The sequence below is a fragment of the Opisthocomus hoazin genome, chromosome 3, assembly GCF_030867145.1.
Source record: "Opisthocomus hoazin isolate bOpiHoa1 chromosome 3, bOpiHoa1.hap1, whole genome shotgun sequence".
Taxonomy (NCBI): Eukaryota; Metazoa; Chordata; class Aves; order Opisthocomiformes; family Opisthocomidae; genus Opisthocomus; species Opisthocomus hoazin.
Window position 1 is genome coordinate 70,002,655 of NC_134416.1, and position 142,357 is coordinate 70,145,011.

At 45.1% G+C, this 142,357-nt stretch overlaps 3 protein-coding genes across 6 annotated transcripts; all 3 read left to right on the forward strand.

The window, feature by feature from the left end:
• The first annotated feature begins 19,183 nt into the window (after positions 1 to 19,183).
• On the forward strand, positions 19,184 to 87,260 carry PARD6G (par-6 family cell polarity regulator gamma). 3 transcript variants are annotated; one of them, XM_075416608.1, is made up of 5 exons: positions 22,441 to 22,766; positions 23,505 to 23,593; positions 31,531 to 31,664; positions 32,197 to 32,419; positions 84,459 to 87,260. In XM_075416608.1, the coding sequence occupies exons 4-5, from the start codon at positions 32,305 to 32,307 to the stop codon at positions 85,316 to 85,318; spliced, it is 975 nt and encodes a 324-aa protein (XP_075272723.1). In that variant the 5' UTR covers positions 22,441 to 22,766; positions 23,505 to 23,593; positions 31,531 to 31,664; positions 32,197 to 32,304; the 3' UTR covers positions 85,319 to 87,260. The 3 variants fall into 3 exon arrangements, with proteins under 3 accessions (XP_075272722.1, XP_075272723.1, XP_075272724.1); XM_075416609.1 differs by lacking the exon at positions 23,505 to 23,593; XM_075416607.1 differs by lacking the exons at positions 22,441 to 22,766; positions 23,505 to 23,593; positions 31,531 to 31,664 and adding an exon at positions 19,184 to 19,280.
• A 627-nt stretch (positions 87,261 to 87,887) lies between these two features.
• On the forward strand, positions 87,888 to 94,632 carry BLOC1S4 (biogenesis of lysosomal organelles complex 1 subunit 4). 2 transcript variants are annotated; one of them, XR_012763475.1, is made up of 6 exons: positions 87,888 to 88,120; positions 88,311 to 88,382; positions 89,355 to 89,456; positions 90,280 to 90,414; positions 93,642 to 93,895; positions 94,133 to 94,632. XR_012763475.1 is itself a non-coding variant. In XM_075416610.1 (5 exons), exons 1-5 carry the CDS (start codon positions 87,935 to 87,937, stop codon positions 93,738 to 93,740), a joined length of 594 nt encoding a protein of 197 aa, XP_075272725.1. In that variant the 5' UTR covers positions 87,888 to 87,934; the 3' UTR covers positions 93,741 to 94,632. The 2 variants fall into 2 exon arrangements, 1 of the variants encoding a protein (XP_075272725.1); XM_075416610.1 differs by having other exon boundaries at positions 93,642 to 94,632.
• A 12,416-nt stretch (positions 94,633 to 107,048) lies between these two features.
• Positions 107,049 to 133,619, forward strand: GLIPR2 (GLI pathogenesis related 2). The gene is given in 6 exon segments (XM_075416612.1): positions 107,049 to 107,309; positions 107,312 to 107,335; positions 119,365 to 119,473; positions 122,904 to 123,007; positions 130,764 to 130,841; positions 132,082 to 133,619. Coding segments are annotated over 6 exon segments (597 nt in total). The 5' UTR covers positions 107,049 to 107,188; the 3' UTR covers positions 132,243 to 133,619.
• The last annotated feature ends 8,738 nt before the right edge of the window (positions 133,620 to 142,357 follow it).

Genomic DNA, 142,357 nt, shown 5'->3' on the forward strand with positions numbered 1-142,357 from the left:
TACTCACCACATCTTATTTGAATTACACATACAGTTGGGTGTTTAAATTACAGGAAGACTTTGTGTTTAAGAGTTTCCGCATCGTGCTGAGGCTTGGGAAAAAAAAGTCAGGTTTGACACATAATAGGGATTGATGTGCTACTTCAAATGCTGGTGTTACTGGAAAGGAAGGAACTTCCACAGGAAGAGCAAGGGAAATTATACAGGAATCAATAAAGGGCGCTAAAAATAGTGTTTGACTTCTCTTCCATGTGAGTCAAAATACCTACTCAAGCAATGCACATGCTACATCTTGGCTGGTATATTCAGACTGCTCTTACTGGTGTACAGGTTGTCAGGATTTCCTCATAAGTCAATGGAGAGATGCAAGCGCCTCTAGAGAATAGTTCATCCCACCTACCTAAGGAATTACCAGAAAAAAAAAAAAGAGTACTGTAGAGCCTGCCCTTTTCCTAATTGCCATCAGCTTCACATGCTTAAAGTCATGTATGCGCTTAATTACTTTCCTGGAGAGAAGCTGGAGAGCTGAGTGCCTTGCAGGACTGAACTGCTAGCTTGGAGGAAAATAAAGCAAGCAGCAAATATTCTGGATGAACCTGATGAACAAAACCGGGAAACGAGGAGAGCTTGCCTGCAAGGATGACTAAGTTGCAGGTTTGGAAGCCTAATAGGTCCCAAGAGAGAGAATATGATTAGTCAGGTAAATTACAGGTAATATGCTTTCATCATTTTCTACTTAGCATTAATTTTCTAAAATGTCGGGCGGGAGCTTGCTCAGAGGGGAGGCAGCAGCAGGGGAGGGGGATGGGGATGGGGTGGCGTGGCCCACCAGGCTGCCATGCTGTGCGGGGCAGGGAGCAGAGCTGTGGTCCATGAGCCCCCACCACCCCGAGCCTCGTGCTGGCTGTGCTTTTGCTTAGAACGAAGCTCTCTGAGCTGCCCCCCTCATTCCATCCACGAGGCCACTCTCTGCACCAGCACAGGGCGGTCACGCTCGTGACATTTGTGATTATAGAAAGGGGAGCCACCACGGCTGCAGCCATTTGCCCGCACGTTGGAAAAGACTCGATCCTTTGGGATTCGAAGCAGGAGCTTCAGCTCAGAAGTTCATGGGGATTTTGGCTGAGCAAAGCCCAAGTAAAACTGAGCAAAGCGAGTCTGGAGATGCTGCTGTTAACCAAGGGACTAACAAACAGTGGAGCATGTGGCAAGGAAAATGATGGGTGTATGGCTAATTTGGGGGGAGGAAGGAAGGGTGTCGCTCAGCTTTCTTCACATTTGGGATGTTCTTAACATTTCTGTGCTGTAGCTGCTGTTATAACTGACCAGTCAGCTGATCAGATCTATTAAATAGATCTGCTATAAGCCCATATTTACATGAACACTCTTGAAGAACAACAGATTATATGATTGCAAGGACCCTATGTCCTTCTGCAAAATGTGAGGAAAAATGGTTTGGGCACAATTAAGAAGGGGATTTTTGTTCCTTAGACACTATTAAAGCCTATTACACAAACTCCTCAGGGCTTTCTGTGCTCCTTAATGGGGGTTGTGTGACTAGATTGAGAGCAGTACAAGGCCCTAAATTTGAAGATTATAGCTTGTAACAAGTCACAGAATGTTTTTAACATTGCCCCTGTTAATCAGCACCAGGCAAACATGTGCAAGAAATATTACCCTCCCTGTGTGCCCCCCACCTCCAACCTCCCTGTCTTGCAAACAAAAAACTGCAAGAGCCAACAGATCTGTTCTGGCTTGCTTTATTTCACTTTGTGTTTATTAAAATGCTGTGTTTGCAGTTTATATTTCTTGGCATACTGTTATTTCAATGACATTTAAACAAGAACAGCATAAGGAACAGGCAGACTGAGAGAGTAGCTCGTTTCATTCTGCATTTTGGAAGGATCCTGTGTAGTCTTCTAATCATCAATTACGTCATCTGTGCTATTCATTTGCTTTTGATTTACTTACTTCAGAGGGTGAAGACCAGCTCAGCTGTTTCCCTTTGTTTTCTACTCATTTCCGCTTTCAGTTTCGCAAGTACCAGCACGACAAATAGGGTAAGAACCAAGTTAATCTACCAGAAGTAAATGTTTACAACCCAAAAGAATTGTCTGCATGGATGTTTTAACTCGATAGCAAAAAAAAAATATTTAAAAATCTTTATTAAAAACAGTGCTTGTCACTTGTGATTTCACTTCCTTTGCCTCCATAAAGCCAGCATTCGGTATCCAAATTCCCTGGCACGGAGTGAGCACTGCTTCGAAGGCTGGCTGTCCCCTGGTTTATTCTCATAAGTTTTTGACAGGGCAGCAGAGGAGAGCACCTGCAGCCTTTCATGGGTTGGTGTCATCCAGAGCTTCACTGTAGGCATTTGTTTTGGCTTGGTAAAGCACCTTTTTAAAATCATTGCCAGTTCCCAAATAAGTTGTTAAGGAGCACTCAAACCAAACTCTGCTACCTTCTCCTCTGTACAAATTGTAGCTATGTCTGTACAAGTAAATTCAGTGTGCCCAGCCCCGCTCCCTGGCACTAAACGCCCCATGACCATATAATTAAGCTCTCCTACCCACCAAAGAGTGTGCCTAAACCCAAGCTGCCTCCTGGGAATAGTCCCTGGGCCGGGAGCTCTTCAGAAGATGCTGTTTGGCAGGGGCTACGCTAACAATTTAACAATACTTCGCAATTGTTCAACAATTTGAACAAAATTGTCTAACAGCAGGACAAGCAAGCTCTGTCTCCTGGGAACAGTGCCTGGCATCGTTAGCGGTGATGTGCCTAGGCTAGTAAACCGACGTCCACGTGTGACTCCTCTTCCCGCTGCTTGCTGAAGCTCGGTTTGCGAGTCCCACCCAGAGCCCCAGCCTCGTGCTCTTTGCTCCCAGAGCTGGGTGTTCGTAGCCAGGCAGCACAAACTTGGTGTCATCCACAAACTGCATAAACTTCACCTCCTTGCTCTGTCTTTCAATTAGTCGGCCCATCATGGGACTCTACTTTGAACAACCTTAACAAATGAGCCCTTTTCATGAAGTACTGAGCATACGCAATTCACAGGCAATCCATAAAACTTTTTCCTCAACACAGGAACCAAGGTTCCGTGATTTCAATGGTACACAGCTAGCATCGCAGCTCTGCGGATGCTCTGCTTTGCTGCAGACACGAGTGCCTTCATATAGTCAGGATTGAGGGTCCAGTTAGAAAACATCAGTTTTAAGATGAGCAAATTCATCTTCTGTGAGCTGTGCAAGTCAGCTTTAGCTCTGCCTATCTGCTGAAACCAAGCTGAGGAGAGAAGGCAAAATGCTTCCTTTCCCATAGCTCACCAATGATAACATTTTTCATATCAGGTTCTTTTAGGAAAAATATACTATGCCTGCATATTTTATTTGGATGGGAAACAAGTTCTTCTGACTACTTCATAGCCATAGTTTCTTCCCTCCCTTCTCAGTGTCTTTTTTTCCATAAACCCTGAGAAATGAGGAATTTTTCCCCCTTTGTCACTAGAAATAAACAGCCAATCCATGTGAGCTTGTGCTTCAGGAAGCAGAGCTGAATCTGCTATTCCCCTACACACTGAATATTGAATGTTGGATCTCTTGGGTGTAAGGGTACTTTCTCTGCCCTGTCAAGGCTGAAACCAACAGCGAAATGCCTGACAAAGGTCAGTGAAAATTTTAATCCTGTTATATACAAAGCCTGGCATAAATCCAGGGCAGGCTTCATCATCTACCAAGAGCTCTCTCACCCTCACTGGGAGCCCTGGATGTCTTTCTTGTTCTCCACTTGGAAATACAGGCTAGCCATCCTGTAACGCTTAGGGAAGATGGAGTGACAGTTAATCATTCCTTGTAGGTTAGTGTAAAAGTGCTAAAACAAAGCAACACATTAACCGCAGGAGAGCTTTGCCTTTCTCTTAAAACAGAATTGGGAATACTTTATACCAGACTGTCTAAACAGGTAGGAAAATGGGAAAAAACAGGCAGAAATTATAAGGGCTTGGTGAAATGAACGAAAGCATTTGGAGACTGAGGGGTCTACAGCCTGAAGAAAAGAAAAACTTGTGCCAAACAATGAGAAGATGGTGTGTAAATGAAGATGGAGAAGGGGTGATGAAGTTTGGGGTGGTATTTTCTTAAAGGCCAGAGGAAAATCTTATCACGGTATGGGGACTGATATCAAAGGCTCAGTCTGAAATCTGAGGAGGTGAATACAGTCCAGTCTGACGTCCAACCACTGATTCTTAGGAAGACAAGAAAGAGCTGAACAACAGGTTGTGGTCAGTCACGAACAAAATAGCAACACAGACATGCTACTAATAACATATGCTGTTAATCTGAAAGTTGTAAACACATATTGTCAGTGAAAACGGGAAAAAAAAATCCCTATGGCTTTCTTTTCTAGGAGGAAGCATACTCACATCACAAAGTCACCAGGTTATCGCCAGCAGCGGAAACAACGGCATGAATTGAACTTGCTGAGGCTGCCACGCAGAGCAGAGCGACTGTGGGGAACGTCGAGGTGAAGGTGAGGGGCTGCACCATGCTGCACCCAGCCATGGTGGTGACTTCAGTGCCATTAGCAACCTCGCAACGGAGCAGTGGTGGACAGCAGAGGAGGTAGAACGTGGGGGATCTGAAAGACGCAGTTGTCTAAAGATACCCATTCCCATCGGCAACAGATTTAAGGTCGTTGCTTCGAAGGTGGGATGATACTGGATGGAACCTGAAGACATCAGACAGCAGTCTACTAAGCAGCTTCAGACAAATCCCTGCAGGAAGAAATAAACAAATGAGAAGGACTCCTGGCCTGGATTTGATGTTCTTTCATTCATGCAAGTTCATTAGCAGCCAAAATAGTCCTGCAGACAGCGCAGGCTCTTTTTCCTCCCACTGCTTTTCCAGCTTCTCTGACAGGAGATAATGACTTGCCAATTGTCTTAGGCTCATTAGCAGCATAATTTCACATGTTTTAACTTCCCTTCTACTATGTCGGAGGCCCAAATCCTGGCCTACCAGTCCGTGTGAACTAACTCTTCCTGTTATAAGAAAACCCTTGGCAGTGTATTAAAGGGAAAAGATACCTTTGGAGATACTTTTCTCTTCTTTTTCCAGGAACACTTTCCACTCGTCCACATATAAGCTGATTTAAGCTGGGAGATGTGCTCCTGCAACCTGATGCCTGGCTTAAAAACTAAGAGGTTGTAAGGCATGGCTTATCATCTCAGGAGTATTCAAATCACACGTGACAAGCTCGGTGACACAGAGTTCACGATTCTTGTTTTATATTTATGCCTGTCACCTACTCCTCCACTTAATCTTCTTCCAAAACACCTACAACTGTTAGCACATTTTCTGAAAATAATTTAAAATAGCAAAATTAGAAGTTTCCCATGAGAATCCTCAGGAAGAACAATGCAGGTTTTATCAGCACTAATTCTTAGCTGGCACTTTTTCCCAAGAATTATTGTTTCCCTAAGAAGTGGCTTTGAGGCAACTTTACAACATAACTTAAAACATGCTGCACATTACTCCAAATTTCATACCTTCTGTGAAAAGAGAAGACTAGCATCCAGCCAAAGCATGCTTTGTATTCATCTTGCTTGTGGCTATTTTATAGACGGTAACCTTTCTAAGGAAGCACAATCCACCAAACCTAGCTGGAAAGGACTAGTGTTTCAAGCAGTTATTTGTAGTTGAAAAAGAACAGTAAAAATTGATTCTTGATGTAGCTCTGCTGGAGCTGTGTTAATGAACTTCCAGCCCAGAGAACCATGTCTTGACCACGTTGTTTTCCCAGTTGCCTCAATTGATAGATGGTGCACTTCCACAGTTACTGTACTGTAAGTAGAAGAACAACCATATGTGTAATACCACTCAGCTTGTAGTCTCTGAAAAAGGTTAGAAATGAATACAAAAGGAAATAAAAAATAAATGAAAGACTAGGACCAGCATGCAGTGCTGCTTTTCCTGGTGTGTTGTTTTGGCTTCTAGCAACTGGGAGCATGGAGTTTTGATTTAAAGGATGTATCCACAGCTCTGTGTTTATTAGCCTTCATAGCCTTTCTTCTGTGAATCTAAGTGCTTTTGAATTAATTTAATCTTTTAGCCTTCACAGCATCCTGTGGCATCCCACTGTTTAATGATGTGCTATGGGAGAAAAATACTTTCTCTTCTTTGCTTTAAACCTGCTATCTGATAACTCCATCTAAAGCTTCCTAACTCTTGTCTTGTGTTAATAATTACTCCTTATTCATCTTCTTCATTCACTTCCTGGTTTTATAACCTCTCCACTATCTCCTCTCAGTCCTATTTTTTCCCCAGACTGTGGAGCTTTAGTTCATCTTCTGTAGCAGAGAAGCTGTATCACACCTCCAGCCAGCTTTGTTGTGCCTATCTGCACCTTTTCTAATTCAGCTGTGCCATCTTCGAGAGATGGGGTGGGAATCACACACCAGATATTCGAGAGAGATGTTCACTGTGGGTTTGTAAGGGCATTGGTGAAGGTCTGCCCCTCCCCTCCTAGTAAAACCAAGGGTCAATTTGTCCTTTCAACTACTACTGGGTGGTGAACCAACCTTTCAGGAGACCGTTGGTTTAGAAAATGGTACTAGGTCTCCGCACAGTGATTATCCAAACGGCCTTACGTAGTCCTGGCTGCCTCACATATTTCATACCGCTTTGCATTTAAAAAAAAAAAAAAAAAAAAAAGGTTGCTGGAGCTGCTTTTCAGGTGTAGCTTGCCAGCAGGAATTCCTAATGGAGACTGCCTGACATCTGCAGCCAGAGCCCCTGGAATGGGGTGCCGAGTGTCCAGGCCAGCTGCAACAGGCAAGATGGGCAGCCACCGTGGGTGCAGGTTGCCTGGCGTTTCCTGGCACGAGATCCTGCCTTCGCTTTCTTACAGCATTGCCAAAAGTGAGCGAGCTGAAGCCTTCCCCGGGTGCCTACCTCAGGCTAGTTTATTCTTGTTGGGAGTTGACTTCGGTTTGGGATTTTTGTGGTTTGGAAGGGGTTATTTAGGATTATTTTGTATTGTTTGTTTCAGGCAAAACAGCTCCACTGTTTCCAAGGAAGACACTAGGGAATATACCTCTTATCCATATTTAAAATAAATACATTGTGTGATCTTTCATTTGGAAATTACTAATGTTAACAGGATTTGAGAAAAAGATTGTATTCATGCAGATGATACTTGTGCAGCGTTTTGCTGAGTAGGAGACTTCTGGCATAGCCACCGACATGCATCTAATTTTTTCCAAACCCTTAGCGTGTGAGGAGTCCTTGTTTGTACGATCTTCAGAGATTTGAATGGTTACATTTGCAGAAAACCCTCCCCAGGTTAGGCACGCTTAGCTCCTGCAGGTCGTGCTGGGCCCAGACACCCAAATGGGGTAGGAGGCTCGTCACTTCTGTGAAGACCAGTAAACCCAGGCTTGGTGGGAAACAGCTCCAAGTTGCATCAGAAGAAACAAGCATCAGGCTGAGAAGCAGGAATGCAGTAAAGCAAAGGAAGCTGAGGAACTTTAGGGAAGCAGCAGGGGAAGAGAAGGAGAACCAAGATTCACCACGATGCAAAGGACTGACCTGCTTTGGAGATGAAAGAGAGTAATGAGGGAAGTCGTTGTTCATAGGATCCTGGTTTATTTCTGTCCTCCAGTGTGTCCTGAGCTCATCAGTGCCTGATTCCTGTCCAGCAAGCTTCCAGCCCTTACCTAGAGCACCTGACTTTGGCTCCCTCCCATCCATGTGTGTCACCACCTCCGGCACCTCAAATACCAACGAGCTGGATCCCTGCGCTGTAGGCAGGTATTTTCCTAGCAAGTTACAAGTTTGAAACATGGAGCAGGCAAAAACCAAATACCATCACTGCCCCCCGACAGACTGAAAACGAACCAGAGCCCATCAGCATTCTGCTGACTCCTCCCGACCACCCGCTCTCCAGAGATCGCTTTCTCCTGGCACTCAGCATCAGGAATAACGTCAGGTCCCAGCCAGGCACGTGGCACCAGTGCAAAGGGAACACGAGCCAAGGCAGTTGTGAGGGAAAGGCCATTGTTCCAAAAAATTCAGATGATGTCACTCTGCTCCTTAACGGCATCATTAAAACATCCTTTCCAATGGCAAGTGCCTCTCTCTGCAGTTGCCTGCAGTGAGGGTAGCAGGCATGGAACAGATTAGTCTGATTTTAGAGGCTAGATGTCTATTATAAAAACCATGTTTCAGTATAGACTCCCTTGGCCCCTGGACACGGAGGCATGCAGACAGCAGCGACACTTGAGCATGCCTGTTCTTGGAGAGAGGAAAGCCGCTCGTGCTCCTTGTTACCGTACTCCCAATCACCATTTGCGCTGTGACAACTGCTAGAAATCTTAATAACAGGCTGTGGCCCCACCGGAGTACGGTTCAACAGATGTAAGAGTTACGTTTCTAACTATCTTAACACCTTTCGGCAGGGTGTCACAAACACAAGATAATTAAGCCTCATGCTAACCCTGTGATGTAGAGACACGGCTGTTTTTTTCATTCTGATTTTACAAATGAAGAAGCTGAGGGACCTGCTACTTGGTCCTGAAGCCCAACCCCTCCCCCGGCCTCTCCTCCACAGCTGCTAGGTGTCTTCCCACCTGCCAGAAGATCAACACGTTTTGACTTGTTGCTGATAAAACTAACAGTACTGTGCCCCTGAAAAATCCTAAGTTTTCTTACAGAGATGAAAATAGTGAGTAGTTTCAACGTCTGTTACTTCTCCCGGCCTCGGTGCCTGGAAGCACCTCCAGCCCAGGCTGCCCCCTTTCAAAAGCCCAAGGGCCAGCTATAGCCTTGCCACAGATGTGCTCCCAAAAGCACCCACACCCATATGAGTTGTTAGTCAGGTAAGGGATGACTCTTCATTGCCCATGAGTTGATCTCTCTGTCGTTGCCCATCATGGTGCTTACAGCTACAGATGAACCTAAGGATTGAAAGTCCTACCTGTCTCCCTTGCGCCCCACAGGCCACCCATGCGGAGCTGCTGTGGGACACAGCCCCTGCATTTTGTGAGATGCCTCACAGAATTTGCCGCCATTTTGTGTCTCCCCTGGCACCCCAGCCTAGCTGCAAGGGAAGGCTTTCTGCCTCTTGATTGACCATGGCTGGCTAGCAACTGGGGAACCACTGACCAGAGAACTGTAACAAACTTCAGGGAGATGAGACCCACCAGGTGCAGCCAAGAGACTACACCACAGAAACCCACGTGTACCAAGGTGACTGGTGGAAGAGCCACGAGTATGAAATGATTGGTGCAAACTGACCACAGCCGGTTGCCTCGGATGGATATAAAAGGACCCTCTGAGAGACTGCGGGTGTGCACCCACCACTGACTGCGGAGGACCATCAGCAAGGGACCCACGGGACACGGCGGGATCCTGGATGATAACTATCCCTCTTTCCTTTCCCAGTGCTAATCTATCTATCTCTCTTTCTCTTCTCTTCTCTCTTTCCTCTTCTTTCCTTCCTTCCTTCCTTCCTTCCTTCTTCCTCTTCTTTGCGCTGTTTTTGTTAGACCATTACTTCTAGAGCTGTAGTAAATAAACTCGTGAGGTTAGTTGGTTACCGTTATTGTGCCTGGGTTGTGCTTTATCCAAGATCAAGGATCGCAAATCTATTTTATTTTCCGTCAGGGTTCAGGAGAGAGTACTCTATCCACAGGTGGGTAGAGCACCTCATGGTGTTCTGTGGGCAGGCTCCAAGAAGAGTCAACGGCATTTTGGTTTTATAGGCAGGCTCTGAGAGGACTCAACGGCATTTCGGTTCACAGGCGAGCTCCGAGAGTAGCTGATGGCATTTTTTGATTTCCAAGTTAATGTTGCATGACTGTGTGTGAATGAGAAGTGCGAACAAGTACAAAGTGAGTGTGGAGTTCTGATCCGCGGTTCTGCTCTCCTGCGAGGGAAGCAGCCAGAGACAAACGAAGCGCAAGAAAGGAGTGAATGTTGACCTCTTAAAGAATTATCACCTTATTATTCTATATATTGGAACCAAACAACTGCCTGCATCATGGTAGATCCCAGACAGCATGAAAATCTAGGCAATGGATGACAGCTGTAACACCTACACCTTGTGAGAGACATCCTGGAAGATCAGGGAAGATGCTGACACCCTCCAATGATGCTTCCTAGAGCTGTGTGTACAGGAGGACTACAGGAAAGAGCTGGCATGGCTGTTTAGCTCTGCTGGCGCACCAGAGGTGCTCAGGTGGACTTTGGGGAAGAAAGAGTAGAATAAGGCTCCTGAGATACCCTGCACTCCCTCCAAACTGTCATAGGAAAGGAGAAAACAACTTCAGCCCCTGTCTTGGAAGACACCTCCCTTCCAGCCCTCCTGCCACTACCCACAAGCTGGGTCCTTTGAGAGTCGCACAAATATTCCATGACTCCTCTAACCACAGGGAAAGGGCTGGACAGAGGGAGGCTGGGGCAAACTGGGCTAGGTGGGCATCACTCCCCGCCTGCAGGCAAAGCACACACCCCAGCAAGGCTGACTTCCCAGCCAAACAATGATGTCTTTCCATGGGCAAGCATCCCCTGAAACTGCATTTTATTCTTTTAGATCAGTTTCTGAAAGGAAATCACAAGGATGAAACTTAAGGTTTTCCAGAGCTGTTAGGGGAATCCTGAACAGTCAGATGGAGAGATCAGTAAAGGGACTTTAAGGTCACTCAAAGCAGACACTTAGAAATTGAGATATGCAGAACTAAGCAACTATAAAACCCTTACCTAGAGTTTCCAGAAGTCCTTCATTGTACTTGTTAACCAAAACTTGCTGATGTTCTTGGTGATGATAAAAAATCCCAGGCACCAGCCTACAGTTAGAGGAATCTCATAAATTAAAATCTCTCTCCTATATTTCATATTCTTTTTATTGCAGAATCACTGGTAAACTGGCCTAAACTTAGAGTGCTCCTTTCTGGCACCCTTTGTTCAAACCTCTTCCAGCTGTCAGGGGAAAAAATAAGGAAGTCTGTTTCAGCCCAAATTTAATCCATTGGGTTTGAGGTTAATGGTTTTGTTATTTATTCATTTATTGCAGATTTAGAGAAATTGGCAAAACTGATCTCAGAGCAGGCTTAGTTTAGGAGTGATTACTGTAGCACTACACTACCCTGCAGTGGCCTTACCAGCCAAATCAATATTTAAGAAAATACAGCTTGACTAACGTGCAAACTGTGATGAAGCCCTTTTTACTGATGTCTTGTATTCTGAAGAAAACCTTAGCTTTGAAAACTGAGGCTCCTTTGTTGAACTGCTTACGCTGGTGAGCTACAGGCAGAACCATACATAGTGGGAATGCTGTCAAACAGATGGGATCCCTGTTTCGCACATGATTCTGGAATGCAATAAAATTGTTTGGTTCTGGGAAACAGTTTTTCCTCCCATGACACTATCAAAAAGGCCAAAAGGCCTGCTTCTGAAATCCATACTCACATAATTAATCCTCATTCATGCTTCAGGAAGATGCAAGTTATGAAGGAAAAAAAAAAGCACAGGAACATCACCCTTGTATAGAAATATTCTCATTTCCTGATCTTAAGAGGGTGCAAAAGGGAACTTGCTTTGAGAGGAAACAAATCGAAAGAACCTACATACATTGATAGCAGCAGAAACACGGGAAAGAAAATATGTAAATACACCACAACCAAAAACCTGTGATTACTTCAGCAAACTGGCCTGGAGAAGCCATGTCAGGAATCTTCTGAGCGATTTCTCTTTCCAGCACCTTGAGCCAGCAATCCTGAACACTTCCCTTCCCTTCACACCTCATGGAGGATGTCGGCGCAGGACGGAGGTTAGACCAAAGGTTATAAAATCAGCCCCTCCAGCAGCAGAGGTCAGGGGAAGTTGCTTGCTGAAACACTTAAGGCCTGACTCTGGGCTGGTATAAATCATCATGGCCCCCAAAAAAGCCCCACTGAGGGTCCTGCCGCTTTATACCCACTGAACATCTGGCCCTCAGCCTGTGAGAAGAGTATATAATGTGCTTCATGCTTCACGCATTTCTCAGCAGCTGCTTCGAAGGACTCCTTCAAGCCTCACATGAGACTGTTTGCCCCAGCTTTGGAAAGGATTGATTGTGCACAAACAATTTCAAACTTCAGTGTTTGCAGGGCCCAAATGCGTGCTGAAAGACGTCTCTAATGCAGTAATCTGCTCCTTGGCAAATCTCTTTGCAAATCAGGTGGGTGAGGAAGAGATTGTGCCCAGTCCCAGGCAATTAAGAGCTTCACAGTGCCTTTCCATAGAAGAGTTTGCTTCAGTACTTCTGACGGGATCAGGGGATTTCAGCCTGGTACAGCTAATGTGCAATGGTTTGGCAAACATCAGAGGGATTTTGCTATATGAATGTACGTAACCTTTCCCTCTCATCTTTTTTTTTATCATTCTTATTAATCAGGAACTACATCTTTGAATCTATCTTAATCTTAACACTGCCGCTGGTCTAGAAGATCTGCCAAGAAAATCTTGCAAAGAGGAGACTTGAAAAGTCATCTGACTTTTTTTTTTTTTACTAAGAAGCTTTCAGCTGCAGTGTGTTACATTTTTTAGGGATTCAAGTTAGCAAGCAAACAGTCAAGATTTGTATGTTGTATAACACTCGTGGCTAGGATGGTTTCTTATTATTTCCCCTTATTAGCAGGTGAGACCACTAACCACCACTTCTGAGAGGGCTTGACTTGATAGCTAGACATAGTACCTCACAAATTGGTAGAGCTGAAATTCAGGGATATTGGGGACATTTATTTAAAGTGACCTTTAGTCACTTCCCAAATGGAAGTTCTCAATAAATTATATTTTCATGAAGATTCTGGTTGCTCCTTCCAGTTAATTGCATCCCATGCCAGGCTAAACACCTCTCTGTGTTTTTGATGAGGGACTGAGTATGGCTGAGCAAAAGTTGTATTCTCCTATCTTGCTACCAAACCCCACACTTCAGCTGCCAGGGCCGACAAAGATAGTAGATGGCATTCGTATGAGTTAAATGGTTACCCAAAAGATGTTAAACCCAGTTAGTGATTGAGAAGAATTGCAGAGGGGTGTCACAGGTGGTCTTCTCTGTTCACTAAGCCAGTTGGATAAGTACTTGGACCATAACCAGAAGGAAGGCATGATTATATTTTCATGATAGCAGATTTCTTGTATAGCCATTATCTTTGAAAGTTAACAGTACTACTTTTCTTTCCAATTTATTAATTTAAGGAAGATCTGGTCAGCTTAACTCCATTAGAAAATTCAGTAACTACAGCAGAAAAACTACTCCAGGGTCATAATGTGTGTTTCAATAGCCCATTCACATTTTCACGCAGAAGAGGTGCTTGGGAAGATAAAGATGATGCCAACTGCACAAATTGTTTGATAGCACTGGTCTAATTTGAAGATGTATCCTGCACTTGCCAACTTACAACCGTGCTTTGATTTACTGTACAAGTAGGTTCAATAATGAAGGGACAAAGTGAAACACAGCTTTCTCTTGGAGGAAGAGAACCAGGCAGACACTCCCACATCCCAGGCCTGTGATCAGCAGTGCTGCCTTTAAATTAATAATATTTTTAAAGTATTTGCAGTCATCATTCTAACATCATAAGTAGCTGCTATCTGCACAGCAGCTTTCATCTAGAGACTTAAAGAGCATTCCAAAATTTAAGTCAGTCCTTCCTGAACAACGATTGAATGTCACAAATCCATACTACCAACCAGGGAAATCACCTTCTTTGACAGAACCTCTGCTTTCTCCCTTTTTCTTCTTCCTTCTTTCTTTCAGTAAGTCTTTGTTACACTTACTATCAAGCCATAAGAGCATGCAGCAGACACAGAAACCTTGCTGTGCTACGTGATTTCTATGAGCTGTGAGTGATTTGTATGTAAAGTTTGTGTTGATTCTAATGTTCCACGGCAAGGAATCACATTGTAAACAGCACTTTTACCCCACATGGAAGGAGAAGGACCTACTTCTGGACAACTTGTGGAGGATGAGATCTATTCTTCTGCTGAAATTAATGACATCTGGGAGACGTTACTGCTTGTTCATATTTTTTTTTCCTTAGTTAAAAAAGGAAAACCAAGAATCAAAGTAATTAAAAGGGAGGAAAAAAAATCACCAAATTCAGAAAATACATGCGCAGAACAAACATAGTTTGAATATTTCTACATTTTGTGGGCAATGTCTTATCCTGGTGATTCATACAGCCACAGCATGCTTTGGGGGCAGAATAAAGAGCACAATCCTCTCTCCTCCCTCCTCCTACCACCAAACTCACCCCTGCAAATCAAACTCACCTTTGCCATTCTTGTAAAGCACGGTTGCTTTTAACCCCAGTTTAGGTGTATTTTGGAAAGAGGACAATCAGTCTGATGACCCGCCCTGCTCCCTACCCGGTGATGCTCAGAGTTTGGCCGCTGGGGTTGCGGTATCCCACCTCTCCCTTGGCACATCGGCAGCACTCACACTGCTCCTTCCCGGCATTATTTTAAAAGAGAAGAAAATTGAGCTCTAAAATACAGTGATGCTGCCATCCTTTCATGGCCAAGTTCTCACCCCCAGTGCTTCATCTGGCCTTTCTGAGCACGGATGCCTGCTCAGAGGGGGAAGGTGAGCGAGGCTTTCCCCCTTGCTTTCGGGCAGAGCTGCATTGCATGCCACCCCAAGACCTCTCGGGCCACCAAGCGGGGACGGCAAAGGCCAGCGGTGGGGTGAGGAGTAGAATTCTGGAGAAACAAAAAAGGTAAAGGATGTCGGTAGCAAGAAGCAGCTCTTTGGAGAAATCCTGGGAGATGCAATAGCAAACGCCTGTCTCTGTGCTCGCTTCCAAGCTCTGCAGTGCAGCTCAGCAGGTGCCGTCCCCTCAGCTACACCTTTGGCCTCTCCTCTTGGAGTGTTTTTAGTAAAGTCATGTGAGAGGTTTCCTCAATGCTTCATCATCCTGGCAGAAGCGAAGCATCAGGCTCTCCCACCCCTTGAGAACAAACAACTGTTTCTCTTTGCTCTTTTTCCTATTAAACGCACATACACATCTCGAAGGCCTGAAGGCGAAAGCTCTTAAAAGGAAAGAAAAAGACGATGTTTCACCACCAGGAGGGATAGCACAATGGAAAAACACTGAAGCAGCTGGTCTCCTGTCCTGGAGCATCCATCAGCAGGATCCTTCCTGCTCCCCTCTAGGTAGGCTCCTGCACTGGGGCAACTGATTTTCCCTGGCATGGTCCTCTGCGCTTGGTGAAGTAGAAACCATCCTCGCTGCGGTGGGAACACTGCTCACTGCAAGCAAAACAATAGCTGTCATCCCCGCTCTCCTCTGCTTCGTTTTGGTTTACATTTAAACAAACCGAAAACAATTTGTCATTGCAGCGGCTCCCCCAAGCCCTGAGGACCTGCTGTTTGTAACGCTTGCAAATTCAGCACGGGGAGGGGGGAGAAAAATAAATCCTTGGATGTGAGTCTAGGGTACTTTTTCACCTCTCAGAGCATGCAGACGACTTGTTAATACTAATGAGGCATGCGGCTAGTCAGAGGGAAGCTCCTCGCATGCTGAAAACCAGCATCGCAGAAGTGCGAGTCAGGCATGCACTGCAGCACCTTTTATTGGCCCAGTAAATAAAAAGTTTTGAAAATAGGAATATCTGAATGTTTTTTAAACAGCCTGTTAGGATCCCTGGGCTGTGACATCCCTGTCCGGTTTGGGGCAAGAAGCAAGGGTATTTAGTGCAGTGCTGCACGCAGTAAGGTGAGAGCAAACTTGCCCCCATGTTCTGGATGCATCTGGGAACAAGGCTGAGAGACGGGCACCCGGAAAGAAATGGTGATTTAAAAGCTCTACAGGTCAGAGACAGGGTAAACTAACTATGGATTACTAAAACAGATGAAGATTTATAGAAACTGTCAAAAGAATGCAATGCCCTCGGCAAACGATTAAAAAAAAAAACCCTGAAAGGTGCCTGAGCAAAAGCAGTTAAATTAAAACCATCTTTGCAACTGAGCTTGAGGAGGAAAACAGCTGGCAGGGGCTGCAGCGCCTGGTGCACCCTGGGGCCGGGGCAGCCTGGGAGCACACACAGTGGTTTGGTTCCTGCTGGTCTACGGAGCTGAAGTCACTGCTCATTCCAGCCCAGCACAGGCATGGGAAGGGGAGGCGGGAGAAGAAGGAGCTTTCTCAAGCTGTCTTAGTCGTGCCTCAGCTCTGCTCTGGAGAAAAGGGATTAAACCTGGAAGTAATTTGGAAACAGAACAGAAAAAAGTGTATCTGGATTTCAGTGAAGCTTCATTGAGAAGCATTCACTTCTAATAAATGCTTGTATAACGTTAATAAAAAATATTAAGAAATAACACACTATATTATTTAATAAATAATTGTATAATATTATTGTATTTTTCTACTAACTAAAGTATAGAGCTGTTTTTTTGCACTGTGACCCTCCACTCACATGTGTGCCTATTTTAGCCTAATCAGTGAACTATCCAGAAGCTGATCATTCCCTGGATCAGAGTGGGTAAAAATTGTTTATATTAATTTACAAAAGAATGAATATTTAACTCAAATTTGATTTCTTTTAAGTAAAACATATTTTAAAAGTCTACTCATCATTACGTTTGAAGTCATGGCAACATATGTTAAAAACCTGAACAAAAGTAAATGAAATTAAAATATCTTATTCAGGTTTACCAATGGAATTTTTTAAAGAGGCAAACTGATCAACTGAGAAAAAGCAGTAGAAATCAAATTTTGTTGAAGTAGTTCAAAAAGATTTGCTAGCAATAGCCTCTTCAGAGGTGTTAAGAGCGTATTTCCTCCTGTCAGTGTATTCGCCTTGTTTACTGCAACAAATGTTTAATGAAAGGTTAAAAAAGCAGGCAGGAATGGAACAGCAGAAAAGCAGCTCCTCTCATGGGTGAATGGAAAAAAAGCAGCAGTGATCTACCACTTCTAAATTATTGTAGGACAGAAGAAACAGAAGCAACATTAGCTCCACTCCCCAGTAATTTCTGTTCTCAATACACCTGTCGGCTTCAAAGACAGGGCAGATGAGAAGGAGAGGATTGTGTATTCATGTGGCTGTGGAAATCTGGACAGGATCTTCAGTGGCTGCTGCTGACAGGGAAGGGAGAATGGAAGTCCCCTTAGCCCTCCTGGTAAACCAACCCCCGCCTTACACTTTGAAAAATGCATCTTTATTCTTTACGAATCCAGCCTGGCTTACCAGGTTTTACATCACCCCAAAATATATATATATATATATATTTTCATATTCATTGAATTCCCATTCTGGTTACACACAGCTTATTAGGCATTATTAGTTTGAAGAGTCTTTATTAATATAAAAGAGATGGTAATGAAGCATATGCACTCCGTGAAGGAAGCATAAAATAAAAACAAAGACAAATTAGTTTAATCTGTACTTCTCAAATGAACATCACAAATACAAGAAGTGCTAAATTTAAAGTTAGGACTGAAATTAAAGTGCTTATTGATTGCCAACTGTTGAGAACTTACTTTTTCTTAGGAAAAAAACCCCATAAACAAACTAAAAAGTTGGAACAAAAATTAATACAGATCTTTCCTTCTCTCCGGTTGTGATGCTGAATTCAAGCACATCACCTCGTGCCCGCAACGCGTAAGAGCACTCCCGGGGCTCTTTCGGGGGTAAGGCGAACAGCAGGACCCCCTTCCGAGGGTCAGCGGGAGGGCAGGGGGGCTGGAATGACGTCCCACCTGAAGTCCCTGCCGACGCTCCCAGCAATGCCAGTAGTACCGGTATTTCCCCCGTCGGACGTTACACGGCTAGACCGGTCCTGCAGCTACCGATTAACTTCACTCCAGTGAACTGGTCTTGTTGGTCCAGATGTTGAACCATATGAATCCAGCTGTTGGACCTCAAGGTCCATCTTTAAACGGAAACATCCCCAAAGGGATGCTGAGCCCCTGAGCCCCCCGGGGATGCTGCACCTCCACAGCCCGGCCTTGGCCATTGCCACAGGAAAGCGAAGCCGCTGCGTTGCTCAGGCTACAATAAACAGAGGGGAAGATCAGGTTCACACAAACGCTTCTTTTCTCAGCTCTCTAGACTTTATTTTTCCAGTTTAACTTACAGCAAGCCTTCCAAACACAGACCAAGCCCAGAACACATGGCAAACGTTTATTTCAGATCCCTTTTCCAAGATGCTGGAGCTGGTTTGTAGCCAGGCCACGCGTTTGATCCTCCCGCTGGGAGCCACATGAAAAGTCAGCTCAGGTGTTTTTCCCCCCCCTAAAATCACGGGTACTCCCCGCCGGTGACACCTGCCCAGCGGGCCTGGAGGGCGGCAGACGGGCAGTCCGTCGCGTCTGCCGGGGCTCTGTGCTCCTTCCTCAGGCGGCCAGGCGGTCCCGGGAGACGCGGGGCAGCAGGAGACCGGCTGCGCGGGTCCGCGCCTTGCCCCCGCCCTCCCCGCGCCGCGGCTGGCGCTTTGGGCAGGGCCGCGCAGGGAAAAGCACCGCTGTCAGAGGCTGAAGGAAACGGACCGAGGGGAAAAGCTCTGCTGGAGTTACAGAGGTCCTTGGCAGGAGGCGGAAAGAAACGAGCCCCTTCGAGATTCTGCAGTTAACGACCGGGCTAACTAAGGAGGGGTGCCGGCGGAGGCAGGCAGCCCGCCGGTTCGTTCCAGGGCGGGAGCGGCGCAGGCTCTCCCCCCACACCCGGCCGCACGTGGCCTCAGCCTAACTGCCCGCAGCACCTTCCCGATCCCGACGCTCCTCATGAACAGCCGGCACTGCCTGGGGGGGGGTTCGCTGGCACAGGACGGGCGCCCCCGAGACCCCCCACCCGCCGCCACGAACACGCGTGGGGCCGCGGAGCGCCGGACGCCATCGCCCCCCGAGGGGGCGGGGCGCCCGGCGGGCGGGGCCAAGCGGCGCGGGTGGGCGTCGCCGAGGGCGGGGCCTTGCCGGCCCAGGGGCCCGCCCGGCGCGAGCCGCGGGCGCGCGGCTGTTGGGGGGAGTCGGAGCGCGAGCCCAGCGGAGCGGCCCGCTCTCATTGGCGCGCGGGGACAAAGTGGCCGGAGCGGAGCGGTAGCGGGGCGCCCGCGTGCCGCCCAGCCGCGCGCGGGGCGATCGGCTGGCGGGGGCGTCCCGGGGGCGCGCGGCCCGCGGCGGGCGGGCGGGAGGCGGCGGCGCGGCGGGGGACGAGGGCAGCGGGGCCGGGAAGATGAACCGGAGCTTCAACAAATCTCAGACTCTGCGGTATCTGGAGTGCAGCGCGGTGGAAGTGAAGAGCAAGGTGAGGAGAGCGCGGCGCGGCCTCGGCCGGCGGCGGCCCGCTGCGCCCCTGCCCGGCCCCCGCTACCGGCGGCTCTCCCGAAAATGAATGGAGCCCCCCCGTACCCCGGCACCCCTCGACCCCCCCCCCCCCCCCCCCGCCGGGCCCCTCCCGCCCCGGTGCTGCCGGAGCCGTGCCCCAGCCGCAGCCCGGAGAGCGGTGACGGGCTGGCGGCAGCCCGCGGAGAGGCGGGATCCGCGCTCCGGGCGCAGCTCCCGGCCTCGCCCCCGCCGAGCCGCCCCTGCCCGGCCTGAGGCGGCGGCGCGACCCTTCCCCGCCCGGCCCCGGGACGGCGGCGGGGCTGGAGCGGGCGGGCGCCGGGGGCCCCACTCCCCCTCGATCTTTTGTTTCTCCGCGGGGACTTCGGCGCTAACTTCGTGGGGCAGCTCGGAAAGCGCCGGTCGCCTCGCGCGGGGGGAGGGCCGGGGCTGGGGCCGGGGCCGCCCGGTGGGCGGGTGGGAGCGCCGGCCGTCTCCCGGGTGGTGGGCCGGCTCCCCGGCGCGGTTTGGCGAGAGGAGCGGAGGATTTGGGGGGAGGGAGGAGGGTCGGGTCCCGCCGGCCGGTGCTGGCAGCGCCGGAATCCCGCTGCGGCTCCCGGCCGGAGGAGCGAGGCCTGCGGGAGGCTTCGCCCTGCCGTGGCTGTTTTACCGGGTGTCGCCCGGGGGTGCCGGCACCTGCCGTCAGCCAGCCGCTTCTCGCACCCTCGTGGTGTTGGGGCTGCCAGGGGCGGCAGAAACGGCTGGCTGCCGGGGATGGCGGCGTCGGGCGCTCTGCCCGCGGTGGGGCTTGCTGAGGGCTCTCTTCGACGGGCTTTGGTTGCTCTCGGTTGAACCGGCGCGTCAGAAATCTTGCCTGCCGCCTCTGCGCGCAAAAACGAGTGGCTTTTAAGCGACGCTGGGAAATCTCCGTGGAAGCCCGCGTTTCAGTGTGCGTGGACCAGGAAAGGCGGTAAGGCAGTGCGCAGGTTGAGAAGAGTACGGAGCAGCGTTTGCACGTCCTGGAGTCCTGCACAGCCCTGATCGCCCGCTGGGGCGGTACTGGAGGCAGCGCCTTTGGGACTCTGTGCTCCCCGTTTCTGTCCCTTGCTGCTGTTAAACATCTGGATTCAGATCAAACAGCCTTGAGCAACGCATAGACCCGAGGACGGTCGGGTGGCTTCAGTGGGAGAACTGCCCTATGTCCAAGGGACTCTCCAGTTGTTTCTAAACGTGGCACCTGACGTGTAGGTTGAGGCCCTTATTTCCTGACCTCCTGTTGCCACTTGAAGGGGCTCAGCTGGCCTGGAAAGTTCCATCCAGCTTCCATTGCTGGGAAGTTTTGCTTCAGTTTGTACTGGTTCCAAGGTGTAACCCACCCACAACACCCACTGTGGCCCCCGAATGCTCCAGGTCCTGTGTTCTAGTTACTGAGTTACAACCCATGCGCTGCGTGAGCTTCACACTAAAACTTGACCACAGATAAGAATTCTTTTTTTAAGTTCATCCTCTCTCTTCTACTTTAATAGTGCTATAGCTTGAGTTTGTTCCGTTAACAATTAAAAAACAGCCTCCTAATGAACACCTCATAGCCTCCTTTGTAGCTGCAGGAATCCTGTAAGTGAATCCTACCTAGCTGTATAGACACAGGGTGAATTAGGGAGGCTGTGAGTGTACAAATGACTGCGGACTTCTGGAGAGAAGGAAAATAAACTTGTGTGGGTGGGAGGGGTTTACTGGAGGTCTTCTGTAGCTCAGGGTTGTCGCTGCTGATGGCCCAGAAGTTAACTTTAGAGAACTGTACTGCACTGGAAGGAAATTTAAAATAGAGGCTAAATTCAAAATACCCCGCTGAGTGCCTGCACCCAGTGAGGATCTATTAATGTGCAGCGTCGGTCAGCAGAGGCTGCGCTGCTGAATTTGCTGGTGGGGTTATACTGCTGGTGTGATTTGTACGCAGTAACATTTAGGCTGTTTGTGTAGCAAACTGTTGGCAAACAGAGGTTGGTACTGACGTTGCAAGATGGTTTTCTTTTGTCTGTAAAGCTCGTAGGTTTGCTGTCATGGAGTTACTCTTCAGTGGTTAGAAACAGATCCAGTGAAAAGCTCTGGCCAATGGTACCTGGCAAGGTACTGTGTAAAGACCTTATACCTCTGGTTAAAACATGGTAATCTTGTAGGGTCGGCTACGATACTGTCTGTCTTGTGCCAGTGGATCACTGGGTTGTCCTCCTGCGATCATCTAGAAATACAGATTGTGGTATTTATTTTGTTTGGGGTTTGTTTTTTTTTTTTTTCGATTGGGTGGACTATCCAATGCTGGGGAAACAAAAAGATTCAGTAAAGCTGCATTTAGTAGGTGTACGTAGCCAGCCTTTTAAAGATTTAGTTGCCTGTGTTTTGTAAGTACGAGGCCTGTCCGGACCTGCCTGGGAACTCGAAAGTTGAGTCTGGGAACTCATGATTTTGCAGCTATCGCCTGAGAGCGCAGGCTGCCGGGTGAGCGGAGGTGGGTGCAGCTCAGCCTCTGTGCCGGGGCGTGCTGCTGGCCGGGGATCAAGGGATTCTCAGGTGGCTTTTCAAAGGCTGGGGAGGTGGCAGGCCGTGGGCAGGTGGAATCCCTTTTAGCGGAGGAGCTGGGTGTGAGAGAGCACTGCTTTTACACAACGGCATGAAACAGCTTTTCTCCTTCTCTGAAGATCGAGTTGGATGTGAAGGAGCTCTGGAAGAAAACAGCTGTGGGGAGTCAGATGGGCGATAGTCTGCAAACCTTGGGGTTTTTGATATCCCTGCCTCTGTTACGATAACCAGGTGGTTCCTCCCTGAAGGATAAATCACCGTCCAGCTGGTGTGTTGCATTAGTCACGATTCAGAAATGGCTCCTGTGAAAACTGACCAAGATGTTCCTGGATTTCCTGAGTTTCTTCCCTTTTCTCTGAAAGAAAGTTCTTGAAAGCTGTTTTATGCCCTTCATTATTGGAAAGGGAGAGTTTGTCAGATCCTTAGTACCGTTTTGGGTAGGACACTTCTCTGGCAGTCCCCGGTTATCCTTAAATTTTAAGATTCTTGATGTGTGTCAGAGGATTATTAAAAAGGGGTGGGGGGAGAAGGAGGAAGGGAGGGAGCATCTCAGTGGCTGAACTCACTTTAAACATCCTTCTTGTGCTGAAGGGCCAAAACTCGCACAAGGTATTCCTCTTTCCTCATCTAGTAGACATGTGAGCTTTGTGGGTGATTGAATTTCAGCTCATCCAAACCAGCCTGTACCTTCCCTGGACCTAACCTGACCCATCGCTCCTGCTGGGAGCACGGCCCAGAAGCACGCTTCAGCTCCCGACGCCCATGTCTGTGGAGATTTTAATGCCCTGTCATGGCCCGGTGGGAACATTTGCAGTGATGGGTTCTCCGGTGACGTGTCTTTGCAGAAGGATGAGCTTTGTGGCGCTGCGTAGTGCCTCTCGGCGTACGTCAGGTCAGTTTCGCTCTGGGCGCATGTAAGGTGCTGCAGAAGCCCCTTGGATCGCTGTGGTGTTGCAGCAGATGCTGAAGGGGAAGGCAGAGCATCAGCCATCTGTGCGCACCTCTGTTTTCAGAAGTGGCAGTGATGGGAATTGCTGTAGTCTTCTGCTTTAAGAAGTCCTCTTGCTTCAGGCTCAGTGCTTCCTCCCTTCTTCTGTCTCCTCCCCTGAGAGCTGGCCTTATAATCAAAACACTTAAAAGCTTATTGCTAGATAGGAAAGAGGGAGGATAAAGAGAAACCTGCTTAGAAATTGGCACGTGTTGTAGGAAAATATTAATTGAATTGTAATTGCACCTTATCCCTCTTCTCCTGTCTTTCACAACAGAATATGTTAGCAGCTTGGTTCTTATCTAGGTGCTGTCTGTGTAGCTCAGGATTAATGTTTCAGCCCTTTTAGACAGGACCTGAAAACAAATTATCTTGCTGGCTTAAAACAACTGTGTATCCTCATGTGTTTAGTACTCACTGGCTCCATTCCCCCATCGGGTGACAAGTGAAGTATCTGTCCCCTCTGAAGAAACTGCCTCTAATCTCTGAAAAAGGTTTCCAGATGACCCTTTCTCTCTCTCTTCTCCCTTTATACCAAGAGCTCCAGCACATACGATGTGTGCGGCTTTTTTTGTTTGTTTTGTTAAGAATCCTGCCTGTGGCCACGAGATCCCAAACCTATTTTTCATTTTCTCTCCTTAGCTTCACAGAGAGGTCGCAGGCCTCTTTCCCCACGAGTATAAGTCTACAGAAGAACAAATGCTTTTAAAATAGGAATTCCTACATTAATGGTGAGACTTCTCTGTAATTATAGCTCCATGTAGCAAATCTTCTCTTGTCCTGCTCCAAGGGAAAAGATACTTTTTTTTTTTCTTGCATTGTGTATACAGCTTTTCAAACAGGAGGGTGGCGATCAGCCCAAGTGTATATTTCTTTTCCAGTCGCTTGGATATTCTGGAATAGTAGAGATAGAAGATTGCCTTAGGCCTTTATATGGTAGCGCTTTGAATTGTTTGTGAAAGTGTGGGGTTTTTGCACTTCGACGGTGTTATGGTTTTGGCTTAAAAGCAGCAGAAAGGTATTTCTCTACTACTACTATATTATTTCCAGCAAGCTGTATGTACGACTAAGAATTCATTTTAATGTTTTCAAAAGTGAGTAAATGCACTGGTGGTTCCCTGAAAAACAGTCCTTTGGAAAATAATCCATTTTGTTGCTGAACAGTAGGAACTTTTGATGGTTTCTGAGGGTTATAAAAAGGCAGCTACCTGACTCAAGTGCTCACTGTGACATTTGTGCCTTATTAATAGTGTCATGTTTTCTTCTATTACAAACTGATTTACAAATTAACAATAATATGACTAGCATCCTACCACTATAAACAAACCCATTAATATATCCAGTTAATTATATTTTTTTCCCTCTTCTCCCATCCTGTTTTGACTTTGTTCTAGTAAATGCTGGTGTTCAGATGGATGCCGCAAATGGATTTTTAATACAGTTTCAGTCATATTTTTGTGTATTCAGCGTATAGATGTGATCCTGTTCTGAACCTGGAAGACAAGAGAACATGTTTGGGATCATCTATGCTCTGTGCTCTTTTGAAGTCCTACAGATCAAATGATGTGTTTTGGTCTGGGGCAAGTGCGGAAGTGCTTCCGCAAGCGTGCCCAACTGCTGGATTGATGTAATATCCAAACAGCTTGTAGGTGGTTTGTCCTGCTCATCTGTCGTCTCCTCTTCTTAGGAGGAGTGTCCCTGCGCTTGTTATGCTAAGATAGCTGTTTGAAACCTCTCACCTCCCTCCCCTCCCAAGCTGCTGATACTGCTCGGACACCTTAGCAGTATTGCATGTCCACTTGACTACAGTGTCTGTACACACCTTGTGTGTTTGAAGGTATGAAGTATAACATCAAGCAGTGTTATAACTGTAGCAGTAGTGGTAAGAGCAAACTTGCTTTTACCAGTCCCCTGTAAAGAGATTTTTAAAGGTCTGGTTCTTCTCTGGTGTTAACTAAGTGAGAGAGGTCTACAAATTGTGTTTTCCAGCCTTTTGTACTTTGATTTCGCTGTAACCCTGCAGCCTTACAGGCCTCTGAAGTTTTAAGAAATGTTTTCCATGTGTAGCACAGTTCAAAATTGATCAAAAAGCATCAGTCTTTTTAAACCTACAGGATGTTAAAACAGACTTTAAGTCTGCTTTAAGTTTTTAAGCAGTAATTTAGATTCTTCCAAGTTAAGGTCATACTTGTTGTACCTAGAATAAAACTAAAATAAGTGCAGTGAAAAGCCCCGTAACCAGCTGATTTAACTTCTGGTTTTGAGCTTCAAAACATATTTGATTATATGCAAACCAAATGTGGCACGGACTCAGAAAACCGCAGTGCTTCCCACTCTCAAATGAAGACAGTATGCCACAGCAATAGCAACTTGAGAGGGTCTGGATTGTTGCAAAATCTCCAGTCAGGAGAAAGACACTGTTGACATTAATCTTTTAAGAAATCTTCCCTCTGTTCCTTTCCCTCCCAGTTTGCTAAGCTTCCGACAGCAGGCATTGCATTTATTCTGATGTGCTGAATAGCATCTACTGAACTCCTCGTTCCTCTGTTATTACAAATCTTTGTTTTTTGTAGTAGGATGACTTTCCGAAGTGGTTGTAACCTGGTGAAGTTAAGTCTGTCTTTAAGCGGTTGGGTGACGAGAGAGAGTGACCACAGCTTAACAAGGTACGGCGCAGCAGCCTGTGCACGCTTGCTGCCCGTCACAGATGAGAGGCCAAACTTTTCAGCTGAAAAAGCGTTGGATGGACAAGTCATTCTGCGATGGTTCTGTCCAGGTGACAGCTGCGAGAAGCACCAGCACAGCGTAACCATCTTCTGTGGCCTGTGCTCTGGCACGGTGTGAGCAGTGGTGCCTGTGGGAGATGTGGGGAAGGCTGGGGCACTGCTTTGAGCTACCTGGCTTCACAGAGCGTGGGGTGGAGGAGGATATACTCTGGTGCTAGGGCTGTAGTCTCAGGTTCTGCGTAACAAAAAGAAGTAAAAATCTAGGTACTGAAAGATGGTAGGTACTCTGACAATGTTCCTCAAGTTAGTAATCTGTTACAGGCTTGGGTGCTAGCTGTGTTAGCCGGGTGCTTATCAATATCCCTACGATGCATTGACCAGAGAAGGCTAGGGCTGCTACCTTGTGTTTCAGCACCTCCCATGCTCTCCTATTCTTGATCCTACCTCCAGGTTCTCAGCTTTGCTTTCGTAATCATTTTTAGCCTAGTAAGTTGGGAATTTGTGATCTGCCTAAAACTTCATTCAGCCAGTCTGTCTTACACGAGTAGCCTTCTGAATTTTAGTCTCGCCACACTGAAGCAGTCCTGAAGGACACTGAACAGTGGGCCTTTAATTTGCCAAGGTGCTCTTTAAACTTGGAAAGTTGTTTACTGCCTAGTCAGAAAGGAATGTCTCCCGTGTGAGGTTAAAATACCTGTGGAGGCTCTGTCTGGCAGGCTGTAGGAGTAGCCACCTCCGAGGAGCTCTTCCAGGGGTGCAATTAATAGTCCTTTCCTCCATAGTCCCTTATCATTCCCTTTGTAAGAGACTTTGCGTGCACTTAATCTGAGCTTTTAGTAACCAAGAAACGCTCTTCCAGGGATTGATTGCTTGCCCCTAATTACCTTTACAATGCAGGCCAGAAGTTGAAGATGAAATGTACCTTTGGAGACGTTCCTTTCCTCTAAGTGAAAAGGCAAAACCTCCCAGTGTAGAGACAGTCCCATTCCCATTGGAAATTCCTGGAGTTAATTGAGGCAGAAATGTCTGGGGCAGGGTGTGGTGCCACAGCCCCAGGGCCACCCGGCCTGGGGCCATCCCTCCTGCTTCTGCCCTGCGCAGCTGGTCCCAGTTCCCCAGCTGGTCCCAGTCCCGGTCAGGTCTGGGTAGGTGTGTGCTGGTATGTGTGTGTGTGTGCGCACGCGTTGAGTTACTGCTCTGCAGCTGTGGTTGGCCCTGAGCTCACCAGGAAACCTCTGGTGGAAACTGAAAGGGTTTTAAAGAAGTTTGCAACCAGCCAGAGCCTTTACTGGTTACAGGTGTCTTGTAACCGTGTGGGTATCTCTCTGAGTAAATGGTCACAAAATGGTTTGCTCTTGCTAGAGGCCTGTACTTGTGCAGGGCTGCCTTTCTGCAGGAAGCTGGGCTCACGGGTTTGTCCGCTCTTGGCAGCATTGACCAGACCTCCTGGTTCAATGATCCTTTGTCCATCTGGGTGACAAGGTGCCAAATGTTCATTTCCCCCTCGCGCTGATGGTGACATGACATGGACGTATGCATCCTGCGCTGTATTTGTGCTAACGCCATGTGGTGCGATGGTGTCCCTTGAAAACACAGAGTGAGCTTGGTCTCCTTTCTCTGCAAGAAGACTTTGGTTTTGTTCCTAGAGATGTAGGGGACTGGGAGGAAAAAGGAAGAGACTTCCTTTTGGAAAGGTAGACCAACCACTTAAGGCAAAGATTTATTTTAAAGGCTTTGCTGTGAATGACTGCTTTTTGAAGAACAGCACTGTGGGTTTAAATATCAAGAGTTGAGGCAGTGAGGAAGGCTGGCACTGTGTGCTGCTTGGAGGCAGTCCTGATGGAGAGGTGGTAGGGAGAAAGCAGCTACGTGGGTGACCTGATAGAAGAGGAGCTACTGGAGCAGGGCTGGCAGAGGGGGATGATGAGTTCAGAAAAACAGGCTGGGAAAATAGCTTTTGTGGATAACTATTTTCAGAACTACCACCAACTAAGAAATAGTTGGGTGGTAGTGAAGCAAAATACTGTTTAGGAAAGCTAGGGGAAAGTACAGAGCAGCAATAAAGGCAAAGTCCAGCTGTGCAGATGAGTAGCTGAATGATGTCCATGGATTTCAGAGATTGGTCAGAAAAGATCTGGGTGGTTAACACATAGATATATGCAACCACCTGGATGAAGGGTGGTACTGGAGTTACAGTTGCTGGGGAAGGCAGGGTAGTGGTGGTGTACCCAGTAATCGTGACAGAAGGTTGGTGAAGCAGGGAGACGGTTAAGCTTAGCTTTAAGTTGCCCTTGAGCTGGCAGCTGAGCATCTGTGAAGAGATCAATAAGAGATTGCATGGGAGGCATGTCTCCTGAACTGAAGTTGATCTGAGTGATGGGGACAGAGGAAGAAGCTGATTTTGTCTGCTGAGTAGATGCAGAAGAGAGCAAAGTGTTGTCATGGACTGAGCCTCACAGACCGCTGGACAGGTTGCAATGGCTGTTCTTCAAATTAAAAGCAGAGACATGAAGCATTGTGTCCAAGAAGCATGAAAAAGAAGGAGAACCACTGGGTTTCCTAGGGGGGGAGAAACTATTCTAAGAAATTGAGATATTATAGCATGGCTGTATTTTTATGGGAGAGTGAAAGGGGATAATACAAGGGAGAAGGGTAGGAGTATGGCCAATCAGGAAAAAAGTATGGGGGTGAAGGTAGTGAAATTGTCTATGATGGAGTTCCTACAAAGGGCAGGTAGAAGAGAGCCTGTCTTGCTTTTTCTTCCAAGAGACAGTCACAAGAGCAAGAGGTGAGCAGGGGGCTGAGCAGAACGTGAAATCCCACCCTTCCCATCAGCTTGGTCATTGGGATGGTGCAGAGCTGCTTTGGGGCAGGCGGTTGAAGGGGAGAAGAGAGAACTTGTTGCAGAGAACATCTCCTTGGTTGGTGGCATCTTGTCAGAGCAAGAGAATGCTGGGTGGGCTGGAGAAGACATGGCTGGGGGAGAAAGAGGGAACAGAGAAACACAGACATGGATGTGACAGCAGAGTTCGGAAGAACCAGAGGAAGTCAGTCATCACAAAACCATTTACATTCAGTCTTCTCTCCTTCTCTATCTTGGCCTCTGCTCTTTCTCACTGATAAAACAGCCCTGATCAGGTCTTTCCCACTTTGAAAATCCTGCAAGTAAGCAGAAATTACAGCCTATGCAAGGATGAAAGTGTTTTTCTTTCTGTTCCTGATATTTACCTCACGGGAGAAGTAGGTGGCTAACGTAATTCATGTTTATTGCTAAATGTTGCTCTTTGATGTTTTCTTATTGCAATAGCCTGAACTCAAAGCCAGCAATAAAGTAGAGGGATGGCACCTCGTAAACACAGGGCTTAATTTTTGACCCTGTAAAATTTTTGAAACTTAAAATTTAAAGAAAAATTTTTTTTTCTCTTTTCTTTGCCAATAACTCTTCCATTTCATTTCACAAAGTATCAGCCCTCCAAGTAAACAAACCTCAAAATCCTGCTCCCTCCTCTCCTCTGACCTCTGCTCCCCTCCAGCCAGGAAAAAAACAAACCCCGCAGTTGATTGCTCTTGGTCAGCCTGTGTCAGTTTTGGTCAACTAGCTGTGACTTTCTTCTTCATCAACACAACTTTTATCAGAACACTTGGCTTTTTCTGTTTTGAAAATTTTTCATGGCATCTGTTTTTGCTCAGAGTTCCTGCTTGATGTATAGCATTTTGTTAGGTGCATTTTGTCATCTGCTGCAGACAGCAAGTGTAGTGGCTGGCTTGGAGGATCTTGGGACAGAGCTTATTCCTTGTGAAACAAAATGTACAGTTCTTTCTAAGTTTTGATTTCTTCTTTTCCCTGTTGTAATTAGCTCTGACAGACTAAATTCTTTTAGTTCCCTAGAACCCTCCTGTCCTCTGACTTCTGAAACAGTAGCTGCTATATTTGCATTAGATAAATAGGTCGGAATGATTTACTTCATTATGGAAAACTAATCTGCTTGTTAAAACTGTTGGTTTATCAAACAGTGTAATGCAGTATTGTTCTGACAGGGACTCTGCTGGCAGACACCAGTCTTTGTGTCTCTTTCGGTAGAGGGAGATTCTAGAGATGAACTTTGTTTGTAGCTTAGAAGAGCAGATAGTCATCTTGGCTATCTGTGCAAAGCCCTCCGAACTTGTAGTTTCTGGAAGATACGTGGTGGATGTTATCTTGAAATCCTGGCTGAATACAATGCAGAGCACCCAGTCTCCAAGCTGTGTGGTACTGCAAAACCTATTATTACTGCGATACTCTCTGTCAGCCTCATTAGGGACGATGAATGAACGGTCACTGCCGAAGCATTTTTTTTTCCCCTCTTCTGAAAAGACCCGTTGACAATGGCTGCTGCCTGTGTATATGCACGGGGTGAATTAACCAGTTAACAGTAACGCTAACCTTTACACAACAAAACATGATCTGCACTGTCTGCTTAAATCTCTTTTGAAGAGACTCTTCCTCGTACTCTTCTCTGCAGAATCACAGACTAGCTCCCTCGCCTTCAAGGGCTGTGCTCCTCTCGCGTGCCCCCGTAAGCTGAACTTTGGGTCGTACCAGCATGTGGATAACCATCCCTGCTTCTTTCCTCTCTCCTTCCCCGTGGAGCGTGATGCCCGGTGCGGGAGCTGCTGGCTGGTGCCAGGGTGTGTGGGCTGGGGGCTGCCCACAGACCGTGCTGGGCGGGCGTGTGCCTGGGTGGGTCGCGCGGCGTCGGACCGGCTGGGCTGAGGCTGCGCAGCATCTGCTTCCTTGCAAGTACCGTGTGTGCTAATGGTCCCAAAGAAGCTGTCCGGCCAGTAAACAAGTGGTTACTGGGATTGGCATCCAAATACCCTGGCCTGGCGCTTTTTCAGCTAAAGGAATCCTGTGTTCCTGTTCAGGTGTGCGGAGCAGGAGATGCAGCCTGAAACAAAGCCTACAAAGAGCTTAGTACTGCCCCTTTAGTTTACCATGTAGATGTTGCCATGAAGGTGGTTCCTTGTTGTTTGAATCTAGGAAAAGGAAAACTTTAAGATACTTTTTACATAAAAAGACTTCAGCTTTTTTTTTCAGTTTGAAATTTGTCAACAAAAGTAAGTTGCCACTTTGATTCTTCTGGACAGAAGCAGGGGGTGGAGGACAAGGGAGAACTATTTTTCCTCCATTGGAACCAGCTGGGGTTTGTTCAGCTCTTGTGCATTTGGATGGGCACTCTGAATTGAAATCCAAACTGGAATTAGCAGTAAATATTACAAACAAGCAGCATAATTTGACTAAACAAGCTTTCAGATGATCACAACTAGGCTTTGATGCTCAAGAGTGGGATTTTCATAAGTGCGGAAGTAATTTGAGAAAATGCTTTCACCCAAAGCCAGTAGGGTTTTTTGGTTTTTTTTGCTTGAAGATGATTACGGTGATGATTCATATTTTTGTTACTCTCAGTAAAAGAGTGGCTTGCATGTAGAAGTTGATCTGACATCTGAGAACCTATAAGCACGTCATTATCCATTTTGAAGAAGGATTTATCTACAGAAAATTTCCATGAGATCCTAGTCACAGCCTTCCTTGTTCTTGCATTTGTGGATGTGGTTCTGTGCTTTCAGGAATTAGAATGGTTTAGAGGTTCAGCTGATGAGCAGTAGTTAACTCAGACTGTATAGTACTAGTAATGAAATTAAATGTACAAGAAAGATGATTTAAGCTACTTAGTTAAACTAGATGCCTGGTTTTTTACTCCCTTCATTTCCTTGATTAGAGACTCTTAATTTTTTTTCTTCCTGTTCTTAACAGCATGTTTGGTTCCTAATGTCAGAAAGAAGGTCCAATGAAATCTTTTCCTCCGTCACTTTCTGACTTATTTAAAATAATTTAATGGATTTATAACATTTTCAATTGTCTTGTGCCAAATCACACACCCTTTTTTTTTTTTTTTAAACAGCCAATTACTGGTCTGTAAAACTTCAAAAGTAAAAACCAATGGAGTGACAGAAACATTAAACCCATGAAAACTAACTTAAAATACGAACTTTCCTCCTCCTTTGTGGATACCAGGAAATTCCGGGGGCGTGCAGAGTGAGTGTATTTCTTAATAGCAAGCTGTGCGCTCACATACCACACCTCTTTAAAGGTCTTGTGGTTGGGATCCCAGTGGTATTGATGGGAAACGTGCAAAGAATTTTTATAAGGTTGTTTGAATAGCTGAGTAACTTCTTTTGAAAGCAGTGGAGTGAACACTTCTTCAGAGAAGAATGGTGTTGTGGATGCCTGAGATGATGATAATGAATGATGGAGCTTCAAAATTAAATCCTACAAATGCAATTATCCTCTAGAGGATTTAATGAAAACTTAATATTTAAAACATATGCTTTCTTCTAAGGTGGTACACTTGAGCATATGTGTTGTCAAGCAGGGTGGTGTCCTGGTAGCCATGGTTATGTTCTAATACGAGGACCTAAAAGGCCATTTGTAGACTTGAAAGCACCAATATGTGACTATATTAATCATAGAAAGAGAGAGGCGATGTGCATACACCATGTTCAAATGCCAAGCTAAAGCATTGGACTGTGGTGACATTTGACAGCAGACGCTCTGTTTTCTCTTGCAGTTTGGGGCTGAGTTCAGAAGGTTCTCCCTGGATCGCTACAAGCCGGGAAAGTTTGAAGACTTCTACAAACTGATTCTTCACATTCATCACATAGCCAACCTGGAAGTGATGATTGGATATGCTGATGTGCATGGAGACCTTCTCCCTATTAATAACGATGACAACTTCTTCAAGGCTGTTTCAAGTGCTCATCCACTGCTCAGGGTTTTTATACAAAGACAAGGTAAGATGCAATTTCATTTCGGTGCCTCAAAAGTGGGCAAGGTGAATAGTGGATTTGTGGCCCCCATTTAAAGGCTGAAATGATGTAAGAGGAACCTAGGAGCCCTCTCACTGCTGCTCTTGGGCACTGCATTACAACTTGCAGGACTGGCATGACTTCAGGGCAGGCAGAAGGACTGCATTGCTGGCTGTAAGGTATTTTAAGCACAACATACTGAGAATCACTGTGAGCCCCTTTTTTTCCGAGGGGAGTGTACCTTGGGCTGCTGATACTCTGTCATCACTTGAGCGTGCCAACTGCAGCGCTGTGCTTGTTCGAGGGAGCTGTGAGGAAGGAGGGGATCCTAGTGTTGTACTACTACTTCTCATTTAGAAATCTTATCTCTCTTGATAGTCAGTGTTATACCCAAATGATTCATGCCTGTGTAGCGTGCCAATGCTCACAGATCCGTAGTTATGAAAAAAAAAAAAGTTCTTTCACAAATGAGGTCTTGTTTGGCCATGACCTGGTGGACAGACAAATGATGATTCTTCCCTCTCTCATGGAGTCATAGAATGGTTTGGGTTGAAAGGGACCTTAAAGATCATCTGATTCCAACCCCCCTGCCATGGGCAGGGACACCTTCCACTAGACCAGGTTGCTCAAAGCCTCATCCAACCTGGCCTTGAACACAGCCATGGAGGGGGCACCTACAGCTTCTCTGGGCAACCTGTTCCAGTGCCTCACCACCCTCATGATGAAGAATTTCTTCCTTATATCTAATTAAATCTACCCTGTTTAAAGCCATTCTCCCTTGTCCTATCACTATGGACCCTCGTAAAAAGTCCCTCTCCAGCTTTCTTACAAGCCCTCTTTAAGTACTGGAAGGCTGCTATAAGGTCTCCCCGTAGCATTCTCTTCTCCAGGCTGAACAGCTCTGACTCTCTCAGCCTTTCCTCACAGGAGAGGTGCTCCATCCCTCTGATCATTTTTGTGGCCCTCGTCTGGACCCGCTCCAAGAGGTCCATGTCTGTCCTGTGCTGAGGGCTCCAGAGCTGGACGCAGCACTCCAGGTGGGGTCTCACCAGAGCAGAGCAGAGGAGCAGAGTCACCTCCTTCGACCTGCTGGCCATGCTATCCTTATGCTAAGGAGTGTTGAATTCTTCCCATTTTGAATCATAAAGCAAACCTTGGGCAGAATTGCGCAAATGTCATGATGACATGAGGTTTAAGTGGCTGTGTGTTGTTCTTGTCAAGCTTTTATTGCAGGTATCTGAAACCTGCTCCTGAAAGACCATGTTTGGCAGTTGCTTCAGATGAGGATTGTTTTTTATAACAAGGTGTCTTCCCCACAGAGCTGCTTAAATCCGGCAGAAACCTAACACTGTGTTAACACTACCTCCACATTTTTTTATTCATGTAGTGATTTATAGCACAAGGCTTTTGGAATTAAAATCTTGTCAGCAACAGGGTCAGAAATGAGATTTGAACTGAGCCTTTGAGCAGTCACGTCGCTTTTTTTGGCCTGGACACTCTGCTGGGTGGGTGTTTGTACTAATAAGGATTTCGCAGGAGGCTCCAGCCCGCTCGTTGATATGAGCTGATATAGCGTGGTTTGATTTGGTGTCATCAGATACATCCAGGGCTGTGTGGTCCTCCCCATGCAGAGCATATTGTCTGCTGGCTTCTTTTAGATGGGAATAAGTGCTCAAGGAGGCAATGGAGAAGAGGGTCTAGAGCAGTTTGTTTTGTTTTGTGTGTCTGTCAGAGGAGTGGAAGTGTCTGTGGGAGAGGGGTTGCTTGTGCGTAAAATGCAAAGATGGATGACAAGTCCTATTAAGTCTCCTTCCTGCAGTGCTTGTTAGGGCTTGTGAACATTTGTGGTGGGTCAGGTCATGAGAAATCGCTTGCATGACGTTGTCATGCCTGCATCAGTTCGAGTTTATTCATGTCTCTGGATCAATCCTGTTCAAAATGCAGCTGTCCTTCCTCTGCTTGGGCAGGCTGCTGAGGCCACTGAGTATCCCTAGCTCTGCGTTAGGAGGGGGTTTGCCACCAAAATGCAGATTGCAGAAGTAGGCAAATAAGAGGAAACTGTCGACTACCTGTGGAAAAAATGCTCCCTCCTCTTCTTCGGCAGAAGTATGCTATTTGTGGGTTAAAACTTGTAACCTTAATGGAAAAGTACAATATTTCCTTTTTAAAAAGCTTTTCTTGTTACTGAGTGGAAAGAGTCATGCTGACAGGTAAGGCTCATACAAGAGGGAAGACATGCCCATGCCTCCTCACGTACGGCAACGCTGAAAGCTTCCCAACACACATTCTCTGCACTCCCTCTACACAGCTGAACGGAACAGTAAATTCTGGCCCTTCCCTTTGATTAATGGCACCTTTAATAAGGGACTCCTGGGGATTAACGTTTGAGATTCATACTTGTGGATGCTCCCAAACAATCATGTCCATTTCCTTTTCTGAGAAGAAGCCTTTAGAAATTGTTCCCTTCAACAATAATTGGAGTTAGTGAAATCTTGTTCGTCTCTTCCTCCTTTGCTCCATCATACCCCCATTATTTTCCCTGTCTTCAGGCTAGGGTGACGGAGTGATGCTGATCCTTCTGCTGGAGACCTCACCAGAGAACAAGGTGACTCGCAGCAAGAAATCACTGCCATCCAGGGGAATGTGGTGTGCCTCCAGTGCTTCAGTTCACACCCTAAACTGTGACTTCAGAGGCGGGAAATTAAGCTGACAGCGATGCTAGTAAAATACAAGGCTTTGAAGGAGGCTGCAGAACTTGGGCTCTCTAGCCTGTTCAGTCAGGGATCACTGCCCTTCGGTGGGAGAAGTCCTGGGAGGTGGCTGCCAAATGTTGTTCTTGCAGCGTTGTAGAGTAGAGTGGGTTTAAGAGAACTGGGTAGAAGTATGCAGGCATGGAAGGACTGAATAGTTGAAGTTCAGGTCTTTTTGTAGCAGAGCAAATTGTTTATCAACTTCAGATTACTCATCTGTTTTCCCAGTTTACAGCTGGGTTATCCTTTCTCTTGTCAAGTAAATTATACAATCACGTTAAAACAGCTTAACTATTTGTTCCCAGAGTGGCGAATTAGGTAACTTACTCTTTGCACAATAATCAAGCAACAATTTGCTAGTTTGGTTTTTGTTTACCTGGTTGTTTCTTATCTGAACTCAGTCTTGCACTTCTTCAGTTCAGAAGCACTTCCCTCACTTGTCCCCAGAGCAAGCCATGTGTGGGCTGCTTGGACTCTTATGTGCCAGGCTGCAGTTAACGTATGGGATGGCTGTTTTGTTCTACATCCTCCTTTTTGTTCAAGTCTCTGGAGCCCCAAATTTTTTAGGGTCACAGTAGCTGTTCCCTCACCAGGCAGGGGATGTCAGTGCTTAATAGCCAGCCTTTTTACTAAGGATTTGAACTGCCGTTCCCAGTGTGCCTGCAACAGTTACTGTTTGTACTTTGGGGGGTCTTGAAGGTTCTGGGACATTCGCAGGTTATGTTTGAGTGAACTCAGCTGTGACAAGTTTTTATAGCTCATAGTGGTCTGTCTGCTGAAAGTACGTGGTGCTTTTTTCTTTTTTCTTCTTTCTGCAATACCAAATTACATTGCAGACAAAAATCTTAATTAGAGAACCAAGCTATAAAAAGAAAAGGCAGTTTTCCTCTGACTTGCTTTCCCAGGCTGCAAGTATGGGTCGTGTCCTGTGTTGTGGCTCTTTTGACTTCATTAGCACAGTAGTGATTTATATCAGCTGATGCTTTGAGCCCAAGAATTTATTCACTTGGCTGTAAATGATATCAGATACATCCAGAACTCTCTATGGAAGGTGCCTGATGCTAGGGAAGGGACGGATGTCCCAATGACCATAGAACAATGCAAGGAATTATGGATGTGTTTGACTTGCTCCATAATAACTGAACTCTTGTACTCTAGCCAAAACCTGAGTGAAGGAAGAGCTTATCTGATGATGCAGTTGGTCATCATTTTTTCAAGACTTTGTTCTGTGTCTGATTTAAACAACAGCACTTGAGACAGTCTTTTGAATATTGCAAAAATATTTAAATGTAAGCTATGAATTTAAGCAGAAACAAAAACCAGAAAAACTGAAAGGAGTTAGTGTTACATACTGTGAATGCATTACATTTTTCCTTTTGTGATTCAATGGAATGATGATGTTATCGAATCTTGCTTTAATGCCTGTCTCCCAGAGGCAGAGTAAATGTTCAAACTAAGCTGTTACTGGAGGCTCTGAAATAGAATGGAACAAACAGCAGAATTATAGTGAGTTCTTTGTTGTAAACCTGCCTGAAACAACTCCTTGAACATTGCAAGTGGAGCATAAGGAAGTATGTGAAGGTCTACCAGGTAACAGAGATTTGAAGATTTTTCCTTTTTTACTTGGGTTACCTACTATGGTGTGTTTAACCTAGGAAGTTCAGCAACTCGTGGAGGTGTTGCAAAATGAACATGCTGATCACCCTGTAAGTGCTCTGTGCAGCCCTTTTTTTTTCCAAGGAAAAGAGACAGATCCAGGACCAAGATGCTGAAGTACAGCAAGCATAGTGAATGGAGTGATATTTAGCTCTAATTCTAACTGAACACACTGCTGCAAATCCAGACTAATGATTCTGATTCTGGGAGAAGTGATGGAGGCTGCTGATGACTAGACCTTCGCTTCCTACCACTCTTTAGGGGTATGGAGCTTGCATGGACAGTAACAAAAAATCTGCTGTAGCTCAAGGAGCAGAGGAGATGAGAGAGGTGGTGAGCAGCCTGTCCGGCATCAACTTGATCCCAGGCTGAGGTCAAACGAACTTACTTCTCTGGGAAGCCTTTTTGTTTTGTCACCATCACAGCTGGAGGTGTGTCCTGATAGTGGTTTGAGGTTTTGGACCTCTACTTGCTTTGCCCGAGTTTCAGCAAGTGGGCTTGTTCCTATAAACCTGTAGTGCTGATGAAAACATATCCCTCAGCAGAACAGTTCTCAAGGAAATCTTGAAGGAGTTCGGGCTTGGAGACATAACAAACTTACTCAAACTTATTCAGGCAGTCTTGACAAGACATACAGAGTGTCAGTAGGGGCTGTGACTGTGCATGTGGTTGTTGCATGAGTACAGCTGCTCTTCCTGTGAATCAGCAGGTATATTACTATTGCTCTTAATCAACTTCATAAAAATAACAGCAAATTGATGAATGTGCGGGCACTTTGTCAGTCCTAAGCAAATTCTAGATCAAATTCACAATTTTTCCATCAATAAAATTAATTTTAAAGCTCTCTAAATGTTTAAATGGTTTCACTGTAAATGTCCTACAAGTAGGAGACAGTTGAAATGCTGCAGTGTTAGATACTGGCTCTGTATTTTAGCGTATCTTCATCAAATATCACACTTCTTGCAGGAATGTAAAAGGTAAAAAACCTGAAGAAGCTGAAGGACATTCTAATGGTAGATAACCCTAAAACACTCTCTACAGCTGACTGGAGCAGGGCTTTATATAATTTGGTAAATGCCAAAAACTAAATGCAGCTGTTAATTTAGGTGGCCTGAAGAAGGAGAAGGCTTATGTCTTCTGATGTCTTCTCCTTCTGTGGAGAAGGCTGATGTCTTGCATTTTGCAGTCTGGAAAACTGGTAGCAGTAAAAAGCCATTGAGTACCATCTTCAGAATCTTGTTCAAAGTGTCTTTTCTTTTGTAGTTATATTTTAGTAATCTGTTACTGTAACAGTAAACCAGAACTGAACACCAGTCGTTGCTTTTCTCATTGAGTTGTTAGAGCTGCTGTCTACCATCAGTTCTCACTTAAAACTTGATCCGAAATCAACAGGGGAAAAATGTGCGTTTACCTGGTTGGGTTTTGGATTTGGCTTGTTTTAATTTACATTAAATTAAAGATTGGAAGATGCTGTTTTTCTTCAACTGCATGCAGCAACTAATGTATTTAGGCTGCTGTGCCATGCAACATATTTCTATATGTTCAGAAGCAATTCGTAACTCTGCAATTTGTTATTTACCTGGCAAACTTCTGTTCTGCTCAAAGTACCAACATCTGTGCTTAGCTTTCTTGTATTATAAAATCAGAGCAATCACACTCAGTTTTAAAATAAAAATGTGCTAATGTGAATCATGCCCAGGTCTGACTGAAAAACCGATGGTGGGTTGTTTTATTGTCTTTCATACTCTAAGCAGATAATCCCCAGGAATGGTGGTTGGCTGTCTAACCACATGTGTTAAACAGAAAAACTGGCTTTGAGGCAGCAACTAAAATGAAACCTATTTCCAGCTACCAAAACCTTTAACTTTCTGCTCAGCCTTCTAGAGTGCGTGCAGTTGGAAAAGTTTGAGTTGAAGTCTTTCACATCATCTTTTTGATTCTCAGTAACCTTGTTCATTTTACAGCACAGGCATTGACTTCACCTTCTCAAAATGTTGTATTTCCAAACAAGAACAATTGATTGTTCTTGGAGTGATTTTACTCCTCTGGTTAAACGCATCTGATATATTAAATAATAATAAAACAGGTTGCAGCATATGTTGAGGGAAAATACTGAACTACTCTGGTCTTGCTCTTGGTTGAGCTGCATAGATTTTCACAGTGGTCTTGTATGAGTCCAAGGCAATAAGAAAAGGGTGCAGAGAAGATGACTTGAGGTCTTCAGTTTATCTGCTCCTGTATAAGAGGAGGGGGGACGGAGAAGAGACTTTTGGGACACTTGGTGTAGCTCACTGGCGCAGTGGGGGATGTGAGTGCGGTTGGTGAGACTGTCCCAGGGCTGCCACCCTGCCTCCTCTGCCCGGGCACTGCTGTGCCCCGGGGGCTGAGCTCCCTGAGCCAGCTCTTTGGCAGAAAACTAGTTGTTTGGGCGAGGAGCTAGCTCGGGATGGGCAGGACGACAGCGGATTTAAAGCCATTTAACACCGCCATGAAGCCTTTACTTCCCAGGAGGAAGACCTCGCCTGCTTGTAGCCTTTGGGTATGTGCAGCGCCGCCGTGTTTGGGAAGGAGGCAAAGCATCTCCTCCTGGCTTTGACAAGATTAGGGGATTCTGGTAGATTTCATGCTAGTATAATAGGAACTGCTGCTAGGGTTAAATGAAATCCTTTCATGACTTTGCTCAGAAACATCTCTGTTTTTGAGCTGGAGGGGTCTTTGAATGCGTGTCAAGCCAAGTAATCTTTGTCCCGCTCAAGTCCTTTGATATCTGAAGATAAGTAGAATGCAGCTGTTTGTTCCAGTGAAGTCTGGCAACAAGTTACTGTAACTTCTCTGCTCCACCTTTCATGTGCAAATGATGAGACTGGATAATCATTATCTTTCAACTACTTTATTAAGCATCTTTAAAAACATTGTGTTTTACCTGGTGTGTCAGACATAAACACAAAACAGCCTTAGATTTTCTGGCTGGCACGGTTAGTGATCCCTGTTGGCTGAGCAGAGCCAGCATGAGGCTGCTTCTCTCCTTCTCCTTGAAAACTCCATTTTTAGAGTATGAGGATATTTGATCTTCATCACCAGTTACTTTAATTGCAGCCAGAACACCTGATAAGCAAGAATTTTCAGTGAAAGGAGGGGAAAGCGGGTGGGAATAGCATAGCCTACAGATAGGCTTTGTGGAGTCAGTCGATAACTGATAGTGGGAACTGTTGCAGAAATATGCACTGTGTAAATATTAGTGGTTGCAGTGTACTGTAAGCTTGGAACATGCCAGAAGCCTGGCAAAAATGCCGCTGCTGTTCTTCTGTCATTGGCACCAAACACTTGTTGCGCTTCTGTGTTAAAGCCACACAGGATTTGGTTTCAGTTTCAAAGTTTCATCACTTAGTAATAAAAACACATAATCAAATTTATTAATCATAAAAATAGACTTCAGTTGATGCTTCTTGAAAGTTGTATCAAGCTGGTTCCAGCACCACACATTTTGCTGAATTTAGACTCAAGAGACTTGTTTACAGTGAGAACTGGTGCAGCCTTTAACAGGAACCTCTACTCAACTCCATGCTTTGCTTTAGCTGGTAACCCACATAAGGACAAGCAAATAACCACTCTCTTCTGTCTCTCCAAACTCCCGTTTGTTGTCTTATAGTTGCAGATTGCTGCTCTGACAGTACTTAAGAAAGCAAAACAGAAGAACCCCCCAATTATGTCTACTTAAAGATAGTCTCAAGTAAAGCTATTTCTTGTTTTCTTCCGTGGTCTGACCCTTTTTATTTCATATAGTGAAGCTGCTCTGACAGGTGGCTTGACCGTATAAAAACAGCGGTGAGGAAGACTTGCCCAGTGATCCACCTCTGTCTGTTAAAGTCCCTATGAGGGAATTTTCCACTATTTATCTTTCCTTACCTCAGTAGTCAAAACAAAAGATTCTGTTTCCTGCTCATGGCTCAGGTTTTTTCCTGTTGTGCCTAGCTGTCATTTCCCTTCTGTAAGTGATGGAAACAAATACAGTGTGCAGATAATCATGAAATGCACTTGACAGTCTCTTCTTTGACACCGGATTTTACCTGAAGAGACCTCACAAGCTTGAAGTAGTTTTCATGCAGTGAGGGAGAGTAGATAGCACAATGAAAATACAAACATTAACTCTCAAGATTCAGGCCTTCAGGAACAGGCTTTCTGCTAAATTTCTGAAGTATTTAAAACTTCTTAAGTGTGCTAAAGGACTTATGACAACTTAATCAGTAGAGTCCTGCACTGAAAGCAAGCATGCAGTGAAGGATGTTTCTGCAAGGTGTTAGTAGTAGGCATTGAAAAATTAACTAAATACAACTCAACAATTATAACTCAAACTATTTTTGTAAGTGACTGAAATCGCCTCTTTTGTCTTCAGACTGCCTGTGTTATTGGGATTGCATGTTCCAAATTTAAATGTGAGTGTCAGAATTAAGAACTGTGGGTATTTTTCAACTCCAAGAGAAAGCAGTTTTGGGAAGGTTGAAAGAACTCTTTCTTGAACTTGCCCCTTACGATGATCTACTCGAATCTTTTTTTTTTTTTTTCCTCTGTGCTATGTTTAGAGTAGCAAGGAATCCTGTGGGAATATTAAGGAAACTGTTAACCTAGAAAACTTCACTGCTGTTCTTGCTCTTCAGTCCCCTGCCATATGCTGACATTAAGTAACCTCTAAAAACTTAATATGAACAACTCCTACAACACTCACGTTCCTCCTCTCGCCTTAATTTTCTTGTATTTTTTCTGTTCTGCTTCCTTCTCCCGTTTATTGCTTTTTGTTCTGCCTCTTTCTCCCATTTATTGCTTTTTCTTTTTCTTCCTTTCAGCTCTCAGCTTTTTATTTCTTGCCTTATGTTTTTTAATTGCTCTGCAAGGCTCACCAAGCAGGAGAGTGTGTGTGGGGTGAAAGCATGCAGGTGCTGGTGCCTGTTTTACTCCAAGCGCTAGAAGAAGGCTTGGAGAACATACGGAAATGGCAATTAAGTGAGGAAAAACTGCCTGCTATTGTGGGTCTTAGACCAATTAGTTTTCTTCTCTGATTATCCCTTTGCATTAGAAATAATAGATGAGAATTTAAAAAAAAACAAACATCATGCAATTTTGAAGGAGAGCATTTAGTTAATTTGATTTTATGTAGGAATAAGAAATCATGTACTGCCTGGTGTCTGTGGAAGTTGGAGAACTGGAACCCAGCGGAGTAGGTGGAAGGCACTGTCTTGGCATGGGGAGGGCAGTGTGAGTGTTTCTGCCTCTTCAGCTGGTGGAGGTGAACACAGCTGTTTCCTTTAAAGCTGAGGTACCAGCTGAGGGTTTGAAAAGGCCTGAAGCTGTTTTCCTCATCCATGAATGCCACTGAGGTGTGATAAGAGGAGGTCCATCAGTTATGACCTTGGGTTGGACACTGATGGTAACCGGTTTGTTTGCTTTATTAGCCTGCTTTATTGCTGTTCATTTCCTTCTGCCAAGCAATTTGGCTAGAGTGTATCTGGCAGAAGCAGTGACTTTTGTTTACAAAATAATGTAATCTTTACATTTTTGTTCATGTATACTTACTAAGGTCTAGTTTTAAATGCTACTGGCATGAGTAAAGGGGAGGAAGAAACACATTGTGTTAGCCAGAAAACCATAAAGTTTCAGAAGGAATTCCCCCCAAACTGAAAGAATATGAATGAATGAATGAATGCTTTATAGAAGAGCCCATAAATAAATCCAGAGGTAGTGTCTTTGTGGCTAGCAACGAGAAAAAATAGACTTCCCTGAGCTTGCTATTCCTTGAAGCTGCATAATTCTAACATACTTTTATTTTTTCTGCTCTACAAAGGGTAAAGCATAGCACAGTTGGAGTACAGTATGCAACAAGATGTTTTAAACATCTTGTTCCAGAGCAATTCCTAGCTGAGACAAGGAGTATCAGTAGCAGGAGGAGTGACAATGTCTGGTGTGCCTGCATGCTCCTCAGTCTCTTAAAAGTGCACTGTGCAGTATACTCATTGCTTTTAAAACTTCTCTTTGAGTGTTTGAGAGAGAGAGAACAGGGTAGCGGACGGGGAGCCAACTTAACATCTATGCATCAGGCCCTGGTACAGGATCTTTCCTCAAGCCTGAATTGTCTTTAAAGCTACATATGACCTCTTCATGGTGCGTTTTACCTGTACCTCTCACAAAATGTGAGATTCTTGTTTCCAGCGTTAAACTGAACTTGGATCCTACAGTGCTGTGGTTGAAAGGTTGCTTGTTCATCTGTTACATTGCTTCATGAGGGAGTTACTTTTCAATGTGGGTAACCGCATGATGCCTCCATTTATCAGTTGTACCTGAAAGGTTGTATCCCAAGGGTTTCCCCGGACAGACAATAATTGAGTGGCAGACAGTGCTGATGATGATTTGCTGGTGAGCTTTACGTTTGCAAGAGTGACTGAAAATGCTAATTCTAGTCATGATTTTCACTAGATCTGGCTAACACCTCCTCTTGTGTAAATAGGCCAAGCCCAGAGGCACATCAGGTTCTTTTTTGTTTTAGATTATTTCAGTAATTGTGTGGCTGGTGCCTTTCTGACCTCTTCAAGGTATCTCTGCTTGCACTGGGCCATGACTATGAAAAACAGGAAACTTTTTTGTTTAACTTCGGTCTTCTGTTCAGGTCTCTTGCCTTTTGCTTCTGGATGCAGAGGTGCTGGTGAGAGTATTGCGCAATTTCCCCTTCCCTGTTTTTTTGGCTGACTTCAAAGGCTGTGTGATGGTATTACCTGGCAGCCCGTGTCACAGCATGGATTTCGCTGTGTTAACATTTCTTGCAGTGAAAGGGAGGAATTGAACAGCTGTTTGCAGGCTGCCCTGAGGGTCCCAGCCTGCCTCCTAGAAGAGCACTGGCCTGTGCTGTATTTCACTTCTAGCCAGATTTAATCTCTCCTTCTTGATCTGTATGGCTGCCATACCATATCACACCTCCCCCTGCCACATGCACGGTTTCCTAGCCACCTTACAGGGAACACAGGGTGTAGTGAAGAAGTATGGTCCCTGTAGGTTGTAGTACAGGTTCAGTGTTGGAGGTCGTTCATTGCTCTATGCCGATCTCTCTTGTACAAGCACTGCAGAGCACTCTGGCATAGGGGAGTTAATTAAGCTCATCTCAGGCATGCCCTGTCATCCAGAGGGGACGGAGAGGTGAGGGGGAGCTCTGGGAGAAGCTGCGGACTGGGTATCTGTTGTGATTTAACATGTGCTGCTGTGGGCAGAGTGGCTTGGCGGTATCTCAAAACCCGTCTCCCCTCCCTGAAACATTCCCAGAAGCGGCTGGCCACAGGAGCCAGCTCATGGGTTGCCGATCACAGGAAACAGCTTGCCGCAACAAACTTGGCTTCCCCTGCTCAGATGACCCTCAGCAAGGGTACGTGTCATCTGCATCAGCTCTGGGAAGTGCATAGTGGCGGCGAGCAAGAGGAAGGGTGGTGTTGGAGGTATGCCCAAAGCTTTGTCTTACAGTGGGCTTCACCAGTGTTGAACCCCGGACCATGTGGAGAGCATCCCTGCTATGAACTTGTGCTACCTCTGAATGTCTGGAAGAAGGCTGGACAGCAGTGTTCCCTGAGTGTTTTTTCTCAGCACTGTACCTCGGTACCTTTCAGCCTGAAGAAGAGAAGGCTGCGAGGGGACCTTATAAATGCCTACAAATATCTGAAAGGTGGGTGTCAGGAGGATGGGGCCAAGCTCTTTTCAGTGGTGCCCAGTGACAGGACAAGGGGCAATGGGCACAAACTGAGGCACAGGAAGTTCCGTCTGAACATGAGGAGGAACTTCTTCCCTCTGAGGGTGACGGAGCACTGGAACAGGCTGCCCAGGGAGGTTGTGGAGTCTCCTTCTCTGGAGATATTCAAGATCCGCCTGGACAAGGTCCTGTGCAGCCTGCTGTAGGTGACCCTGCTTCGGCGGGGGGGTTGGACTAGATGACCCACAGAGGTCCCTTCCAACCCCTACTATTCTGTGATTCTGTGATTCTGTGGTTGGTCCCAGTTCAGTTGGCAAGTGGTGGCTATGTCCCACACCCTTCCTCTCACCAGGTGCATCACAAGTTCCCAGAGCCTTCTTGCATCATGAGGAAGTACTGAAGCTGCAGAGTGTGGTGCGGGTGCCTTTCTACCCTGATGGGTGTCATACAGTGTGTGGGTAGCATGCTGTTGAGTCTTGTTGGTCTGGTTTATGGGTGTGTTGTGCTTATCTTCGCAAATCAGAGTCACTAGCTCCATCTGTCTTCAGAAATGCTACTGCCTCTGTCTCAGACCAGTTCCATATGGATGTCCCAGGAGAGCTGAAAGAGAGAAGTGTGAAGAAGATGCTTCTGTGTGTGCATCAGCAGCAACCACGAAGTTGTTTCCCCGCTAGTGTAAATGTGGTTAACTAGGTTGCTTGCTAGCACTTACTGAATGGTGCCCTTCCATGGTGGCTCTTGAAACTGGTGTGGACTGAGCAATTCCAGCAAGCTGGGTCTCCCTGCCTTGAAGACCTCCTGGCATGACAAGGCAGGTCAGTGTTGGCAACATGTATAGCTGGATAGCTGCTCGTATACAGAAATAACAAGGAGGAGTTGCATCCCTGCTGAGGAGGTATCCCTGTGGAGGTGTTCCTGGGGTTGTGCTGAGGTCTGAAGGTTTGTAAAGGCAGCTCTGTACAATCTGTAAGGTGCACAAAGACTCTGACGTGGCCTTGCATCTCTCTTGCATGATGGGTCTGTGCCACTGCACACGGACCGGCGTGGAGTCTGTTACTCAGATTCGGTTCCTGCTGTCTTGCTGAGACCTGGTTTCTGACTCCGGTGTTTGTACTGATCACTTCAAGGAAAACATAAGATTTGCTTACATTATTAGCTTTCATGCAGCTAGTAAAATAAATCGGGAATGCTTGCTATTCGATGCAGTGAATGAATCCCTCTGCTCTCCAGTGTGGCACTTGGCTACAGTGCCGGCGGGCTGACCCTATACAGGAACACGAGAAGCGATGCGCTTCGGTGCAGAGCATCAGGGCACACTGGGGGACGAAGGGGAAGTCTGGTCCCTGTGCAGATGCAGTCTGGGTCTCATTGGGCTCACGTCGCACAGAACTTGCAGCTGTGCACTTGGCTGCTTTGTTAGCTTGCGGCGGGGTCTGGTGGTTCTGAGATTGCAGTCTTCGTGTCGCTGAGGTTTCTTCCAGAGTCTACCTACGCACACACAGAAGATTTTAGTACAATTCAAAAAGCAGGGAAAGAGTGAGTGCACAGGAGATTATAAACAACTGTGGGAAAGATGGGGAAAGAACTGAAAAAAAAGCAAAATCTCACTGGTTTTTAAAAAGGAACCCAGTGAGGACTTGGGTTCTAAATTCACATACTTTGTCTGCAAAACCTTGCTTTGCAGATCTTTTGCCTCAAGACTTTTTTTTTTTAATGTAGTTAAAACATGAATCATTTTAAAACAAATAATCAGCTTAATTATTTCTTTATAGCACTTAGCATTTGCAACCAGCCGGCCTGAAACTGGATGTGCAGAAAGAGCAGCTGTTCTGAACAGCCGTGTGAGAGGCCTAAGGAGCTGGTCTCTCACTATCTGGCTAGAACAGCTTTTGGAGAGACCCTACCAGGGAGGACATCACAGGGAGGCTGGATGTGGAATTTGGGTAGCAAAGTACAAATTATGGTTCAAGCTTTTTATCTGTGTTAATGGCACTGAGAATATTTGCACTTGGAAGAAAGTGTGGTTGCGTGTAGTGTTTATCTATGCTCGATATGTTTATCTAAATCTCAACATCAATTCTTGGCAGCTTGGATGTCAGTGAAATAAGACAAGTTCTGCTCTTAAGGTGTGGAAGAATAGAGCTACTGAAATACAGCCCCTGAATTTGCTTGCACTGTAGTGCTTCTACAGGGAGCTTTTCTTTTCACTGTTCAGAGTAGTGTTTCTTTCGGAAACAGAGGGTGGGAGGCTGATGATTACCAAGCTACTAGGTCACACAGGTGGTGCATCTGCAGTGTGGTGGCATAGTTGCTGCCACTAGCCACTCCTGAATAATGTAATTATTTTCATGATAAATCATGTGAGCTTTTGCAAGTTGCAGAATTCTGCTTTCCCAACAGCAGAAAGTGGGTAAGCTTTAATTTTTTTTTTTCCTTTTGCAATGGGCAAGTTGTGTGCCTAACTCTTAATCATCCCACTAAAAGCTGGGTGAACAGCTTTTGCACTGGCCTGATAAGCTTTTCTTGATGGAAAATTCCATCAGGTGTCTTTAAGACACTTAGATCCCATGCCACTTAGTTATTTTTAATGATAAAATGCGGATAAAAAGAACTAAAAAGAGTTTGGGTGTGTTGTCTAGCACCTTCAACTGGGAATCTCCATTAGCTGGGAAATAGTTGCCAGCTAATGGCTTTAAAATAGTTACGGTGAGTAATCTGCTCAGAGCACACGTATACATTTCTGAGAGGTTTACTTTGATTAAAAAAGACTGTCAAATGCACAGTTCAACCATTTTTTTGTTAAAGTTGTTTCCTGTCTCTCACTTTCTCTCTCTGTCTCTCCATGCACCAGCATGATACAGCTGCTGTGCTCTGCTGCTTATTTTTTTGTATCCCGATTCCTAGCCCTCCCAAGGGGGAAATGACCAGTAACAATCTGAATAGGCAGGAGCCCAGGACCTTTGGAGGGTGGTGCGATTCAAAGCTGAGGTACCAGGTTCAATTCAAATCCTATAAAGACTCCAAGGAGCAGAATTGTTCCTCCAAGTTGGTTTAGAAGATTCCGAGTTCTTGTATATGAAGGTGCTTGTGTCTGACAGAGGATCTGGCGTGGCCAGTGCAAGACAAAAACCCTTATGTCTGTGGGAGCTCATTTGCCCGATGGATGTGTAAATTGGGAGTTGGTAAACAGCTACTTCTCTCCAGACATAGTGTGCTTGTCTATTTTCAAAGCAAAGAAGGTATTTAAAGGGAAGTCTACGACCACAGCTATCTTCCTCATGGTCATCTCTGTGTGCATCCCTCTGGAAATGCTAAATATGGTACCTTATGCCTGAAGTTTAAGCACAGATTTATAGGAAGGAAGGGAGTTTTATTTTGACTGTTTTGAAACTGTGTGGCTTACAGCCTTTTTTTACTGAGATACATTTACAAGAAGCCTAGGGCATATGTTACTCTCTGATGCTCTGTGTGTGGTGAAAATAGGAGAGAAATGCCAGCTAATGTAGCCATTCAATAACATTTTCAGCCAGGCCCTGTCTGAGATGAAGAGTTTTCATTTTAAATTATCTTAATTCATTTAAAAAAAAACCAAAACCAACAGCTTTTCTTTTTGTATATTCACTAGCTTCTGCAGCTGCTGGGAGGTGGTGTATGCCCAGCTTTATTACCTCAGCAGAAGTTGGGTAAACAACTCCTGCGCTAGTGTAACACATTTGAAACAGTCAAAGAAGAGCTGCTTCAGAGCACATCACTTCTGTAGGTAAAGAGAGGCGCTACGTTCTGAGTCAGTTGTCTCATCTACCTGTATTATCTTTTTGAGGCAGGTGAGATACTGGCTCCTTAAATAACAACTTTGGTCTTAAGCAAGGGTTTCATAACAAAGTTGTTTGACTAATCATCTGCTGGGAATGGCAGCCCAGGTCCATTTTGCTTGTGAGGAAGGACTTCTGTGGGAGAGGCTCTGTGAAGGCTTAGCACAATCCTCTGTCTGCAGCTGCATTAGTCTGTAGTTTCTCATGTGGTTGGGATGCAGCATGGTGGTAAACTGGTTAAGCTTGGGGCATGAGGTCCTCTTCTAGGCTGCTCTGTGCAGCTCTGTGATCCTTTTGCAGAAAAAGGAGAAAAAGACCTTATTTTGGAGTGTTGCCACTGTGTCTGCTGAATCATGACCATGAAAACTGCTGAAGGGGGTCTATGCTAAATAGCAAGTGTTGTATGCCAGTGGTTATTTTTGGTGGTTTCAATTACAATCCTCCTTTCTCTGAGAACCGCACTGGTGTTTGTGTAAATGGATGTCAAATTGCCACAGCAAAGTCACCGAGCAGCGAAGCCAAATCCGAAGAAGAGTGGACACGTTTGCAGCAATGTGCCTGCTCTTCTCAGCTGTTCCAGCCCATGACCCTCAGCCTCTTCCTTGTGTAAACATGGATGGAAACAGTCAGGGACATTTTTGTTCAGGAGCAGTATCAGGAGGCTTAACTGGGAAGAGGCAGCACAGAGGATGGAGCAGTGGTTAGGCTTTTCAGGCTTTGTCTCAGTGGGAAAGTATGAATGCATTTAATACTGTGTTTGCACTCTTGGCTGGCTGGGACCCAGGCCTGACCACAGCGCCTGCTGATGCTGCAGGGATTGCTTTGGCTTTTAGCACACGGATGAAGGAAGAGCACTTTTGGGAGCTTATTAGTAGGTTGAGAAGAACAACCTTCTTTCCCTCCTTTCACTTTTCTCTTTTTTTTTTTTCTTCTTTCAGCAAGACTCACTGTTTAGACATCTTGTGAATGAATGGCAGAAAGTCTTTGACTTCTGTTTTGAGGGGAAGCCAGGAGTGACTAACATTCCTTAATCTGATTTTATTGCACATTCTTGTCTTGGATATGTTTTCTCTTTTTTCCCCAACCAGAAGGAGAAAACAATCCCTGATTCAAGTGGCTTCTAAGCTCTGTCTTCCTGTAGCTCCACATGTAGCTCTCTGTCCATTTGGGAACAGACTTTGTGTATTGTTTTGTTTTCATGCAAAAGATCTTTCTGCAAACTGACTTGAATAAAAGCAGGAGGGAGTTCGGATGCTGGGAGTCCCTGGTGTCAGCCGAGGCAGGCAGCAGATAATCCCTGCTCTGTTCTGTACATTCATTAGCATTCTAGAAATACCTGACGTGTCTGTTTCCTGATTAGGAGATCTCCAGTCAAATGCTCATTTTCTAACAGGAAACAAAGTATTCAGATTTTCTCTGGAAAAATTTAGGAATGCCTTTCAGTGTACATAACCGTGGCTTTTTTTTTTCTGCACGTGTTGCTGGTCCCTGTTTGTTAGCGACCTCTCCGTGTCGTGGTAAAGCTTTTGGCACAGAAACAAAGTGCACCAGCTCCCTCCCTGCACCTCCATTAGTTCCAATTTCTGCCCGTTCCTTTAATCAGCAAATGTGGAAGATGGGCTTGGCGGGAGGGAGTTGAAAACGGTTTGAAGGGGAGGGTAGTCTAAAGAAACGTGATCAAAGCCAGCTATTATCACTGAAATATGAGTGTTGCGATTGATGCTTGTTTATAGCTTGTTAAGTCTTACGTGCGTGTACAGTTTCATTTTATAAGCAGATGGCTCTTAAGTAAAATAACAACTTCTCAGTATGTTCTCCTAAAGTGAAACACCGCTTCCTTCCTTCCCCCCTTCCCCCCCCAAAGTAAAGTTTAAAGTGGACAGCTACCAGGAGTGCTTAATTCTACCAAAGACAAAATGTATCCTGTTTGTTTAATAAATAATCAGCTGGCTTTGATTTTTGGCTTAATTTAGTCCAAGTGCTTGGGGGCGGATAGATGGGAATGCAGTGTTGGAGGTGGAGACTTTCAAGGAAAAACTCGAGGAGCAGAAAATTAAAGTAGCAGAGGACGTATCCTCCGTCCGGGCTGGGGAGGCAGCACTGTGGCGCATGCTGTCGCTTGTGGCGTCGAAGAACGGAACAGTGATTCCTGAGGAAAGTACGTTATAGTTAACATACTCTTGGTTAGCTAAACTTCAGCTGCTTTATTTAGCTTTGGCAATGCTGGGCATTTTTATTTGCAAAGCCCTTGCTTCTATAGCCTGTGGTTGACTTCTGAGGCACTTAGTGCAAGTCGTCTAGTTTTTGTAGTTACCAAGGAAAAAAACTTCAACCTGAAAACACAAGCAGAGTGAGTATCTAAGGGCCTAGTTGCATAGACAGTGGTACAGGCAGCTGGATTTTGGCTGCTTCTGTGCTCTTCTGGCAGGACATGAACTGGTTTTGCTCCAGAAGCCACATAGTTGGGTTAGTGTGGTGCCAAGCTCGGATTCCTGTGCCCAGTGTCTGGTGCGGGCTGGGAGAGCAGCTGTCTGCCATGGACAGGAGAGAAGCACCCTTGGCCTTGGCGCCCCAGGGGTAAACTAACAGAGCTTCGTGTATTTATTTTATTTCCCTGTGCTATGCCCTCCTTTTGGGGGAGGAAGTGAAGGAGGGGAGCTGCAGTCAATGTGTGGCTAGCACCAGATATTCACTGTACTATAAACAGATACTTGCTCTACTACACCTCGATTTTTTTCTAGCATATGTGGTGTGAACAGTTCTTTAGCAGTGTTAATACAGGTAGATGTGCACCAAAACAGCTTGCTAGGTGACAGCCAACAAATACATGCCCTCCAGGGTCAGATTTTTCTTCAAAACTTCATGTGGGCTCTGTTGCCAAGCATGACAGGAAGGAAGAAAATTGGTGGTTTCCAGAGACTAACCTCAGTCCTTTGGTGATGACTCACAGCCATGGGTGTGAGGTGGAAGGAAAGGTGGGCTCACTGGAAACTGAGTGGCTGTGTGAGGAGCGGGGCTGAGGGAGGCTGCTGTTGGAGGGCAGGGAAACAAACCCTCCCGAAAGCATGGGGGTCTGGCTTTGTTACTCAGCTGATTTCCTAGCTTGATTTCAATCCCCCTTTGCATGCACCGAGTTACCCTGGTCATCGCTTCCTGAGCCAGCTGGGGAGAAAGATGCGCAATTGCCATCAGCCTTGGGAGCACTAGTGACTGGGGTGGTGGAGGGAGGAAATGAAATGCCAGCGTGTTGAGGTAAAACCCCTTCTGAAGAGGAGGAAAACGTACTTGCTGAAGTTTTTCTACTTATACCAAATTTTCTGCAACACAGCAGTTCTTTGTTTCACAACGTCTTTCACTATGCTGTTGCACTGAGGCTCATAAGGCTTTGCATTATAGTATGCATGCTAATAAGAATTTATTGTTTTTTGCCCTTGAAATGAACAAAAACACTCCCACTCAGTATCTTCAATCTGGAGAAAAGTGCACTGTTCCCCTTGTGCTGTCATCTCCCTTTTCCTGAGCACTCTTTGGAGCAGTGAGGAGTTGCTGCAGATCTACGGTGTGGTTTGGGCAGCCTGTTCCCCCTGCTGACAGCAGTGTAACCCATGCCTGTCTTCGTGCTGGCAAAGGTGGATCTTTGAAAACTGGGGAGGACATGCATGTGGGAGGAGAAAAAGTAAAAAAGTATGCAGTCCTGTATTAAGCTGAGACAGCAACTGGAAGTCTTGGGAGTGTTCTGACTATTGCTTGAAGCTCTTAGAGGCATATAAAAGGGGGGAAGGAATTTACATTCTCTGCCAAAGCTTCACAAAAGTTACAATCTCTTTTTAAAAGAGAGTTGATAATAAAGGGCCAAATTGTGCTTTCAGACCCTGCAGTCTAGCAAGGCATCCAGCTTTTCTTGTCCTGTGGCCCTGCACAGTAATGTCCCGAAAGCATGGTGGAAGCTGATGATAAGGCCTGTTTTTGGGGAGAGGTTCCTCAGCTGGGGAGCTCTGAGTTAGCAGATCGGCTGGGCAGCTGCCACCTCTCCAGCTCCACCGGTAAGTGGCCTTGCTGGACCTGCTGTGCCATCGTCCTTGCCCTGGCCGCTGCTCTTCCCAGCACCAGTTCCCTCCCTGCTCCAGCAGCAGCCCAGCACGGAGCTGGTGCGATGGTGGGGTGGATGTCTCTGTACAGTGCCTTCCACCTCCCTCACCACTCCCAGGCTTGAGCCACTTTGTAAGCAGTGCTGCAAGAGGGGAAGGCCACTTCAAAGGTAGCTGTAAAAGCTGCTCTTAAAGTCAATAGTTTCATCCAGCATGGTCAATTGCAAGCTAGAGAACACCTCGGAAAAACATGCTGCAACGATAAATGTAGCGGGATGTATTCATCAATAAATCTAGCACAATGGCATCCGAGAAGCAATTTGGCCCAGGAGGAGCCTCTGTTGAATGTGCTGTGTCCTTTTTTGGCCATTAACCCTTTATCTCAGGAAAGAAAGGTCCAGAGGTGAGCAGTGAGAAGGTGAAGAGGCTGAGGAAACTTTTCCTTCTGTGTTTCCCCAAATTAAACAGATAAATTGAGGGAGGAGAAAATAGGTCTGACACTGGTGTGGGGTAAAGGCTTTGGAAGATAGCTGAGTCTGCTTTTCATGTTCTGATTTGGATCAGGAGGGCGCTTCTGATGTAAACCTCCTGATTGTCTCCCTCCCTGCCCTGTGTGCTGGCTGGCATTGCAGACCAGCATCAGGGTGTGCAAACTGGGTTGCTTCTACGTAAAGCAAAGCCGGAGGCTGCATTGCCAAAGCCCAGCTGGCTCAGCTGATGTGCTGGGTGCTTGGTCTGTGGCAGGAGACCTGATCTGCACTAAAAGCCTTGTAAACCTTTAGTCTGGATGTTGGGACCTTCTATATTGTTGTCTTATAGATTGCTTCAGGTGGGCCAAACAACTTGGTCATGCAGAGCTAGCTTTAGCATGGTGGTATAGCAAGACAGACTGCCCGGAGGGAAGGCTGGAAATGGTGAATCTCATCTTTTTGTGCCCGCAGACCTGATGTGCAGACCCCCACACAACAGTGGACATGTGTGGCAGACTTTTATGCTCCCTTCCAGTGGATCTGGTATTTTTGTTGGTTTTTGGTTTTGTTTTTTTTTTATAACTGCCTTTCACATTGTCATTGAAAATTGCCCTTTTCTCATCATCTTGCTGGCTCTCCCTTCCTGGTAGATAATTGACTCTTGTGTCACTGTAGAGAATTGCGCTAAACGTTCTCTTGAGGTGCTTTCCCAGCCCCTGCAAATCAAACTCCTGTACAAGTGGTACATGGTAAGAGTTCTCCTCGGCTGCTGTGTGCTCCCACAGAGCTATTTAGACATACATGTGTAACTTTCACCATAACCATATGCTTTTGTTGCAGTTTTGTCAGTATTTTGCCCAGATTCAAATGGTAAGGAAGTTGAATAAGAGAAAATCAAACATAAAGTAGAGAAGAGGCATGCTTTTCTCTAGAACAGAGTAAAAAAGGGTAACATGAGAAAGATCAGACCCAGTAGAAGTGAAGTGCTAGATTTTCTCATGGGCACTGCTTATTTTATGTTGGCAAGATGCAGGAGGGATTGGTGCTGTATGTCCTGCGTGTGCTACAGTTTGCCTGCAGCCAGTTTCTGGGTAAGCAAATTTCTTGCCTGTGTGTGAGCGAGTGGAGCAAAAACCAAATCAGCTTCTCTGTCGTCTCCTAAATCCCACTGGTAGTTTTTATTCCAAACCAGCATAGTTTATATATATGCCAGAGATCCCATGGTGCAGGTTGCTGTCTTCTTGGAGATGGATCTCTTCACCCTTTGCCCTCCATGTGTCTGGATGACTTTGTTTTCAAACGTGCTTGATCTAAAGAGGTGTGTTATTCCAACCCTCTGAAGTCCAAGTCTACCGTTCACGTCATTTAACGAATGACTGGCAGGTTGGAAAACACATGTAGACTTGTGCAATGCTGTTGTCCTTGGATTATGATCTCACTGCTGCAATTCCCAACGTTATCTGTATAACTACTTGCTTACTGTTAAAACTGAAACCCCAAAGCTGCAAGTCGTTTTTTTTTTTTTAGAAGAATGGAAGAAAGAAGAGCATATTGCTTCCTTTCCCCCGCTCCCCCCAACATCTGACATTGCCTAAGATGGGAGAGGAAGGAGCATTATTGAGTGACTTGAATAGTCAATAAATGAAACCTAATCTGAATTAAGGATACTGTGTCCTAACTGGCACATGCCTCATGTAAGCTCATCTTGCTATATGTTTGGCTTTGGCCAGCTAGGGAAGTATTTCTGACCATTAACAGCCTTTAATTGCTGCCTGTCTGTGTGGTTGGGATGCACTTCTGACACAGAAGAGAACGATGCTTTAAAGGCTTGTTTTGAAGCTCCCAGATGGACATGTGTCAGCGTTACTTGAACCCTGGGGATGTTGGTGATGTGATGCAGTTGCACAGCTCAGCAGCTCAATCTTTCACTGGGCGCTCCGTTACTGAGTTTGTTGCTGGTGCTCTTTATCTTGCCTCTTCTGGGGGAACATGCTGCTTGCAGTTGTGGTTGGCCATGCTCTACTCTGTTCAGATACATCAGATGTTTGCTGTGAAGTAGATGAGTGGGAGAAAAGCCTCTGTCTCTAGTGGCTAAACTGGTTTTTGCACTGATGATGACTTCATCTTTTGACTATGCAGTGTGTCTGAGACTAGGTCTGCTGGAGACACACCTGAGTAACTTCAGTTGTGGAGATTATTAAAGAAAAATGCTCCCCCTCTAGTTATAATAAAACTTCTGCCATCCATTTCCTGAGTCTTAGTGAAAAGGTAGTCTGTGAGTGAACTATTATGTTACTTTTTTATTTTATATTTCTCCCTTGTTTGACCAGCACTCAATGCCAGCATTGCTGGATCAAGTTAAGTTCAGAAGACCGAGTTTTGCTGCCTTTATTTGGGGGAAGGAAATAGCATGCTACTCTTGTCCTAGAAGAGGAAATCCTCCCTGGATCGAGGCATGAAAACTTGATTCCATTTAAACATGGCATGTTAGAGCAGGAAAGGGCTGGAGTGCCTTGAACCTCCTTGGGTTTAGACTTTGTTGTCCAGCCCAGTTTCTGTTAACTTCTTAAAAGGCTCTCTGCTGGAGTTCACTTATGTTGGAAACTGCTGCTCACCTCCTTGATCTTCGTACCTAAGTTGGCAGTCAGTTGCAAGGCGTAAGGACTTCACGGCAGACTCTTGACTGCTTAATCTCTTCTACTTCGTAAGCAGAAGAGACCTCAACAACACCCTATGAATCTCCTGGGTTAGGATTAATTCAGCCTGAAATTAAGGTTGCTTTGCATTACAACCTTGTGGCCACCTGCACTGGGCTGTACCTAATTTATAGCGTATGCTTCTACCCCCACTTTTAAAGAAGCATTTCCTGGCTGTCGCCTCCATCTTGGGGCCTGTGGGGTCTGGCATCAAACATTGTTTGTGTTCATTTATGGGGATAGAAAGGAAAGGTGTGGAGCTCATCCTGCTTAACAGCATCTCTTTTTCTGCTCCTGAGCCAGATGCTTTTGCATGTGGCCTTGGGTGCAGAATCATGTTTCAGCAGGTTGAATGGAAGGATTAGTACAAGCCAGCTGTTGGCAGGAAGGCCTCTCGCTGTTGGTGTCATGGCGTGAAATCGGTTGGATAAGTACAGCTCTTGCGTCTTACTGGGGAACTTTTTTTGACTGCGTTAATCACTGTGGGAAATCTGGAATCAAATACTTCACCTTTTTTTTTTCCCCCTAAAATGAGGCTAAAATTCTGGGGATTCTTGCTTTTGTTTTTAATGACTGCTGTATGGAGTAAATGCAGACACTGCCTTTAAAAACACAGTGGGCTTCTGTCCTGGTGTGTCTTGACTGGGGCTGCTCAAAATTTCTTCATTCAGACTCTGAAGTCAAGTTGCAGTCTTGCTGCATAAAAATCAAGCACCTCATGGACAGCAAGATTTTCAGGAATCTGAGATGTCCACACGGAACTGCTTAGTTAGGAAATTCATCTTCCTTGTTCACTCATTTGGTATACACCAGTTTTCACTGCAAGTGTTGTGGGGTGGCTGCTGGCACATGTGAGGAGCTCTGCGTTTCTCATGCCTGATAAAATCGTACAGCAACGTGTTGCAGAACTCTCGACCCTAGCCAGCAGGCAGCATGACTGCGATTCATTCGGTACTGGCAAGTTTTCTCAAGATAAGAGATAAGACTTTTAAGATGGCTCTTCAGATGCCATTTCAGTTAGAGTAGGTAATGGTCATTTGTCCTGGCGTCTTTAGACTGTAAATCTGGCAGCATGCTTTCCAGGGCAACTTGTTCTTAGTCTGTGTATGCTTTGTAAGCCAAATATTTTTTTATGTTCTCCATAGGAGCAAAATGAGCTTGAACAGGCTGATTACTAAGATGTGAGTATGGTAGAAGCAGTGACTAAGGTGGAAAAGCAATGGGTCGTTAATGTGTGAGCTCCCTTTAAAAGAGCATGTTGTTTTTCAAAGTTCTTCCGTTGTGTACATCGGGGTGTTTATCTTGGTTTGTAGTCATCAGTGATTTTCTCCTTAGATCAGTGACCAGTGGCTGAGCTGTTGGGCAAATGATTTCATGCCTGCACAACCATGCTGGGAACCCAAAAGAGAACCAAAACCACAAACCTGAGGCTGCATATTGTGAAGCTGCTGCGTTTCATAACTGCTGTAAAACAATCACAGTGGGGCTTTTCCTTTCCAAAATGTCAAGACAATAGAAACATTTCTTCTGAAGAAAGAACAAATGGAGAAGGAAGGCTCTAATTGCCCTTTGAAAACAAAATCCCTATCTTGCTGTGCTGCTTCTGGTCTAAAATTAAGATGTTAGATTAATCTTTGAAGCAAGGCAAGAATCTCCAAGTGGTTTTCCTCTCTCTACCCAGCACGTGCCCAGGTTTCCCACTCTCTTTAGGAGCAAACCTCTCCTAGGGAGGATCTGAATTTTCTTTGTTGTTGCCAGGACCCATGAGACAGATTCAAAATTGGGAAGGCGAGGGGAGCAGCACACTCATCTCCCTTCTCGTCCTCCAAAACAAATAAGGGTTGGATTTTTATTAAAACCACGACTAAGTTTTGTTTCTTAAATGAAAACACGCGCTTTATTGACTTTTAAAATCAGGTTTAGCCATTCCAGTCATGTTGTGTTATGAAGTGTGCCCTTCTCCCAGTCTCTCTGAAATCACTTGCAAGTGGACTTTAATAAAGAGCATGTTTTTATAGTAAATAGGGAGGAGATCAGGCTCTAGTTGCTCTGCTAATGAGACTCTTAGGGGAAATCTATCCCCCGCGTTCATCTCTGTTTCAGTCAGTTCTGCAACAACTCACCTTCCCCTGTGCCTTGGCAGAAGGGCAGTTGCTTCAGCAGCGGGCAGGGGATGAGGTGCTGAAGCTGTTCAGAGGGTTGTGTTGCTGATTTTGGCAACACCACTCCTTCTGCCCCAGATGGCCCTCTGCCTTCCTTCGGCAGCTGCCTCTGCTGAACTGGGAAAGCAGCGTTACCCGGCTGTGTATGAGGAGGGGAGAATTCATTGCTTGGTTTTATTTCTGGCTTCACTGAAAAAGCCTTTGCTGCCTGATGGTGGAGTAGAAGTGGACAGGTTTTCATACTTGAAACATCCAGAATGAACGGTTTCCTATCCTTGCTGTAGTACTTGGGTAAATCCTGTCTGTGCCTTTGAAAAGCCGTTCACTGAAACCTCGCTCACTTGCAGGTCTGACTTAGGGCAGCAGGGGTTAACCACTGGTTTCCCTCCAATGCTGATGCCACTTTGTTTTGCTGGTTTTGGCCACTGTTTCTGCTTGCCAGCATTACACAGGTCTCCTCAGCACATCGTGCCAAGCGGTGACTTCCACAGATGCGTAGGTTGCCATGCAGTGGTTTTCTCAAGCTGCTTTAATTTCTTCACAAATATGCTTGTGCTGGCAAGATGCAAGCGGACCGTCACAGTGGTCTCGCAGGACCAGACTGCATGGGACAGCTGACTTCTTGTCCCCTCGCTCCCGTGAAGTAAGGGACCTTCCACTGTTGGAGTCTGGAGGAGGCCAGTAGCAGATGTCTTGAAATGTCTTCTCCACACTACCTGCTGCAGAATAAACACTGGGTTCTGCTGATGTGAAGCTGTGATGTGTTTTTTGGTTTGGTTGGTTGGTTTTTCTCTTGTGCGTGGAGGTTCAGCAGACCATCCCTGCTGGGGATCTGCAGGAAAGTGAGCAGCTGGAGGTGTCTCCCTACCTGATGAAAATGTCAGTTGTGTGAGCTATACTCTTTCAGCAGGTGGTGCTTATACAATGAGTAACTTCACTTGGGGTGTGGGAGGGCAGCTGGGTGAGGGGTGGTAATGCTGGTTTGACATACTTGAAAATGCCCAAGCGATTTGTTGGAGTATTTCATGATCGGGTCTGGTGTGCCAAGGAATATCGGGAGCTGAGGGGAGAAAAACAGATGCCAAAGCCTGGGTTTTTCTTCCATGCATTTGCTTATGTTACCCCCACCCCCCCAAAGGGCAACATAAGCAAATGCAATAAACAAAGGACTTAATTGTCTTCTGTTTCCTGTGAACGCAAAGGGTGAAGTTTTAAATATAGCCAGAGAACATGAATGTTTTCTCAATAAGTTTCTGGTAAAAATCAGAGAACTGTACTTTTTTTTTAATTGCTGTTGCCCTCCATTTCACTCACATTTTCGAGCCCTGACTTGTTAAAACAAACACACCTATTCTTATTCAGTTCCTGTAAACTCCTGACTGTTGTAGGTGAAATAATGGAACAGCAGCTCTGAAATGCATCTCTTTGCAGTTCAGGGCCTTGCAGGCAGATGCTTTGAAAGCAGCTGTTCTGCAGGGTGTTCTCATCCAGAGGCTGAAAGATAGAAACTGGGAGCTTGTTAGATGGCAGAGACCTGGCTGGACCAGTCCAAAGGTGACTGCTCCTAGTGAGAAAGTCATGTGAAGAGCAGTTGTACAGGTGTCAGCGTATGAAACACTGGTGGGTGAGACTGTGGAACGGGAAGGAGATGAAGAAGCTGGAGGCTTGTTTTGGCATAAGAATAAATGCCTGTGAACTGACTAGAGATACACCCACACTGCAGCTCAAAAGGTCTCTATCAGTGAAGCACTGGTGCTTTGGGTGAGCCTCCCAGGGCGCAAAACAGAGAAGGGGATCTAACTGGCTTCAAGAGACCACCCTATGATACTGAGTGCAGTAGTGGGAGATTGGGCACACGTGCTCAGTAAAATTCCTTCCAAACCTGAAAGCTTACAAATACCTTATTCTGTGCTTCTAGTGCTGCTTCTGAGTTGAGGAGGACCTGTATGAGAGAGGCTGCTACTGGGTGTGCTGTGCTTGTCTGGAGGGTTGTCTGGAGTATTATATATGCAAACAGGAATGAACTGTAACAAGCAGTAAATCAGTTTAGCAACTTGCCCACTTTTTTTAACTTCCTGCAACACTGAATACTGACGTACAGCTATAGTTGCATCTTTAGACATGTTCTTCTGTGCCATACTGTTTGAGTTACAACACATGGGAAATCCTGCTCTGGTGAGGATATAGCAGTTCTGACATACAAGAATTGGAGTGTATATTAACGGAGTAACGTGGCTGGGCTTGGGCAGACACTCACTGCAGGAGGTGAGTCGGTCTGATGCTGACTCAGGAAAGGCCTGTTCGGAATCTTAAGTCATGATCGTATTTGTCATGTGACAAAGTTTTATAAATCGAGTGACTTTTATAGTGAATGCCTTCAGCCCCTGGCTACAAGGACGGTGGGAGAGGAGTGAAGTGGCCAATTAATGCTAGTCAACCAGCTGTTAATGAACTACATGCTCAGTTTTTCAAATTATGCAGAAGAATTTTTAAGTGGGTTGAATCCTGTATCCATACTTGAATGGGCATGTTTTGAGGCTAAGTGTTGGGTACAGTTGTACTGGAATACCTTATAGCAAAGGTAGGGTGGAAGATCTTTTGTCTTAATTACCTAAACAAGCTTAGGCTGGAATATGTTTTCGCAAGGTGGTGTCTTTTTTTTTGCAGGATTAAGTCTGTAACCTAGTATTAGCTGGTTTGCTTTTTTCCGTAGGAAGTAAGTTGACCACCTCTTCTGGATTGCCAGAGTTGTCGACAAAGTGGATCCAAACATGCATAGTAAACTAATGGTGACAGTTCAGCTTCTCATTCTCTTGGTCCACAGAATGAATGGCTCTGTGAGTTATTCTCTTCTGACTGAGTTGCATGACTTGCAAATCAACTGAAGCCTCAGTGCATCCTTCCTTCAGCAGCTGCATGTTTCATAGCTTGCAGCCTAGCAGTCACCACTCCTGAAGAAGAAAGGATGTTTTGGGAGAGTCTGGTGTAAGTGGGAATACGAAGCAAGTCAGCAATGTGGCACTGGTTGTTCATTCCAGGCAGCGGTACGGCATATGGGCATTTTGTACATCTTGGCTTTTCCCAAACATAGTGTTTGCACCTCTTCCTATGCTGTTCCCTCTGCTCGTACCTGCTCTCCTCCTCCTGTCTGTTGAGAGCCTGTTAGAGTCATTCTTTGATTCCTGTCCTTTGAATCGCTTTCTTCAGGAGTTCAGTAAAGCACACACACACAAGTAATAGATAAGCCATTAGTTGCAGAACTGCTTTTACTTCCACTGCACCCAAGAGACTGCAGTGTGGTTTTGGGCCAGCCCTGTTCTTGTTAAGACACTTCTTAACATGTCTGTCAGGTGTGCTCCTTCCTCTCCCTCCCTCCTGTTTTTCTTGATAGCTTGCGTGAGATCATCTTCTGCTACCACCCCCACCACCCTTATCGCTCCTCCCAACACCTAACGTTACTGTGCAGACTTAGAGATTTTTCTCTGCGGTCTCATCTTTGCAGGGAGCAAGAATTCTCTACTGGGTGCAGCCAGCCTCCTGTCTGCTCTGCCTTTAGTACCACTTTTATGCTCTGCCGTAGAAGTGGAGCAGCGCGACTCAGTGACTGGAGTGGCTGAGAGGAGAAGCATGGGCAATAGGCTTGAAATGGCTTTAGGGTAGGGTCAAAGTTTATTTTGCATAATGTGTCGCTAGGTTGGAGATGCCGTGTCTTTTCCTGGTTTTAAGCAACGCTCCTGTCTTTCAGCAGCACCAAAACGGGATGGTGTACCTCTTGCCCACTTGTAGGTTACGCTTAGTCTTCATAGAGAGGTCACCCGGACATGATGTGATACATCTGTCCCTGTAGGCTAAAGAGCTTACAAAGCGCTATTCCTTGAACACTGATGCAGACTTTGGACCATGCGATCCACCTGTCTGCACGTTGCCAGGAGCAAATCTTCCTTGTGGGGACTGCTGCCTGGCTGATGCTGGGGATTGTTCAGGGAGGACATCTCAGCACTTGCTTCTGCAAAGGGCAAAAAGGGTAAAACGCTATAAGGCTGCAAGGGGTGGTTGGTGCTAAGTTCTGAGCAGCTGGGGCGGGTGCTACCTTTGAAGGCTTCCAGAGTGGCCAGAAGCAGCAGCAGCATTGTGGTGCCCTGAGGTACTTTGCTGAAGGGTGAGAAGAAAGGTGTCTGGAGCAGGAAGCGTTTTGGGCCGTTCTTGTTACCTCAAGCAACCCATCTTCATGGAGTGGGGAATCTTGAAGTAACTGCTGCATGGAAGTAATTGTCTGTGCTGTTTGACTGATGACTTCTGAGAGGCAGAAGGGATTGTGAAGTCCAGTGAGCTTCATGACGTTGTGGAGTTCCACCACATAATGTGTTAATGGCCTAAACTGGCCCTAACAAGTAGAATTTTGTGATGAATCACAAAAGGATCGTGAAAGATTAGGCCCAGACCTTGAAGATTTGACCAAAAACAAAAGCCAGAATTCATTGTCTTGATAGAAAATAGATACATCTCTGAAAGATAGATAATATTTTTTTTCTGCAACTTGACAGCACATCAAACTGTGATGTTTAAACCGTGTGGCTTGTGAAGCAGATCCAGCTGCAGCTGCACTGACTTTGGTGGAGTGATGATGATAGATGACAGCTGATGATGTGGCCCTGTAAATCTAGTCACGGCAGATGCTTTACAAACTGGAGTTCTTAATGTATCATTTGAAGATAAAAGCTAAAGCTTTCTTTTTCTAGGGGAGAAAAGAAAAGGTTTTGGTGTCAGGTTGGAAAAGGGTTTTCTACCTGAATACTGTCTTCAGTGGAAAGAGAGGAGGATGCAGGTAAATTAGCAATTTGTGTCTAGATGGTGTGAATTGTGAACTTTTTCTTCATCTACTTCCTGGAATCTGCATTAAGGAAAGCATATCTCAGACTGAAGTGAGATGACTGAGGAAACTTAGGTCTATTTACAGAGGTCCTCTCAGTCTTCAGCAATAGTTTCAGTTCCTTCCTCTCTCAAATAATGAATTTCAGCTTTCCTCAGAGCTGGCCACAGTGCTTTTTCTACCTCATGATCTGAAACCTGACTTTCTTGTTTTCTTATCTTCTTCCCTTGTAGCCAACCTTCTAGGACTATACAGACTTTGACTCTTCTAAATAATCTTAGTGCTTCTTTTTGGTAGTCAGTGCTCCTTGTAATGTAGTCATCAGCTTAGTACTAACACCATTATTTTTATTTCCAATTCCCTCCTCTTTTCCTGCTCGTATTGATCCTTTCTCTTTTTCGCCTTCATACTGCCTTAAATATCTCTGTGACTGAGTGTCCTTGACAGCCTTTGGCTCTGTGTGTGTACACTGGATTACTGCCTCGTATGTCTCTGCTGTGAAAACCAGATTCTCTGAGTGAGTATCTATAAGCTTGACAGTCTGAAGAACAAGCTGTTCTTCCTTCTGTTTTTCTGGAAGACTTTTCTTTTACTTAAATAGCCACTGTTTTAGTGAGGTCAGCAGATGCTCAGATGCTTTCTGCTCCCTCCACAGTAGCATTTAACACTGCTTTCATCTGCTGGCACATCACCGTGGCTCTGCTGGCCTCCGTCAGTGACGCTGGCCAGAACATAAGCATTACTTTAAGCTCCTGTCACAACCTCCTAGGACAAACAACCCTGTCTTTTATCTGCTCTCACTCCAGATCTAACTCGATGTCAGATACAAACCTTTCCTTTCTTTGACAGTCTGGTCAAATTTTGAAGTGACATCTTCTAAAGTGAGCTGTGTGACTCTCCCCTCTCCAGGTCCCTCTGCTCATACTGAAGTAACTTGCTGTCAGTTCTTTGCAGATTGGACTGGGAGGGTCTCCCACATTTCGAACAGAATCTGGTTATAGCACTGTATTTAAGTACTTGGAGTTGCATCCGTGAGTGCTAAGTCCACAGGCCGGCTTCCTTTTCATGGTAGAAGGCTACAAGCAGCCATACAGACAGCAGTCATCCTTTTGGAGCAAGCTGCTGGCCAGTAATGGTGGGAGCAGTGCATGTCATACAGTCAGTAATCTTACTTTAAAGGCCTTTTTCTATGCAGATATATTCACACAGAGTTTACCGTCCCTCTGATGTTAGCCACATGGCCTGGCTTCAGGGAGTACTCTGCAGAGCTTTTCATTATCTGTGCCCCAGCGTGTGTGTGTACACGTACATTTCTTTTCCCAGGAGGAGTTTGATGAGGGCAGAGGTTCTTCCTTTTGATCTGAGGCTTCTCAAGAATTGGTAGAGAAGTTTCAAAGATTTATTCTGAAGCCAGGACAGATGGACAGCCAATTACTAGCTCACTATCATTGGGATTTTTGTTAACAGCCCTTTAAGTGTTTCTCCTTAAGTGCCTTGTCTCCAAAGCAAAAGTCATCACTTTATTTCCTGCATGCTTTCCTCAGTAGCTCATTAGAGGTGGTGTCTGTACAGTCAGATGATAACATCCATAGGATTGCTGGTTACTTTGAAGGCATACAGAAATAGTAGATATAGAACTATCATACATATTTGACTTTCTTCAACAGTCCTCTCTTGTCTTGAAAAGAATCCTTTCCAAAGCAATGTCTGCAAAATCAGACTTGGAGCAGGCTAGGCTCAGGCTTTTGAGCTAAGACACCATGGGAAGTATTTACTTCCAAGGACGAATGCTTTCAACCTGTGCTATAACTTGTTGGTCCTGAATTTGTAGCCTTCTGCTATAAACTTGCATGTAAACTGCATGAAATAATCCTGTACTCTGGTAGTATTTATATGATTTTTTTTTTTTTTTTTTTTAGGAAGGGATCAGGAGGACAATGAGGTGGGGATTTTATAATTATGGTAGTAATTTTGAGAGAGGGCTGGCTGAATTGACTTTGCCTGGAAACTGCTCCATGTTTAGCTAGGAGAACTGAAAAGAAGAACCAGTCAATGCATTTGATATCCCACAGTCAAGAAAAGGTTAAGGTGAAAATAATTTTGTTAATACTGGTTTGTGGAACTGCTGGCAGCATTACTGCTATTTCATTAACCTGATGAATCCCAAACCTCTAGACTCCCACAGGGAGAGGCTAAAAGCCATAGTCAGTGACCCGCGGGAACTAGCAGTGACTTCTTCCCAGTTGCTCAGAGGCTGTCGAGGAGGAAGCGCTTTTACCTGGCCACAAAAACCATTATCCGAACTGGAGAAAGATACAGCGGTGGGTCTGACTTGCTGTAGCAATCCTGAAATCAAGCTAAGCACATGCCATGGCGTGGCCTACTGCAACCTAGGAAGACAGAGTCAGGGACTGAATGAATTAGCCACAAAAGCTGGATGGAAAAATGGGTAAGAAGTCTGCCCAAATTCAACCTTGGGTACAGCAGGCGTGTCAAGTTTTCAGTCTGAGACCTGAACTTGTAGTGCAAGGTATGGAGATGTATGATGGAGTTGCTCATGGGTAGAATCTGTCCTTCCAGCAAAACTACCAACAGGCTGGACGTGGTCCTTGTAACTCACCTGTCTGTTTTTAGCCTTTCTTCAGAACTTAACCATATCAATACTTCTTTCCTACTGTCTCTCAAGTGTGTTTTCCATGCTGCTTTTCTATCCTTGGTGGTGGAAACAGAGCAAAGCTTCCACACGGAAAGTCTCTCTGTGGCCAGAGTGGAAAGTAAAGCTGAGGCAGTCCTTCCCTTCTCTCAGGTTGCCTCTTCACAAGCACAATTGCCAATAAAGTTCAGACAAGGCAAAGTTGCTTTTTGAATTAAATCCAGATTGTCTTTAGGCCTGTTCTGCCTAGACTTAGAAACTATGAAATGTTTGATACAGTGTCTTCCAGACAGCAGTGGGCCAAAGCAAATGAAAAGGTGTGATTGAAAATTGTGACATGCACGTTCATGTGTATGTCTGAACATGAAAATATATCTATATTTTATATATACATATATGAAAAATACTGCATTCTTTTTACAGGAAAATTTTGAAGATTGTTTACAAACCAGTGCTTTCTTTCCAAGTATTCTCTCTTCCACAAGCTTGAACGACCTCTATGTTGTGTTTAGAATTTGAAGACTCAGTGTACAAAAAATGTGGATACAGTCCCTGCCCTAAAGATGTCTGTCGGGAGAGACCAGACAGAGAGGGCTGCTGCATAAGCGGAGCAAATCAGGCCAATAGCTGCCAAATTATTTGCTTCTCCAGGTGGTTCACCTGTCAATGGCCCTGTTTCTTATTGGTGTGTTTGTTGGTTTCTTCCTCAACCTTTCTGTGTTGTGTGGAGCCAGCTGCTGAAGCGCTGCTTGTGTGAACACAATCAGCAGTAATCAAAAAGAGTTTGCTTATCAGCCTGGAGCATCCTGGACAACCCAGTCCCCTGTCAGGACGCAGGAGCGAAGGGTGGAGCTTGGTTAGCAAAGACCAGGTATGTCCATGGGAAGCTGACAGTGTTGGAGGGTTCAAACAGAGCCTGTTGGGTGGGTTTGGCAGAGGTGTGCTATCGGTATGAATCGGCCACCTGTGAATAACCAGAATTCAAATCTGCTCCGTGTGTGTGTTACAGCTCTGCAATGAGCCAGTTACTGTTCTAAGGGTCTTGCTGCCCTTGCTCGTGAGAGGTGTGGTGATTGTCTGAGCCAGTGTGTTCATCTCTCCCCACACTGGGTAGGAATCTGGCTTGTATTTAGGGATGGGGCTGCTTGTGAGAAGACCCACAGTGCGTCTGCTTCCCTTTCTGCAGTGATGAATTGGCTGACAGCAGCACAGAGCTGTGCTCAGCCCTGGCTGGAGCGTGTGGAAGCCCCTCGTGCATGCTGCGGGGTGTTAGGTGTGTTCTCCTCGCAGTGGCAGTCCCAGCTTTGCCAACATTTTTTGACTCTCGCACTTGGAAACTGTAGTGGCTCTTTGCCTACATTTGTGTGTGGTCAGGGTTGAGTTGCATGTCCGAGGTACCCCTGAGTGAGCCAACATCCAGCTAAGAGCTCGTGATTTAACTGGAGGGATAGCGGACCTGTAAGATGAATACAACATGTCTAAAATGTAAAACATCACAAAATCAAGCCTGTCCTAAACCAAAATGGCAGCACATAGCTTTTGTAACCTGAAGTCTCTGCATTCCTGGCAGCTCAGTATCGTAATCTGTGTAGAGCCCGGACAGTGACATTTGGGAGTGCAGGAGCGTGACACAGCATACACCTTTCTGCACAGATGTCCTCTGAGAGGACAGGAGCATGTCTCTCCTCTGGTATCACTTCCTACCCTAAACAAGCATTGAGCAATGCTTTCCTGCATGTCCCATTCCTCTCACCTTAGTCGCTGCTCACCTGCAATGATTCTTCATCAAGAAACTTTAGGTTGGTCTTCTAGATAAACATATGTGTTAATGACAGTCAAATTGGTGTGGTGTTTCAGGTGTCAGCTTTTAATTGGAAGTCCCCTCCCAAGTAAGTTTTCAAGTATGACAGTAAACAGGAATTCCTCCATTTTCTCCACCCCACTGATAGCATGACTTCCTCTGATGGAAATTATCTGAAGGGTGCGATCTGGCATATTTTTTACATCAGAGGTGCTGACAGGTTGTAACACAGTCCGTAAATTTTAGAGGTAGAATCTCTTGGCTGTGTTGCTGGCACAAAGAGTGACAGCATATAGGACAGAGCAACAGCTTTCATGCTCCATTAGAGATGTGAAGGGGGTAAAATAAACATGTTGGAGGAGGGAAGAAGCCTGATACAGTCTGCTTTCTTTCTTCCTTTTTTTTTTTTAACATGGCCTTCCCTTCTACAGCAATTGAAATTATCAGTACTGATCTTGTGTAAATTCACAGAAACAAAAGAACTTCTCCTCCTCTGTTCTGCATCATTGTGCTCCACAGTGCAAGAAGCCTGGACTTGGCTGCGTTACCTTGCCCCTAGGCTGCAAGGCTCGGTACAGATGTTGAGTTTGGAAGTGGTTTGTCAGGTGGTAGTGGCTGCTGGCTGGCTGATGAAAACTGGCAGTAGGCAGCAGGGCTGGCAAAGCCCCCTGTGAGAGGAATTGTTGTTCACAGTTTCAGCCCGTTTCAGTGACAGCTTAGTCATCTAAAGAGAACTTGCTGTGCAAACGTTTTGCCTGCACCAAGGTCTCAAACTTTACAAGTTACTTCTATTGTAAATGCTTTAGCAAGATGGTCACTTAAATCCATTTATCTCCATTGTAACGTGACTGATTTCTTGAAATGCGCATCGTGAGAACACTATTGTACAAGGGCAGGCTTTTTTTGAAGAGTCTGCAGATGATTATGGTTGGTGATATGTGTGTGCTGACAGCTGTAATATCTGCATGACCAACTAGCACAATCTGCAATACATGCAAATGCCAGTTAGGGATGTTTTCTGTGTGCTGTCCTGTGCACTGATACCTCAAAAATGGGAATTTTAAAGCAAATTTCAGAAGGCTCTTTCCTTGTGAGAGCAAATGAACACAGGTCTTGTAATGATGCCTTGTGTTTGCAAAGGCACAGGTTCTGTCTGTTAGAAAATAAGGATGTTTAAAGTGCCCTGCCAAGTGGGCAGCAGAAATCTAGTATTTTATTAACAGAAAATTAGGGTCTTGCAAGGCTTTTGGGGTTGCAGTGTTAAAAACATACTCCACCTTTACTTCTGCCTCTTAACCACAGGCAGCTGATAGGGCACAGACTGTACACTGTGAAGGAGATAAAATCTGAGGACTGAAGCATCTTAATCAAACTGTTCTACCTTACTTTATTGCCTACTTAAGGCTTCCATAAATTCCAGAGAAGAGGGAAGAGGATGTGCTCACACTTTCTTCCATTTGAGGCCTTAATGAAAGTGCCTGAAAGACTTGCAATAATATGCACAAATAAAAAGGCTAGAAAGAATATTTGTGTAGTGTTAAAACTATCTGATGACAGACTTTTTAGGATGGGAAGAAGGTGACAAGATGTGTCTCCTGCTTTCTGAATCAATGTAGTAGAAAGGATTTGTGTCCTCATTTTTTGCAGGTCACTTGTTTGAAAACGTGCAGTTGTTGCATGTGATCCTTGCTTACACAAATGTCCAGCTTTTACTATTTATAAAGCATTCCTGGTAATGAAGGCAGCTGGCATCCTCCGGAAAGTGTAAATGTGAGGATAACAGAGCTGTTAGAAGCAGACAGAGGAAAACCAGCTTAAGGACCCTGCTCAATTAATACACTTTCTCCCAAGTCACTGCTTGGTGGCTATTCTCAGGGCTTGTTAGCCAGCCTTTGGTCTGACATTTGTCTAAACTCAACCATGCCATAAGCCTGGCTCTGTGCTGGTCCCCTTACTGTCTGTTTCGGAGGTGAAGCTGATGCAGCTCCATTAGCCCTTCTCAAAAGTAAACTTTTAGCTCAAAGTGTAAGTAAGCCACATTAAGAGTTTCTTTGCAGCGAAGTAAGGAAGACTTCTGCAATTGCACTGCCGTGCGCCTTTAAGACTGCTCATCGGACAGGTAACAAATATGTAAACTGCTAGAGGTTATGTGGTAAACAAATGTGTTGAGAGCCCTTAATTCCTCAGTTTAGTCTCACATTTAGCTAGTGAATAGTTGTCATCTTGTACAGTATTAAGTATCTCATTTGACACATAAGCAGTCCTCTTAATTGTTCAGTGTCTCATTTATTGGTACCTCCCTCAAAACGTGGTTTCACCAGTACAGAATGGGTTTGGGTGAGGTTTTTGGTTATTTTTTTTTTTTTTTTTTCTAACTGGCTTGTTCACACCTAGATCGTCAGCTCTAGCTTCAGAAAGCTGAATCTTCCGCAGGCTGTCACAGTTGCCCAGCCTGGCGGCTCCCGGCCCTGGTCGTAGTCCTGCCCGTGCTGCGCAGCTCTGTCCCCGTCCCCATCCCCGAGGGTGCCCTGTGCCACCACGCCTGGCTCCCAGTTGCGACGGCTGCCTTTGGCTGGCTCTTCCCTGCGTTCCTCCCACTGCCCAGAGCGAGTGTGGGGTGGCAGCTCCTTGCAGAGACCAGGCAAGGGCAGCACAGGTATTCAGAAGAACTCAGCACTTGGTGTGACCCTAGTATCTAGTGGTTTTCTTCAGCAGTTGGGATAACTTTTAAAGATCTCTAATTTTCAGGCGTATTAAGTTGTAAATGACTTCTGAATTGAAAGTTTTATGACTTGTGAATTGGAGATTCGCTGTTGGCCGTACTTAACTGAAACATAAATGTGTTTCAGCTGGTAAACATAGCTGCTGCCTCACCAGTTGGTGACATTATTTCCTTCTGGATATTCCCTGTTGGCTTGCAAATGACTGCCAAGGTATATAGAGTGACTCACTTCTTGTAGTGCTTCCAAGATGGAAATTCTGAAGTCTAAGATTGGAGGTGACAATAGTAATATTTTTTTACTTGCTTGTTAGGTTAGGGGTTGCGTGAGCCCAAAGATGACACATCCATATCCAGCAACTCACCAGCTAGGAACTGGCTGTTGTTTATCAAGGGAATTTTTGTGGGGCTGGCTCTCTGTTTTGGGAAATTTGCTCCAATGGTCCTGTAGTTTTAGGGAGGTTTTTATGTTGCGCTTCTGCAGAAAGCTGCATTGTGAAGGAGCTCGGGCTGACTCTGCATAATGTGACGAGCCTCCTACGCGGCATCCTCCCACAGTCCGTCAAACCGACAGCGCTGGCGCTGTGCGTAGCAGCGGTGAGAGGGCTGGCAGCTATTGACTAACACGATTATAAAGCTAGGAATCTCCTCCTCGCATCCTGTGGGCTGTGTAACACACGAGCAAGACTTTTTAATTAACGCAACAATCTGAAGGGAGCAAAAGAGCGGAGCTCAGCTAAAAAAGTTTCCCCAGTTGTTTGGGCAAGCAGCTGATGTGAAATCTGGCATGTTAGCTTTGCGTTGGCTTTTGACTGATTTGACAGAAGAGGCATAAAACTGAACAGGATGGTAGTGCTTTCCCAGGAGATGTGTGCGTTACAGACGAGACTCTCCCTTCCATTGACTGGCTTTTTGATATCCGTAAAGCCTAGCTGTTCTTGAGTGCCTCACCACTCTTTCAGTATGCTTCAGGTACGCTTAGGATCAGGATTTTCCAGATTTCTTTCTTGCCCAGACAAGCAGGTGATTCATAGCCACAGCCTTTCTCCCCATTTTTTTCCCTTAAACTTTCAGTACTGTGTCTGTGTATTAATAGGTGGAAACAAAGGGTTCGAGGTGATTCCTTTCAACTAAGCTATCATTTGACTTGCTGTGGCCAAAGGCCTGACTTGTGTGAAATGAAGTGATACAGACAAAACCAAGATGAGCTGTCGTGTGTAGAGTTTTAGCATGGTGATCTGGATGTTAAATTGCCTCCATGCAGAAGGAAAAACTGGAGCTGAGCAGATAAATATGATCTGGATGGGTAAAGGGAAAAGAAGCCCGGAAAAAAATTTCCTACCTTTCTATTTTATTTTTTTCTTCACAGCAGCTCCCTGGATTAATGTGGTGTTAGCTGCTAAGCCAAGGGCAGGTGTCATTAACTTTGAAACCTGTTTAACCTGTCTCCCTGATGCTCTATCTGTCCCTCAGCATGGGAGGAAGCACTGGGGATTTCTTCAGTTTCTGCAGGAGGTGCCCTGTGTTGATGCTGTGCATCTAAGCGCTGTACCGAGCATAAAAGCTTCTGCGCTTCCGTTCTTGGCTGCCTTTAAACCTGTCCCTCAGGCTTAACGTAAGCACAACACAAACTTCTCCCCCTCCTCGCCCCCGAGAATGACTTGTTGGTTCTTAATGTTGATCTCTACACTGCAGCCGCAAAACTTTGTGGAGCTGGTAGACTTTGAATAAGATGGTTTTTTTAGCTAGTGTGGTGTTAAAAATGTTAGGTGCGTGTTAAAATACAGCACACCTTAGTGCTGCGTGTTAGTATCCCCCCCGCAAAGAGCATCTTGGCAGGAAGACACGTTGATCACATCAACCTGTGAGCCGGTGTTTTCGTTTTATACAACTATTTGTCTTCACTTTTCATGTCCCTGGAACCATTTTTGGTTTTTTTTTCTGAAGATAGGATGCATCATCAAATAAAAATTCTTGTCTTGGTCACCATTTGGCTCCTGTTGTGGGAATTTAGTATGGATTTAGTAATGCTGCCTGATCTTATTATTAAAAGTCTTGCCAATTCCTGATGCTGTCTAGCAATTTAAGAGAATGAGGTGAGGAAAGACATGGGGTGGAAAAGGAACACTGGGCTTTTGTCTAAAGAAAGCAGAGGGGACTTATTCATGCTTGTATCATACGAAGGGGTGAAGACATGGGCGGGCTGGCTGCTCACAGAAGTACCCCCGGAGGGACTGAAGGTGGAGGAAGGTTTCACAACTAGAGGTGAGAAGTAGGTGGTGAGCCGTTCCTGGTGGCCGTTCAGTCTCTGGGCTGGGATGCAGCTTGTATCGAAGCTTGTCCGAGTCAGCTTGGCTAGCGCTGGCGTTTTGTGTTAAGAGGATGCTTCTAGTGAAAGCATTCTTGGAAACAAGCTATGCAGTGTAATGAAAATAAGTCATAGCTTACTGCATCTGTTCTTTCCTGCCTTTGAACCTTGCAAATCCCTCCTCCTTCCTTTGAAGCTGCTGGGCTTTGTGTAACCTCTGATGTATTCTCCAGGTTTTTAGCTTAACCATTCTAATGGGAGCTTAGTCTCTTGTGAACAGTAAATTTTTATTTTTAGCACTTCAGGATCCACAGATGAAAAGTGCTTTATGTAATTAGCCCTCTTATGTGGGATGTTCTTCTTTAAGGTGACTTTTCTGGATCTTACAATGGTAGTAAATCAGTCGGTGCACACTGAGGAGTTGCACGGCTGTGGTCTGGCCTCAGTTTTTCCAGGCACAGGAAAAGCCATGTCCCAGCATAGTCTGCGCGCTTCGCTCGGAGCAGGGATCAGGCTGTGAACACCATATGTTCTTTCTGGTGTAGGTCTGCCCCTACCCCCCAACAATATCGCTTAACAAGCAAATGTGGCGATGGCTCAGTGTTATCTCCTGTGTGACAGGAAAGCTGAGATCACGAAGGGAATTCCCAGTGGCGGGAATACCGAGCGTGGCACTGGGAACCTCCGCTCTGTTCCTAGTGGCAAGAGATTGCTGTTAGCGGGGACAAGGGCTGAACTTCAGCAGTGTCTGCGTTTAGCACCTCTGGAGCAGCCGTGCCAGTCAAGCCATTCGCAGCAGTGCCTGCCGTCAGAGACTTGCTGCTACTACCGGCAGAGCTACTACGCTTTCATTCATAAAAACCTTGTCTGGGTAGAAGCTGGAGGTCTGTACTGTAGTGTTTGGTACAGCTTTGCTGGTGAAGTACATGGAGTAACTCGTACTCCCCAGGAGGCATACCGATGCTCGTAGCTGCCAACGCTGATGTTCGTTAAGAAGACAAAATGCTTCTGTTAGCCCTGAGTTAGGTTTAGTAGAGAAAAAATTTTCTTACATTTGAGCCAGTAAATGTCAGCTTTGCTTGTCATGTGTCCTGTTTTGTTCTGATATCATGGAACCTGATCTAATTCTTTAATTTCTGAATAATCACTTCCTGTCTGCCACTCCCTTGTTTGTATCATGTGCTCGTAGGAAGAAACACTTTTTTAAAGAAAAGGTACATCAGCCACTAGTTTACCACACTTAAATAATGATGCAGTGTTTCAAAAATTGTTTGAAGAAAGAAGCCAGGTTTTTTAAGGGGTGTAAACATTGGTGATGTATTTTGGGAGGTTTTTTTGCTTGTTTGTTTTTTCAGTCTTGCAGATCAGTGCTTGATATTCTGGGAAAAGGGAAGCTTCACAGTCCAGTTGGTGGCCATCGGAGGGCTGGACCCCTCAAGCACACAGGTTCTGCTAAGGTCTGGCAGCTCTTGAGGAGTCCCTTCAGGTGCAAAGTTAGCCCAGGCCGCAGCCTTTAGTTTGTTTACACAGTTGGGCATGGAGCCCCAGCCAGTGATGGAGAAAGGAATGCAGCGTTATAAATACAATGTTGGAGAAGTCACTTGGCCAGTATAACAGCTGATCCTTCTGCCAGAATCACCACGGTCCTCTAAGCTGCTTTTAAGTAAAATTTATGCACTTTTTACTGACAGAGGAGGGATGAGAGTGAAGTGCTGTTTGCTTTCTGGTGATGGCCAGGAAAGGACATTGCTAGCCTAACATTGAAAGTAACAAATTTATTCTGTTCTCAGCTGGAGAAGCCATGGTAGTTGTGTATTGGGCAAAGCTGCTTCTCTGTTTTGAGGGAGAGGGGTGGGGGACATTGCTTTGGCCCTCTTGCATCATGCCATCACAGCCACTGAGGAAACAAGGTGGTAACGTGCTGTGGTGGCACAGGTAAGTGCTGCCGTCACCGCAGAGGCGATGGGTACCACGGGGTGATGTGTCGTGCACGGGGGGCTGAGGACCACGGGGGTGGTGACAAACTTCACGTTGAGAACTCGTGCGATATGAATTTCATCTCTAAACGTCCGCTGTTGTACTGGGAATAAAACAAGAAAGGTGAGGTGTGTTACGGAGCTTCTCCCCGACAGGGAGACAGCCGGCGTGTGCTCGGGGCAGAGCCCGGACAGCGTCCTCCCTCGGGGTGACCTCTGGCCAGCCCTTCCTCAGCCCAGGGGCTGGGGCTGCCCCAGTAGCATGGCTCAGCTGGGACACCCGTGCACTGGGGATGGGGTCGGCGTCCTATTCCCGGGCCGGGCCTGCTCCCAGCCCCTCTCCGTCGGGCAGGGCCGGGCCGGGCCGGGCCGCCGGAGCCATCCGGCTCTCCAGAACAGGGGCATTGCCTTGTGCCCTCGACTCTAATCGGGGGGGAAAAAAAAAAATCTCATTTCGCCGTCCGCGGGCAGCTTTCACTGCTTTGCGACCCGCCATCCGTCGGGAGGGCTGCGGGGCTCGCTGCCCGCGCCCCTCGCCGGAGGAATGGCTGCCGCCGGCCCCTGCTTCCCGCCGCGCTCCCCGGGGCCGAGGGCGGCCGGCGCCGGCTGCCTCCTCGCGCCCGCGGCGCTGCTCCGGCCCGGGGAGCGGCGGGCGGGACGAGGCCTCTGCGCTGGAGCCGCCCCGCCGGTCCCGTCCCCGCCGGGGGCAGCGGGGAGCCCGCAGGTGCCGGCGGGGCCCGAGGCTGCCCCGGGGCGGGCGTTCGGGCTCCGGCCGGCGGAGGCTGGGAGACTCCCGGAGGTGGCGGCCGGAAAGACGAGTGCTGTCATGCGTTTATTCTGCCACGCGCGTTTTTAAACCTTTTTAATTCCGCGATAAGAGGCAGAATCTGGACGTTGTTTACCATCTGCCGGCCTGGGGCAGGAACCAGAGAAGCGCTTTGCAAAGCTCTGCAGATGTTTCTCTCTCCCTCCCCCCGCTGCAGGATGTCTGTGGTGTTATCACACCGCAACAGTGGAGCTATAAAAACATGGTTGTGTCTTTTTTTTTTTTTTCCTCTTTGAAGAGAGAAGAATTTTAACTGCATAAGAACACGTCTTTCTGAGAAGCGGTGGTAGCGACTTTTTAGAACAGTCCAGGGTAAAGAGTGTGGAAGAGACACCATTTATTTCTTTGAGACATAAACCTTCATTAAATATCAACTTCTCCATAGTTTGGGGATTTTTTTTTTTTTTTGTTATTTTTATCGGGAATTTAGAAGTATAAGCAAAAAGGCGCTTCGTAGCTTGCCTGTCTGAACTAGTTTGGGGTGAATAAGGTGTTACTCAGCAAAAGAATGCATGAGAAAGAATTACTTGAGAACAGAAAACAGTCTGTCTTGGTAGTACCCTTGTATCTCACAGATTTAATGTTTGCAACAATTGAGTGTCCCCAACTGCTGTGGTTGTGAGATAATCTCAGTCTTTTAATGTGTGTGTCCTGGCAACACTGCATTTTTCTTGACAGTACGAAAGAATCGTAAGGAGGTGCAGAGGATAAAGTCCGCTGAATTTAGTAGCTCAGCCACAGTCACCAAGGAGGTCTGCAGATACACCTCATCTACAGCTAGTGCTCCCAGCTCTGAGGTATCTTTTCATTCCCAATAGAAAAACTACTTGCATGTTACAGAAATACGGTTAATGGCTACCTGGACATAGCGTAACAGACAATTCTTCATTACTGTCAGTTTTGGTTTTAGCTGGGGAGGGAGGATCACTCTGGACTGGAGAGGAGGAGAGCACCCAGCAGGGAAGAGGAGGCTATGCAGCAGAAAGCAGCAGGAGGGAGAGTGAAATACCAGGTTAGATTCAGTTTCACTTGGGTGAGCTACAGGCTGCCTTAGCTGGGTAACACAGGTAGGTCCTACCTTCCCAGCACAGCTTGCCTCAGCTGGCTGTTGAGCAGAGCCCTGAAATGGCCTTCGATGCTGCTGGAGTTACTTCTGAAAGGAGGAAAAGGCTCCATTTTAAAATCAGGGTCTATGGGATGATGGTTCTGATCAGGTTCAGTAGTGCAGTTCTTCAGAACCTTCTCCTTTGACGTATGGCTGTGTGAATAGTCTAGTACAAATATGTTACCTTTATTTTGTGCTGCCTTTTCAGGCTTCATTTGCAGCTTCTTCTGAGACTACTATGAGAAAAAAAAATTGTATCTTGTCAAAGGTATAAAACTTGTATTCTGAATCAATATGACCCTGAAGTGAATCTGTTTTGGTGGTTTGGTTTTTTTTTTTCATTACTTGTGGTGTTGTTTTCCCAAATATGGCTGCTGTGAAAAACAGAATGGTATTTTCCCAGATTTGCTCTTTGGTTCAATGTCAGCTCTGTTTACCTTTCTTATCTTCCAAACTTTAGACTTGTGCAAAAAGCAACTATTTTTCTCCTACCACCAGGTGGGAAACAGTTACATTCAATACTCACAGAATACTTGATAAAATCCACCGCTTTTTTGAGTCATTAATAAGATTCTTACTGCATCTGCAGTGTGTAGTAAGAGTTGTTGTAGTTTGGTCTCTCATTTTGCTTCGTTTTGTTTTGCTTTGTGTAACACCTATGAATTTTCTCTGGAAAGAAGAGATTGCCTTTGTGCCTGTGTGGGGAGCAGATGGTACTCCCCTCAATTGCCTGATCTCCTGAGTGAGTAGAAGAGGTACCGTGTGTTTGTTGCAGATCAAAAATGGAGTGGGTGAAATAAAATAATTAAAGGGTTGCTTTTTAATAACTTTAAACTGTAAAGTTTATGATGATGACTTGCTGAAGAGATTGCAGGTAATTACAGGTTGGAGAGTGCTGGTTGTTGGGATTGGGGGGTGGGAGGGAGGGATTTTTTCTTCTTCCTAAGCATCTTCAAATAAGATTGATGGCCCTCCCATTTTGATACCATCAGCTGAGTGAATAAAGTTTTTGCTAGCTGGGGAGTTGTTGGGTGCATGGTGATAGGCTTCATTTGTCCAGCTCTGATGGGTGGGAGAGTTGCTTACAGGTGATGCTGTGACTCTCTGCATGCATCACCCACCCAGTTGCTGCTGCTGGGTGCCTGCTCAGCACTGACTGGCCTGGGAAACCATCTCACCAATAAAGTTTCCATAGTAGCACCTGCAATTGTGGGATGAACATGATAATGATTGACGGTTCAGATGTGCAAGAGAAACGTGACTTCTCCCAACTCCCACTGATGTCCTGCAGGAAAAGGGAAATGTTAACTAATACTTAAAAAAACCAACAGAACAGCAACAAAGCCAAAACTCAAAACCTGTAATTTTCTAGTGCTGCAATAACATAACCGTGGCATAATGTGGTTTGTGGAAGGAAACAAGGGGAGAAGGGCTGTTTCTGTCATTTTAGAGTAGAAGAGAAGTCACGCGTGAAACTTCGAGGAAGAAGGCCCTGACAATCCTAGTAAATACAATCCTAGTAAACACCATCCACTACTTCACCGGTAAAGTTTGGAGTCCTGTAGCTGGCTTTTGGGCTAGTTGGGGCACCGGGTTTGGATGTTTCCGAGGGTGAGGATAGCTTTGGGAGGTACAGGCCTGGGTGCTTGCTTATATTTGGTAGCACCCTTCTCCTCCAAAGGCCTGCTTTTCATGGGGCAAAACTTGCAGGTTGAGCAACAGCTTCTGCTCCTTCGGAGCAGTTCAGCGAGTCAAAAATAAAGGGCCTTCAGCGGAGAAGGGAGGAGGTTCAGCAGGGGAACAGTGGCCTCTGATGACAAGCAGTGAGAAGTGCAGGAGGCCACGCTGGCAGCGCGGCCAAAATTCCCAAGGGTTTGTCTCCATCCTCAAGGCAAGCAACCTAAAAATGTTTCTTACGCATGCCTGACCCCGTAAAGAGAGTCTGAGCCTAATGGTGTTATAGTTTTGCTTGATGTAACATGTTAAACCAAGGAACAAAATAATTGTCATTTTCTTGAAAGAGGGTAGAATATTTTAAGTTTGTAAACGTTTTGGGAGCAGAGAGACACATTTGTGTTTCTCAGATTTTAATCCTTCCTAAGTAGGAAGGCAAATGTATCCTTTTAGGACTGAATCACTGTAGAAGGAAGGCTGCCTGTTGCAAAACTGCCTTTTACTAGATTTAGTAGGGGCTAGACTAGAGTGGGATGGTGTTCTCCAATTTTCTTTCTAGTGCAGTTATTTGGTGAAATTTCTTTTCAGAAATATGTCACTGAGTTTACAGTCTATATACAAGCGTTTGGAAAGCTTTGTGTTAGAAACCGAAGGATTGAGATTAAGGATATCGTGGATAATGTACCCTCTTGTTATTTTGAACTTGTCCCTTTTGATCTTGTTTGTGCTTCAAAAGTCCTGTTGAATGTCACAGATAAACTATAATGTTTAGGTAGTCTTCTAAACAGTGATGAGATCGTGTCCAGTTCCTTGTGATTTGGTGATGGGAAGGGAGAGAGAGGAGTGTGCCGGGGTGGAATACATTACTTGAATTTCGATGGAATAGCAGCTACAGCTACTGTACCCATGGTGTGTTTTTCAGATTGGTTCGCCCAGAGGTTGCTGGCAGCAGCAATAGATGGATTTTTTTAATATTCCTGTAACACACAGAATGAAGTGTTAGCATTCAGATAACCTTATTTTTCCTGCCATTAAATACTCCTTGATGAGTGATATTGGCACTGTACCTGCCCCTAAGCCGTAGTTCACTTTGTATCTGTTTCCTCTTAAAGCCCTTTGCATGTGGTCAGCCTTATGGGTCGCACGTGAGAGACTGCCAGCTTATTTGTTGCCTGATTGCTTTCACAAATGCTTCTGGTTTTGATCTGTCTGAGAAAATAGAGACTGAACGCAACTTGCGTCAAACACAGACAGTGTTTTGTAGCTGCGCCTCAGAAAGGTAGAAGGGCTAAACATCACACGTTCCCTTGGAAGGGTTTTATGACTGCTGCTAACTTGAATGCTCGGTAATAGAGATCTGTTGGATGGAGGGGTTACCCTTCGCTATTAATGACTCATTGGCCTCCTTCCCAAGCTGCCTGAAGTGCTGCTCTCCCTAGTGGAAGTAATTTTGTCTTTGAAGTACTTTCCAGAGCTGTCAACTAATGTTACACAGTTCCCAGAGGAAATAATAAGCCATGAGTGCATGTACACTGAAAACGTAGAGTCTGAAATGAACTGTTCCTATAGGAGCCTGGCAGTCTGCTTCTCTGTGGAATTCAGCTTGTTTATACAATCTTATCTGGCTAAGCTTTGGTATTTCATCTGGCAGGCAGTTCCTATGAAAAGCAGCTGTCCAAGCAGTGGGAGTGGTGCTCCTGGTGGTTTTTTCAGAAGGTCTATAATTTCTTGTTTCATGTAAAGTAAAGAAATGCAATACTCTTTTGGCTACAGCCAGATGCTCTAAGCAGTTTTCTTTACCTTATAAATAGCCCTGTAAGTATGCTCTGCTGTTATGTACCATATGACTTAACGATAGGATTCATGATGCTTACCAGGAAGCCGTAATGTATTCTGTAAAGTCACAGGCTGACTACAGAATTGTTGGAAGAATACCTCAAAGATGTTAGCATCTACAGCTTTCTAGATACATTTAAAGAAAAAAATAATATGATTGTATAATATCCATGATTGGAAGTGAAAAGCTCCTTTAATGTGTTTTACTGTTGCTGGACAAGTGGAGGTATTTCCACCAGTTAAAAAACAAAACAAAACAAAAAACCCATCACCACTTGTCAAGAAAGTGAGCACAGGTCTATCTTTGCGTGAAGAGATCTGTAGCGTACATGTTCACTAACAGAAATGTCTTTATGGGTGAGTAGGTAGTGACAACTCTATTTAAAAAAAACCAAACAAACAAAACAAACACATATTAACAGAAAGGATGCAGCCAAAATACTTAAGGTTTTATGTAACTCATTGCAGGATAACAAAATATTTCTTTAAATATACAGAAAACTGAAGCTTTTGGGGGAAAGAGTTGCAGCCATATTCAGTGCCTACACAAGAGTTTGAGGTATTTTTTGTGTAGCTTTGGGTTGCAATTTCAGGTAGGAGAGAGCTAGAAAGCTGAGGAGTCGTTCTCCAACTGGTAAGTGTTCTTCACCTCTTTTTACAGGGACAGTATTTTCAGTAGGAAGCAAATTATGGGCACAAGTAAAATTCAGGTTCAGGTCTTCCCAAGTTTAGTGGTTATCTGGGATTATCCATCCAGTTCATGGCACACCTTTGTCTGGAAGCGCTGCATCTTATACATGGAAATGCTCTGTGTGATCTGCCCTGTTCTAAGAAATGAAGGTCATATTCAGCACCTAAAAAACTAATTCTCTGTCACCTGTGTGTAACATTTTACTCTGGCCTCATTCAAGACACAGGAAAACACGACATCCTGTAAAATGTGAGGCTTTAAGCAGTGTGCAGATGTGCCACTCGATGCCACTTCTGCAAGCATGCATGCAGATTTCTGTAGACTTTTTGCTCTGCAAAAGGAGAATTTGATATTGTGACAAATGAAACATGAAAAATGAGCTCTGTCTGGTTCCATATGGTGTATACTGGTCTTCACTGAAACCTGGCATCAAGCACAGTCCGTTTCATTAGTTGAAGTGGCATTCCTGTGTGAAATCCTGTATGGTGAGAAACTCAAAACCTAACAAGAAGTTGCTGACCTTCATTAAAAATATGTCATTGTAAATTATACAATGATACTGTTTCGTTTCAGTGTGACACATCCCACCTGAGCAGTTTATTACTGGAAATAGGTAATACACCACTATGTGACCACCCTGTAGTTGATAAAAGTGAGTGATGTTGGCTGACTTCTCCCAGTTCCCTCATGAGGAAGGAAATTTTTTTTCACTGTGCTAGGGATTGATGACTTTCTGCTGCCACAGCAACGGCTGATGTTAAACTTCAGTAGAGATGCTTTGCTTTATTCCTGCAGCAAATGTACTGGCTCTAAATAGCATCAGGGGTAGCTGTTCTGTTTTTATTGTTTTAATTTTTTTTCATTTTAAGGTGATGTCCCAAGCAAGCATAACTGTTAGTGAGCAGGTCATCTTGAATACAAGTAACAAAATAATTCCTGTATTGTCAAGGAGCATGTATTCCATATTTTTTCTAGAAAATAGTTAATTGGTGTTTTTTCTTAAAAGCTCTCCTAATTGGCTCTCATTTCTCCAACCTGTAATAGGTTTTGACAGTTTTGCCTATTAAAATTGGGACTTAATCTTTCTCCATACTTAATCCTGTTTAAGGTCAGAGCTGGAAACTAATGCCTGACACTTTTCTAAAACAAAAAAAATCATTCATTAGCAGGACGTTGACTTCATTTTTTGAAGTGCTCCAGCCCTGAAATACTAAACCCAAGAATGGTCAGTGGTCCAACACCGATAGTAGCCTAAATTGCTTGTAATGGAATCCCTGCCACTGCTTGGTTCATGTTTGGAGGAAAAAGATAGCATTTTTGTGGTAATCTGGGGTTTTTGTTATTAAAGGAAGAGGTTGTTTTGAAGCTGCTGAGAGGTTAGGAATGCTGGCAGTCATCTGGGGAGACAGATCAGTGGGCTGAGCGCAGGTGAGGAGGTCACAGGCGCAAAACAACCACTGTGCCATTGCCATGGCGGTGGTTCAGCCAAAGCGAGCTGCTTCAGAAGCGACCTGTGTGTGTCAGGAGGACCATCGTACTTCTCCTGTGACATTACTGCTTGATCGTCACAAACTTGCATGTTGTGAGAATTAACTCTCTGGGTTGTTAATTTAAGGGGAGGAAAACAGCGTTGTCAACAGATCTTCCCAGGTGAATTACTTGGTAAAGCTTTTGCAAGTCTGCCTTAAAGTAATTCAATATTAATATACTAACTGAGAGAGGGAGAGAACAGCTACCTGAGTGCTTTCAGGGAATAGATGGGTAACTAGGGCATGTGTTTAGCACCTGCAGTGCAATAAACTGCACTCATCAACTTAATTTTCCAAGTCTTTAAAGGATGGAGCTTTTGTATTGACTTTGGTTTGCCAGTACGCAAGAGACAGTCTTAAACTATAAAGCCACGTGTAAATTTAATTGCCAGCTTAAACTGAATTTCTGGGATAAAGGTTGTCTTGGGCTTTAAGGTACAGCACTGCTATTCTACAGCGCTATGTTTCAAGTGAGGAAGAATTTCGGTTCTGCATCTGAATCCCCAAGCTGTTTTCATAGGACTGTCACAGAAATTTATCAGTGAATTGTGAGTGTGAGCAGGGTGCAGTGTTTGAGACTGTGGTGACGAAAGACATCTCTTGCAGACCCATACTTCACAAGGAGAAAATATTTGTTGCCAACCTTCAAAATTGTCCACCAAGATTTAAAGGCTACATGAATGTAGGTGGTCATCCTGCTGATGGAAGTAAAGGAATAATACCTGGCTTTGGCCGCCGCAGATGGCTTGTGTGTTCGAAAGAGTAGACACTGCACTGACTCTGCTCACCAGGTGGACTTGAGAAGGTGCCATCTCCACACAGTCGCTGTCTTGGCTCTGAATATGCTTCCAGACACCCATGGGGAGCTTCTCGTGTTTGGGTGTTTCTAAGGACTTCCAGTCCTGTGCATCACCAGTCTAAATAACATGGTAGGGCCTGTGCAGTTGTGACGGCTCTGAATGGCCTGGAAGGAGAGGCAAGAGGCGAGTGCGAAGTTAAATACAACGAACTTATCCAAGGAGCATCTTTATTTCACAGAACGTGCTCCTTCAGGACATCCCTCTAGATGCCTTGTTATGTCCTCAGTGTTAGTATAGCCAGTGTAAATAAGTTATAGGAGAGTACAGAAATAGTCTTTCTGAAGTCTTCAAATGATTTTTTTTTTCCGGCCCAAAGGACTATGTAGGATCACAGAACAGTTTAGGCTGGAAGGGACCTCTGGAGGCCAGCTAATCCAACACCCTGAATCCAAGCAGGCTCAGTTAGATCAGGTTGCTGCTTAGCACTTTTTTTTTAGTGTCCTTTGAGTTGTGTAACTTCATGTCACTTAATTGAAGTCTGCCAATAATATGCCTTGAAAGCTGACTTGAAAATGAGACCTTGCAAGACATAAAAATGTAATTACAAGCTTGTTTTTACTAACACTTTTTCCCCCCAACCTTTATTAGGTAGAGGTATTGTCTTACTTCTCAAGCATTACTATGCAGGATTAATTTGCCAGAGAGAAAATTTTCTTAGTGGCAATTCTATAATTGTACTTTTGTATTTTACTGCTTGTCTTCAACAGAATAAACTGAAAGTCTGTTAGTTTATCTGAAAAGTGTTAGCACACGTAAACTTCCAGTGAAATAGTTTTCCAGCTAGGGCATGCTTCATGTTTAAAATATGCACAGTATTTTTAATGTGAAATGCAGTGACACATTTTGTACACTAACAACTTCATGACTAAGTATTTTTTATGCAATACACAACATGATCTTCTTATATGGAATAACTTGTCCTATTATTTGGCTGATTTAAAGTTGATCACTTTTCATGTGCCCTTGTGATGCTGCTACAGAAAGCACAATATTTAAACAGTTCCTTAAACAGTAGACCCTACAAAAGCTACTGTCTTGTGGATCTTCTTCTCAAGGGCAGGGAGTGTGTGTGTGAGTCGCTGTCTGTTCTGTGATCCTTCGCATACGGACTAGGCAGCAGAGCAGCTGCTTTCTCCCTTCTTCTCTTTCTACCTGGCCGCTTGCTTACACAGCACTTTTTTGGCACTTGGTGCTTTTAGCACTTTTTATTGCTGTCAAATTCAGCTGAAATGAAGTAACATATTCCAAAGAGAGAAGTGCTGTACGAAGAGATGCATATTAACATAAATTCCTTACTAAAAAAGGCTAGGTTAAAAACATACATCCAACTACCCTCTCACACCCTGCTTTTATGTTTGTACCTGAGATCTGCTGTCAGTTAAGGCTGTATATTGGATACTAAAATACTCCCCGATTCAGACGTCTAGGTTAGGAATGTGTATACACTTCTTGCGCACTTGAGAGGTATGTGTAACAGTCCAACTCTGAAAATACAGTCTCATATCTCAGATGGTACATCAGCTCCTGCAGCTGCAAGTAATTGCATTCTGGACAGCTGACAACAGGAGCTGAGAATCAGAAGTCTTTTTCCCTCAAAACATGGAAGAAATATGGGTAGTCATTGAAAATAACTCATTTATTCTTAACGATGTGCTGGCCGATATAAAAGGAAACAATGGTTAGAGTAAGCGGAAGAATTCACTGGGTTTTTTCCCCGTATTATTAGGAGTGTGGCTTCACTGAACCAGATTTAAGAGGAAAATGCCCTGTAGATTGAGTTGTCGTCCGTTTGACTGATACATCGGTGCTGTCTCTCTTTCAGATGAAGTGGACTACAGTAATTTTGGGACCAACACGCTATCGAGGAAGAAGAAGGCTCTGGTGACACTCCGCAATGACAACCTCCGCCGGCGTCCCCACATTAACATCAGCATGCCTCATGATTTTAGACCAGTGTCTTCCATAATTGATGTGGACATCCTTCCCGAAACGCACAGGAGGGTGAGGCTGTATCGACATGGGTGTGAGAAACCCTTGGGATTTTACATCCGCGACGGCACCAGCGTAAGGGTTACTCCTCACGGACTAGAAAAAGTACCCGGTATCTTCATCTCTCGTATGGTTCCTGGAGGCTTAGCGGAGAGCACAGGCTTGCTGGCTGTGAATGATGAAGTCCTGGAAGTTAACGGCATTGAAGTAGCAGGAAAGACTCTCGACCAAGTCACAGACATGATGATTGCCAACAGCCATAATCTTATTATCACGGTCAAGCCAGCGAACCAGAGGAACAATATTATTCGAAGCAGTAGGATGTCTGGTAGCTCTGGCCAGTCTACAGACAGCACTGCTAGTCACCATAGCTTGCCTATGTCCCACGTGCTGCAAAACTTCCACCCTGATGAAATGGAGAGTGACGAAGAGGCTGACATTGTCATCGAGGGCGGTCTGGAGCCACAGCACATTCCCAAACTGCACAGCCTTACTTCCAGTAGCCTCTCCCGAATCAACGGCAGCAGCCTTAGCCACAGGCTGCAAAGGGACCTGGTGCTCAACAACAACTCTGGCCGAGAAAGCAACGGCAACATCCACAAATTACTCAGTTCCTTAAAGACTGATCCCCGACACAGCCTGGTTATCCCCAGAGGAGGTATCGAGGAGGATGGAACAGTCATTACACTTTAGTAGCAGAACTGTCCTTTCAGTCTTAAGTGCCAATTGGGACAGTTGGCTCTTGCAACGTGTTACACGCAGGGCAGAGAGCCGATATTCTCATAGACCTCACAGGTGCAGAAAATTGTTGCTTTCTAGGAAACGTGGCATCTGGAGTTAGACATAAAACTGTCATGCACTGCAAAATTTGTCAGGAGAAAGCCAGAGCGTAAAACCTGGTTTGTGTCCCAGCCCTAAAGTGAGAACACGAGTTTGTTTTAGTGGGTATAAACCTAAGCAGTCTTACAGGCTGCCAGTGGCAGTGCTCCATACTGGGGTCTGGACGCATGGGTGGGTGTATTTATACACACATTTATATGAAATTAGATTTTAATAGTAACAGACATGTCTGTTTGAAGTGGAATCTGGTTTTCCTCTAATACCAGTTTAAAGAGAGTGCTTCTTAATAGCCATCCCATCTTCTACCATTACATACAGACCACCCACTAACTTGTTTACACCATATTTACAACCTTATGTCTAATCCAGACAAGCTCTGTAAAGGTAGCGGTTTCCTACTCTGGTGGTTACAATGTTAGGGAGATGCTGCAAACACATTTATCCAAATGAAACTATATATATTATTTTTTTAAAAGCCTGCGGAGGGGACGTTGGAGGATGTTGCTGTTATAGCTGTGAGACCAGCACCACCCGCTGGTCAGGAGCAGGCCTGCCTGCAGCACAGGTGAAAAACATGAAAATAAGGGCTTAAAACTAGGTTCAGCGCCATTATGTGTAAATGTATTCTTTTTCGATATTTATTAGATAACACCTCTTTTTCAATTTTTTTTTTTCCCCCATCATCTCTGTTTTTTTCAATATCATGGTTCGTATGAATTTTAGGGACGCAGGCGAGAAGGCAACAGAAGTGGGAGAGAGTGCTAGGACTGCCCCCGTCACCTCGGAACCGACACAGGTCCTTCGGGGCAGCCTAAACCCACACGGCCTTTCCTTGCGGAAGACTGGCTGGTTGCTGCACGGAGGAGGGATGCTGGCTGACTGGCAAACCTAACTTAGAGTAGTTCTGTTATTTCTGGACTCTTCCAGTGATCATAAAGCTTAATGCCTGCACAGGATTTCTATATAGTGGAAGTTTGCGATGGCCGGACATCTTTACTGGATGCTGGCTGGTGGGTAACCAGTGACTGTTGAGTCGGTAGCTGTCTGCTTCTGAAAATGCCATGGATTTATGAAAGTGTTCTAATCTAAAATATTTTGATATATCTTGATCAGTGTAAGGAACAAAATATAAATGTTTTACAATGTATTTTTCTACTTTTAGCTTGTGTCATTTTCTTTTTGTTTTTAACTTTGTAGTACATTAAAGCTTTTTTATATGGTGGAATAGACATTTCTTAAATATTGTACGGATCTGAAAATTCAGAAGTCTTGGTTTGAAAAAATTGCATTCCATTTTGGAATCTGTAATGGCTGGACAAAGGCTGTGCAGACTAATTCATTGTCGCTAATTTAGAATACCTGTGGAACAACCAGTCTTCTGGTCATTGTTAAATATGTTTGGGACATTGAACTTAGTTTATTTCTTTTAGATTTGCTTTGAAAATTTATTTTAAAATTCTTTCACTTACTCTAAGTAAACCTCTTCTAGGTATCACAGCAGTTATAGAGCTGTACTTATTTTTCCCAGCACAGTAAGAATAGAACATTGATCCTGTTCGTCTTAAAACTGTGTTTGTACTTTACCAAAGGTTTTAATTTTTTTAAAAAATCTGATTATTGGTGCAGTAAAAAAAATAGCTGGATGAATGCGCTTCAGTCAATCAGACCATGTTACCAGGAAGATTTTGTTACACCTTAAATAAGACTACTTTTATGAATTAAGTGGATTTGTCTGGCTGAAGTTACTCATTTTACCTTATTTAACTGATGAAAATGTGACCTGTCTGCAATAAAACGTGCACTGTCTCACTTCTACACTCTCTCCTTTCCCCTGTGCTGAAGCGCATCTTTCTGTGGAAGTGCCTCCCCTCCCCGGGGAAACAAGCTGCGTGCTTTTGGTGGCTCTTCCGCCACGGAACCCTTTCAGGAACGCTTCTCGCTGTGCCAGCGCGGACTTGGGACTCCTCGGGTGTTTGCTGCCTGCACCCGGTGTCTGTCCGCGGCCTTCCTTCCCGGCCCGGGCGCCGTCGCCGTGATGCCCGCGGGCACCTGGCAGCGCGGCTGGCTTCACGCCCGGGGGCTTTGCGGGCCGGGGGCGGCGCCGCTTCCCCCTCAGCAGCAGCCCGCCACACCGCTGGGACGCGCCCAGGCCCAGGGGTCGGGCCCCGTCGGGTGCGAGGGGGCTGAGTCGCCGCAGGGGGGACCCGACGCGGCCCCGTCGCTCTCCCCAGAGGCAGACCCGGGCCTCGCCGGGAGGCGGCTCCGAAGCGGGGGCGCGGCCTCCCGACCCGCGGCGGCGTAGAGGCGAGCGGGAGCGCGCTCCCAGCCCCGCCCCTCGGGAGCGCGCCTGCGCCGGCCCCGGCCCGCGGCGGGGGGAGGGAGCCCCGGCCCGCGGCGGGGGGAGGGAGCCCCGCCCCGCTCATGTGAGCGGCGGTGCCGCCTGAGGCCCGGCGGGGGGCGGGCGGCAGCATGGCGGCGGCGGCGGGAGCGGGCCCATGCCGCGGCGCTGACAGCGGGAACGTCTCGCAGAGCCACAGCAGCGCGTCCGGCCTCGGGGAGGCGGAGGACGAGGACTCCCGGGAGGCGTCGCTCAGCGCCACTGCCGCCGCCTACTCCGCGTACCTGCTGGCCGACCGCAGCCTCTTTAGCGAGCAGGTGAGGGGCTGGGCCGGCCCCTGCGGGGGAGGGAGCCGCGGCGGGCGCTTCCCCGGGCGGCCCGCGCTGTGGGGCGGCTGCGGAGCGCGCTGGGGGCTGGCTGGTGCCTGCGCTCGGGGGTCTCCTCTGGGAGGGCCGGGGGAGGGGTGCGTGTGCTTTCAAGTACCTTTAAAGTGTGTCTGTTTTGCAGATAGAAAGCTTAGACAAGAGTCTGGAAGATTTGCTGACCAGGGTGGATGAATTTGTGGGAATGCTGGACATGGTACGTACAGCTCGGGGGTAGCTGGGGTTTTGGAGTCGAAATACAGCTTGGCATGTACTCTGTCTCGTTTAAAAAGATGGGAAGCAGCCTTTGGTCTAGGCAGACAGGTTCTGGTATGAAAACACACTTGATAATTAGATTACTCATGGATGAAAACCACTGAACTTTCACATCAGAGCAAAATAGGCCGATGTAGCTATATAACTGAATATTTACGTAGTCCTGTTTCTGTGTTTGTCCTTTACATGCGTGGAATCCTATTATGAATGGCACAATGCTAGATACTGAAAAGGCCAGTACACTATTCTACTTCTTCTTTAACAAACCCCATCCTCTCTGGGCTTTGTAATCAAAACTGGTTTTGTCTTTAGGGGGCCCTTTCTTACCCTTTCGTCAGAAAGGCAGCTTTGTTTTCACTTTCGCATGGGAGGAGACAGGGGAACTGAATGTAGAGTTTGTATAAGCTGACAGTGGTGTACAGGCTGTCTTTCAGAGCATAGCGCATGCGGTTCTCCTGCCCAACTCTGAGGGGACTTCGCTGTATTTTTTTTTCTTAACCAATAAAAAAATTTCTGTGGCCTGACTTTGTTTTTAGTAAAGTTGAGGAAATGTACAGGTAGTAAAGTTTAAGTAAAAAATTTTAGTGTAATGTATTTGATTCTTTAGTATGCCTTGAGAAATGTCCAATCTCAGTTCTGATGAGGCTAAGGCAGCCTATTTTTAATATAATTACAAGGATGAATATTTGCCTATGCAAAGTAAATTTTGTTCAAAGGCGCTTACTAAACTGTACAAAACAGCTAGCTTATTAGTTTTAATCTAGTACTTTTATACTAATACTAATCTAGTATTTTTAAACTAGGAGTTTTAATCTGTTAATTAGAGCACAATTCTAGTTTCCAGAATAAAATCTACTACTTAACATTTCGTTTTATTCATTGACTATTGTATCATTTCTTTGAATCATTTTAGATTCGAAGTGATTCATCTCAAGTGGTCAATGAAAGTATACCTGAAATTTACACAAAAGCTACAGCAATGAGACAGATATACAGGAAGATTGACAAACTAGAGGTATGTATTTGATATGTTGTAGGTGTATTCTGTTTCTCAGTAGGGGGAAGAATAAGCGGTATGTTCTAGTTGCCTGTCTTTTGCACGTGCGTGCACGTGGAATGGATTCAGATCTGTTTTCATAGAATTGTGGAATAGTTTAGGTTGGAAGGGACCTTTAAAGGTCATCTAGTCCATTCCCCCCCTTTTTTCTCTCTGTGTCCAATGTGGATTCAATACTTTATGGTTAATGAAGAGAATATAATTTATTAAGAATTTCTGGAGACTGTGGACATTCTAAAACAAAATGCTTTTTTAAAAAAAAAACTATTTTTTAATTTTATTTACTGCTTGGAGCAAGGCAGGCATTTTTTTTGTTTTTGTGGAAAGCAGTAGTACCACATTTTCTTCTTTTTGGCTTCTTTTGATAGTATCTGTCAAAGTTACTGTGTTGGGAGCTATTCAGAGATTAGTGGAGTGAGCGGTCTGTTGATTCCTGGTAAAGCTTCAAAACTGTGATTCAGATCCTTGATCCCACTTTTAGTGGAAAGGGAGATAAAAGTCTAAATTCTAATAAGTCTAAATTAGTTATTTGCCTTTCAAATAGGAAAAGGAAGGCTGATTGTTTTATTAGATTTAATCTGTTTTCACAGCCTTTTAAGTATCTCACGTAATTTTTAGTAATAAAATAGACTTTGTGTAGGCAGAAGGGAAATAGAACATGGAGTGTTTGACTCCTTTCCATTCAAGTAATGGAACTTTCACCACTGTTGTGTGATACATAATCCTGTTTTAATTTGTTAGTGAAAAAGTTGAATTTGTTTTGGGGTTTTTTTCACACTAGGCTTTTGTGAAGATGGTTGGAAATAGCGTAGCTGGACTGGAAGAACGGGTCATAAAGGCAGAAACAGACCTTGGAGCTTTTCCAAGCACATTCAAGAAAATCTTGCACACAATCAACATACCATCATTCCTTAATGTAAGTAAGCTTTTTGTTACCATGTGACCAGCTTAGTTGCTCTGCTTGCCAGAGTGGATGATTAAAATAATAGTAAGTGTGTTACACAGACAGCTGAATGTCACTGTATCTTTTACGTACTGTGTTAGGATTTTTTGAAAAGTTCTCAGACTTAATTAAAAAAAACTCAAAACTTAAAAATCACAGATTTGTACAAGGAGTTGTCTAATATTCCAAAATAAGGCTGAATACATGAAGAAGGGAACGCGAAGGGCACGAACAAGCACATAATACACAAGCCTTTATGTTAAAGCACCCCTGATCTCTGATGCAAAGCAAGTATGCAAAGCAAGTAGCAAGAGCCTGTACAGACAACACTGTCAAAGGATCATTCTGCATTAATAATATCACTGCAGAAGCATTATCAAAAAAGCAAATGAAAGCTATGCTGCACAATATTTTTAAAATAAAGGTTCTATTTATATTCAATCCACATAGTTCAGTAATCATGGAAGCACCTTGTTAAACTTCATAAGGATGCTGTTTTCTCCATCCTTCCTTGTTAACTGCCTGTGGATTGTTTCTCTACGGAAGACTTGAAGTGCTCTCTTTGGTACGTTCCAAAGAGATGCCTTACCTAACCTTAAAGTGGCACGATGCTCTAGTTTTAAAATATCCTTGTGGTTTGAAAAAAAAAAAAAAGAAAAAAACCTGAACACCTGATGCTGCTTGGCATCACCTGCCAATACACCATTTATAAGTACTCCTACGTGCATCTTGTCAGCTCCCAGGTTTTTTTTTATCTTTTCCCGTATTCATCCTGTACTAGCTTAGGTTTCTGTGTCACAATACTGGTGAGAATGCTGAAATAAAATAGGTTTGGAGAGGAAGATGGTTGTGGCTGTTTGAGGTTTCTTTTCTTTGGCTTTTAGAGTGATGTCATTTCTTTTCTTTAAAAAAAAAAAAAACAACAAAACAACACAAAACTGCTATTTATGGGCCAATTACAAACCCAAACAACTGCAGCAGTTCCCTTGAAGAATATTCAACATCATTTTCTGTTCCGTTGCTAAAAACAGTTGTCAACCATGGAATTATAATCTTACATTGAGAAGTTTGAAAGTTCTAAGACAGTGCTTTTTTAGTGTTGCGTGGGAATGATTTGTCAGCTTAGCAGTTTTTCCACAATTAATAAGGTGGAAAGTCTTTGAAAGCGTCAGCAAGCTGAACTTGGCGTGTCCAGTGGTTTCCTGGTTTGAGTATGGATAGCGATAAAATCAACACTCAGAACTTACTGGCATTAATTGATTAACTGAAAGGCAGGTCACTGTTCCACAGTGGTACGGAGTATTGCATAGTAAAGTATCTGTTTGCAATAGCGAACGCAAGCATGTCTGAATGAAAACGCCTGAAGAGATTTCTCCTCATGCCTAACACTGAACTAGCTCGCTCAGTGTGTCAGTCCTGTGGAAAAGAAGGCTATGCCGATGTCATGACTTTCACTGTAGCTGTAGTTCATGTTTTCCTGCTACAGTTTTAATTTAGTCAAGTCCCCTCTCTTTCCTTTTAAATGTATCTCGGGTTTTATGCAATGAATATATTTTGTATTTCTTAAGCTCTGTATTTGTAATCTCACTTCCAGATTTTGCCCCAAGTTCTTGCCTTGTGAATATCAGGCAGTGTAAAGTACAGTACTGTCAGACTTCTAATATCACTAAGGATGTAGACTCTCTCAAAAGGTAAAAAATGTCTGCTAAGCAGCTGCAAAAATAATAATTCATACATGTGCACTTAGGCCATTGTAGGTACTGTGCCTGCCTATGAATTTCATCACAGGATGGAAATCATCCCCTTCTTGCACATACGCGAATACAGTGCCTCTTAAATCAGTGTGGCGAGTTGCAGAATACCTGTGACCTTAGTTTCCCTTGCGTGCAAGGTGTTTTCTCATAGGGCAGGTACAGGATAGGAAATATTTTTTAAAACAGAACTTTTATTTTAAAGATTGTTTTTACATTTGGCAATATTTGTGATATAGAGAATGTTAGTAATACCCACTATTTATAGATCCAATCTTTGTTTATGTTTTTTTTTGTTATGTAACAACTTGAATGGCAAAACAAACATTTCAGAGAAATCGGTGATATCACAGAGTTAAAGACAAATGTCATTTAAGTGTCATAAACCAGCAATTTTGTATGTAACGGGAGAATATGTACTTACTTCATACGGACTACAAGTGTACAGCTCAACTCAGCATTGGAGAAAATCCACTTAGCTGTTTTGTAGGCATGCTTAATTATATCCTCGTTTTGGTACTGTGAAAGAATTCCGAACTCAAAGTATACGAATGATGTTTGGCATGCTTTTAACTTTGTTATTGGTGAAGACTCTAATTTCCTCATCTCAGGCAGGCAGAAAATACCTGAAGAACTCTGCAGGCAAACTGACTGAGAGCTCTGCAAAAGAGTTTGTTAAAATCTTTTCATGAGTCTAAAAGAATTTTTCATGAAAGAAGTCTTAATTTCAAGCCTTTTATTTAAGACCATATATCGAAAATGTACACCAGGTCTGTGTTTGTCGTGCAGCATCATTTACATGCAGGAAGGCGGACACAGTCGTCAGCAGCGGTCCTTGCTGCTCTCTCTCTAGTGAGCCATTTGGTATAGCAAAACAACGTACAGTTGGTATTTAAAAGAAATGTGTACGGTTATCCTGAAAAACAGTGTAACAGCTCTTTTCCAGTCCACTACCCTATTATTTTTAATGGTATGTTATAGTACATACATTCTAATGTATGTTAGCAGCAACCTTCTCAAAAGAAACATTTGGTAGGTGTGTTGCCATGTGAAGACTTTCTAACTAAGTAAATGAGAATGCAGGCAGCGGCTGAGGAGAACTCGGAGGCCGGAGCAGGAAAGGTAAACGTAGATGGCTTTGGAAGGATGAAGGTTACAATGACTATCCTGTCAGCTGGAAAAGATTACCCACTGGGCTCCTGCAAAGCTGGCATATCTTATACCTTCCAGGACTGCGCCTGTTCAGGTGATATAATGGTGAAAGTCAAAGGCTGCTTTTCTTCACTAACGTTAAGAGTATGTCAGACCCATCTGAGCGATGATTAAAAATTAGTCTAACTAAGGAGATATGCCTTCAAAATTATTCTTGTTTTGCATTTTGGCTCTGTAGGCTTTGTTTTAAAACTTGCTTTTTTAAGAATGCGAAAAATAAACTTACCTAATTTGCAGAAATCATCTTCCTCACGGCAACAACAGACCCTCTATGAACCTCCAGTCCTCTTCAAGACTGAAGACTATTTTCCGTGTCTTAATGAAGCACCTTATTGATGATTTTTGCTGTGGGATTGATATGGATCAGCCAGAATAGAGGCAGCCAAGTGAACAGAAGAAATGCTAAGCTCAAAATAGCTGCATTTCTGAGCATTATTGATGGCATATTGCCATTCTGATTCTCATTGTCTTCCTTCAGGCAGTATTTTCAGGTAATCTTTCTTTACGTACCTTATTTCAAAAGTCTTCCTAAAACACAAAATAAATTTTAAGATCATATTGCGGAAGGAACTTAAGAAACTTCTGCATTAGATTTTTTTTTTTTTAATAAGGAAATAATGGGAAACATAGTTTTATATATAAATCTTTTAACACATAAATATCTGTGCTGCTGCAAGTGTAAATAACTGTACCACAAGGATATCTTTTTTCTTAATGTACTAATTGAGGTGAAAGAAGAACTGTGCATAAAATCATCTACTCCAAGTTCTGGAGCCTGATCTCTGCGGTTTGTACAGAGAAGTGCACCACATTGGGACGTACAGGTTGCAAGGGGAGGACTTGGAAGATCGGCGAGGAGTCAAGGATGTGGCTCGATGCATGTGATCTAGTCCCAGTTCACAACGTGAACATCCTGCCCCTGCTGATGATCATCAGGTCACAGTGACCTGAGCTCCTAGTTACTGCAGCGTTGCATTGTTTGGCATGTAACCAGGTGGGTAGGAGATATATATATACACATACATATATACACACACACGTATATATATAAAAAACCTGCTGTCAAAAAGAAGTATCTAAGTTGAGGCAGGGATGTCCCTGGATGGAGCCTCGATCGGACACCTGACCAGACTGTCTGCTGTTCCCTCGCAAACCTCTGTGCGGTTACTGGGGCTCCCTGCGCTGGTGGCAGTGTGAGTATATTGTCAATAAACTAATAGCTGTCGAACCCCTGTTGTGGTCTTGCGTTTCCCCTGATGGTATCCAACTGCACCATTGTTTCTGTGAACCTTTTTTCATACAGCCTCATGTTACTACCTAGTGGGTGTTAATCATGAATTGCTGTATTTCTCTAAACAGCAGTTTTGCTACTGCTGTTTTACTGCCAATATAACTTGCTACAAATACCTAGAATTCATGTTTCGGAGGAATAAGGAGTGCATTAGAGAAAGAACAACATGTCCACTGCTTTTGTGTTGCAAGCACAGAAAAAGGTATGCAGTTCTAGAACCAAGGGTTGTGTATCAATAGATAAAGCTTTGAAAACCGTATGGTCTTGTCTCCCATCAACAGCAGGGACCGGGTTCTAAACAGTATCTGAAGTGACACTTAGTAAAAATGAAAACAGAAGATTGTGAAGTCAAAATTAGTAGGCTCCAAAAGCTGTTCTAATGTAAGACTTGCAGAATTTAAACATAGTCTAGAAGAATAATCACATGCAAACATACAGAAAGGAACCCCCTCGCCCCACCATACTCCTTGCTTTCATCCATGTCTAAATATTTCAGCATTTAGAAGTGATGTTCCACTGCAGCAACAGTTGCATTTCCCAAAGGTGTGGTGCCTTTCAGTTTATGCGTAAATAGTCCTTGAAGGCTTGTCACTCCTCAGTGAAATCTAATGAAATGACATATCTGTAACTTAGTGTAGCGATGTAAGGCTACAGCTAAACACACACACTAATACTGACATTACAAAAAATTTTAAACTTTAGAACAGCTTTCTAATTAAGTGAATCAACTGCTCAAATAACAACTTTACCCTCTGCTGAATGGAACTAAAATGCAGTTAAACAGATGATACAATATAAAATATCAAGATAATAAGCGATCTCGGCAAGCTTATGCAGCTGACCTGTTCATATTAAGAAGAGAAAAAACAATACCGTGTTCTGAAGTCAGCATTTATGTTAAAGAGTTGTATGGAAAATGTAAGTTATATTTTCGAAGCACACCGCAAACAAAAATCTTGCATTTCCTATAACTAGTATAGAATGTTGTAAATGCTCTAAAATATTCTTGTTACTGAAAATAATGGAAGATTTATTAAGATTTATTAAGGAAATGCTATAGAAGTACAGACAAATAAATTGTGGGGTTCTTTATACATGATACAGAATAACAAGGTCACGGTTCATCTGTGAACTATAGAGAAGCTGTAAAATTAAGGCATTCTCATAATGCTGAGAAAACCCACACACGCACTCTGTTGTTGAATTTGTACTGCCTTGGCTGTCTTGTTCATGGTCAGTCTCGCCAAGTAAGAATGGCATAAAAAAAATGCCAAGTGTTCACACTCGGTAACTTTAAAAGACTCCTAGAACATTCCTTTATTTTGTCTGCTGTTGTTACCTTGCATTAGTATAAAACCAGCAATAACTATATTATGAATTAGTCTCAATACTTACTATTTTTGCCAGCTGCAAATCTAGATCTCAAAATCCACTGATCCCGATATTCATACACCCAGAAAGCTGTGTTGTGTGTTTCTCTGTACAATGTCTTATCTTTCTCCTCTTGCTTGGGTTCCAAGATATAAAGCCAGTAACTGGCACTACATTGCCTGTTTTTAACATGAAGAGCTCTTCAGCTAAAACTGATGTAAAGCAAGACGTTACGTTTGGTGAGCTGAGCTGCTAAAGGTTGGTAGTCGAGTCTATGAAACGAGTCAATGTTTAATATCAACGAAAGAGTCTTCACACAAATCTTTTCTTCTATGACATGACGCAAAAATTTTAAAGTTATTCCAGCAGAGGTAACGCTAGAAGTTTTTATATTCTTAGGTACATTTTAGGCAAGCGTCTGATTGAAACTAGCTCTGCAGGTTACTGAAAGGTGTGTTTACTGTGAGATGTGTGTGTATACACAACAAAAGCTCCATTCACAAGGTACACAGGATGGACAGAGTGTTAGAGGTCCACATTTTTTGTAGCTCCTGCACAAAAAACAACGCAATCTGTCTTACCTAAACATTTAGTTACACGATAAACCATGCCTGAAGTAGGCACGTAAAGATTGATGTTTGTGTTTAGTTGGTTTTGGTCCTACACATGTTGTTCCACTCTTGAGCAATGCTACTGCAGGTGCTATAAGGCCTAAAGAAATTGTAGAAGGATGCGCCTTCTGACATGAAAAGAAACAGACTTGATTATTTATCTGACCAAATAATAAGTTGTTTAAAGATGTAAAGATGCACTGGATTACATTGACATTATCAAAACTCATAGCAGTTCATTAGTTCTGCTGACAGTAACCTTCAAGGTTAAGTAGTTTTACCTGCAATATTAAGAAATCAGTAGCAACCTTAATTTGCATTCTGTCCTGCGCAGGAACTGTTTCCAAATACTAAGATCTTGAGCTGTGAGTGAAACACCTTCCAGTATGAGAAAGAAGAGCAAGATAGCTTGCATCTGCATCCATGAAGAGAACTTAGATTTGAAAATGGTAACTATTTTCAGGTTCCCTTACCAAAAAAAAAAAAGAAGGTATTTTAAAGTGATGACACCTTTAAAGTCCCTCAGTTTTCACAGAAAAAAATCCTAGTCTTGGGCCAGCTACCAAGAAAATCCCATATGTGCAGACAGAAGCCCTGCCTTGAAAAACCAAAATCCCTGTCAGATTTAGCTATGGGCAGAGAGGACCATCGCGGGGGTTGGTAATCTCTGTAGCCACTGCCCCTAAAGCCTTCAGGAGAGGCTGTGTCCGCTCCGCTGCTTCTGGTGCTTCTGCTGGAAGCCGGTGGGTGGTAGTACAGACTAAAAAGGTGATAGTACAGCCTACGGGTGGTAGTACAGCCTGGGGATGGTAGTACAGCCGCCAGGGCCAGCAGGTCTCAGAGATTTAGGGAATTTTCTTTGCCATCTTGCTTGGAGTTATCTACTCACAAACTTTTCATGATTTTGCAAAACAGTGTAATAGTAGTCAAATTATACACGATGATCAGTGTCTTAAAAGTAACTGCTAAGTAGCAAGGCGAAGAAAAAAGGCGAAGAGAAGGTACTGCTCACGGGCAATACTGAACAATGCTGGCGAGACAGAATGTGGTCACCTGTAGATAAATAGTTTAAAAAAAAAACTGAAATAATGCCTTTGGAATTATATCAGACCAAAGAGTAAGATAGGAAACCCAAAGTATCCTGTCTAAAATCTGCATGAAAGACTAAAACATCGTTTAATATTTGTCAGCTTTAATAGTGGCTGTACATTATTTGATGGACTATTAGATTAGGTAATAGAAGACATTAAAATTACATCAATAGTCATAAAAGATTATGTTTTCAGTTGAATGTGCTATCTATACAGGTTCTTGAATAGCCCTAAAAAAAAGTATATTGAAAATACAGGTATATAAATGAGCTGACAGAGCTAAGAAAATTAACTGAATATTAGCAAGTATTCTGTTAGAGGGTTCTGAGTGAAAACAAAGTGACAGAATTCATGGAGGGGAAAAAAAAAAAAGTGCACTTGTTGAGCATCAATGAAGAAAGAGAAGGAAGGTGTTTCCAGTTTGATTTATTATCTCCCACTGTTGAGAAACTGTAGGTTTCTCGGGAATAGCTTGATGCCTACATTATTTTAAAATAAATTAATTGTCATCTGTTTCTTATAGGTGACACTGTCAGGATTTTCTTTACAAGCAAGTGGTCTAGAAAGCAACCTTTAAAAAAAGAAAAAGCAATAGCCGAAATTCCCACAATCCTGGGACTTTAAAACTGAGAACTGGCACTAAGTATGGCAAAAGCATCTGAAATGTTTCTCTGAATATCAGTCGATCTAAAAGGTCTGCAGACAACGGCAAACTGTCAGAAAAGTTGGTTCACATTGATTCATACAAAAAAAAGAAAAGGAAAAAAGGAACGGTAAGAGCCTCATGCAGGGATGGAAAAGGCAGAAAATAGCATAGCTGCGAGAAAAGCCGGGGCGATCGCTAAGGTGCAAACTTGTGGTGACGGAGCTTTGAGCAGCAGGAGCAGATGAGGGCAGGATCCCTGAAGCGGGAGGGGTGGGTGTAGATCCACAACAGACCTGACGCACACGTGCGATTTTGTTACTTGTTCACAGTTTAGGAGCTTTTTACCTTTTTTTTGCCTCAGGGTGCACTACTCCCGAGTACATGGTTTTAGGAGGGGCTTAAACTGTGCTAGGAGAGCTGGGAAAGGAGAGTCTGGACCAGGTCGCCCTTACGGCATCTTTGATGAAAGCGGTAGGACTTGCAGGTAGAGTTAGCCAGACCATTGGACTGTTCTGGCTGAAAACCAGTCCTGCCAAGCCAAACAGTCCAGCCCCAGCACTGATGTCCCAGCACAGGGGTGAGGGGTGACCCCCCTGAGAAGGCAAGCAAAGCACTTTCCGGAGCAGTGTCACCAGGGAGATGTGCAGCAGGGGAGATGCGTGCTGTGGAATTAGCATCTGTTTTTCTCATGCTGCTTTGATTAGTCCTTTCCTCTGCAGGGATGGCTTTGCAATTTGATCAGAAGTGTAGAGGGAAAGAAGAACGAAAAAATCAGGCGTTGGGAGTAGCCCTATCGTCGTCACTGCAGAGATGTCTGTGTGCTGTGTGTCCTGCTCAGATGCCCACTTCTAGCAGTGTTTTATCATCTCCAGTACAGCGGTTCGACTGCTAGTGATAAGCAGTGCCCTTGCTCTTGGTGTCAGTGGTTGCCGGGAATTTTTTTGGTAGTCTTCCTGTTGCATCTAAAATCCAGTATACTGGAAGACTGTTAAGGGAAAAAATGTTTATTAAGGGGAAAAATACTGAACAATAAAATTGAACAGAAATAATGTTTTCTTTCTGGATTTACTAGCTTGACTTTTCCTGGATTTAATTGTGTTTCTGTAGTCAAAGGAAGGAAAACACAAAGCAGCAATGCCAGAGAAATCTTGCCTAAGGAAAATCAACTATGATGTTGTTAACTAACAAGGCAGATGAGCAGTGGCCATTGCAAACTCTTTGCGTGTACCAGTAAGATAAGTCAAGACTCTGCCACGTGAGCTGGATGAAATTGTGAGAGGGACACAGAATGAACAATGGAAAGAGACGAGCGAAAGCAGGGCTAGATGATATCCCAGTGCCCATCTCAGTCAGCATTCTGGCACGTTAGTTTGCACCATGGAACTGTCTCTGGGTGTGAAACGGATTTTTTTTAGATCGAGTATAGCCAGAGACTTGCTCCAGGAGTTTACCTGACATGCTGAGCTGCTGTTGGGTATTCATTCCATGCTGCTGGCCTTGAGCTAGTCTTAGGTCAAGATGAAACTCAATGAAACATTTAGCTTGAACATCAGGTTTCTCCTTACAAATCTGCCCGTGCTGTGCTGATCTACTTGCTGAGACAGGCATAGCTGCAGAGTGGTTAACAGCACTCTTCAGGAGTACAAAGTCTGAACCAAAGTTGTGCGGTGAACACAGATGTGATGGAGCTGGAGTTTAAGTCCTCGTTTGAGGGTCACTAGTATGGAAATGAAATTCATGCAGGGGAATTGTGAAGAGAAGAGCCTGATGTAAAGGTCAGGTAGGAAAGCTGCTGGAGAGGAGATTGTGGAGGGGTGATGTGGAGGAGCAGACAGAGACCTGCTAACTGAACTCACAATAAGGAAGTGTACAGGAGATGGAAGCAGGGGCAGGTGACCCAGTGGGACAATAGAGCTGCTGTTTCGTTTTGCAGGGGTAGGGTTAGGAAAGCCAAGGCTGACCTGGACTTGAACCTGGTAAGGGATGTGAAGGGCAGCAGGAAAGGCTTCTACGAGTACATAAACAGCACAAGGAAGACCAGGGAAAATGTGCCCACTGCTGAATGCAGTGGGGGCCTGCTGACACAGGACACAGAAAATACGCTCGAAGTACTCAATGTACTGTGAAGCACTGGAACAGGCTGTCCAGGGAAGTGGTGGAGTCCCCATCCCTGGATGTGGTCAAAAACCTGTAGATGTGGCACTTCGGGACATGGTTTAGCAGGCACGGTAGTGTTGGTGTGATGGTTGGACTTGATGATCTTAGAGGTCTTTTCCAACCTTCATGATTCTATGATTCTACTCGATGCCTTCTGTGCTTCAGTCTTTACTGGGCAGTCTTTACTGGGCTTGCCAGTAGGGAATGAAGGAGAGGGAGACAGACACTTCACAGCAGTGCACACTGGTAGGACAAGAGGTGATGTGTACAAAAGTAAAAACTCCTTGCTAAAGCACCTTCTCTGCTGCATCCTGCATCCTTTTTTTTTAACCTTTTTCCCACAAGCTTCTTCGAATGTCTTCTAATTCTTGTATTGGAGGACACAATCTACAGTCATTAGCCATCTGTGTTGCTCAACATCTTGTAGTAATGTCTGTAATTTCTCTTTCCACGATCTCTTCCCTTGGCTGAAGAATCATATGAATGGTTTGGGTTGGAAGGGACCTCAAACATCAGGGATACTTTCCTCTAGATCAGGTTGCTCAAAGCCCTGTTGTTTTGTGTATGAAACTTTCATGCCCTTATTGCCTTTCGCTGATCTTTTCCCACGTCTGCTGTATCCTTTCTGAGATCAGGAAACCAGGGCTGCCCATGTAATTCAAGGCACAAACAAATCAGAGGTTTAAATAGGACCAAAATCACATGCTCTACCGCTTTCTATGTTTCTTCTCTAGTTATTCCTAATATTGGATGTGCTTTTTTGTCCTCTTCTGAACATTTAAACTGATGTTTTCAGGACCTATCATAATTGTGTGATCTCATTCGAGAGTTACTGCTCAGATTTACTTTCTGACTCATAAAGTGGTTCATATACAAGCATAGTTTAGTGTAATGGCTAAACATGTGTCTGTTAAGCAGGAGGTGCTTCCAGTTAGTAGGATGATGGTTTTGCTAAAACAAAGGTTACTGCATATGTGAATCTGATATAAAAAGTAGCAGACTGCAGGGCTTTGCACAAGAGGGCAAAACCACAGAAGGTGCAGGGTCAGTGGGTTCGTGTACGGATTACATTACACCTACCGGAGGTCAGCAGCTGCCCAAGTCACCTGGCTCCTGTGTGTAATTGTGCTCACCTGGGCTGTCACTGGACTTTTCTTATCATTGTCACAGAGCAGCGGTCCTGGAAAAAATGATGTTTAACCTTGGGCCGAGGTGCTCTGCTGAAGCAGAGAGCCTGCAAAGTGTCTAGCAGCATGCGCCAGGTACTGCTCAGCCCACTGCAGCCTCAGAGGAGAAAGGCAGCAGGCTGTAGCACCGACAGGAGCCCTCTTCCTTTTGCATGTCCTCAGATCCTCTTTTGTGCCAGAAGTCACAGAATCACAGGATGTTTGGGGTTGGAAGGAACCTCTGTGGGTCATCTAGTCCAACCCCCCAGGGGTACCCTTCCAGGGTACCCTCTCCTCCCCATCTTTACCTGAACTCCTCTGTACCCTGAGGCTGAGCTGGCCCCTGCTCCGTGGCAGGGTGCAGGGGAAGCACTCTGAACATCCACAGAGGTGGGAAGTGGCACCACTTTATGGAGGCTCCTGCTTGGAGCATGCTGAGAGCAACCATGCTGAGGGTTTTCCTCTGGTTCCTTCTGAACATTGTTTGGCCCGTGTTGAGGCCGAAGTGGGCATTTCACTGCCCTGCTCTGGTGAGATCTGTGTGCTTGTGCTCTCAGACATTTAGATGGTCAAGGGCTGAGTCCGAAGACTGTCAGCTGGGGAGGCTGCTGGGCCTGTCGAGAGGAAGGCAGTGCCTGTGCCACACTCTCCTTTGGACGACAGTATTCCTACATTTTGCCCCCCAAACCTTTGCTTTGAATCCAGTCCTTAAGACTATTGTTTGTGATTCATCATGCGCTACTTTTATCTTGCAGTGTGTAGGAAGAAGTTAAAGTCAATAACTGCTCTGCAGTGACAGTCTCCTGTTTTCTGTGTGAGGGTTTTGTGGATGCGGCCAGGCGATAACAGCACGGCGCTGAGAAAAGAGGAACAGCCTTGCTTTTCTACTCTTGCTCTTTTCAGCTTAGTTCTTTTCATTGTCTTCCACATCTGAGAGTTATGGTCAAACTAGAAAGCAGAGATGAGTATCTCCTCTTGCAAGAAAAATTAACATCTCCAACTGTGTTAGAGTTGAATTTTTGAGACCTGCTGCACAGCCTGGATTACTTTACAGGTGAAATGACAATACCAGTTTGGGTCCCACAAGCAAAGCCTGGCAAAACTGGAACAGGAGCAATATTCTCAAACATTCTACCATCATTTTTGCCCGATTTTCCTTTTACCTCAATAAGCAGTTTTCTAGCTGATTGATAGTCTGGTGCATAGTTTTATTGTTCATGCATGGTTCTTGTCACCATGCATGATGTTATTCGTATGTGATGTATTTATATTCATATGAATACTGTTGGTCCTTAGGGTCACTTGTTAAGGAGTCTCTGAGGAGAACAGGTTTGTTACATTTAGTATTGCTCACAAACTTGTTGTATGTTGTATGGTTTGACTTGTGGAGAAACTGCTTACTGTCATGTTTAAAAGAAGTCTGGGAGGCATGCGCATCTCCTTGTCAGGGCTTGCGTATGGCAGCGTTGTCATACGTCTGTCCCAGTCTGTGCGGGCATCTAATTGTACCTGACTTGTACCAACTGATGGAATGAATTAATGATTCAAAACATTAATGATGACAGGCATTTGCATCAACTGGACTCATCAGAGCGTGCATGTGTGAAAAGGTTCATCTCAGGGCTTCTGAAATGTGTCTGAACCTGCCTGCAAGCCACTGGGGATCTGCATAGGCAGCAGCTGGCCAGCTGTTACTTCATCACTTGCACTGCTGCTGGAATAGAAGTCTGCAGGCTGAGATCCACGATGCTGCTGGGGCCCTCGCAACAGACATGTTGCTGGTGCAGAGTCCTACCTAGGTGGGTTCCCTTGCCAGATGGAGCTGGGTATGCAGCTCTGTGGAAGACAACGGGTAACCTGGCGTCTACCTGGGGTTTCTTGCTCTATCAAAAACGACATCTGTTTAGTCCTGAATTTCTATAGATTTAGCTGTAAATGGCTGGCTGGTGGAAGCTATTGGAGGAATATGGGAGGCTGTCAGCACGCAGCTGTGAGGACTAAGCCGTGTAAGGCAACAGGCAGGCGCACATTCCCCGCTGGGCCTGGAAATTCACATGGCCAGTCCCACCATGCTGACCTTGCTGGCTGCCTGTGCCCTGAGGCCACCGGTATGGCACTAGAAGGGCCTGCGGCTGCCCAGGGCTGATGGCAATGCCAACACCTACCCAGGGCTCATGGCAATGCCAACAGCTGCCCAGGGCTGATGGTAATGCCAGCAGCTGCCCAGGGCAGGCTGGGCGACAGCAAAGAGAAACCACTGGCGGGAAAGGGTGCAGGAAGCTTCCAGAAGAGACAGGAAAGCAAAGCAGGGGAAGGACGTGGGTTTACATATGGTGGCACCAGAGGAAATGAGACTGCGAGCATGGAGGTCAATCACATCAAGGTGAAGAGAAGGGGTCATGCGGACGGGAGAAGTGGATTTGCTTTGGTAGGAGAAAGGGGAAGACAGGGTACAAGGAGGAATCTGTTTTGTCATCCGAATGCCAGGTACTCAGTTTGACACCAAAATGTTAGCCACAGATTTTTCAGGATGTAGATGAAATAGCTCTACTGCAGATGAATTATCTCTGACTCCCTGATTGTAATGATTCAAGCACTTCCTTTCAAATTGCACTTTTCCTTCTTATGTGCGCTATAACCCATTTCCAGAAAGAATATTTATTACACCAGTTTTTTCTAGTTAAGTGTTACTTTTTCTAGCCAGCTGTTTTTATTCTGTATTCCTTTTAGCATAAAGTTGGAACAATTAAAAAATGAGTCCATCCACATTGTACTTTTTTGCTTCTTTTCCAGAAATGTTTAGTAGGTGTTGCTATAGGAGGCAGAATGATGGACTCACATCTGATTGTGTCAGGGCATTTCTGTTTCTGTAAGATAGTTTCCAGTGCCCACTATTGAATAATACCAATGTCATCCTAGTATTTTCTCTGTGTAAAGGAATAATGGAGTAATTAAACAAGCATGCATTTGGAGGTGCTCTGATACATCATAAAGCAAACGGGAAATGCCATTTATTTCTACTCAGATTCCAGGATGTTTGATACTACCTGAAACTGGTAAAAGGATATTAAGGATTTACAGTTTGCAAATTTCCCTAGCAGTGGCTTTTATTTAATCACTTTCCTTATTTTGAAAGACTTGATTACATGCTTAATTATTAGTGTACATACTTCCTCCAAATTTCCATCTGAGAAGATCAGCAACATTCATTAGTGTGCAAATTTCAGCAGGTAATGTTAAAATGCTAAAAAAGCCCAGGTCGCCACTTCCTCTTGGTTTTTGTGTATCTCAGCTGACATTGCCTTCCAGTCTCTGATGAGTCATTGCACGCACTTTGTACTGATATTTTTCATATTTCTTGCCTGAACAGTGATTTTGATTTCCTTGTTTTCTGACCAGGAAAAGGATCAGGTTTTTTCCCGTAGGTAACACTGGATTTTTGCCAGACTGGAGAAACCCTGTTTTCACAGAATCACAGAACCACAGAATGGTAGGTGTTGGAAGGGACCTCTGTGGGTCATCTAGTCCAACCCTTCTGCCGAAGCAGGGTCACCTACAGCAGGCTGCACAAGACCTTGTCCAGGTGAGTTTTGAATATCTCCAGAGAAGGAGACTCCACAACCTCCCTGGGCAGCCTGTTCCAGTGCTCCGTCACCCTCAGAGTGAAGAAGTTCTTCCTCGTGTCCAGATGGAACTTCCTATGCTTCAGCTTGTGCCTGTTGCCCTTTGACCTGTCAGTGGGCACAACTGAAAAGAGTTTTGCAAGTTACAATTGCACAGGTTGTTGTGAAAATTGCATGCAGGTGTCTCTGGTCACTTTTGAAGATCTTGATGCTGTTTGCTTAGTAGCAGTCCAGGTCCTGAGGGGATGTCGCTTTATAATGCAGCTGAATATTATAAAGATCTAAAACATAAACAGTATAAAATACAACCATCAGCTATGAGGATATAAATGAACACTTCAAATGCCAGAGGCTCCCAACTACGCAAATTTGCATTCCCTTCTATTCCTTGTCACGGCCATACAGTGGCACGGGGCATTGCTGAGCATTGATGCATGTCCTGAGAGTAGTATAACCCAGTATTTCAAGTTTAGCAGAGCATTTTTAGAAGTTGGGGTTCACAGACAGGCCCACAGTTTGTTCACTCCTGCAAACAAATAAACCAGCAGCTTTCACCTCCAGATGAAGGGCTCTGGCAGTACCAGCTCCCGCTCTCCACCCTGCTCCTCTGCCAGCAGCCGCCGCTCTCACGGCAGAGGGAGCGGGAAGGAATGTCCTTCTGCTCGTCCTCCGGCTCTGCTGCCTGCCTTGCTGTCAGCCGGGGGAAGGGGAGCGCGGCCTCGTGCCCTGCGGTTTCCTCCACCGGGAGGTGATCGGTTGCCCCCATACCTCTCGTCAGTGACCCCGTCAGCGACTAGGCAGCGACACCCCCTCGGCCTGTGTTTCAGCCTCACCAGTGAAGCAACCTCAGGAGAAGCAGCGTGTTAGTGAAGGGGTGTTGTCTTACCCACCTGCTGCTGTTACTTGTTTAAAAAGAAAAAAGAAAAAAAACCAGCCAAACCCACAACATCTTTTATTTCTGAGTTTTCCTTTCTTTTCTCATCGTGGAGCTCAGCCTCCAGAGGTAGATAAAGGATAATTAAAGCCTGCTGAGACAGCGGACCTGGCACAAAACCAAGCAGAACCTCGAAATCTTGAAGGGCATTGTAAAAAACTGGGAAGCCTTAACCTCAGATGATTTTTTGTGACGATGAAAAGATGAAAGTTGGAAACACGTAACTGAATCACTGTTTGGAGAGATGCAGCACTTCTGAAGTTAAATCAAAGCGCTTGCCGTAGCTGAAGTAGTTAATATTTTCCAGATTAGCTTGAGGTATTTCGATGTAGCGTGAAGATAACAGCGGCACAGCCCGCAGTGTGCTTGCACAGGTAAAATGAGGCGTACGCACATCCAAGTCTTTCTACAGAAGTACACCATCAGCACGGTTCCTGTCTAACCCGCAAAGTCTCGTGCTGCATTTTACTAATGCTTTCTACAGATTATGTCAGAACAGTGCAAAACCCAATTTTTTTTAGACATAAAACATAGTAATACTTTGAACGGCCTTATCACTTGCCTGTTTCAACTTCACGTATAGCAACTCGGTAAAACTTTAACGAGTATTTAGCTGTATGAATTAACCTCGTGGTTTATGCCCGCTGTGGCAGCAGAATCATTTGTCAGCAGAATTTCTTTACACAGCCTCCTCTTATCAGAAGACAGCTGCGATTACTGAGCTAAACTGGTATGTGAAACCATATGGTGTTTTGGAGCTGCTTGGTTACTGTGGAGGATAAATAGCTCCTGACCCTAAACAGGATCTTTTTAAGAAAAAAAAGCGGTGTCCCCATGCCTTATAAGGCATGGGCAGGCTTACTCCAGCGCTGAAGAAGGGGCGGTAACGGGTTCATGCTGCTGAGCTTTCTCCGGCAGCGGTTGCGGGCGACTGAAGAAGTTGCACTGAAATTGCGAACGCACGCAGCAGCGGAACTCAGTGAAGAGAGGAGCCAGCGGGTGAAATTAAACCAAACCGCCGCTCGATCATGGGAAAATCAGGTGAGCAGACGCCTGCGTGCAGTTGGCTGTGTGTTCTTACAATGTCCGTGCCTGCTTTTGTGCTCGGAAAGCGCTGCCAAAGCCTTAGTGGCTTTCCTCCGTGAAGGTTGCTTTCATTTGTGCATGGCATGGCCTGGGAGGAGCTTTCTTTCTGACACGGGCTTAGATTAAAAAAGCAAGAAAAATTACTTTCTCCCCCACCCCCCACCGCACAATGTAGAGGTAGTTGTATTTTATACACGGCTTACATTTTGTAACTGATAATAGCTTTGCTTTGCTGTATGAAATAATTATAAGCCCTATAGCTTTCAAATTACCTTCTGCCTAGCTGCCTGACAAAACTTACCTGCCTCGCGGATAGGCAGCAGCGTGCTTTGAGGGGGGGATGCTTGCAGCCTCCCTCCCTCTCGGGAGGGGACTTAGATTTCAGGTTTGGTTACCGTCTCACTGAGGACAGCCTTGCTGAGCTCCCAAGCCTCTCCCCAGCTGTGCAGATGTTCCTGAAGCCTCTCCCTGCTGCTGGCTGCGTTGTTGGTCCTTTCACTGCTGCCGCTGTCCGTCTGCATGCCCGGCTCTGGCAGTCTCGGCTGGGGAGTCTCCTCCGAAGCTGCCAAGGAGCTGGAGACCTTAAGAAGGGAGGGCTTGTGCCCGGGGCTTTCTCCATCTTTGTGCTGTTGGAGCCACAGGCGAAAATCTGTGCCGATCTTCTGAAATGGCTGCGAAACTGGAAGGTTTCTTTTTGTTCTTGTGGTTAGGACGTTACTTCTGTGACAAATCAGAGCGTGGCAGCATATTGTCTGTCTGTCCTGTGTGTCAACAGCACATATAGGACACGCTCAGCAAAACCTAATGTTTGATTCACTCAGAACCGTAGGCCTCTTCCAGAGAAACTTGAGGAAACTCTTTGTGCAGATAGATAGAACATTTTAGTGGCCCTCAGCATGGGTGTGTTCAGGTTTTTTTCCTTTTTTTAAAGGTCAGCATCCTAGATGAGGGCTGTCTGCAAATGTGACTGTAAAGGGCTCACTGGTGTGACACCCAGTCCAGGCAGAGCACCAGATAACTGCCAGTGGGTGGTTTTGGCCCCATGTCCTGGAAGCTGCATAGGTTTTCAAGTGGACTGGGATTTAGTAAATAACCTTACAACAATTTAAATAACTGTAGTCGCTCAGAAGTATCAAGTTCAGCACTTCCTTGCTAATAGCATAAAAAGTACGTATACCAGCTAAGTCTAGTGTCTGTACATTACATGAGCAAAGCAGTAGAGAGACTCCACTGTGCACCTCCCAGTCTCAAAATTACTAAAATCTCCTCTTGTTTTAATATATGCACAGTCTCTGTTTGCAAATTGCTAATGCAGTCATAAGGCAATTACTGTCTTTGTTATTTCCTGCACATTTGTTACTGCACATTAGTTGGTGGTTTCACACTTAGGAGCAACGACAGACCAGAAACTCCTTTTGCCAAGGCTTGGGTAATGTTTGCATCCCTAAGCAGTTACACAAATAGAGCCTGAGATCTAAGTACAGGTTAAAAATGTTTTGTTGCTTGTGTCGTGCTTTTCAAATCAATGGTAAGCTGGGCGCAGGTTACTGTCTTTGAGCTGCGTGTGGTCTTTTTAGATGAATCATAAAACTGAGATCCTGCCCTGACAATTGGTTTATTGACTAAATCCCATCAGCCCTTTCCAGTGCACTGAAGTCTTTAAATTCCTGGCTGAGATCATTCAGTGTGGTTTGCCTTTGAATGGGCGAGAGCGGCTACTTTGCAGAGTGTCGCTTCCTCTGCATTCTGTGTAAAATACCTCATGTTCCGGCTATGGGACTCCTGAGGACACAATGTGGGCAGGTTTCTCTATACTGGGATGTGTGGAAATGTAGCAGGTTGGCATCTGTCTGACCTCCAGACAGAGCGCTCGCTCCTCCCCTGGGTTAGAAAGACTAAGGTGGAGTTTACCCGCAGGTATAAATTTTAAGGGTGCTCTAATTCATGTAAAGTGAGGCTACTATTTTAGAATAAATGTCTTCAGTTTCTTTGACTTTTTATCATCGGTAAATCTATCCTGAGGCCTAGGTATGTCCAGGCAAAGGAATCCTACTGTTGAAAGTCCGAGTTCTTTGATAAAAGCTCCCTAATAATGTGGTGTTACTAGCTGTTGGATTATATTTGAAGCAATGTTCTTTGCAATTATCAGAGCCAGAGATTTAGGATTGGTTTTGCTTCATCGAGTAGAGCTGAGTGCTGGAAGACATCGGCACCTCTGACTCAGCTTTCTTTCTTGGAAGCTGCAGGCTGCTAAGACCAAATTCATACTGAAACTCCCACATCAGCTTTAGGAAAACACCTCCCATGGCCGTAACACCTACGAATACTTAGAGCCAAACACAGGGACCCCGTCTGCCCTCCCCCTGGTCTTCTCTTTTCGGACAGCATTTGGATTAGCGGGTGGTGCAGTGTGCACTCCCCACAGACCCCTCACCGGAAAAACTGGGGCAAGTATTTTCTGCGGGAAATGAGGCGACGGTGAGCTGGCCGCTCTTGGTCGCCCCGTTGCTACGACTGCCGTGTCGGCTGGGCTCTCACCCCTGCAGCGGCGCACAGCTGGGGGCCGGGGTCCCACCCGCAGCCCTCTCCCCAGAGGGGGTACATCCATGCGAGGAGCCGGGGTCCCACAGGCGGACCGAGCCCCAGAGTGGGGTACATCCGTGGGGCCAGCTGCGGGCCGTGTCCGGGGAAGCAGCCCCACTCCTCTGTGCTCGAGCGCGGGGGTGTCTGCTGGGCAGTGGGAGTCTCCAGAAAGGCTGGGAAGGTGGCAGAAAAAGGCTGCTAAAAGTCTCGTTGCTTCTGCTTCCCCTCCGTCCCTGCCTGGCGGGAGGGGGGGGAGCTCGCCCTGCTCGCTCCCTAAAAACCAGGCGGAGATGGCAGCAGGGGAATCGCCCTGCTGCTTCTGGCTAGCGGGTGCAGATGCTGTCAGACAAAGGCAAGGACGGGCTCAGTAAATACTGGCTATCTTTTTACAGTGTTTGGTTTTCTTTTTCTTTTATTTTCTTTGGGTTTTTTTTTTCCCCTTCTGCAAACGTGGGTGGGACTCCAGAGGAAGGGCTGGGAGTTACCCACTGCGCTGCTGGCTGAGTCAGTACAAAAATAAGGGTTCTGACGAAAAGAGACAGGAACCAAACTTGGTGCAGTTTTCCGTGCTGGTTTTAATCTTCCTTAGAAGCATGTGCTGGTTTTTAACTCTTGAGATGCACCTTCAGAGCACAGTAAGAAAGACTGTTGTGTTTTCCGTGGAGCGAGCTGCAGCTTCAGCTGCTCCAACGTGCAAACATCTGGGTAGGAGACAGCCATAGCAAATCTTAACAAAAGCACAAGCAGACTAGAGAAGCGACCTGTTTGCTCTCCGAGAAACGCTGCCGAAATGATGAGGTGTTTCACGCTGGCTGGTTGTACAGGGCCGGTGGGGACAGAGGAGCTGAAGGAGCCTGAGCTGCCAGAGACCGGGCATTCACGTTAGGCAGTGATGGGGCATCTGCAGAACTCATCGCTGATACAAGTTGCTGGCTGTTTCTCTTTACACCAGAACTGAACTGGAGGTGTGGTGGGAAAAAGGCCTTTCAAAAACCAAATTACTTCAGCTAAAAACCCCACACTTGTCCGGTTTTTGTGTGTAGAAGACACTGATGGCTTTGTTCACATTCAATAAATGGCAAATAGAGAAAAATCTGCTAGGACAGTGTCAGGCTTTGGCAAAGAGTATTCTGGGCCCAAGTTTTACCTGTGTGGTGAACCGTCGGGGTTTCAGCGGGGGAGAGGAGGAGAATACAGCAGCCATCCCACGCAATGGTGGTTACTCCTGCTGACTGTTAGATTAGTAGCCTTAGCTCCTCGTGCTCAAGGCAGATAAACTCCAAAACAAGTGTGAAAGGCTCACAAAGAGTAAGACGGAATGTGACGGTCTGTACTAACCAAGATACCCACCAAGGTTTCCCATGCCATAGAGCTGCACATCAAAAAGCATCAGCTCTCCTTTCTGAATCCTCAAAGAAATCTTTCTCAAAAAAAAAAAAAAAATCACACATGAAGAAAGCTTTTCTTGCTGGAAACACTCAAACACTTAGTTTTCTGTCACTGCAGTTCATAGAATCATAGAATGGTTGTGGTTGGAAGGGACTTTAAAGATCATCTGGTTCCAGCCCCCCTGCCATGAACAGGGACATCTTCCACTAGACCAGGTTGCTCAGAGCTCCATCCAGCCTGGCCTTGTTGCTAGTGTCTGCCTTGCCTGGATTTGAATTTGCCTCAGTTGCTGCTCTGTGTGGAGGAACAAAAAGTATGAGAAAATGAGTCTCTTGATTATAACTGCTTTGTTATTTGTTACATATCTCAACAGGCCAGAAGAAGGCTGTTTCAGAACGCTCTTTTGGTAGAGGACAGGCTGTTTTCGGAAAGATTATCTGGGGCATATCTGTGTTATGTTTTCACAGGCAGATGTAAGGAAGTTCTGGCCAGCCTCCGAAGGCCTGAACAGCAGCTCTGCCAGAGCGGGGTGAGGAGAGGCCGGGGCGGGGGCCGGCTGCTCAGCTTCAGAACAGGCTCCTTGCAAGCACGTGTGAGGATGGGGTGTTCTATTATTCTATGATACTATGAAATAAAGATCATGCTTTTCAACATTTTGAGTTATGAAAACGGGTTCAGCCTGTTGAGCAAAGGGATGAGAATGAGATTATGTAATTGATAGTAAATATGGGCAAAGAAAGCTTCCTGTGTCTCCCTGCCTGGTCTGGGCTACTGGATAGGTGAGTTTACACATCAGTGATCAGAAGAAATGTGCATAGCCATATTTCCATGCCTCAAGGAGATATATAAATAAACATACTTTGAGCATTGCCCCAGCTATCTTGGATGTCCTTGGCAGAAAAGCAAGGTGGGAGGGTATTGGAGCTAATGAGATGAAAGCTGGTTCAGGTATGGCTACCTCAAGCCATAGCAGAACATAAATGGTAGAGGTATAAAATGGCAGAGCATATGCCAGGAGACATGGGATAGTTCTTCTGCCTTTCTTCAGTTCTTCTTGTTCGCAAAATTCTTCACAGAGACACTGGTCGGCACCAGACAGCTAAGAGTGCAATGTAAAACGAACTTGGCACTGAGTACCAACAAGGTTGTTTCTGTTGCTGCCCATCCACAGAGCACAAGAATATGCAGCATCCAAAATATGAAGAAGAGACCAGCAAAAAACACTCGAGTTACAGAATCGTGGAATCAGAGAATAGTGTGGGTTAGACATGCCGATGACATGCAAGTAAGACGTGCAAATGACTTACAAAGGGCTTAGAAGAGTTGCTACTTGCTGAAAAGTATAGTATCATGCTGCTGTCATGCAAGCATTGTTACAAGGTGGAATCACAACCTAGAGGCTGAAGCTCAGATTTCATAGCATGGAAGTTCTTATTTTTGGTGTTACTTGTTAGTGAATACAATTGCACCTTATTTTCTTCATAAATTACTGTAATTAGAAAATCTAAGCAGATATGATGTTGGGGAGGGAGGAAAAGAAGAAATTGAGAACTTCACTTTCTTCTCCTGCATAGTATGGTCAGTTCTAACACAAGTAGGTCACTTGTGGCTTTGTATTTGGAATTGTATGTACCCTAGGAACTGTGAGTCAACTAGATTCAAGAATACAAGGCCTTGCTAACGAGAGGGTCTCCTTAGCCTTTTTAAAAAGGTTAGCATCTTACGCGTTAACTGTCTGCCAGGGTAGTCTGTGTGGGTGTGTGGTAAGATTGCAATATTTAGTTGTCCTCTATGGCAGAACAGTAATAAAAATAATACTTGTGATTGTCTCTGGTGCAAAGCCAACAGTGGCTTCTCTAGATACGCTGAGCAGTCAGTTCCAACCTTATGCAAGCTGAACACTCCATGGTAGTGACTGCTTGTTGGCAGGCTTGCTGGTCTGATTGTTTGGAGGAGAGAGGGGCTGCAAGCAGAGGACTTTTCCCCCCACCTCTGCTCTCAGTGAAAGTGACAACTTGGTTCTGTCAGTGCTCGAGACTGCTCATTAGTGTTAGTTTGGTTTGTTTCTTTTTTTAAATGCTTATATCACGGAAGACCCGGCTGCCTCTCAGAGCTGTGCAGTTTCCAGTTTACCAGGTGTTCATTTTTAATCAGGGCAGTAAACTGCTTAACAGTTTATAAAAGGCCTTAAGTGAGGAAGCAATCAACAGTGTCTATTATAGCAAGAATAGGATTTGCAATCAGATAGTGACATGACTAATGTCATTGAGACATTATTACACCGGTGGCTTCATATTCTCAGGCAATATGCCTCAGATTGGGTGTGGGGGAAAATGGTGTGTTACGTCACACAGCACAGGTACTGCAAGGTTATTGAGTTGCCGGTTTGCTGTGGAGGAAACCCAGATAACAAAATGAGTGGGGAGTTTGTCCACCAGATTCAATTCCCTCAGACGTCTCAGTGTTGTCCTGAAGCTCATGCCAGTGATAAGCAGGTGTGTAAGAAAAGTTCAGGCAAAGCTGAACAGAGAATCTCCTCCCTGAAGAGCGATCTCCTGAGCTGAAAGAAAAGCTATTCTGAGCAGCCTGATAAGCACAAGAAAGTTCCAGGAAACTACTCGCATTCAAACTCAGGTCTAATTATAACCCCCAATTCCTTTTAGGCCTTTAGGCAATGCTTTCTGTTCTAACTTGTAGTAGGGTCACAGGATAATTCAGCTCGGAAGGGAAATAGCCTACCAACAACTATGATATGTCCCATCAATGCCTATTGTATGGGATGGAGCTGTTGCCCCTCTATTGAATTCTTGGGTTAAAGTTGCAAAAGGAGACAAAGAAACCCCACACGGTATATAATGCATACTAAATATAGTATCATTTTATCTTTCCTTCCCTCCAGGATGTGTATGTGATTTCATTTCTTCTGTACGCTTCCAAGCAATCAGCCAGTTTTGTTAAAGAGTACAGGGGAGTTTAGCACTGAAGGAAGCCAGTTTTTTGGCTGGAAGTGTTTCATGAATTGGAGTGTCAGAGCCATGCTCCCAAAGGACGTGTTTGGGAATAGCATTAATGGTCAGTCTTTGAAGACGTTACTGTCAGATACATGGTGAAAGAAACATAGAGTATTCACTTCGTGTGGCACTGCAGAGGCCACCGAGTGTAAGCCCAGCCTGGAGTGTTTGTGTCTTCAAACCAAAGTGCAGAATCAAAATGCAGTAGAGGCATAACTGCCCTCTTAACATTTCTCATATCAGTTAAATATCTGTCACTTTTCCATTGAAGGAGTGTTATTCTCAGAGTGGGAAAGATTCAGCTGAGGCTAGTTTCTGGGGTGTTACATTTCAAGAGACAATAAAGATTGTTAATAAAAATGATTAATAATAAGTATGTCAGGTCTCTTAGAAAGGTCTAGATGAAAATGTGGTCATTAGAAGCTGGGATGTCTTTTACTCAAGAATTTTGTTTGTTTCCAATCTGTTAATATACTTTGAGAAGTTTGTCGAAATAGAGGTATCGTCTGTTGTCCTTCTCTGGAGATATTCAAGACCCGCCTGGACAAGGTCCTCTGCAGCCTACTGTAGGTGACCCTGCTTCGGCAGGAGGGTTGGACTAGATGACCCACAGAGGTCCCTTCCGACCCCTACCATTCTGTGATTCTGTGATTCTGTAATTCTGTCTGGAACAGTAATAAAGGATTTTTTGATATAATTACTTTGCAGTTCCCTAAAGCCTCCAGTGAATCTTTTCACAAGCCTGTTGGGGATATTAAAAAGTTGTATTTGGTGCATTCTCATTCCACACCCATTTTGCTGCTATCGGAGCAGGGTAAAGAAATTCTGCAGAGTCAAGGGAGACTGAAGGGTTTTCAGTACTAAAGCAGACCTATGCTCGGTGTTTAAATGGCTACCCGGTTACCTTTTTGTGTGTTTTCTGTCCACTTTGCATTTGTGTCCTCTCCATGTGTTCTGGTGCTTGGCTTCTTTCTGCCTCGGTAACTAATGTTCCTCCCTCTGTTCTGATCAGGAAAGAGCACGGAAGTAGCATGCAGTGTCCTGGATAATATGAGTCACATTGCCAAGCCTGTTGGTATCAGGTTTTTGTGTTTACCTCTTTCCAGAAGGGTGGGTCCTTTGAAGTGTATTTGTAGCTTTCTTCAGATATGTTGCTCTAGCCATTATATGAGCACATTTCTAATTATTTCTTTTGGGCCAGAATTGAAAGGTGCGGTCATTATCTCCACTTACCTGTAATGCACACATTGAGCGAAGAGTTGAGGCCAAAGTCGTGGTTCAAAGAGGGACTGAGGCAAACATGATGGTACACTCCTGTGTAGGATTCTACATGACATCCATTTTTTGTCGTATGTTAATTATCTGAAGGCTAGATAGAAAAAATAGTGTGTATAGGACATACAAAATTGCTAGTGAAGATTAATCCATAAACAATAGGACAGAGAACACTGAGAAGACAATGATACTTCTAGAAACTAATACTGTGCTTTTTCGTGAATCACTGCAGTGGATACTTAGTCATTAAAAAAGTATTCCTTTTTTGCTAGTCAAGTGTATGCCTGGTATGATGTTGCGTGTCCTGAGTGTGACATAAGGGCTGCCCACATCATTTCTGTTGTGTAGGTATTGGGTGGAGAGGTTTCATGTTGGTTTTTTGTGGAATATTTTACTGTTACTCTTTCCACACATCATCTTGCAGCTCTGCAAGACCCGTGGAGTAGGTCCAGTTGAAGGCTGCAAGGATGTTGCAGAGCAGCTCATATTGTGGAAGACACGTTCAGCTAACTTGCTTCAGTTTTGATGTCCAAGCTAAGGGAAGAACAGAGCAGGAGAAGACAGGGCTCAGAGAAGAGGCAGGAAGGATATAGGCATGAAGAGCTCTTCACTTGAGAAGGACTGAATAGCTTGGCACTGTTTAGACACAGTGAGAGAATGGAGCAATAGAATACTCAGAAAAACAAATCTGGCGGGGAAAAAAGCAACATAGATGCCTCTGCTTACTTTTCTGTGGTCACACAAGGTTGATCAATGAAACTGAATGTCCAAAAACATAACTGTAAGGTGTGCTCTATACTACATCATAGCCTGGACATTTGTTCTCACATGCTGTCATTATCTTAGCCAATGTTCCAGAAGAATCCAAAATAGAGGGAAATAATTGAATAATGAGAAGGAAGCAACTGTATCTAAATCCTTTAGTTGTTTTACTTATTAAGCTGTGTAATGATTCATGACCAAAGCTAACTTCCTGGCAGTAGGAAATATTTTTTTCTAGCAGCTTAAGCAGCCTACATGAAGGGGAAAAAAGTGCGTCTCCAAAGCTGTTTGGGAAGCTGTTCCCATTTGGGTGGGAGCCTGAAAACTCTCGTTAACTCTCACTTTTAATGTCTGGCTTCTCAGTGTATGGAACATTGGTTAAATGGAAAAACTTAACATGTCTTCCAAAACAAATCTGAGACACATTTGGCAGTTGGGCGTCCCTCTCCATACATCAGCATGCACGGGAGAAGCCGTGCAGAGAGAGGCAGTTAGCACATGAGCTTGAGTCATGGTAGATAAGTGTTTCTATAGCAGCCACCTTTGAGGGAAGCGGAGGATGGAAGTTCTCTAGGGAGAGCATAGTGGTGCCTGCCGTGGCTAGAATAAACTCAGTTTTGTCCATGTCTTGTTGGTCTTTGTAAGTCAAAGTGTTAGTACAGAACTGGACAGTGCAATACTGTTAATGGATGGACTGACAACTGACAAAGCCTGTATTTCAGTCAACTTCATTTTTTTTTTTTTTTAGAATTTGTATTTGTTGTTGTCATAGAGAGCAAATAACTTGAATAGAAACTTTCACACTTGCAGGTTGGATTGTTCACCTACCATTTAATGCTGAGCAGATGAGATATTAAGTCTAGGTGACAACAGCCACAAGCTTTAAGATGGTCTTGTGCGGAAAAATGCAGCCTGGAGTACGTGGTGCAACTTCCACAGCCATGTATTTCAACTTATTTGATCTTCAGGCTGTCTTAAAATTTCCCTGCTGAAAGCATAGACCCCTGCATCAGTGAAACTAAGTGAACTGGCTGCAGGCTTGCTTTCCTCAGTAACCTATGACAGACGCCTCAGAAATCGGCCATGAGCCTGCGTGGCGCAGCGGATGAGAGGTTTAGGACTCTGGCATGACAGAATCAGTGAGCTGGGAGCAATGGTAATAAGAGTGATGGGACAAGTTTATTAGTAAAAGGGCGTGTGGGTGCTTCGACACCAGAGTGGAGGTGCCTGTTTTTTTGATGATACGCATCTTGTGACACACAGAACTGAAGGAAAACCTAAGAGGAAGAAGGCAGTGGGCAGACCTTATCTTACTCAGCTGGGTTCCTGCTGATGAATTCTTAGCTGTCTTATGCCAAGAATTTTACACCAGAAAAAATCTAGCCTGAAAGCATGTTGATGGATGATATTAGATATATGTCCACAATGATATTTTTGTCTGGAAAAGGTTAACCCAACAGCAGACTGTTGTCAAAACATTTAAGGTACTGCATGAAACAGTGATGGGTTTCTAAGTGCATTGGATATTGAGATTATCTTAGGCTGCCTTGTTACTCTAAAGCTGTTGGGGAAACTGCAGAGAACTGAGAACAGCTTAAAGCATGAACGTGAGTTGAGTAATCACCTTAGGAAGAAGTTACGAGAGCAGTATGTGCAAACTGACAGCTCTACTGTGGGAAAATGCACCATTACAAGCAGCAGAATAGTGTACATGCTAATAAAGGAGAGAATGATTGATTATAGTTGTTAGGATCGAGCAGTGAGAGGAAGTTGAGAAAGCTATGCTTAATAACAGGAAACACTTTCTAGTCATGAAGGCTGTTTGGGCTTCAAAAGTGTCTTACAAGGAAAATGATGGTAGTCACGCTAATTAGGATATTCAGAAATAAAGCTGATGAGTCATTAATAAATGTAGAAACCTGTGTCATAGTAAAGGTGGAGTAAATACTCAAAGATGTCTTGGCCTGTTCAGAAGCTTCAGCAATACAGAGAAAGTGAAAACTGTCTTTCTGTTTTGAAGATGCTATCCATATCTCTCTAACTGTCTCAATAACCTGTTTCAGGTTTCAAATTTCTCTGAAAGCAGCAAATTCCACCGAGTGACCACTGACAGGGAAATTTTTTTTGTCCTCTGAATCTTGGGAAAAATCAGCAAAGTGATAAAAGGAGATAACATGAAATTGCTGTCCAAGTCAGTTGCACTGTGACTTGTTGCTTGTCCTCTGCCTTGTGCTGCTGCAAGTCCCAAGTTTACCAGGGTACACCCATGAACTCTTTTAAAGCTTTGCAGTAACTTTGGAATTCAAATACTTACCACATACACTCTAGCACAGGGGAAAAAAAATCATCCCCAGCAGTCGTTTGTTTCCTTACCACTTGCTGTTTGTGAACGATTATTTCCCTCGAGCCAAATAAAGGTGCATTTTGAGATTCCTGTGAATTTGTACTACATAATGAATAAAAAGAACGGCGTGTGTTTGAAAGTATTTGTGTAGTTCTACACATTTTAGTACTCCTGTTTTCTTTAGGTGGTGTCTTGACTAATGCAGAAAATTCTTGCATGCAGTGACAATAATTTGCATTTTTAGTACATCTCCTCAAAGGACCTATTTGTCGTTTACTCTGAGACTTCGTTGCAATAGTGGTGCAGTGAGCTGAAATCTTAAAATGAAAGTCAGCCAAACTAACCATAAATCACCTTGCTATTGAGGAAAGGAATAAGGTTCACATTTTTCTTCAACATTTAGTGAGTCCGTACCATCCCACTAGGAGTGTCTCTTAGAGGTAGCTCCTGGATGGAAGACATTAACGATTCATTGTGTCCTACTCCCAGGTAATGAGGGTTGTACGCGTCTGTTCTTCAGTCCAGCCTGCAACAGCATCTTAGCTACCGGGTGTGCTTTTTCTGTCTTCACTGACATCTGTATTTGACGGACCTTTCCAATATTTTTGATGTGATTTCAGCTTCCAAACAATTTGCTGAAGAAGTCTTGAAAGCACACAATGACTACAGGAAGAAACACGGAGTCCCCCCATTAAAACTCTGCAAGAAGTTAAACAGAGGAGCCCAACAGTGAGTTCAGTCCTTTCTTTTCTCTACTGAGATTTGTGGCACTCTTCTCCATCAGAGTTGACTGTGCATACTGCAAAAGTATTTGCCTTTTGACGTGCCGATATTCAGTGAAGACTTACTGGGTGGAAAGTGAGGGACTCGACTCTGCCTGTCTCCCTACCCAACTCTTCCCGTCCCTTCTTTCTCCATCACATAGCACCAGCTGGTCACATGGGCACTTCTGTGGTCACAACTGTATAAATCTTTCTTGCACCCTTTTCCAGACATGGGCTGCATCTGTCTACACTGCTGTGTCTCCTCTGCAGAGGGTAGTTGCCTAAAACATGCTTCACCACCACCTCTGTCAGATGACAGATTGTCATCTGCAGGAGAATATCCACTGTTTCTGAAATAGTGGAGAAAATAAACTTATTCATGATAGGAAGTGATGACTGGTCTAAGATCAATGGAATCAGAGGGAAGTAATTTCAGATCAAATCGTCTGTCACCATGCCCCGAAAGCAAAATCAGTATACCTTGCTCTCTAGTCTGTCAGGAGGGACACATCTTACCTCTTCGGCAGTGCTGAAGACTGCACAACTTCTTGTCAGTCTAACGTACAGTGGACCCATCTTCCTGCTGTCTGACTTTAGTCTTCCTTACAGAAATTTTAGTCCATTACTGCTTGTCCTCTTTGCTGTACATGTGACAACCGGATTATTTCCTTTCCCTTTACAGCAACCTTTTTCAAAGTAGATTTGAGAATCCTCAACTTTTTCAGGCTGATCCTCACAGTACAAAGGAGATAGCTGAAGCAGTAAATGCTGGTTAAACTATTCAGAAAACAAACACCTTTCCATAATAGCTAAACAGTGGACAGTTTGATCCCTCTAGACATGAGATCTCATCTCCCGTTGCGCTTTCTACCATAACCATGCAGACTGCTCTGTGCTGGCTGGCTGGGGGCCAGAGAGGCTGTAGCCTTGCCGGAACCTGATTTATTGTCCCAGCATGGTGCTGCACTGTCACACAGACACACCAGCTCCCGCATTCCTAGACCAGAGATCTCGGCTAGGTGTTGTGCTGTACAAGTGCCAAGGCAGCAAGCAAAAGCTGACTTGGTCTTTATTTTTTCATTTTTTTGTTTTTTCTTGAGACACCATGATAACTGGATGCAGTGTTTCTAAGAGATGCCAGTGACTCATCCACATACCTTTGTAATCTGCTGGGGTTTTCCTTCTGTTCTTCAAAGGGTTGTTTTGTTTCTGTTTTGCATGATGCCTCACAAGGAGGAAGAAATTTAATTCACATGTCAATAAGCACTTGTTCTGTCTCCAAAGTGCCACAGCTGGTTTGAACAAGTCAACTTGTATGAATAGTTCAGATTATTCTGTCAAATATGCATTGCTCCACATTTATCTCTTAAGTGTGCTGTTGCCCTTGCTGGGTATTTTTAGGTCCTTCTGGAATTCTTCACAGTCCTCTCTGGTCTCAGCTGACTTTCCCCACTGTGATGAATAACAATAGGAAGCCTTTGTTTGGTTGTGGTCTGTAACTTGACTTGTAAGAATTACAAGACACATGTTCAGACACTGGTGAAACTGGTTGACAGCAAGAGGTGGAAATGGTTTGATCTGAATAAAGGACATGAACTATATAAGAAATATCATATTTATCAACACAGGTTTTGCATAATCTTAAATTCAAAGAACTTCACCTTTTCTTTAGGTATACCTGATGTCTTTGTTGGTATATATTTGGTGTATCTCTGGGTACTTTTCTGTGCTTCTCTATCTGTTTCCTACTGTTTTTGGCTCAAATAATTGCGACAGGTTAAATGAACTGACTATTGGATCCCTGCTTTAGCGTGAGATGAGTCACCCTCAGCAGGTGTCTGTTTATCTCTGACTGTAATGAAGCATAGGGGATGATCTCAGATGCGAATCTCATGCTTTCAACTGCCTGAGCTAGAGCGAATTAATCACCCTTTGTCTCGAATCCTTGGCAACTTTGTCCGTGTGCAATGTGTACTTTGTTCCAGTCTTGCCTCTTGCCTGGGATGTGGGAATCCTTCAAGAGAAAAATTACAAGACGGTAGTGATATAGGGCATGATGGAGCAGCTAGAGATCCCCTAGTTCAGGATCTAGCAGGCTGATCACTGACAGGTTTTCATTATTTCAAAATATAATGGAGGTAGCTACATTTTTTTTTTTTTCCTGTTTTGGTGGGAGGATTAGGACAGAAGGAAATGAGAACGTAATGACTGAAGTACTAGCTTGGGCCAAAATGTTCAGCTGGACAAATTTCCTGTCTCTGGCAGATGCCTGTAATTCATGACGAGGGAAGGAGTAGCAGGACAAAATAAATGTAGTGATCCTTCCTCCATTATCTTCTCCCAGAAATCACAGATTTCTCCTGGAAATTACGGTTTTCCTAAGTAGGTTGTATCCTCATTTTTTTTGTTACTATTGTTTAATAAGCCCTGAAGATTCCCCCCCAACATACACACACTGTGAATTTGTCTATCTCCTTTTCGAACCCACATGCGCTTTGGTGCCTGCATCATCCTGTGGCAATGACCTCTGCTGCACAGGGTGGAAAAAGTGCTTTGTCTTACTTGACTTTTAAATCTACGACCTGATGATTCTGTGTGTTGCCTCCTATTTCTTGTGCCGTGAGAAATAACAAATGGTCTTCCCAGTTTCTCTGTCTCTGTACTGAAGCTTTTCCAATATTGAATAAAGAGAATACTTGTTTTACACATGATGTTCTCCTTAACCCTATTGTCATAAGACAATAAAATACATCCCACGCTCTCACACGTCAACTTCTATAGAAACAGTGCTGCTTATCCCTGTGTTGGTGTACACAGTTCTTGCTTCAGATCCTCTGTGTGGTCTCCTTCTCTTCCATACTGTCACCTGGCACATTGCTCCTGGTTAGCGTGTTTTTTCTTTTGTAAATGTAGGTTTTCTCACGCTTGCTTTGACTGAATCCCCCTGTTGGTCTTTTTTCCGTCTCCCTGAGAACGTTGAAGTTGCTCCTGTGGGGGCCTAGAAATGTCAGGAGGTTGCACCTGTAGCAATTGCTGCAGGTACTTCTCTTTCCCCCCAGCAGTGAAGGATGGCCGGTGGATTTCCAGGTGCTGGGCAGAACACAGTGGGGGGAGATCTGCCCTTTGATTTCTTCTAAGCCCTTCTTCGCAGTGACACAGGTGCTCATGAAAGATACAAGGAAAATGACCTCTAGGCCTTCCCTTTGCCTAACTGCTAGATCTCTGTAAACTTAAAGTATCCCTGGCTTCAGGGCTTTGCAGCTAGGTAACGTGGTCTAAACCATCATCTTCCAACAGAATTCCTTGCTTGCATCTCCTCCTTTTCCTGCTGCTGCTCCTCCTCTCTGCTCACTGTGGCTGCGGTCCGTGACTCGATGTGTGGATTCCTTTACTAGGTATGCAGAAGAACTGGCTACCACAAGGGTCCTCAAACACAGCTCCGAGTCTGCTAATGGAAAATGTGGAGAAAACCTAGCATGGGCATCCTATGACCAACCAGGTAAGTTTTCTTCTCTTGCTCGCTCACAGACACTGGATAAACGGCTTGTCTCATGTACTTTGGACTCAGAGCATCTGGTGGCAAGACTACTGGCGTTTCCTTGGCTTTGAAAATGCGTAGAGCACAGCCCAGCCCAGGCTTCCTGGGGACAAGATGGTGGCTTGCAGTCACCTATGTGTACTGAGAGCAAGGAGCTTGTGTAGGCACGGAGGGGGGTAAGGGACTGCAGTAGGGTGCTATGTCGTTTTGGAGGCCAGGCTTGGCAGCTGGGCTGCTCTATGTGTCCTGGCTGTGAAGCTGTCTCCAGTGCTACTTGTACGTCCATGGGAGGAGAGAAGAAAGCCGTCAATGCCCTGTACTTCACCTTTATCCTTAGTTTGTCCCAGCCAAAGAGAGGGCTGACCACAGGCCAGCTGTGGTGAGGAAGGTGGAAAAATAGCCACCAAGTACTACACAGCAGTTCCTCTTTGTGGGGGCAAAAACAGGGAAAGCGGACACTGAAGTGGCAGAGGCTAATGTGTGAGATATCTAGTCCCTTCTGCTCTGTCAGCAGACAGGCTTTGAGCCTTTTGCCGTGCTTTCATTTTTGCAGACAAAAAATACTCCATATACCTTCTGATCATAAACTTAACACGTAACCGGCAGGCTTTGGTTTGGGTGTCTGAGGAGCTGAATTTTGGGCAGGCGGACAGCCTGCGGTGAGCCCTTAGTCGGACCAATGCTCAGCAGGCTCTTCCCTCCTGCCTCCTCCAGCGGGCAGGGCTCATGTCTTAGCCTGCTGAGGCAGCAGGTGGGGTGTATTAAAAGTGACCACTTGCTTGCTTTATTACCACCGACCCCTGGAATTTCCAGCATAGCCTTGGGGAGACAGAAGCTCGTTTCGACAAGCTGTAGGCCCTGTTTGAAGGACCTGGAAATTTTAGTAAGTGAATTTTAGACCCAGAGATACTGCTTGGTTCCTCTGCAAGTGCCAACTCTAGTCCCTAATGGGTGCTTTTTCATGTTGAAAAAGAAACCTCGGGTGGAAAAATACGATTTGATCAACTCATATTTGGCATTCTGCCCATTGCAAGAGTCTGAGGCAAAGGTTCAGAGCAGCCTGGGAAAACACAGATGTACGGCAAAGTTTGCATAGTGGCTATGACTCACTGACTGAGCTTTCTTCTTCTTTCTTGTTTGTGTTAATGGCCTGTGCTCCTTCCCCCGAGGTTGAAGTCACGGAATTCCCATCTAGAGAGCTGGAAACGAAGCACAAATGCCTGTCTTTTTCTGGATCCCATTTGTTGTCTTCAATGCACTATTTCCATACATAACTTGCCAGATTTGAGCAGTTTTGTTGCTATTTTTTTATCCACAGGATTGAATGTCTTGCTGAGAAAATTAAGCTACATCCTCTTTTGTTCTGTAAAACACTTTTACATTTCCTATATAGCTGGATCATGCAAAGTACCAGAATGGGAAAACTAGCTCTTCAAAGAAAGTTATTCTTTTGTCTGGTCTTGGTCTTCATCTCTGTGGAGCTGGTTCATTCTTCCTCTTTTTCTCATACAGTTGCCTTTGGATGGTGAATTTGTACCCTGCTCAATGAGGCTGAAATTCGTATTAAGGCATCCATTCCAGGGCTTAACAAAGGCAGGCAGTGTCTTCCGGTTTCTCTCCCAGATAGAGCAAAACTCAATAAACCTCCAGCATGCACCGTATTCTCTCTAAAAAGTGATGCTGTTTTTCGTTTTGGGTCTTACTGAGTTCTGTAATCATGTCAGGAGATGCATTTCTTCTCTCAGAGAAGATTTAAGCTTTCAGCTATCAGATCCTTCTATTTTGACCCCTCTCCTGGTACAAGAATACCTTGAATTGTATTCAGGACTTTAGAGTTACGTAGCCTAAAGCTGTCGCTGGAAATATGTTTATCACTGTAATCCAAGAAATAGTTGACAGCTGTTTCCTCCCTCCAGTCCTGCAGGAACCGCTCCGTGGCAGATTTCTCTTTGTCTGTTTTCAAATAAGTGAGCTGTCATCCACCACTAATACACGAGACCACAGCCTGCCTCGGCAGCTGCAGTGTGTCAGGCTTCTCGGGATGCCTCGTCTCATTCCTCATGTGCCGGCAGGCTGAAGACAAGTGCTGGATGGCTAAATCCTGGTTGGGACGGCTGGTGTGGTCATGAAGAACGTGCCATGTTGCCTGTGAAAACACTGCAGCTTCTGAAATCTAGAGAGTTCACGGCAGGTTATCACCCAGATCTGTTATGGGAGGAATCTGGCTCTGCCTACAGACTGGGACTAGAGCGGCACAGACACCCTCTGCCCCGGTCCTGCAGGAGCATACTCTGACTGAGAGCCTGCCTTCACGCATCTCTCGCTATCCAACACCAGGCTTATATAGCACTGTTAAATAAAATAAAGTAAAACAAAATAAGCGTCTGCATGAGGAATGCTGGAAGTAGAGGATTACTTCCTAAAACCATCAGTATGGCTTCAATCTAGGTAGATATTTTATTTCTGAGGCAAATTTAAATCTACCTCTACCTTCTTTCCCCTCAGGCTGGTGGAAGGAATGTTGTGATAACAAAAGCTAGGAAAACGTTTGAGGAAAATTCTGAGGTTTGGGGTACCTAGTTTTTAATAGAACCCCCTGGTGCTGCCCATCCTCGCAGAGAAATATGTCCTGTGTGATTTTATTAGAACATTTTTAGCAACTTACTCAGTGGGATTACTTGAAGATTTAAGGATTCTTTAGTCTAAGGAGAAACAGTAAGGCTGAGCCCAGCAAAATTAAATGGTAGGGGGATCCAAATGCAGTAGTAGGGCTGACATGGCCTTGTGTTCCCAGTAGTGAGGCTGAGAGTGTATTCCCAGGTGCACACATACAAACACACACATACAGCACGTACCTGTGTGTGTATGCAGGTGGCCACACAGATCAGCACAGACAGAGGCAGTCAGCATTCACATGAACAGCACCAGTGGCCTCATCCTGTTCCCCTTTCTGACTGATTGTGATGAAGTCTGTTACTAGAATACATATAAATAAAATAATACAATATTAGATATTAAAATATATATTTCCAGTAATGGTTTTATATATATATATTTGTATTTTATAGGATTAAATAATATATAATACATATATTTTTCAGTAGCGCAAATAAAATTCCAGTGTGGTTCCGGGCACCAGCTGGGCTCAGACACTCAGTCTGCCCAGTAGCTGCCCCTGGGTCCCAGTCTACCCAGTTGCTGGCGGCTGGACGTGCAAGCCCCCAAGGCTGCGGTTCCACTGCAGTTGCTGGCACAGCCTGCCTCACACGCGTGCACACACAGCTCTCTGGCCATCGGCCAGGGCCCGCCTTCTCCCTGCGGCAGCCATACGCTCCCGTAGCAGCTCTACCCACATCACGCTCACCCGCTGGCACCCGCCCTGGTGCTCCAGTTGCTGGCACTGCAGGCACCCTGGTCCCCGCAACCCTCCACCTGATACGAGCTGTTGGCACTCAGACACCCTCCTCCACCTCCATCCGCACGGAACAGAGCTCCTCGCCCGGGACAAGAGTTAGAAATGAAATTTAATAAGACAACAGGACAAGTGATCAGATGCAGGGCATGGCCAGGCAAGAGCACTGACACCTGTTTACATGCAGTGGCCCTTTTTTATGTCTCCACCCTTCAGAGAGTGATATCAGCTGAAGAACTTTGAACCAGGACTGTTGGGCCTACGTATGGACTGACATCAGACGTTGCGGCAATGTCAGTAGCCCGTAGCTTGGGCAAAGACTAAATAAACATGACTACACTGTGCTGGACCTAGCCTTGGCCAGAACTATGCTTGGGTACTAATTCAAGGATTGTTGCCCCAAGTGTTTGTGCGATGTAGGCATGCCCCGTGAGTCATGGTGCTGATGAGACCCATGAGAGTGAGATTCAGCCTGTACCAAAATGAACATCAGTGAGTCTGACCGAGCGGGTCCTCAGTCAGCTAGCTCTAGGAGAAGGGTGGAGTCAGACTCTGTTTCCATAGAGAAGGTGTTGAAACTGTGAATGTGGTTTACAGCGATGCAAACAGGAAGGATATTTTTTTAAAAAACAGCAATCTGCTATTGGTTCTGCAAGTGGAACAACAGAAGAGAAGCTGCAGCGCTGACGGTAGGACAGATCTGCACGCTTTTTGATAGAAGTAAACTTCTATTATTTCTGCCCTAATCAGGGAAGAGGAGTGGGAGTGAGATTTCTTTTCTGTGTGCTTTCCTTCTGATTGAAATGCATTCTGAACAATAACCAACCCCTGTTTTGGGAGAGCTTTTTGGAGTGGGAGTTGTTTTCAGTGAAACATTGAAATGCAAGGGAAATGGACACTAAATATAACTGCATGGCTTATTCTGTAATAATTTGAACTGGAAATTCCAGAATTAGTGTGAGTAACTATGGTCAGTTCTCTGAACCAGCCAGTCTGAGGATGCAAGCTGCTGCTCAGTGCCCTGCTGACCCCTGTGCTGTTCTCTTTGGGGTCATTTTCTCTAGGCCCTGGGACGCCCGGGGGTCAAAACAGAGTTTTCCCTTAGTCCCCTGTGTCTCAGCTGTCACTTTCAACACTAGGTTGGTTTATGTCCCACTGCCACATTGTTTGCTGCTCCCCAAGGCGCAAAGAAGCAGAAGAAAAATATTTTAGAGGAAAGAGAGTGTTTAATCACTAGGTACCTACCTGTCTTCTCGTGTAATGACTTCCATGTAGGACCCCCCTCAACTCCTGTGGCACGTGACAGATGATACAATTCATTCCCTTCACTTCTTTAATGTGATTTCAGGACAGAGTCTATCAAAAGTTACCTAGTCCTTTGGTCACCCACTCTTTTGCCGAGAGCAAGTCAGTCTCTAATTTCTTGCAGCCTATGATGCAATGACTCTTTTAATTCAAGGAGGAAGACAGCAATGCCATATCATGATAACCTGATCCTGCACATGAAAAATGGAGCATAGCTATCAGCTTCTAGGCTTTCACTGCCTGGCTGCAACAAGTTGCAAGCATTGAGCCACGAAGGCTGGGAATTAACATATCATAGATGGTGCTCCCTGATTATGCTCGTTGTCTTTCATGTACGGGATTGAGGTATTACCTGATGCCATTGCCATTTCCTTTGAATTAAAGAGTTACCAAATTTTTGCACAATGGTATTCTTTAAATTAAAAAACATCAACACAACCAATTTATGAAGAGGTACTGTGTTTGTCAAAACTTCCATGTATCCTGCCATCCTTTCCATTATGGAGATTTGAAGTTCTTGGAGCCAAGGTACACTTATTAGAGCTACAGAAGGCAGAGTGAGGATAACTTTCTCTTGAGCTACTCTTTATGCTATATCTCACTGGCATGTTAACAGAGGGAATGAAGTGGTGGTAGCAGTGGGAATGCAGTCCTATATCCATAAAAATGCTACTTACATAGTATGGTCACTTAAGCTCTTGTACACCTAAAATACCTGTGCTTCATGAGATCTGACATGTCTGCAGTCACATTCTGTACATCTATTTCACAAATACATCTAAATCCTTCATAGCTTTGAAGTCTAGGACAGGACAGGATGATCTGCTTGGGGTTTTGGTTAGGTTTTTTTTTTTATTATGTGCTTTTTCTTTTCCCCTTATATTGCAAAAAGATTGCTCTTTGCACTTTTTTCAGTCTTTAGCTTTAGTGTAACAAATGAACAAACATTTATTTGTGTTACAGACTTCAGCCATAAAACAGGTCTGCCGGGTTTGTTGTTTGGTGCAGGGAGAGCAGGGAAAGAAGGAACCTATTGTTATTTCTGAAACATTTACATTGGGAAGCAAGACAGGTTTTGCTACCTTTTTATGCAGAAAATGTAAATTGAGTCTATTAAGAAAGCACCATTCCTAAAAAGCAGTGTGGCCTAGAGAAGTTCTCAGTACCTTCAGTTCACAAACCTCTCAAGAGATGGCATTTCATTTGGTGTTTCCTTTTAAGTGACAGCTCTGACAGCCACCTTGCCAGGCAAAAAACGCCATGCTTTTAGCAGACTGCACGCATAAGCAACTGAAGTTTAAAGTAGTTAACACAGTGTCTGACTCCTAGAACAGTGCAAGTTTAAGACTTTCTGCTGCAAAATAGCAAGACATGAGTCATTGCTGTTCTGCAGCCAACAGTCCATCAGGGACCAGCATTCTTCATGAGGGCAGGCTTAACAGCCTTGGCAGCTTGCTATGAAATCAACCGGCCTTGCGTTATACTTCCTGGAATGTTCAGCAGAAATTTCATTATTGATGTAGCTCAGGGAAAAACCTGCCCCCTTTCCACCCCCAATGTTTGACACAAGAATTTCCTAACGACCAGCAATGGAAAAGAAGTAACATTTGACTTTTGAGTACATAGCATCTGCAAGTTCCCGTCTGAGCTCAGGCCGTCTGTGCTGTGTGTTCCACCGGATCCGTTGCAGAGTATCAGAATCGCCTCCTTTCTGCCAGGTCCCTTACCTGTTCAACAGAAAACAAGGAAGGATTATTTCTTTGGCAAACATCAACCTTAGAGACCCACAGGCACGTGGTGCCGCACCATTGGCCATAGTCATAGTCCTTACACAGCCGTTGACGAGCTGAGCCGGTGCTGGACGCCCACGCAGCAGCAACTCCTAAGCGTGTGTGTTTGAGGTCTCTGACTACAGCACCCCGAGCCAGAGTGCCTCAGAGTGGACATCCAAGTGCTAAGTAAGAACCACTAAAAATAAACGCACTCAGAGATTTGAGGTATTGAATGCTGATGAGAACACAGAAAACTGGAGGATGTCAGAAGTGTCATTTTTCTATGGTTTGCTTGGAGCTGTGAGGGGATATGCTCATACACCTGCATCCACAGGTGGGAGGCCTCCCTCTAGAAAAGGTCCCTGTGCCCTTTTGCTCAGAAAATCTGGCAAGACTCTGGTAAGTCTTTTCAAACATGTTCCAAGAGGGAGGAGCTGGTGAAAGCCGCATGGAGAAGACTAATGACAGGAGCTCTCAGCCAAGATGAAGGAGATGTGTCTTCACTGCCTTCCAGGCTGAACGTTACAGAAGGCTGTGGGCAGAAAAAAACGTAAACTCAAAGTGTTAAATTGCCAGGAGGTTTCTCTGAGGACTAAAGGGATTTCTGCCCCATCTCAATCCAAATGCTGTGCACACAGATCTCTCTTGTCCGAAGGTTTTTCTAACTTCAACTTTGTAAAGTTTTAAGCACAGACAAGAATTGGTGGATGGTCCTGCCTCCTGATCTGTTGGTGACAGTCTAGTGCTCTTCATCAGCCCTGTCCTGCCAGGTGAAAACCTTGCTGCAGAGATCTTCCCTGAGCAGGATGGACTCGACCTGATTCCACAGCTGTGTCGGGGGTTGCCTGCCCAGGCTTTGAGCCAGGCTGTGCCGGCCACGCATTCCTGGCACTCTGGTGGAGGAACTGATGGACCGTGTTTGTGTCGAGCAGAACATGAGACATTGATGGCATTGATGGCATTGATGCCATGAGATGCTTAACAAAAAGCATCAGACTAATGAGTAACTGAGTAGCAACAGCTATTGCAAAACAATAAGTATTTGGTAAGTTACGTGTACTACCATGTTACCTACATTTCAAAAACTCTTTCCAGTAAAAGACTGTTTCTCCATGTTTCTAGAAGTTCTTGCCAACTATTAACAGAAGATCTTGCTGGCCAGGCTATAAGTGAGCTACACATCTGTGTTTATGTCATGATTCCACAGCAGATTTCTTTTGTCTTTCAGGAAAGGATGTGGCTGACAGATGGTACAGTGAAATAAAAAATTACAGCTTTCAAAACCCAGGATTTTCTTCTGGGACAGGTAAGTTCTGACTGGTGACGTGGTTTGACGCTGGCTGGACGCCAGGTGCCCACCAAAGCTGCTCTATCATTCCCCCTCCTCAGCTGGACAGGGCAAAAAAATACGACAAAAGGCTTGTGGGTTGAGATAAGGACAGGGAGAGATCACTCACCAATTACCATCATGGGCAAAACAGAATCGATTTGGGGAAAACTAATTTAATTTATTACCAATCAAATCAGAGTAGGAAAATTAGAAATAAAGCCAAATCCTCAGACACCTTCCCCCCACCCCTCCCTTCTTCCCAGGCTCAACTTCACTCCCCATTTCTCTCCCTCCTCCCCCCGAGCGGCGCAGGGGGATGGGGAATGGGGGTTGCGGTCAGTTCATCACACGTTGTCTCTGCCGCTCCTTCCCCCTCAGCGGGAGGGCTCCTCACACTCTGCCCCTGCTCCAGCCTGGGGTCCCTCCCAGGGCTGCAGTCCTCCGCAAACTTCTCCAGCGTGAGTCCTTCCCATGGGTTGCAGCTCTTCATGAACTGCTCCGGCGTGGGTCCCTTCCACAGGGTGCAGTCCTTCAGGAACAGGCTGCTCCAGCGTGGGTCCCCCACGGGGTCACAAGCCCTGCCAGAAAACCTGTTCTGGCCTGGGCTCCTCTCTCCACGGGGCCACAGGACCTCCCAGGAGCCTGCTCCAGCATGGGCCTCCTTCAGGCATGGGGTCCTCCACGGACTGTAGGGGACAGCCTGCCTCACCATGGTCTTCTCCACAGGCTGCAGGGGAATCTCTGCTCTGGCACCTGAAGCACCTCCTCCCCCTCCTTCTGCACTGACCTTGGTGTCTGCAGAGCTGTTTCACTCACATGTTCTCACTCCTTTATCCCCCTGCGATTTTCTTCCTCTTCTTAAATATGGTAGTCACTGTCAGAACTGCTATTCACACTGCAGGGAGTGAAGACCGTGATGTCTCTGTTGAATTTTCTGTCAGATACTCATCAAACTACTTCTTTCATGATGCTCTTACTAGGTGTTCTTATTTGGCCAGAGGACATGGAGCTGGGAATAGTAGTGTGGAACCAGATCAGATCAGGGTTTTTTCCAGACAAAATGCTAGATGTAGTTTTCTTTTCATGTCCTTAGCTTGTTCTCCTGTTAGAGAAGCAAATAGTTTTATATTGTTCTTTCTTTCCCCACCCTCGCATTCAAGGCAATGTTATAGGTTTAGCACCTAAACCGAATGAGTATGTTTCTGTCTCTTTTCAGGTCACTTCACAGCAATGGTCTGGAAGAACACAAAAAAGATGGGTGTCGGTAAAGCATCTGCTAGTGATGGCTCTACGTTTGTGGTGGCTAGATATGATCCAGCTGGAAATGTAGTAAACCCGGGATATTACGAAGAAAATGTCCTTCCTCCAAGAAAATAACTTATTTTTTTTTCCAAAGGTAGCCTTATCACTTAATGACAAGTGAACCTGGATTTGGACTTAACAGTGTTTGAAATGAAGTAGGATTCAGTGAAATTTCCTCTTTGATACTGCTGTTCACTTCTCATCACAGAGGAAGCAAGTAAAGTTGCCTGAGTCGATCTGCGCATTAGGTCGCTGTTGTTTCTGAGGGGGCTTCAGTCTATTTGAGGATGAAGTATATGCAGCATTTCTGAAGGGTAAAATTTAGAAGGGGTTTTTTTTTTAGTAGTTTGCATGAACTCTGTGTCAGCATGTGAGTAAGCACATGTTGGATGTCTTTTTTTAAACAAGCAAATTTATAGCTTTCTGTAACTGAAGATACCAGCTTGTAATTATATCATGTACTCCAAGTTTTCCAGTATTTTTTAATAACTGTAACTCCTTTGCTTTAGCTATACCTCCTGCTGCTGTGGGGCCTTCTCTCTGCAGATGGAACATATGCAAAACTTCCCGTATGAAAGGTACACATGTAAAATGTCGTGGCATTCAGACTATGTGTTTTTATGAAGAGGATCTCACGGAACACTAAAATGTTGCTGGCAAAACTGTATCCATTAAGCAAGCCATAACTAATCCATGACCTGAAAGCTACAAAAATTGTTTAAATCCCTGCATTAAATTTTAGGTGCTAATATTTAAAATCTGTTTGCGATCAGTATATTTCAAGTTCAAACCCCATCTGACGGTTTACAGTATGTACATTGTCTTATAATCAAATTGTTTACTTCTGTTACAGGAAAGTAAGATACTACTTTTTCTATTAGCAATTTATGCACAAAATGTTTCTTTGGTGGAGCATGTTGGATTTTATTTCTCAATAACTTATTTTTTATTTCCTAAGGAAGGTCTTTTGCAGGTATCATGCTATACAGAAAATAACATTCCCAAATGATCACATCTCCTTTAACAATGTCACAGTATTCACATGGTCATAATTAAGAGATTTTTACTCTTTGTTCATATCATTCAATAATAGCAAAAATATTTCACATGCTGGATGGATGTCTTGAAGAAATTCAGACTGAATTTCCTCAAAAGCAAGCAAGCAAAAATTCTGAGGATACTTTTGTCTCTTATAAAATGTGGATCGGGCCATTTTGGCCAGGTTCATTTACTGTTCTTCAATTTGCAGTTTTCTTTTCTTTGTAAATGTTTCTTTTGACTTCTGCTGAGATTCTGTATGCCAGAATTTGGTTCATGAAGAGTGCCATTACAGAAGTACTTCTTTTTGTTTACACAGTTGTAATAAACTGCACCGTTATGGCTTGATTATATGTCACTGTGATGCTGTATGTTACAATCTTTTTGCTGTAACCAAGAATTTAACACATATAATGAACATCTGAAAATTAAATATTTTTGAATATGAATTACTCAAGCCTTTTCTGTTACCTGAGTCTTTGTTGAATGAGTCAAGTCAGAATTTTTCTCTGCTGCCACCTAACTTTCCTTCATGTCAGAAAGAACTGGAAAGACAGGTGAAGAGAGGACAAAACAAAAACAAGCTTGTAGTTATCTTTATTTAAAACGATAGCAGCAAGTGAACTTCCAGAACTTTTCAGACAGAGCATTTTGAGGGGCTGTCAGAGATCATCAGACATGGAAGAAACACGAAGCCACTCAGACCCGAAGTATGCTTCACACACTCCACAGAGATTCGATGCGAGTAAGTACAATTGTAGCAATTAACATAACCCTGTCAATCTAATTCTTCACGATGTCGATGCCTTCTGCAAATGAACTCTGGCTGCACAGCGAACCGTGGCGTACGTAGGAGTCCAACTGCAAAGGGAAGGGTAATGTTGCTGATGTGACTCACCCAGAAGCCATATGATTTTTGGGAAGTGTACACTGAAACCTGACTTACCAGCTGTCGGTATTAAAAGACTCAGCGTAGGTGTATTGCTCCAGTCCCCATCACATCGTGGAGAGCTGTAGAGACTGGGAGGTGGCAAAGAAAGGTTATCGCCTGTCATGCTAGAGCACAACAAGGTGCTTAAGAGCTTGCTCAGCCAGGGTTGTACACATTTTCGCTGGGAATAAAGAAAAGGCTGATCTGATAGCTCTGATACCACAGAAAAATACCTACCTCTAGAGGCCCACAGATGGTTTCCAAGGTCTTTTTGCAATAGCAGGGGGATAAGGAGGAATTCTAGCTGGTCTGAGGCCTCATTTCCTGTCTTCTGTGTTAAATAACAACAAAAATCCTAAGAACTGAGACTGGTCTTAAAAAAGTGTTAAAAAGGGAAACCTGCATTAACACATGTTAATTTGCCAACTTCGCAGAACCACAGAATGGTCAGGGTTGGAAAGGACCTCTGGAGGTCATCTAGTCCAACCCCCCGGCTAAAGCAGGGTCACCTAGAGAAGGCTGCACAGGACCTCGTCCAGGAGGGTTTTGAATATCTCCAGAGACGAAGACTCCACAGCCCCTCTGGGCAGGCTGTTCCAGTGCTCCATCGCCCTGGGAGTGAAGCAGTTCTTCCACATGTTCAGCTGGAACTTCCTGTGCTTCAGTTTGTGCCTGTTGTGCCTCTTGACACCCACCCTTCAGATATTTATAAGCATTTACAAGGTCCCCTCTCAGCCTTCTCTTCTTCAGGCTAAACAAGCCCAGCTCCCTCAGCCTTTCCTCATACAAGAGAAGCTCCAGTCCCCTAATCATCTTCATAGCCCTCCACTGGACTGTCTTCAGTAGTTCCTCATCTTTCTTGAACTTGGGAGCCCAGAATTGGACACAGTACTTCATATATGGCCTCCTTTATCCTCCCAAAAGGACAAAACCCAGAAATTTCCTCCTCCAAAAAGTGTAAGATGACTTCGAGAAGTGGTAGAAGTACTGTTAGAAGTCCACAGATTAGACAGAAAGCCACTTCACATGAACATAATGTAATATAATAATAATAAGACCATGGGCAACAAAGATGTAAGCACTTGGCTGAAGTCTCGCAGATTGTACTTGGAAATGCCTCTCATTTTGGGAGCTCAGTCACTGCAGCTGTCTCCAGCTTTGATTTTTCAGGTGGATTTGCCTCCAGCAAAGTGGTTGACTTGATTGGGTGGACTGCAGAGAAGTCATGTTAGACTGGTGGACTGCTGACCTGCAGGCTTTTGCAGCGTGTCACAAGTGCCCTAAGAATGTTTTTAGCTTTTGTGGGTATCTCTGACTTTGGCAGTCTTTTTTTCCTCTGTCTTACTCAGAATTTAAAGGCACTTTTCCATGTGACTGGTTCTAATGCCAGTTTGGGCTGTATTTTCAGCATCTGCTTTCTTACCTTCCTACGATATCCACGCAGCTGACTACAAAAAAGCCAGGTATGAATTCAGCTGAGGTATTGGGCATCTTAAGCTTAAGAAAATGAAGCTTTTAAGTAGGTGAAGTGCTCACTGGCATTTCGTTTGCCCCTGGGTATGATATTTGTTTTGATCTGTATCAGAAAGCCCAGAACATGGTAATGTGAACTAAGCCATCGGCCGTCCCGGTCTGTTGGTTCCAAACACTGATGCTGCTAGCCTTGTGGCCGCGGCAGATGCCAGTGCCACTTCTTCTCTCCCCCAGAGACTTTGTGAGGGAAAGCCTATGTGTAAGAGGCTGTTTGACCCCAAGCAGAGTGGAAAAGGGGCTTGAGATGGCACAAAGCAAGCCGGTGATCCAAAGCCTCCTCCCTTCCTTCTTGAACCCAGCACAGGAAAACATCGGGGGTAGGCTGCTTCAGTTATTACATTGTAGGTATGTGAAATTTGAAAATTATTTTATTTCTGTCTCCTTTACACAACCTAGAGACCAAAAAATCCTGTCAGCACATCCAGCTCCACAGTGAGCTGTTGCATCCCTGCATTGCCTTTCCCAAACCCTACCAGGAGGAGATGGTGGGACTGATTTTTAGTGCCTTTCAGCTCTCTCTCTGCCTCTCTGCGAGACACCATGGGTTAATTTCTGCTCCGCAAAGCTCTGCAAACCAGATTCTGGGATTTCACTTCTTGTGGTGCGAACACAAAAGAGGAGTTGCACTAGGAATGGGCTTTCCTATACGATTGACCTGGGGCAAGCCACAAGCCAGAAAAAGATCTGCTGCTCCAAGCTGCTAAGGAAGCTCTTTGTGAAGGGCATTAAACACTGAAAGCCAAGGAGGGCCTGAGAGTCTCCAGCAGTGCCTGGGTTCAGCCTCCCCTTCCCTGCTATGGAGGCATGTTCCAATGGTGGATGGCCCTGCCGCCCTCCCAGGAGGGGTGCCATCCCCGCATGCCCACGGGCCCAGGCAGCAGTTGCAGGGCCGGGCAACCGCCTCTCCGCTATACCCTTCACAGTTCCTCTGTTCCTTCGTGGAGAGCAGGGCCTGCCAGCTGAGCTTATCCTTGCATGACCTAGCAGCCACCGTAAATCTGCCTTGAGAGGTTCCTCTTTCAAGCTGGTTGACTTTCTGGAGCAGTGCTGTCACTACCACAGTCTGTAAGAAGAAGCTTTATGTTCTCTGCTTTTGCTCAAAATTAATTATTTTTTCTGTCCCAGCTTGTCTAGAAGGATCATAGAATCATAGAATCATTACAGTTGGAAAAGACCTCTAAGTTCATGAAGTCCAACCGTCAACCCAACACTACCGTGCCTGCTAAACTATTTCCTGAAGTGTCATATCCGCACATTTTTCTGAACACCTCCAAGGATGGGGACTCCGTCACTTCCCTCGGCAGCCTCTTCCAACGCCTGACCACCCTTTCAGTAAAGAAATTTTTCCTAATATCCAATTTAAATCTCCCCTGATGTAACTTGAGGCCATTGCCTCTCGTCCTATCGCTAGTTACCTGGGAGAAGAGACCAACACCCACCTCACTACAACCTCCTTTCAGGTAGTTGTAGAGAGTGAGAAGGTCTCCCCTCAGCCTCCTCTTCTCCAGACTAAACAGCCCCAGCTCCCTTAGCCACTCCCCATAGGACTTGTTCTCCAGACCCTAGGATGGCAAGATGACCCTAGGATGGGTCAGGAGGGAAGTCTGGCTGGTTGTCCATTTTCTGGGGGCAGCCATGAAGGCCTTTTGCCCTCAGGTGCAGCCTCCCACCCTCTGGCGTGGAGTCAGCATGGGGGGAGAGCTTACAGTGAGGCCCGCAGTGCCCAGGGCCAGGCCGTTGCGCGCTCACGGCAATAAATGTCCCCTCTCCCCCCTACGGCGGCACGGCTGTGAAACGTGGCTGGGAAGGAAGCAGAAATCTGTCTTTTTTGACGATCGCCTGCCAAAACCCGTCGAAGGGAGGGAAGGCTGCTCGCAGTTTTCACCCACACCCACACCCCCCCCCCGCCTTTGGCTTGGAACACGGGCTGCCCGCCGGCCGCCGGCCGGGCCGTTCCGCCGGGGAGGGCCGCCGGCGGGAGGGGGCCCGGGCGGGGCGGCGGGAGGCCGGGCGGGCGGGCGGCAGGGGGCAGCGTCGCTCCGCGCTTCCCGCCGGTCTCCGCCCGCCTCGGCCCCGCGGCCCCGCCGCGGGAGAACGCCAGCCACTGGGTGCCCGCCATCGCTCTCTGGGGTGCCCTGCCGTCTCTGGGGTGCCCCGCCATCTCTGGGGTGCCCTGCCGTCTCTGGGGTGCCCCGCCGTCTCTCTCTGCGGTGCCGCACCGTCTCTGGGGAACCCTGCTGTCTCTGCCGGTGCCCGGCTGTCTCTGGGGTGCCCCGCCATCTATGCCGCCTTAGCTTTTGCTCTAAGCGTGATTTTTTAACGCTCTTAATCCCACGGCTCGAACATTGAATGCATTAAAAATCACCACAGCGTCAAGTGGAACAAAGGCAGGCTGAGTTGGGGTTTGTTTTCGCTGCACGAATTTGACTGAAAATGTAATTTGGAAGGGATTTAGCTGAGCCCACACAAATCTAGAGTCGGGTAAAGTGATGGGAGCAGTGAGTGGATTTATGTTGCTGCCCCATCCTTTTTCGGCGAGGCCAGCATCTCACAGAACCACAGAATGTTCGGGGTTGGAAGGGACCTCTGTGGTCATCTAGTCCAACCCTCCTGCCGAAGCAGGGTCACCTACAGCAGGCTGCACAGGACCTTGTCCAGGCGGGTCTTGAATATCTCCAGAGAAGGAGACTCCACAACCTCCCCGGGCAGCCTGTGCCAGTGCTCCGTCACCCTCAGAGGGAAGAAGTTCTTCTCCACTGGCAGCTGCCACTTTGGGGCTTCTGCTCTGTCCACACCTGCATCCAAAGTTCACGTTAAACATCAACTTCAGCAAACAAAGTAATAACAATGAAAAGTATGACCTGAAAAGTTTGCATTTATTAAAGCTGACACAGTTCTCAATGTTTTTTTGTACTCCTGACTCGCTAACCAAGTATCCTCACCGGCCTTGGATGCGGAGAGAAGGTGCGAGGTACCTGCACGTGCAGCAACTGGTGTGTATGAATGTGCTGGGAGTGGAAGAAGACCGAGGCGGAGATCAGCGGCCATGGCTCCAGAGGGAATCGGGGCTGGAAGGCAGCTGCAGAGGGCCTTGGCTGTGTGCACTCTGCGTCTGTAGCGCTTGCTCCCCTCTGAGACAAAGCAATGTCCTGCCTGGCCACGTAGGAGGTGCAGATGGCTTCCCCTCTCCTTCTGCCTCCACTGTTCTTCATCCCCCACATTTGCTGAGCCTTTCTGCAAAGAAGAGAAGAAATCCACTGCAACAGCGAGTTGGCTGTTAGTGGGGTATCGCTAAGAAGGGGTTCATGTGCCTCACGACTGCGGCAAATCGTGGCACACAGCTATTCCGCATGTTTCTTTCAAGAAATAAATAGCTCACAGTGCCTTGCATTCTTTGTGCACAGGCTGTCTCCTCTTAGAAGTATCAATGCAAAAGCTATGCCAGTCTAAGAAGTGCAGGAGGGAAGTTTCCCCCATCCTTCCATCACAGGGACGTTACTAAATACCTCACTCCAACCTGAGTTCCACTGTGGAAAATGCGCTTTTACTGAACCCTGCCAATGTTATGGCACCTATGCTAGAACGTATAGAGAAAGCTTTACATGAATTGTCTCTCCAACAAGCAGGCTATTTCTCTCCTATATTCGATAATTAGTGATACATTGTGTCCCTTCTGGCTGTTTGCCCATATCCCTTGGCAAGTGCAGAGCTTGCATACAAAGCTCAAAGAGTCTTATTCAATTATTTTGGTTTGTCCTCTCTCTCCCTTCCTTGGTCAGGAATTGCTAGTGAACACAGCGCCTTCAGGCTGTAATTTCCTGTTGCATATTTTCTGAAATCATGTGAGGGATTGTTCTTGATGAGCTTTCCAGGAGCCTGCTACAATTGAACTTGTCTCATTACCAGCCAGATAGCCTTCAGCTTCTTGCCATCCTTTTTCTCTCGCAGTTCAGGATTGTTTCATTTCCCCCTCCTAGGATTTGAATGCTAATATGGGTCAGGGAGTCTCTGAAGGTAGGCGGCACAAGTTTATCTGGTCTAGTACAGAAAGAGGGCAGGAAGAGAGAGCTCTGAGCGCTCTGCATGCTTCATCAAGGCTTTGTAGCATGCTTATATCCTAGACCAGGGCCTCCCAAGCCACGGTCTAGGAGTCAGTGGTGACCGTTCATGTGTATCAACCTTACACTAATCTCAGTAAAGACATAATTTGGTAGACAGAAGTTACTGAGAAATTCCTGGTGTTGAAGGTAAATGGTGGCCTGAAGAATATGGGAGGACTGAAAAAAAAGTCAGTGAGACTGCAAAGGATCATGCTGGCTCATGCAGCGGAGCAGACTGAGGAGGTGCCCCAGCTGTACCTGAACTGAGTCAAGGACTCTAACTTCGGGCCAGAAGGAGCATTCGGTGATGTGGAGTCGATTTTGGCAGACCTGTGTACCAACATGCCCTGCGTGCTGCACAGCCAGCTGGAAGCGGTCACATTGTTTCAGGGATCGTGATGGTACTTTCTGGAGTCTGCCTTACACCTGAACGAAGCAGTGTTCACTGCAGAGTCTGCAGGTGTGTTTCTATGAGCTTTTTTTCTTAGCTGCTCATTCTCCCACCCTCCTGTGTGTGGTGCTTCAGATGTTTGTGGGGCCATGCTGTAGCCTGTAGGAGCCTCACGAAGAAAAGTCAGGCTGAAGGCGATGCTTTCCTTCCTTTCTGAGGACTATATTAGAAAAAGGCAATTATTTATGACCATGTTTGTGGAGTTGGACGGCTATCCAAAGGCTGACGGTGAGATCCTTACTCTGGTTTCATGCGGTGTAACTGGCCTGGAGTGGTCTGTAAGAGCTTTGAAATCCTCTCTTCTGGCTGGTGAGAGATCCCCTCCCTGAAACAGCCGTACACACTGTAGCACTGTCAGGGTCTGCAGTCACTCCGGGTAAGGAGAGGCAGTGTCATAAATTCCCATGAGCACCGTGGTCTCCTGGGTGCTCTGAGGGAGGCTACGGTATTTTGAGCTTTGAAAGATCGGAGGCAGCTTGAAAGCTCATCGTTCTTTTCTTCAGCCCCTGGACTGCAGGCGTTGTGCTGTCGCAAGGCACAGCTTGATATTGCTGTGCCTCTACGAGGTAAAACAGGGTCTGTTTGCTGGCATGCTACTGTTGACACACCACCTCTGCCCCTTTCCACTTTCAAAGAATAGGATTAATGAGAGAACAGAGTATTTGTGTTTGTGTATAAAACCTCCCATGCATTTATCAAGGATGTGTCCAAAAGCTTGAGAAAAACAAGAAGAAAAAAATTGTTCTTGCCTCTTTCTGTCCTGTAAACTTCTTAATGCAAGAAAAACTGAGTGATTGCTTCTGCCTCACTGTAACTTGCGTTTCAGTATGCCTCTGTACTCAGTGAAATGCATTATAAATGTTAGTAATTGTTTCTCTATGCCCGTCACAATAGCTGAAGAGTTAACATTGCTAATGACCTTTCCAACAGCCTAGCTATTTTTCAGCTGCTCACTGAGGCCATTAATCAACATACCCAAGACTGCTTTAGCAACATTTACTAGCAATTAACCTATGGTTATGGGAATATTTTTTCCCTATTATATTTCTATTCTAGTGCGCACATCAAATAAAAGATGTATCCTAGCTCTGCTTTTGCTAATTGAAAAGGCTGGAAAACAAAAGTTCTCAGACCTACATGGACCAGCTTGATCTGAGAAAAGAGGATACCCAATAAGCTGGAAATATGTTACATCAAATCCTCTCCCAGACTGCTAAACATTAAATGAGCTCTTCCTTTTGTCTTGCTCTTGCTAAAGATATCTATAAATGATAGAACAGACGTCTGAGGTGTGCTGCAGTGAGTTAATGTTTATTTTAAAAGACTTATTGAAAGAGTCCCTTGGGAAGAAAAGAAAATATGTGTGTGTTCTCCTGACCTTTACACTACCCCACTTTTTCTCTGTTCTCATTCCTCAAGCACTGAATAGTTGTATCAGCTCAAATTTCACCAGCAAGATGCAGGACCAAAATATTTCTAATGTTACTTCAGTGGTGTCAGTGAAATTACACCTGGGCTAATGCCTCTAATATTTTCTACTGTCTACAAAGTTCATCTAACAGGTAAATATTATCGTGTGGTTTAATAGAGCTTCTTTACATCACAGAAGAAAGGAAACAGGAAAGTTTGTGAGAAACTGAAGAAACAGTTTGCGTTCAAAATTATTGCAGGGAGCCCTCCCGATTAGTAGGACTAGGCAAGATGGCAAATTAAAAACATCAAATGAAATGAATGTACACCATAAGCTGTGTTGGTACAGTATCCTTGGTGTGTTGATATGGCTGCGTGGGACTGATATCTCCCACCCTGGGATCCACCGGCAGTTCTATATGAAGATGTTCTAGAAGCCTTAATGTTGCCTAAGGCTAGAGGAATGCCAAGTCCTGTAACTGTGATCAGAAGCAGTTTAGATAGAGCAGCATGTGCACCAATGGCCAGTTTGCACCAGCACGCCCACTGCTATTGGCCTTCGTGACAAGGCTGAGGTTGGAGCAATGAAGGGAGACTCGTCTGTGTGGGAAGGAACTGTCTTCCTGTGTACATCCTTCTGCTGGCTGCGTTTCTGTAGTGCACAAGGCAATTGTGCAGTCCCCTAGTAAGGCTAATAGTAGCTTTGGGTCCTGGAAGCAGAGGAAGG

Excerpts from the sequence above, each read along its gene's own strand:
- PARD6G (XM_075416607.1), top strand. The coding sequence starts at position 19,209 with ATGAACCGGAGCTTCAACAAATCTCAGACTCTGCGGTATCTGGAGTGC. Across the intron at positions 19,281-32,196 it reads CGGTGGAAGTGAAGAGCAAG|TTTGGGGCTGAGTTCAGAAG; the intron begins GTGAGGAGAGCG and ends TTTCTCTTGCAG. Across the intron at positions 32,420-84,458 it reads GGTTTTTATACAAAGACAAG|ATGAAGTGGACTACAGTAAT; the intron begins GTAAGATGCAAT and ends TCTCTCTTTCAG.
- BLOC1S4 (XM_075416610.1), top strand. The coding sequence starts at position 87,935 with ATGGCGGCGGCGGCGGGAGCGGGCCCATGCCGCGGCGCTGACAGCGGG. Across the intron at positions 88,383-89,354 it reads TTGTGGGAATGCTGGACATG|ATTCGAAGTGATTCATCTCA; the intron begins GTACGTACAGCT and ends GAATCATTTTAG. Across the intron at positions 89,457-90,279 it reads GGAAGATTGACAAACTAGAG|GCTTTTGTGAAGATGGTTGG; the intron begins GTATGTATTTGA and ends TTTTCACACTAG.